The sequence below is a fragment of the Camelina sativa genome, chromosome 12 (genome assembly GCF_030686135.1).
Source record: "Camelina sativa cultivar CO46 ecotype springtype chromosome 12, ASM3068613v1".
Classification (NCBI taxonomy): domain Eukaryota; kingdom Viridiplantae; phylum Streptophyta; class Magnoliopsida; order Brassicales; family Brassicaceae; genus Camelina; species Camelina sativa.
The window spans coordinates 17,830,270-17,934,547 of record NC_141891.1 but is presented as its reverse complement, the minus strand read 5'-3'; the positions used below and the strand labels follow the sequence as shown (position 1 = coordinate 17,934,547).

The window sequence follows — 104,278 nt, the reverse complement described above, 5'->3', positions numbered from 1 at the left end:
TTTGGGCAATATGCCTCGCTAAATCTAGTGGAGGTCCCGGTCCCGCCGCTCCTTTTTGTAATGGGGCCGCTTTGTGCCAAATGTGTAAGTTGTTTTTTCAATCCGTTCTAACTGTAATAAGAGAAGAGGGAAGTCCGTCTAAAGAAATTAGTGAAGGAAAGTGATATGGATGTTAATTAGTTCAGTAAAGTGTTAGTAATGTTGCTGGGAGTAACCCTTTGATCTAATCTGTCTTTGTACGTGTTATCTTGCGAGGCTGTCAGGTTGGCTTGTGAGGATGGGGAGAAAGCAGGCCGAAAATCTTATGTCAAAAGGACCAAGGATGATCTTTTCGGAAAGGAGGAGTAGGAGGAGTCAGCTTATTCTATAGATACTGTAAAAGCCAACTCATGTTTCCACTCAATTTTCATTACGAAGATGTATCACGTCAAGAACCGTTGCTCAAACCGAATCACGCCAACGTTATGGAAGTTCCTGGATCGTGTGAAATAAGAGTAGTACCAAAGGCACCCTATAATTTCATAATAAAAAATGGAAAATTGGCTATGGAGATTCCGCGCGGTCAGAAATTCATACAGACACAAAAGGGTTCGACAGGAAAGTCCTTTCGATCTAATCCATTCTTGGGGTCAAATAAAGACAAAGGATATGTAAGTGACCTAGCACGACAAAGCACTCTCCCAGGGCATCGAATGTCTAATTTTTCGGTCAAAATCTCGACAGTAATGTCTCTGTTAGATTTTCCGGTCGAAATATGGAAAAACTCCATTCAATTCTCGATGGAAACGGAGTTTTGCGAATTCTCCCCGGAACAGGAAGATCATTTCGAGATCTTTGAACATATTCGAGGGTTCAATGTGACTATTATCACTTCTGCCAACACACAAGATGAGACTTTACCACTGTGGAGCGGTTTTTTGCAAAAAGATGAGGGGGAAACTCAGTAAGATGTCGTAGAAGCGAAATAGTAGAGATCACAAACGTAGATTGCTCGCGGCTAAATTTGAATTGAGACGAAAGCTTTATAAAGCCTTTTGTAAAGATCCCGATCTTCCTAGTGATATGCGGGACAAACATTGTTATAAGTTGTCCAAGTTGCCAAGAAATAGTTCCTTTGCACGAGTCAGAAACCGATGTATTTCCACGGTCGCCCTCGTTCTGTATCTGAGTTCTTTCGAATTTCTCGTATCGTTCTTTCGTGGATTAGCATCTCGAGGTTCTTTGATGGGCATAAAGAAATCGTTTTGGTAGCAACCACCAAACCAATAGAACAAAGAAAGGTTAGCTCCGCAGCTAGTCCACAAGCAAGGTAAGTAAGCCCATTACCAGCCGGCTCCGGACCGAAAAGTAACGTATTGAACCCTTATCTTGGATCGGAGATGCGAATGGGGCGGGAATCAAAGTGGGGGACCTCTCTACCACTTGTGTCTATTTCCTGTCAAGTATGCTCCCCATACATAGACTACGTACAGGTAGTACTCTTGGAAAGAAAGATATAATGCGTGAACATAACATTAAGTTACAAATGTAACTCCCGACCACTCTTCTAAATATACTAAGGCGGAGAACTCTTTTTCATTGGAGCGCCGTAGTGCGGAGGTTCTTCCCATCATGGAAGTCCGAGTTGGGACTGAGCCTTCCGAATGATAATGCTTTGTTTCGTTGGAAAAACCAACGCAAATCTCATATTGACTTTCTATCACCCTGTTTCTAAGGATAGATAGAGAGAGTTACTTTATGAAATTATCTCCCTTCTAAAGCAGCGCAAGTCGCCCCCCCCAGAACAAAGCCCCTACTCCCGAGAGGTATAAATGACTCGACTAAAAGGAGAGGTATTTATTACTCGAGCACTTGTTGCGAGAGGTCCAACGTAATTTATTACTCTTATAAAAGAGGGAACTCGACTGAAAGGAGAGGTTGTTTACATACTCGACTAAAAGAAGAGGTCCAAATGGACTTCTGTGAATTACAGTGATCCAGTCTCACGGATATGGAGCTTCGCCGGAGATGGCAGGGCAAAACCTGATGGACCTTTTTTTTTCTCAAGAGGTGATTTCGAGAATCAACCAACCGACGAGACTAATTCCAGGATGTGTTAAAAGAGAGTCTAACCGCCAAGGCAAGTCCCATGGATAAGCCCAGCCTCCCTCTCGTTTCACTCTCGTTCCTCTCTTTACAGTCGAGCTCCTTTGTTCCTTCGGACCTCTCGCCCAAATGAAATGGGATGAATCCAATCAATAAGCTTATTGATTGATTCAGAGCGCAGCGAAGCCAAATTCAATCAAGGCAAAGGGGGGCTTACTTTTCCTGACGCTGAGTCATCCTATTCAAATTTAGCTATGCTAATGTAACAGGAAAAGTTTTCACAGATGATATGGATCCCAAGAGATGAGCGAGAACCTCCAATTACTTAAGGATCGCACTCCGCTATCCCGCTTGGTGGATGAGATCTTCTCTCGGGTCATCCATCTTAGGTTACTGAAGGGTTGTCTGACTGCTCGGTGACCGAATCAGAGAAGTTTTGACCGCTTTCTCTTCTCTCCAGCACTCTCGGACTGATCATCCAATCTATCTTGCTGCGACAAAGCAAGCTTAGGAATGAATCTCAGAAATTTAGGTCTCTGCCCGCTTGAAAGATTCTTCTTTCCTCTTCGGTGAAAGAGGGCAAAAGTGTGTAGGAGAAAGAATTCTAAAAACGTCGACGATTAATTTGCCCCCTCCATCCTTCAAACAAAAGTAAAAGAAAGGCTCAAATATCAATATATATATATATATATTTGAGGATATTTTAGGGCCTTAGAACGCAAAAAAGGTGGGTGAACAAGAGTTGTCACGATAGGAAAGAGAAATGACTATAAGGAACCAACGATTCTCTCTTCTTAAACAACCTATATCCTCCACACTTAATCAGCATTTAGTAGATTATCCAACCCCGAGCAATCTTAGTTATTGGTGGGGGTTCGGTTCGTTAGCTGGTATTTGTTTAGTCATTCAGATAGTGACTGGCGTTTTTTTAGCTATGCATTACACACCTCATGTGGGTTTAGCTTTCAACAGCGTAGAACACATTATGAGAGATGTTGAAGGGGGCTGGTTGCTCCGTTATATGCATGCTAATGGGGCAAGTATGTTTCTTATTGTGGTTTACCTTCATATTTTTTGTGGTCTATATCATGCGAGTTATAACAGTCCTAGGGAATTTGTTTGGTGTCTTGGAGTTGTAATCTTCCTATTAATGATTGTGACAGCTTTTATAGGATATGTACTACCTAGGGGTCAGATGAGCTTTTAGGAAGCTACAGTAATTACAAGCTTAGCTAGCGCCATACCTATAGTAGGAGATACCATAGTGACTTGGCTTTGGGGTGGTTTCTCCGTGGACAATGCCACCTTAAATCATTTTTTTAGTCTTCATCATTTACTCCCCTTTATTTTAGTAGGCGCCAGTCTTCTTCATCTGGCCGCATTGCATCAATATGGATCAAATAATCCATTGGGTGTACATTCTGAGATGGATAAAATAGCTTTTTACCCTTATTTTTATGTCAAGGATCTAGTTGGTTGGGTAGCTTTTGCTATCTTTTTTTCTATTTGGATTTTTTATGCTCCTAATGTTTTGGGACATCCCGACAATTATATACCTGCTAATCCGATGTCCACCTCGCCTCATATTGTGCCGGAATGGTATTTCCTACCGATCCATGCCATTCTTCGTAGTATACCTGATAAAGCGGGAGGTGTAGCCGCAATAGCACCAGTTTTTATATGTCTCTTGGCTTTACCTTTTTTTAAAAGTATGTATGTGCGTAGTTCAAGTTTTCGACCGATTCACCAAGGAATGTTTTGGTTGCTTTTGGCGGATTGCTTACTACTAGGTTGGATCGGATGTCAACCTGTGGAGGCACCATTTGTTACTATTGGACAAATTTCTCCTTTGGTTTTCTTCTTGTTCTTTGCCATAACGCCCATTCTGGGACGAGTTGGAAGAGGAATTCCTAATTCTTACACGGATGAGACTGATCACACCTGATCAGTGAAAAATTCTGACACTAATCATTTACATAGTACACCAAGAATTGACAAGCGGATAAGTTTTCTAGTTTGCTATGTTGATATAGCTTAGATAGGGAAAAGATAACTCCACTATAGAGCAGGGCTGTACTTCAAAAATCAAAAAGGGTCCCTCTCCCCCCTTTTTTATTAAAAAATCAAAAAAGAGGCCCCGCCCCCCAAGGCCTAAGGAAAAAACCTCTGATAAAGAAAGAAAAAATATAGAACTAACCTTTACACTATAACCATTAAGTCAAGTTATTAACAATCCTATACTAAGAGGAGAATTCGGATCAGCTCGGGCGGGGAAGAGGAGAGGCGAAGAAAAAGACAATAAGCACTCAGATTGGACCAACCTTTCATTTAAGGTTCGTCATTTTCTTTTCAATCCTGACTAGAATCAGGCTTCTCTTGAAAAAAGGGAAGGAGTTATTCGATCTAATATGGTATTAATCCTAGCACCTAAGTCACCCCCGCAAGGTAGGAAGAAGATAAAGGAGAAAGTGAACGGAGGAAAAAAGGCGATAAGCGAACCGGCGGGCGGTAAAAACCACAAAGAGTTTATATAAAAAAATAGGTACTACCAATATGAAATTAAGAAAGACATATATACCTGAAACAAAATTCTGTAATGACTATGTGACCATGAAGGGAGTAGTTGATTCGCGTTCCAATTCATTGGCAAAATCCGGTATAAATATAATAATATAACGGGATCGTCGTCTTGACAAAGATGAATAGAAAGAGTGCTTTTGTTTTTTTAATGGTAACAAACAATTCTTATTGTTTTTTTTCTTCGAAGGAAGATCTTTCTTTGAAGAAAAAAGGTTTCCATTTTTAATAGATTGTTTGTGGTTGTACCTTTACTGCAAGAATATAAATGACTCGCTATTCACTCGAGGTTTCTGGGTCATAATGTAGGAGAGATGGCCGAGTGGTTTAAGGCGTAGCATTGGAACTGCTATGTAGGCTTTTGTTTACCGAGGGTTAGAATCCCTCTCTTTCCGTACCTTTACCTAATTCACCAACGTTAACGACCGCGCCATGTATAAAATACCAATCGAGACCTCTAAGAGTCAGACCTTGATTTTCGATTAAAGATAATCGTTGCTTTGCTATCCCGATACCAAAATGGGAAGATCTCCCTTCTGGGTTGGTAGATGAATTGTTCTGGGTAACAGGCCGTGGACATCTTCGTTGGCAGATCTGAGTTATCGACTTGGTCATATGCCCTAAAGTTACCCTAAGCCCTCAGGGCTCCATCCGAACCTGTGACTCAACCTTCTCTTTAGCGGAGGAGAATAGTTCCGAGTAAGTGTGCTCCCGAACCAATGATTTGTATACTCTTTGCCCCAGGTACCAATACTCATGTCTTCCTGCTTCTTTTGATTCTCTTACTCTTATGAAATAAAAGCAAAGCACACCGCTAAACAAAAAGCTGGTATTACCAACCTTCTCAGAGGTTAGGCGATTCATTGAGTCGATCAGTCATCTTTTTCCCAAGACAACTTTATTGTGTGTAGGCGCACAAAGGAAGATCGTAGAATCAGGATTACTCGTCCACTTTCATCGCCTTTTGTTGATCCGTGTCATTCTTGCTGCTTCATTCAATTATTCTTTATTCCTCCTCTCACTTGGGCGAAACACTAGAAACGGCCATTAATTTACGGATCGGTCATACAAGAAGCATACCTACGAATACTTCGGCGTGTGCTGCATTCGAGTGGTTAACAGCATACATCTATTCCCAAATCCCAACGAAGATAGATAGTATCCTTCTGTGCTATCCCCTATATCCTCATAGTAGGGTTGAGGGCAGCGAAGTCTCCCGTTTATCCTGTCTTTTTCTCTTGGTTAGTGTGTACTACTTCCCAACGTATCTTATATAGAGACATTGGAGGAGCCTGATCTTCCATCTACGCAGAAGAGATGCTTGAGTTCTTCCATCCGCGAAGGCGGTGTGCTCAAATAAGTTAGTTTGTTACGAGACTATCAGGTCCACCAGGATAATTCGAGGTGGATAGCCCTGACTAACAGGGGACTAAGATTAGAAAGCATCCACAAGAGCGAAAGAGCGCTTTTATGTTTGTTTCGCTAATCTTATAGATTGGAAGTTTGCCCAGCACAGAGTAGTAGGGTTATGCTTTCTAAAGTATTTTCGGAGTATAAGGGAGGTCCATCTTTAGATATCTGAATGAAAGTTCTGAGCTTAATGGATTCCCGGAACCCCAGGACTTTAGAGAGTCCCAACCCTAAGAAGGCTTGCTCGGGTTGAAAAATGTGATGCAGCACAGACAGAGGTGCGATATAGTAAGTCAATTGATCAAGAGAGATGGTAGCTTCTAGTCTCTCAAGCTGACAATGGTAGTCTAGATAGATATAAAGTTCTATGCTGTTTGCTTGCTCAAGGCTAGAAGGAGGAGTCTATTATTGATAGCTCCCGTTGTCATTGGCTGTTCCGCCTGTGGTCTTTCAGATAGACGTTAAAAATAAAATTCTTTTCATCCTATCCTCCTGGCTACCAGTATATGGAGATGGTTTGATTCTGAGAGTTGAAGAACACCAAGATTTGATTGACATCATCTATGGCTTTGCGCCAATATGAATTATGAATATAGGTTAAGTGAAATCTGACAACCAGCACACTGCTTGATCTCATTATAGCAGCTCCGGCGAAGCAGCACAGACCAAGGTAAGCACAGGATAGGCAGTATCTTTATGAAGTCTCGTAAGGCTCAGATCTTTAATAGAAGTAAACTTCAGGTCTTTGTTCTAATAAATAGCCATCTTCGTCCTCAATGGCAAGAAAGAAAGGCTGCTAGGAGTAAGTGGGAAGTGCCAGGGTAAAGCCCCTGATGGATTGATCAACAGATTCTGCAATTTCATCTCTTTCATAAGCGATGAATTCTTTTTTAGCCTTAGTTGGGATTTGGACTCAGAAGCCGAACACAGTTCTTAGATCGATTAAAAGCCTGCCGCTTATCGACACTCTTTTTCTAAGGATCTTAGGCAGCGGTTGAAGTTACCAGGGATGGAACCATAGGTGCTTTAGCAACAGCAACTCGACTATTAGAACATGCGTACGTGAGGAGCAACTCGAGTGAAGAAGCAAGTTATGGTGTATTGCCCAATGTGCCCCGCTTTTCTCCATACTGACCTGATGATCTGCAGGTCAATTGGTGACAGCTTCTCTTGTGGGAAGGTTGTTAAAGGGTGGGGACCAGGGTTCGAGGAACGCCTAGCGCACCAATAACCTACTGTGGATTTGGATGAATAGTTCCATTTGCCAAGTGAGGGGTTATGATCGATGCCCTGCAGGGCCAGCTTGGGGTCCGTTTGGGCGGCTAGCAGTGAGGCTAGTGGGCTAGCAGTGAGGCTAGTGGGGTCTACGGGACAGATTGTCACATAAAAATCGATTTTTATGTGATAACCCATCCGCGGACCCCACTAGCCCACCGCTAGCCGCCCCAACGGACCCTAAGCTGGCCCTGCAGAGCATCGATCCTAACCCCTCACTGGGCAAATGGAACTATTCATCCAAATCCACAGTAGGTTATTGGTGCGCCAGGCGTTCCTTGAACCCTGGTTCTCACCCTTTAACAACCTTCCCACAAACCCACACAACAAAAATAAGAAATTGAAAACATAAAAACAAAAAAAAAATGATTTGAGATATTGTGGAAGAGAATGAAAGAAGTGGAAGAGAATGAGAGAATGTGAAAATGAGAAAGTAAAAAATGCCAATATGAGAGAATGAGGCAATGCTTATTTATATGATAAGAATTGATGGAAGTTACATTTAGAATTATTGGAGTTACAAATATTATTTCTTGTGCTTGAATAAAATTGAGTGGTGGAATATGATTAATGCATAATTTATTTTATTTTCAGTTATAATTTTATTTTAATGTATGAATTAAATGTATTGTGTTAATTGAGTCTTAAATATTGTTTAAAGCAATTAAACAATTAGAAAGCAAATAAAAAATAAAAAAATTAGAAAGTATTAAATGAAAATCAACCAATAATGAGAGACCAAAACCTTACTTTTATATATATAACTAGGTGCTTCCCCACGCAACGCGTGGGTTGTGGTGTAGTTGGCACTTTCTTGTTTTTTTTGGTCTTTTTCGTTTTCTCTTCTGTATTATTTCGTTTTAATTAGACATATATGGGCTTCGCAGTCACTTGTATTAATACACTATATGTTTATACCATTTCGTTTAGATGTGTACAATTGTGCCGTTTATTTTTTATGAATTATGAGGATGTTGTTTCTTGCTTTTGAGGATCCAATCTTATCATTGACTGATATTGTTCCCAATATATTTATTGTATTTTAGATTTCTAATTAACTGCTTGTGTAAACCCTTCATATGTTGATGTTGTAATAATAAGTTATTTTTTAAAAGTAATTATCTTCCGTGTAAGTGATTATGTTTGTATGCCCATGTGTTGGTCTAATATCAATAAGATCGTTTCTGTTTTTCTTTAGTTGGCTTTGAAACCAATTTTGAGTTAAGCAAATAATGAGTCGAATTATGGTGTTAATAAGTAATATAGATTCTTATGTATATATATTGTATATATGTGACTATAAGTTTAGCTAACTAAAAAATTATGTAATATTTAAATATAATATTGAACATATATATATATATATATATTTTATTATTTGTGGGAGGAATGTATGGAATTATTGGATAGAAGTTATTTTTTGAGTTAAATGACCTTTTATGCCTTTAAAGTGAGTTTAATATTATTAAATTTTCATATATGTCTTGACTTTTTTTTAAAAAGAATACCAAGTGTTTCCTTCCAAATTTGAAGTGACATAGTATTTTAGTTTTCTTATATGATTTTATGAACTTCAGTGTAAAGGTTTTTCAAAGTAATAAGTACACTCACATTGATTGAATTATAAAATTTGGAGAAATGTTTATTTCGATTAATCATCTGCTCTTTTAAATGTATTAAATAAGTATGTTATTGTTCCTACAAATAGGATAACATATATTATAGTTTAACCATGGAGTTAAGCAATGGAAATAGAACTTGTGATTGCAAGACAAAATGCTTATATATATATTATGTTACATATTGATTGTTTAAAAATGAATAGGAACATCCAATTCTTAAATAAAGTTGATTTTTTTTTGTTAAAACCAACATATGTAAATTTAAATTTAACAATGCAAATTTAAAAAATAAATATGAATAGATTAGAAAGGCAAGAAATATAAAAGAAATATTTTATTTTTATAGAAATAAAATAAAAATTGAAAACAATGTTAAATATGTATAATACTTTCTAAATTAAAATATAGAATCAAACTCTTACAAGTTACAACACATATGAGATATAACAATATTTGATATTGGTGGGAGAGGAGGAGAGAATGATTACTATAAGATGGTAATCCAAATTAGATAATAGAGATGAATCTATAAAAAATAGAACAATGTAAAAGGGAAAAAAGCTAAAAAATACCTCATTTATTTTTTATTTGGAAGTTTAATACCTGGTCTTTTTTGGTTGGAAGAAAAATACTTCATCTAATTAATGTTGGTCTAAAAATACTTCATTTTTAAAGATGTTGGTAATTTCCTACCCGTGACTTAAGATCTGTTAACGGACGTTAAAGAATTAGTCGATGGTGTTAGTTTATAAATACACGTGTTAAATAGATATATACGACTTCTAAACAGAAATTGACCATTAGATTCTCATGGTGTGGTGGTAAGAACAAAAATTATTTTCTCAAAGAAACCTGGGTTCGAATCGACCTTTGGATTCTTTTTACCTATTTTTTGTAATTAATGGCAAATTCGTAAATACATCATCTTCTTCATTCTTATTACTGTAGCAGCGGTGGCCGGCGGTGGTATGCAACCGTCGATTAAAGTTGAACCACCGAATAGATCTGAAGTTCTTGCATATTTCTTCCCCGTCTGATGAGACAGAACTAACCTGCGAGTGTAAGAATAGCCAAACCCAAAACAAAAGGTCCAATCCCAATGCATAGGTATCTCTTCCGCTCCCGCCGCCGCGCCTTCTCACTCCTTACCCAAAACTCGACCCTACCGTTGTCACTCCTCCTCCTTCTCAACCCGTCACGCCGTAGCCACCACCATGCCGTCGGAGATCTGTTCGTTGGTTCAGTTGACGGTTGGACATCACTGCCGCTGCTAATGAAGAGGAAGATATATTTACGAATTTGCCCTTAGTTAAAAAAAATTGGAAAAATAAAACACATATGCATGGATTCGAACCCGCATCAGATTGGGAAACAAACTCTTTGTTACCACTAAACCATGAGGAACTATCAGTTATAATTTGTTAACAAGTTGTATATATCTATTTAACACGTGTATTTATAAAGTAACACCGTGGACTAATTCTTTAACGTCCGTTAACAGATGTTAAGTCACGGGTAGGAAATTACCAACAACTTTAAAAATGAAGTATTTTTAGACCAATATTAATTAGATGAAGTAGTTTTCTTCCAACCAAAAGAGACCAGGTATTAAACTTCCAAATAAAAAATAAATGGGGTATTTTTTAGCTTTATATATATATATATATATATATATATATATATATATTTATAATACTTTCTAAATTAAAATATAGAATCAAACTCTTACAACACATATGAGATATAATAACATTTGATATTGGTGGGAGAGGAGGAGAGAATGATTACTTTAAAGATAATAATCCAAATTAGATAATGGAGATGAATATTTTAAAATAAGAACAATGTAAAATATATATCATGTAGTCTCTAAAATTAAAATTTAGCATTAAAAATTTACAATGATATTTCAATTGTTTTTTACAACCCATACAACAAAAATAAGAAATCAAAAATAAATAAATAAACGAAAAATAATTTGAGATATTGTAGAAGAGAATGAAGGAACGTGAAAATGAGATACGAAAATGATGCCAATATGAGAGAATGAGAGATTGAGAGAATCCTTATTTATATGATAAGAAATGGTGGAAGTTACATTTAGAATTATGAAGTTACAATAGTAATTTATTGTGTTTGAATAAAATTGAGTGGTAGAATATGATTAATGCATAATTTATTTTATTTTCAGTTATAATTTTATTTTAATGTGTGAGTTAAATGTTTTGTGTTTATTGGGTCTTAAATATTGTCTAAAGCAATTAGAAAGCAAATAAAAAAATAAAATAAAATTAGAAAACATTAAATGATAATCAACCAATAAGGAGAGACCAAAACCTTACTTTTATGTATATGATATATTGCTTTAAACTTTGAAATGAGAAATATATTATAAACAATAAATTTACATGAGAAATATATTAATTTAGCCAACCAAAATATGAATATAAGTTTAGCCAACCAAAATAATTAAAAATATTAAAATTTAACCAAAAATATTTTCTCTTGAAAGATAAAGAAGTTAGTAGGAGGAATGAATTAATGTACAATTATTGGATAAGAGTTACATTTGAGTTAAATAGAGTTACATGCTTTTAATTATAAATAAATATTTTATTTTTTATAACCTAAAATAAAAGGAATACCAAGTGGCCGAATCAAAATTTACATGATTTGGTTGTTTGTTGATATAAACTCAACACCTACACATAATATTTCAAAATAAAAAAGTATTACTTTTGAAGTGACAAACTAAATTAGTTTTTTTATAAAATTATATGAATTCTTCAATCTCAATAATTTTTAAAATCCCAAGGATAACTTATATTTTTTTTGGTTTTTGTTTTTGTTTTTCACTCATCAATTTAATTTATAGTGCTAGATTTCATACTAATGGTTTCATCTTTAGAGAATTTAGTTAAATGGTATTTTTAAAATTATAATTTATTTTTATATTTAAGTTCCAGCTTAATATGATTTCTTTTTTGGATCATTTTTTATTTTGATTAAACACACAAAAACCAATTTTTTAATTATGTTATTTTTGTTTTCAAAAACTTCAAATCATTAAAAAAATATATATTATATTGATCTTTGCAGATTTATCAATTGGATCACAAAACAAAATAGTCTTTATAAATAGAGTTGATAGACTTTACAAAACAAAATAGACTTTATAAATGGATAATTCTATTGATCATTAAATATTATATTGATCATTATAAATTATTAAAAATGATACATGAATATGTGAGATAACCATAGACATAACAGAAAATTAGATATGGATCATTTCAACTTCATGATCTTATTGTGTGGTGAATATTGTAAGAAAGTATGAAATAATGACTTATAAGATGTTAATATAAAATAGGAAATGGAGATAAACCTTTTAAAAGATTAAAAAAATATATATAAGATATACATATCATACAAACTCTAAAACTAAGATTTAACAATGATATTTGATTTGATTTTTTATAACCCATACAACAACAATAACAAAAAAAATACAAAAAAAAAAAAAAAAAAGATTTGAGAGTAGTGGAAGAAGATGAGAGAATGAAAGAGTGATAGACTTAGAGAATAAGATAATGAGTATTTATAGGAAGAGAAATGATGAAAATTTACATTTAGAAAAATGAGAGTTACAATTCTAATTTATTGTTTTGTTTTAATACAATTGATTAATACAACTTAGTGGAGAAATAAAGTTAATGCATAATTTATAAAGGGAATTTATATGATTTCAGTTTTATATTATGTAAGGTAAATATGAAAATTAATTGTTTCTAAATTTGTGTTTTAATATAAATATTTTTTTGTTAAAATTGCATTGCATGCCAAGTGGACCAATAAGGAGAGAGTGAAACTTTACTTTTATATATATGATTTGTGAATTGTTTGTACAAGGATGGAAAAGTCTTATAATTAGTATAAGATTTAATGCTGGTTTTGGTGTCATCCATGTGTCCGGAAGAAATTGTAGATGCTGTGTTGGATTAGTACATTTGAGATCCAGTACTACTACTTGATGTGTGTCATTAATGTGATCCCAATCATGTGCATGATAGCGACTATTCACAGCATTTATTCTCCTCCACAACACCCACTCTATCTATTTGAAGAGAAACATAACTCCGAGTGATGGAACGACTTCTTTGGGGCTACTAATCGCCGACAAAGTTTATCTTGCTTTTACCTTTGTAAAAAATGTTCCTTCTCATTGGCTCCCTCTATGCTGATCTAGTAAAAATGTTGCTAAAAAAAAAAAACAAAAGAAAAAACATTACTCATAAATTCGTGATCCATGAATTTTATACCCTTTTAGACTTGTGAGATTTTATACACTTTTAGATTTCGTCCGATGAAACTATATTGGCTCCGAAAAAACTACTTCCCCAAACTCATTAACTAGTGTTCACTAGCTAAAGTTTCATTACTTTCAAAGGCACAATTTTTTTAAAAGACACTACTTTGCGGGTTGAGGTATATAATTTTACCGCGTACTGGGTAACACGCAAAGTTGATAACGACCCACTTCAGCGTATCTCCGCATAGTGGATTTTGGGTTTTACAGTTTGTAACCGAAACTAAAAGCTTTATTGCAGTTTGTATACCATTAACATAAATTGTGCTTTTGCTATACTGGGACAATCACGGAAGAAATAATATAAGAAAAAAAAAACAAAAAGGATACATACGAAAGTCTCAATTTAGAAACAAACATGTACGGGTGAATTATTATTTAATAATACCGTGATAAACAAAGACAAAACATTCAACTTCACAATCCACCAAGATAGACTCACAAGAAATGAAACAATAATAAGACAGTAAACACTTTTTGTCTAGTTTCCATTCTCCTTAGCTTTCGATACTCCCACACCTAGCTTCTCAACAAACTCCTTAAACTTCTTCTCCGACGAACCTCCAGGAGCCACCGCAGCTTCTGCCTCGGCTTTCCATTTCAAAGCATTCTTCCTCAACTCTTCTGCCTTCTCCCCAACCGTTGCTTCCAAAAGCTTCTCCGCCACATCTTCCCTCGAGCCTCACTCCGACCTTAAACTCGTCAATCAGATAAACCGCATTAGTCACCTGATCTCCCCACAGCGGACAACAAACCACCGGGACTCCCAAAGACAAAGACTCCATCGTCGAGTTCCATCCACAATGAGTCACGAAACATGCCACAGAAGGATGAGCCAATACTTGCTCCTGTGGACACCAATCCACAATCATCCCATTACCTTTAACACTACTCTCTTTAATTTCTTGCGGCAAGACATGAGCCTCGACCTTGAGATCATGCGGTGGAGGTCTAATCACCCATAAGAACGATAAACCTGATTTCAAAACCCCATGAGTGATCTCCTCGATCTGTTCTTGCCTCAAATACGCAATAGTCCCGAAAGAAACATAGACGACGGACGATTTAGGCCACGAGTCTAACCACTCGAGGCATTGATCCGCCGGTTCACAAATGTCACCGCTTACATCAGAAGTAACGGTTTTAGCGACTTTAAAAAGTGGTCCAATGGCTTTTAGGGGACAAAGAGTTGACATGTAATCAATAACTTCCTGCTCCAAGGAGTCGAAAGACTCGATTAGGACACAGAAGGACTTGCTAAGATTCTTGAACTGTCCAAGAATCGCTTGTCGAAAACCTGCGAAGTGAGAAGAAGGAAAGAGAAAGCTAGGGATCTCGTCGTGCTTCAAGACAGGAACACAAGGAAGCTTAACATCGAGCTCAGGTTCTGTTTCTGTAGGGAAAGAAACTGAGCCATCTTGGTAATGGTAATAAGCAGAGAAACAAGCACAAGACTGAACCCAAAGAACCGCACATGGAATATTAAACTCTTCCGCTACGTGGCAAACCCATGGGATGAACGGGTTATTGATCAGACACGAGACAGGCTCGTTCGCTTCCTTGTATCTCCTCACGAGTTTGGACACTTCTCGTACCCCAATGCTCTCGAGGTGTCGAATGTACACAAGGAAATCACCTCTCCGGTCATCGTCCTCTGCCCATTCCTCGTCAAAAAACTCAAACCGGATTGAACTGGAACCAATCGGTTTAAGCTCACCGTCGACGATCTTGTTGGCGTGTCTCATTTTCTTGCCGCAAAGCTCAGTAGTGACGAAAGTAACGAGTAAACCCTTGGAAGCAATTAGCTTTCCGAGACGAAGTAGAGGGCTGACGTGGCCTTGTCCTTGAAACGACACGAGCATTACATGAGTTGGATTCGGAGATGGACGAGGTTCCAACACCATTCCCGATTTGGTTCCTATTAACACTTTAGGATTGTAAAAGTGATTTCTCATTAACCGTAGAAAGATACATTTACAAGAGTATATATACAAGTATTAGTACTAAGTAAAAGGAAGCTTAGTACTCTCTTTATTCTATATAATACATATATGTTAATATACCCCCCTCAAGCCGAAGCTTCCCGTGGAAGGAAGAGGCTTGAAACCGACAGTCTGTTGAGAATTGAATAGAATGGAGCAGGCTGTAACGGTTTTGTTAGGATATCAGCTAGTTGGTTTTCAGTAGAGACATGTAAGACCTTCAGAAAACCACTCTTAACCTGATCACGTGTGATGTGACAATCAATCTCTACATGTTTAGTCCTCTCGTGAAAAACTGGGTTGTTCGCAATGTGCATGGCCGATTTGTTGTCACATAACAGTTTCGCAGGACAGACAACCTTTATGTGTAAGTCCTTCAACATCTGATCAAGCCAAAGAAGCTCCTTCGTGGTGACTGCCATGCTTCTGTACTCTGCTTCTGTGCTACTACCACTGCAAACATCTTGTTTCTTCGACTTCCAAGAAATAAGCGAAGTGCCCAGAAACACACACATACCAGAGATAGAACGCCTACTCTCCAAACAGGTTCCCCAATCAGCATCAGAAAAACCATTAAGACATATATCTGTATGAGCAGAGAAGAATAAACCTTGTCCAGGATTATTCTTGAGATTCTTCAGAATACGTAGAGCTGCCTTATAGTGTTCATCAGTTGGACAAGACAAATATTGGCTCAAGCGGTTCACAGCAAATGTGATATCGGGGCGTGTTATGCACAAATATAACAGACGACCAACAAGTTCCCGATAAGGCCTTCCATCAGAAAGAAGCGTACCTGAACCTTTTGTCAAAACTTTCTTGTAATCCATTGGGGTTGACTTTGGCTTGCATCCAAGGAGACCATAATCAGCCAACAAGTCCAAACAATACTTCCTCTGACAAACAGAGATCCCTTTGGAGTTACGAGCAATCTCCAAGCCTAAAAAGAATCGAGCTGGACCTAGATCCTTAGTCTTGAACTGTCGAGCAAGAGCCGCCCTTATGCTCATAACTGCCGCATCATTATTGCTGACTATCAATATATCATCGACATAAACTAACACTGCAGTGTAGAAAGTGTTAGTTTCTTTCACGAACAAAGTATTATCAGCAGGGGATTGTTCAAAACCCTCATCAAGAAGCGCCTTAGACAAACATTTATACCATTGGCGAGAGGCTTGCTTCAAACCATAAAGTGACTTGTGAAGTCTACAAACCGGATTTGGTGGCAGAACACCAGAGGTTGGCGTATATCCTTCAGGTAAACTCATGTAGATCTCCTCCTCTAAGTCACTATGCAGAAAAGCATTAGTGACATCCATCTGAGTTAAGCTCCAACCCTTCTTGGCAGCTAACCCTAAGACAAGCTTAACACTAGCAAGTTTAGCAACAGGCGAAAATGTATCAATATAGTCCACACCCTCTTGCTGTGTATATCCTTTGGCTACAAGACGGGCCTTGTACCGTTCAATAGAGCCATCCAAGTTATACTTAATAGTATAGACCCATTTGCAACCAACAACGTTCTTACCCGGTGGCAATGAAACAACAGAAAGAGTCCCGGTATGGTCCATAGCATCCATTTCCACATCCATAGCTTTGGTCCATTTCAGAGATAGTATAGCTTGTTTAAAAGATTTGGGTTCTGTTTCAAGAGTTATGGAAAGGACATAGGACTGGTAGGAAGGGTTTATGGCGGAATAAGATAAAACAGAACAGAGTGGGTAAGGAGTAGTAGAGAGTTTCAAAGGAGAAGAAGTAGAAATTTAGTTAAGAGAATGATGGTAGTCAGATAAGTAACCTGGAGCCTTAGTAGTCCGTCGTGGCCTGGCACTTGGTAATGAGACAACACCAGTTTCAGCAGTAACAGTCTCTGTCACCGGTACAGTGACACTAGAGTGGTTATCGGGTGGTGAAGCATGCGATGAAGCGGATGTGGATGCATGAGATGGTGCAGATAATGCAGGAACAGAAACATCAATCGGAACATATAATGGCAAGATAGCATCACCAAACAAATCTACATCATGATTAACATGCTTGACATTTTGAAAAGGAAAGATAGTTTCATGAAAAACAACATTGCGAGACACAGAAACAATATTAGTGTCAAGATGCAGGACTTTATACCCTTTATAACCAAAAGAATACCCTAGAAAAACACACTCAGTTGCACGAGGACTAAATTTATGTCTATCTTTTTGTAAAGTTGAAACAAAACAAAGACAACCAAAGTTTTTAAGAAAAGAGTAATCCGGTTTCTTCTTAGTAAGTAGTTCATAAGGAGTAATATTTTTCAAAACAGTAGATGGAGTTCTATTAATCAAGAAAACTGCAGTCAGTAAACAGTTACTCCAATATGCTAAAGGAAGATTTGATTGAAACAAGAGAGACCTAGCCACATTGAGTAAATGCTGATGTTTACGTTCAACAACAGAATTCTGTTGTGGTGTATAGGCACATGAATATTGATGAATGATGCCATGTTTATTAACCAAATCAGTAAAGACAAGTTCTGGAGCATTATCAGTTCGCATTTTCTTAACGGCAGTCTTATATTGAGTCTCAACAAGTTTAAGAAACTGAGGCAATTTGATAGAAACTTCACTTTTATTATGCAATAGGTAAACCCATGTTACACGACTGTAATCATCAACAATGGTGAGAAAGTATTTAAAACCATCTATAGACTCAACAGCAAAGGGACCCCAAATATCTAAGTGAATGAGATCAAATGGAGCAGAAGACCTATGACCACTAGATTCAAAAGGAAGACGTTTTTGTTTAGCTAAATGACATATAGAACAAGGAGACTCAGAGGACAAAGTAGACAACGATGATATACTCGGAACATGCTTTAACTTGTCAGAAGATGGATGTCCTAGGCGTTGGTGCCACAGAGCTCCATCAACCTTCAAGGATCCAGAAAAATGCGATGCAGACAATTGGTGATCTCTCCCGTATATGTAAAGATTGTGAAACAGATATCCTCTACCAATCATCAAGCCCTGAATAGACTCCTGGATATAACAAAACAATGGATAAAAGTGAGCAGAGTACTGGTTATGTCGTAATAAAGCACTAACAGAAATCAAGTTAAATTTGAAAGATGGAACATGAAGAACTTCATGCAATGTTAAAGATGATGATAAGTGCACAGTGCCACAATGGGTGATATCCACTCTAGCATCATTAGGCAACATTACGGTAACTCCAGAGACTGATGTAGTCTCATTAAAAAGTGTCAGATCAGAACAGACATGGCTTGTAGCTCCTGTATCAATTATCCAGCTACCAAGAGGTAAATTTGAAGAAAGAGAAGAGAGACATTGATGTTGGAAAGTAAGCTGATGATTCTCATAACGAAGAGATGTAGAAGGAAAAATAGTTGGATATTTAGTCATACCAGAAGATGATTGAGGATCCATTACACCATGGTCTGTAATGCAACAAAGCTTTGGGGAAGGAGCAGGTTGTTCTGAAGACGTGACATGAGCCTGATATTGTTGAATCAAAGACTGGATTTGATCATTGTTGAGCTTAGTGAAGTCCAGGTTGACAGCATTAGCTGCACGAGAAGCTCCTTGATAAGTTGTAACAGCATTAGCCATCGGTTGAGCTTGAGATTTTGTCTGAACAGACTGTGATGAAGGAAACGGCTGTACTGGTTGAGAATAAGAACCAGCAGATCCCCTAGGCTGAGAGAACGATTGAAATGGTCTCGGAGGTTGAGAACCAGATGAGAGACTCTTATATCCTGGGATATAACCTGGAGGATAGCCGTGAAGCTTGAAACATTTTTGAACAACATGGCCAAGCTGACCACAATGAGTACACAATGGACGATTGGAAGGACGAGGTCGAAAGTGATTCTGCATCGCAGCAAAAGCTGCATTATCATAAGAACCATCAAACGAGTAAGACTGATTCGGAAGAGGATAGACAACTGATGAATCAGCCTTGGAGTCCGAAGTATGGAAGATAGCATTATCAGCTTTCGGTGTGACATTCTTCTGTCGCTCATCCTGTGTGACCATATTATAAACTTCATCAATAGAGGGAGTCGGTTTAAGCAGCAAGATGTGGCGCCTGGTTGATTCATATGAAGCGTTAAGCCCCATAAGAAACTTAGTGACCTGACTCCGCTGCTGCATCGTTTCCCATATACCAGCTGCATTACACTCACACCTCCCACAAGTGCACAAAGGCAATTCCACATAATTCTTGTACTCTTCCCAAAGAGTAACCAAGGCAGTGTAATAAGAAGTGACATCCATGGAACCTTGCTGAAGCAGACTCAACTGTTGCTCAATCTCATATACACGAGGAGCATTATCTTGTTTAAATCTTGTTATGATACTTTTCCAAATTCCTTCAGCAGTAGGAATATACAACAAACTAGCACCTATCTTCTTGCTAACAGAATTAATAAGCCAAGTCGTAACCATATTATTGCAACGACTCCAAGATCCCTAATCGCGATGATTCTCAGGAGGTTTAGGAACCGTACCATCAATGAAGCCAAGTTTATTACGGACATTGAGTCCCATGTGCACAGAACGACGCCATGAGTGGAAGTCGGCTCCGGTGGTTAAGCGATTGGAAGCTAAAGCCATACCCGCATGATCGGAGCTATGCAAGAAATAAGGATTGTTGTATAGATCTGTAGATGGATCATTAGAATTAGCACGATTCGGCGATGATGGAGCCATGAATCGAGCTTGGGAAACTCAGAAACCAAGAGATAAGATCAATAACAGAAAGAAAGATGAAAGCGCGGAAGAACAAAGTTGAAGATAGAAAAAGAGAAGATTCGCGAAGAAAGTGAGAATGATTTGTCGATTTGAAGCACTCATCGATCAATTCAGAGATAGAATCGAAGATATCGAAGCTCAAAAAGAAGAGATTAAGAGGATATCGCCATTGGAGAAGATGGATTAAGCTCGCGAAGCTTCAAGAATGAGAAAAAGTTTGTTATGCTCTGATACCATATTAACTAGGCCTGCGAATTCGGTTTATTCGGTTAATTCGGGTCGGTTTATTCGGTTATCGAGTTATTCGGAATCTGAAAACTCTACCGAATCTAACCGACTAATCGATCGGTTCGGTTCGGTTCGGACACGGTTATTTCGGTTCGGAGGTTCGGTTATTTCGGTTTTAAGTGAAACTTGTCAATAAACCAACAATGTCGAACAAACACAACACAACAACAACTAAATAGAATATGATCATGAATCACTGTGTCACATCCTAGAGCTTGACCACAGTACCGACAGTTGGCGAGGGCCTGATCATGTGCTTGCTGAATAAAATGCTCCCAAACCGGAGATCTATGAGCTGGCTTTTTCCTCGGTTGAGACGGTATAGTAGAAGTTGTAGCCTGAGTTCGTCGTCTCTTCCCACCAACTGGAGAAGCTGTCGGACCATCATCAATCTCTTCTTGTAGAACCGGGTCAATGTTCTCTTCCCCAGAGTCATGAGACATCTGTTAAAAACAACAAGTGAAAAAGATCAGTCCAAGTCTAAAGACTAACACTAACAGTACAAACAAAAGCAAAGATCAGTCCAAGTCTAAAGACTAACACTAACAGTACAAACAAAAGCATAGATCAGTACAAGTCTAAAGACTAACACTAACAGTACAAACAAAAGCATAGATCAGTACAAGTCTAAAGACTAACACTATCGGACATCAAAAGCAAACAATGAAACAAAACCCAACACATACTTAGTTCTAACTACAACAGACATCAAAAGCAAAGAATGAAACCAAGAACAAGACATACTTAGTTCTAACAAGTAACAAGACATACTTAGTTCTAACAAGTAACAACACATACTTAGTTCTAACAAGTAACAACACATACTTAGTTCTAACTACAACTATCGGACATCAAAAGCAAAGAATGAAACAAAGAACAAGACATACTTAGTTCTAATAAGTAACAACACATACTTAGTTCTAATTATAACTATCAGACATCAAAGGCAAACAATGAAACCAAAGGATACTTAGTTCTAATCGGACAACATAACCAAAGAATGAAACCAAACCCAACGAATGAAACCAAACCCAACATAAGCAAAGAATGAAACCAAACCCAACTATCGGACATCAAAAGCAAAGAATGAAACAAAGAACAACAAATCCTAGAGCTATACAACGAATCAAAGACGGACAACAATAAAACAAAAGGATTAAGACAAAAGGATTACACGATGCTTTACAACAAAAGGATTAAGACAAAAGAACTTACACTGAAGATTAAACACAAGGTTGATCAGGACAACACAAGATCAGATCAGAAACTCGAGAATCTCTTTCTCTGTCGCCGCTAAGAGGAAGAGTTTAGATAGATTAGGTTTAGGGTTAGAACTAATGATATAAACCGGTGTATTAGCTTATATACCTAGGGTTAAATTTCGGGTTTCCGTCGGTTTTGTCTCTCCGAACCGAACCGAAGACAAAACCGAAATTTTTTGAAAACCATTCCGATCGGAATCAAAAAACAAATATAACCGAACCGAATTGTCCGAATCTCGGTTCGGTTCGGTTCGGACAATCGGTTCGGTTCGGATTCCCAGGCCTAATATTAACACTTTAGAATTGTAAAAGTGATTTCTCATTAACCGTAGAAAGATACATTTACAAGAGTATATATACAAGTATTAGTACTAAGTAAAAAGAAGCTTAGTACTTTCTTTATTCTATATAATACATATATGTTAATAGTTCCCATATTTTTGGTGGATATATAAAAGAATGTCCGAATAGTATGCTTTTGGTAGATTTTCATATACGAACGTTTCTTTACTTTATATAAAGCGTCAAAAGCATTTATATTCAAAACCTATTAATTTATTCTCTCTACCACACATCTTACCAGTTACTACCACATGTCTCTCAACCAGTATATTGCACCTAAACTTTTGATTTACCATTATTTGTTTAATATTTGTTATATAAAAATATTTAATAGCATGCTACATAATAAAATTTAATAGGGTATAAAAATAATATGGTATAAAATTAAAAACCAACTTTTGAATTTATAAAAGGAAAATGTATATTTGTTGTATTATTTTGTAGTAAAATTTTATTATATAATTTTTTTTTTGGTCAACATTGGTCAACATCGGTCAACACCGGTCAATACCAGTCAACACCGGATTCCGGCAAGCAAATCATCGGAATTAGATGGTTATGGTGTTGTACACATAACTCATGTTAGTTTATGCATGTCCTTATGTAATGACAATAGTTCGTGTAGGTAACAAAACATTTATATTGTTTGTATGTGTGGTCATGTGTTGGCATATACTTGACGTAGCTGACAACCATTTTCCCTTTTCTATAATAAATGGGTGTAACTGCTTTTCACTTACACATAAATTATTAAAGGATCATATACTTTTATTACACAGTGGACTAAGAACCCTATTTCTTTTGTTCTGATACCAGTGATAAACCGGTACGGTAGGTAAAATGTAGTATGTATGCATAATATAAGCAATTGTGGACACTAAAGGTTTAGTACCGTCGGTAGCAAAACCAAACTTCGATTTCTAGTCTTCGTTCCATGGTATGTGTAGTTAGAAGAGGTCATGAACAAATTATATAACAAAAACTTACCTACTAACTTTATAACTCCAAATTGAAACCGGTGGACAATTTAATTAAGAAAAATCTATTTCTCATAATTATAATTTCTATATTTTAAAATATGTTACGGTCATTTAACGAGTATATACAGTATACACATTAGTGTGATGTAAATTATGCATCATGCATCTGTAATGACCCTATACTAAACTTTTAACTTTTAGGAACCTTTTATAAATTTATTTGAGATTTTTCCAAAATTGTGGTATTTACGGAATACAACTTGTTTATACTTTATAGCATTTAATGGTTTTTTTTACTGTCTTTGTTAATTTCCTCTTGTTTCGAATTACTGAGTTCACATGGCCTGGGCATATTTGGGTACCCATTTAAATTTGGTTCGGGTTTTTTTGGGTTTAGACCTCTAAGCCCCTTTCGGTTATGGAAACGTTTGTGAAAATGCCCCAACCAAAGTTTTTTTTTTTGAGAATTCTACTCTATATCCATTAAGGTTCTTACCAATAGATATATTTTTATATTAAATATAAGATACCTACACAATGTGTGCAAATTGCATATTCAAACATCTCAGACATCAACAATATTAAAACTTAGATCTTTGGTTTTGAAGGGAATAATTTTCGTGATAAAGGATTTAAGAGTCTGAATGGTAATAGCGGATTTGGTTGTGCGGGACAAAAGATTTGATAGTACGGTGCGGTTGAGCTGCGGTACATGCGAGACCAATGTATTTGCGGGACAAATGCGGTTGATGCAAAATAAGCAGTACAAAATAATGTTTGATTGGTGAAAAACTATTTGCGGTGTGGATTTCATATTGTTTTATTAATAATTATTACAGTTATATTTTAATTTGTTTGTATTAATAAATAAATATTTTTTATTTTTGTATATATATAAATGATTATTAGAACAATAATTATATGAATTAATTAAAAATACAATTAATTTATATAATTGTAAATTATTATCTGTTTTGTGTCAAAAGAAAAATATTAGAATTTAAAAATACAAAACTATAATTTCTTTTGAGATTGTTAAATCTATTAATATATATAATAAAATTTAATGATATTTTCATCATAAAGTTGACTGTAGATTTTTATTTTTACAAATCTGTTATTTTCTGTATTAAAATTGATTATTGTACAATTTGTGAAAAAGTAATGAGGTAAGTTAATTTTTTTTTCAAAACAACACATAAGAAAGAAATTATGTATGAGAATCTTTAACAATTTAACTTAAAAACCCTTTTCAGCATATAGTCATTTGTTAAAACTTATGTTGATTATTAATTTTTTATTAATCACAAATTAAATAAATAAAAAAGTTTGCTTTATTCAAGGCGTTATTGGCAGAAAACGCTAGATAATTGGTTCATTGACAAACAATTGCGGTCTATAAGGTAATGTTTTCTTTAGAAAACCGTAAATAATGCTTTTACTGTTTTCTGATAGTAAGAGCATGTTTATCGGTGGGTTTGAGTAAGGGAAGTTCTTACATTTTTAATGAATTAATTGTGTACTGTTTGGAATATAAGAACCCATGATATCTTAGATAAATTTTTTTCATTTATTGGTAGGTTCTTATTTTAGGTATCTTATTTTTGAAATATTGTTTTTTAAAATTTAAAAATTTTAAATAGAATAGAAGTGGTATAAATGTGTAAACATTTAAAATTTTATAAAATTAAAAAATATTGCATTTTAATTAATTTCAAACATACAAAACATAATACAAATATTAATACATATTACAATAGAAGTGCAAGTTATGAAGTCAAAAACTATCATTTGAATCTCTTTCACTATTTTCCACCATTGATTCCCTTGGTTCTCTGCATCGACATCTTCATTTTCATTTGCTCGTTTCCCATTATCAGCTTGATTCTCTTGTCCCTTTGAGCAAAAAAATAGAAACAAATTGGTTCAGCATGTGTGATGTTTATAAAACAACAACCTATTAGACGATGCCACGTGTTATGAGGGACGAAGCAATATACGTCCTGTTTGTAGGAACGTTTCTATGATTTATCTATGATTTCTATTTAAATTTAACATTTTAATTTTGTAGGACAGTCCAAAGATACGCTAATGCACATGCTCTAAAATCAAAGAATCCTAATCATAAAACAATATGCGATTTCATAATATTCTACTGACAGACTTACCTTGTGATTCCAGATCCTTCGATTCCAAACCCTTCCTCTGATTCCAGATCCTTCGATTCCAAATTCCTTAGTTGTTTCGGGAATTCGATCGCGAGAGAAAGAGAGAGAGGAAAAGAAATCAAATCGAGCTTCGCCAATTTTGTTTTTCTTTTGTATTATTCTATCGTCCAACAGAAAAACAACACGTATGAGTCTCTTACAACAAAATCGGGTTACTATATAACAACCTCCCTTAGCATTTTTTTTTAGTTTTGATTTATTTTTTTCTTACAAAAGCCTATGAACCTCTCTAAGAACTGACCGATAAACAAGGTCTAACGCAAATTTTTCGTTTTATGTGTGATTGGTGACATAGTTTGTTTTTGTCTCAGAAATCTAGAAAAACGCCTTCTGTATGTTACCACTCAAGGCCTAGGTATGCGAGAGAGGGTTCGATTCAAATTCTACATATAAAATTATTGCTTTAATGTGGTATATTGGAAGAAGTTGTAACTGATTTTAGAAATGAATCTCAATAATAGGTTTCGGTCAAAGGAGGTCAAAGGACATCCATTCAAGTTTGGTTCAAAGCTAGATTCTACTGAATGCTTTATTTTCAAACTGTTCTAAAGTTTCTTACCACATAAACTTTGTAAAACGTTTATTTTTCTTTTGAATATAATTTAACATTAAATTCAAAAAAAAATAATACGTTTCGGTCATATTTACAAAAAAATACGTTTCGGTCGCCAGCTTGTGGAAGATTCGATGAAAATAATAATAGATCAACCTTTGGATACTAAATCATATCAAAAAGACACACAACATGATAATATCATTTTTGAAATCTGTAAAATGTTGTGGTGGTTTAGGTTTACATCAACGTTTGGATATTTACGAAAATTTATATCACTCGTCTTTTCCGTTGTCTTTTCTTGTCACATGTTTCGTAAGAAACTTGTCCACAAACTCTCTAAAGTTCTTATCAGATGATCCACCGTAGGCCACAGCAGTCTCCGCTTCCTTCTTCCACCTTTGAGCGTTTTCTCTCAGCTCTGCCGCTTTTTCTCCAACAGTGGCCTCAAGCAGCTTCTCCGCCACAACCTCCCTCGGAACAACCTTCTCTTCAGCAGCTCCGCGGCCTAGTCTCTTGATCTCCCCACTGTGGAAAACAAACTACAGGGACTCCGGAAGTTAAAGCCTCCATTGTGGAGTTCCATCCACAGTGACTTAAGAAGCAAGCAATTGCAGAATGAGCTAACACTCTCTCTTGTGGACACCATTCCAAGATTTTACCCTTTTCTTCGAGCTCTCGAGGCAAAACATGTGGAAGATGAGGTGACCCTTCTCTTGGAGACCAAACCACCCATAAGAAGGACAAGCCAGAGCTCAAAACGCCATGAGCAATCTCCTCCATCTGCTCTTGCTTTAATTGGACTATAGTCCCAAAGGAGATGTAAACGATTGAGGATGGTTCTCTCGAGTCAAGCCACTCTATGCAGTCACTCGCTGGCTCAGAGATATTTCCCTTAACGTCAGAGCTTATGGTTTGAGCCATCTTGAAGAGTGAGCCTACAGGGCTGATGATTGCTTGATGAGGACAAAGGTGTGACATGTGGTTGATGATATCTTTTTCTAGATCGTAAAAAGTGTCGATGAAAAGATAGAAAGGCTTGTCGTTCTCGAGTCGCTTGAACTGGTCTAATATGACTTCTCCGTAAGCTGTGTAGGGAGACGAAGGGTGAAGAAAGCTTGGGATCTCGTCATGCTTGAACAATGGCATGCAAGTGATTTCAACGTTGATGTCCGGTTCGGTTTTTGTCGGAAACTTAACTAACCGGTGGTGGTAATAGTAATAAACCGCGAGACAAGCGCAAGACTGGACCCATAGAACAGCCAAAGGGATTTGAAGCTCCTGGGCCACGTCACATACCCACGGCACAAAAGCGTTGTTTATTAGACACGTCAACGGTTCCTTCTCATATCTCTTTACGAGATTCTTGATCTCTTGTTTTCTGACAGCTTCAAGGTGTGGTCGGAAGGTATTGAAGTTGTCTCTTTTTGCGTGGTCGTCAGCTAAGCCATCACAGAAGAACTCGAACCGGAGGAAACCTAGACCGACCGGTTTGAGCACGCCGTCTTGAATCTTGTTGGCTTGACGCATCTTCTTCCCCAATGGCTCCTCTGTGGTGACAAAGGTGACGAGTAAGCCTTTGGAGGCTATGAGCTTTCCGAGACGAAGAAGAGGGTTTATATGACCTTGGCCTGGGAAAGATACAAGCATCACATGAGTAAGACGACATGGTTCCATGGATCTCTATTTTCTTTAAGAAAACTAGAAACTGGTTTTATTATCTTTACGCTGTTCAATTTATGTGAAAATGCACCTAATACAAAATCGTATATATAAAAGTAGAGTTTCAATCTCTCCTTATTGGTCCACTTGGCAATGCAATTTTAACAAAAAAAAAATTATATTAAAACACAAATTTAAAACAATTAATTTTCACATTTAACTCACATAATATAAAACTGAAATCTTTATAGCTTCTCCCTATAAATTATGCATTAACTTTATTTCCCCACTAAGTTGTATTAATCAATTGTATTAAAACAAAACAATAAATTAGAATTGTAACTCTCATTTTTCTAAATGTAATTTTTCATCATTTCTCTTTCTATAAATACTCATTATCTTATTCTCTTAGTCTATCACTCTTTCATTCTCTCATCTTCTTCCACTACTCTCAAATCTCTTTTTTGTTTTGTTTTGTTTTGTTTTGTATTTTTTTTTGTTATTGTTGTTGTATGGGTTATAAAAAATCAAATTAAATATCATTGTAAAAGCTTAGTTTTAGAGTTTGTATGATATGTATATCTTATATATTTATTTTAATCTTTTAAAATGTTTATCTCCATTTTCTATTTTATATGAACATCTTATAAGTCATTATTTTCATACTTCCTTACAATATTCACCACACAATAAGATCATAAAGTTGAAATGATCCATATGTAATTATCTATTATGTCTCTGGTTATCTCACATATTCATGTATCATTTTAAATAATTTATAAAGATAAATATAATATTTAAAGATAAATATAATTATCCATTTATCCATTTATAAAGACTATTTTGTTTTGTGATCCAATTGTTAAATCTGCAGAGATCAATATAATATATATATATATATATTTTTTTTTTTTTTTTTTATGATTTGAGGTTTTTGAAAACAAAAAGAACATAATTAAACAATTGGTTTTTTGTGTCTTTAATCAAAATAAAAAATGATCCAATAAACAAAACATATTCAACTGGAACTTAAATATAAAAATATAATATAATTTTTAAAATATCATTTCACTAAATTCTCTAAAGATGAAACCATTAGTATGAAATCTAGCACTATAAATTAAATTGATGAGTGAAAACCAAAAAAATATTAGTTATCCTTGGGATTTTAAAAATTATTGAGATTGAAAAATTCATATAATTTTATAAGAAAACTAATTTAGTTTGTCACTTAAAAAGTAATATTTTTTATTTTGAAATAGTATGTGTAAGTGTTGAGTTTATATTAACAAACAACCAAATCATGTGAATTTTGATTCAGCCACTTGGTATTCCTTTTATTTTAGGTTATAAAAAATTAAAATATTTATTTATAATTAAAGACATGTAACTTCATTTAACTCAAATGTAACTCCTATCCAATAATTGTACATTGATTCATTCCTCCTACTAACTTATTATCTTTCAAGAGAAATTATTTTTGGTTAAATTTTAATATTTTTTATTTAATTTGGTTGACTAAACTTATATTCATATTTTGGTTAGCTAAATTAATATATTTCTCATGTAAAATTATTGTTTATAATATATTTCTCATTTCAAAGTTTAAAGCAATATATCATATATATAAAAGTAAGGTTTTGGTCTCTCCTTATTGGTTGATTTTCATTTAATGTTTTCTAATTTTTTTTAATTTTTTATTTGCTTTCTAATTGCTTTAAACAATATTTAAGATCCAATAAACACAATACATTTAACTCACACATTAACATAAAATTATAACTGAAAATAAAATAAATTATGCATTAATCATATTCTACCACTCAATTCTATTCAAACACAATAAATTACTATTGTAACTTCATAGTTCTAAATGTAACTTCCATCATTTCTTATCATATAAATAAGCATTCTCTCAATCTATCATTCTCTCATATTGACATTCTTTTACTATCTCATTTTCACATTCTCTTCTACAATACCTCAAATCATTTTTCATTTTTTTTTGTTATTTTTGATTTCTTATTTTTGTTATATGGGTTGTAAAAAAAAAATGAAATATCATTGTAAATTGTTAATGCTAAATTTTAATTTTAGAGACTACATGATATATATTTTACATTGTTCTTATTTTAAAAGATTTATCTCCTTTATCTAATTTGGATTATTATCTTATAAGTAATCATTCTCTCTTCCTCTCCCACCAATATCAAATATTGTTATATCTCATATGTGTTGTAAGAGTTTGATTCTATATTTTAATTTAGAAAGTATTATATATATATATATATATATATATATATATATTACATTGTTCTATTTTTTAAAGATTCATCTCCATTATCTAATTTGGATTATCATCTTATAGTAAACATTCTCTCTTCCTTTCCTACCAATATCAAATGTTGTTATATCTCATATGTGTTGTAACTTGTAAGAGTTTGATTCTATATTTTAATGTAGAAAGTATTATATATATTTAACATTGTTTTCAATTTTTATTTTATTTATATAAAAAAATATTTCTTTTATATTTCTTGCCTTTCTAATCTATTCATATTTATTTTTAAAATTTGCATAGTTAAATTTAAATTCACATATGTTGGTTTTAACAAAACAATCAACTTTATTTGAGAATTAGATGTTCCTATTCATTTTTAAACGATCAATGTGTAACATATAAGCATTTTGTCTTGCAATCACAAGTTCCATTTCTATTGCTTAACTCCATGGTTAAACTATAATATATGTTGTCCTATTTGTAGGAATAACAACATACTTATTTAAATTATTTAAAAGAGCAGATGATTAAACGAAATAAACATTTCTCCAAATTTTATAATTCAATCAGTGAGTGTACTTATTACTTTGAAAAACTTTTACATTGAAGTTCATAAAATCATATAAAAAAACTAAAATACTACATCATCACTTCAAATTTGGAAGGAAACACTTGGTATTCCTTTTAAAAAAAGTCAAGATACATATAAAAATTTATTAATATTTAACTCACTTTAAAGACATTAAAGGTCATTTAACTCAAAAATAACTTCTATCCAATAATTTCATACATTCCTCCCACAAATAAAAAAAATATATATATATATGTTCAAGATTGTATTTAAATATTACATAATTTTTTAGTTAGCTAAATTTATAGTCACATATATACAATATATATACATAAGAATTTATATTACTTATTAACACTATAATTCGACCCATTATTTGCTTAACTCAATATTGGTTTCAAAGCCAACTAAAGAAAAACAGAAACGATTTTATTGATATTAGACCAAAACATGAGCATACAAACATAATCACTTACGAGAAATATATTTTTAAAAAATAACTTATTATTGCAACATCAACGTATGAAGGGTTTACATAAGCAGTTAATTAAAAAATCTATAATACAATAAATGTATTAGAAACAATATCTGTCAATGATAAGATTGGATCCTCAAAAGCAAGAAACAACATCTTCATAATTCATAAAAAGTAAACGCCACAATTATACACATCTGAACGAAATGTATAAACATATAGTGTATAAATAAAAGTGACGGCAAAGCCCGTATATGCCTAATTAAAACGAAATAATACAAAAGAGAAAATGAAAAAGACCAAAAAAAAACAAGAAAGTGCCAACTACACCACAACCCACGCGTTGCGTGGGGAAGCACCTAGTAACAAGATAAAGTATAGCAAAACGAGCGGCATGCAAAATCGTATACGTCTTCTTCCTTGTCTTTTATGATCTCTTCATAATATCTTGGCCGATCTCTAGAGTACTCTAGTATGAGTACTAGTTTTATTAAAACTGTGTTTTCCGTATATGTGTATGTTAATGTAATGATGTTATAATTATAACATAAAATTGTATAATTTTGTATGACATAATTATTATACAATTGTGTCATAAAATTGCATAAGTTTGTATGACACAATTTGCTTACAACAATTATATATACTCTTGTAAGCAAATTATTTGTTGTATGGTCAAAACTCAAAACACAGTAGAGGCTCTACTGTAGAGCCCAGTGTAGAAAAGTGTTTCATATTTGGTATATTGTATATATTTTTTCAATAATTATTCAATAATATTTTCTTTCAAATGTGACGACTTCAAATTTTCAATCAGAAGATATAATTCTCTCCAAAAACATGATTCCACAACGTTTCTGTTAAAATGTGATCTTGTAAAAATTACCAAAAACAGGATATCACCTGTTTCTATTGTCGAAATCAATCTGCACGTTGTCCCCCCAACACATGATACACTTAATTTTTCCTTCTAATTGTTGTTACAAGTCTTCTCCGAGACAATACAATTTCCTCCAAAAATCATGGTTAAAAAAAAGAAATAATAAAAAAAAAAAATAAAGAAAAAAAAATTTGATTTTTTTTTCTTTCCCGGCAGCGATATTCTATACTTTCTCACCATGAACATAATTCCAACAGTTCCTCAAAACAAGACATAACAACTTACTCTAACTTAGACTTTAACACAACCACTTCTTCACTTGGGGCTTAATCAATCCGCTGGCCCATATATAGTGCTAACCACAAAGTCCTACTTCTTCCTTTTTTTTACTTTGTTGTTCCTTGTTGTCGTTGATCATTCTCAAGACAACTTCTAGCTTCTTCTTCCTTTGCCTTTAATTTCTCTGTGAGCACTTCTTCTTCTTCTTCTTCTTCTCTTCTTTGCTCTGTTCTTCTTCTTCTTCTTCTTGGCTCAGAGTGGTCGGATTTACTAGAGTTGGCTAAGGTGAGGACCTGACGTGGTTTCGTGGCTAAGGTGAGGACCTGACGTGGTTTGACGACGTCATTGAATTTGTATTATAATGTTTATATTCAGTGGTCTCAGTTGGAGTCTAATTCGAGATGGGATGGCAGAAGTTTATGTATCCGACAATACCGACAATCATTCTTCGCGTTCTTGGTTGCATGTTTTCATTTGTGATAAACTGTGATATGTTGAGCTAGAATTAATATGGTTGATAATGGCGTGAATATTAAGTAGCTTGTGACAAGCTTAATTAAATGTTAAGGGAAGGTATTGAAAATATTCAATGGTTAAGTTACTTAAACGGGAAAAAAGTTAATTGATAAGATCTTGGGTCGTTGATCATTGGGATTGCTGGCCTACGGGATTACTTATATGATAAGAGTTTAACCATTTTTTAATACTTTCCCACATTGTCGAAAAAGGTACAAACAAATACTATTACAGTAACCAACAATGCCTTGGACTAATTGTTTAAGTGCAGGGTCAAAGATTAAAACTTGAAAATATAAGAACACCTTTTCTTATTAGATTTAGAAAACTCTCTCAAAAACTAAATCTCTCTTTTTCTCAAGTCTTATCGAATATCTTTCCATAGAATCTTATATTTATAGGTTTTAACTTTTTCTAAACCTATTAGAGTTAACATATTACAACTTATTATTCCTAGGAACTTTTCATTTTTTCTATTCTATCTCTTTTGGCAACTTCCTAAGAGATAGCTTTTTCCTCAAGTTGGGATCCAACATTCTCCCCTTAATTCCAACTTGAACTCCGGGTGCTTTAATTTCTTGTACTCCGATCATATTCCTCATTTCTCTGAACTTTATTCTTTCTAGTGGTTTAGTGAGGATGTCCGCCTTCTGCTCCTCACCAGGAACATGCTCCACTTCTATCTGATCATTCTCCACACACTCACGAATAAAATGGTACCTTGTGAGTATGTGCTTGCTCCTTCCATGAAACACTGGATTCTTACTTAGAGCTATGGCTGACTTGTTGTCAATCCTTAGTAAGATCTTCTCATCTAGACGAAGGACTTCTCTTAGCAGCTCCTTCAACCATATTGCTTGTTTTGCTGCTTCTGTACCTGCCATAAACTCAGCTTCACAAGATGACATGGCCACTGTGTGTTGTTTCTGTGAGGTCCAAGTGTTTAATGATAAACCAAGATAAAACACATGACCTCCAGTACATCTTCCATCATCGATATCAGCTTTGTAACTACTGTCGCTGTATCCTACAACCTTACTCAAACAATCACGCTTGTAAAACAAGCCTAAGTTGGTGGTTCCTTTCACGTACCTTAACAAGTGTTTAAGCGCTTGTCCATGTACCTCTCTCGGACTCTGCATATACCGGCTTAAGACTCCTACAACAAAAGCCAAATCGGGTCGTGTGTGAAGCAGATACCTTAAACACCCAATCGTTCTTCTATATCTTGTGGCGTCAATTTCAGGTTGTTCTTTAGCCTTTGAGATCTCCATACCAGGCTCCATTGGTATGTGCGTTGAGTTACATGAATCCATCTTAGTATCAATAAGAATACCTTGAGCATATCTTTCTTGTTTTATTCTTATCCCATATGCTCCTTGTACTACTTCAATACCAAGATAATATGTCAACTTGCCGAGATCTGACATCTCAAACTCTCTTGACATATCCCTTTTAAACTGATCAATAACTCTTTGTGAAGTTCCTGTCACAAACAAGTCATCAACATAGATTGCCACTACCAGACTTTCTTTCTTGTCATTCTTGAGATACACAGTAGGCTCCTTTATGCATCTTTTAAAGCTCATCTTCTTCAGAACATGATCGAGCTTCACGTTCCAAGCTCTTGGAGCTTGACGTAGACCATACAACACCTTATGTAGTATGTACACTCGATCCTCTTGTCCTCGTTTAGCAAATCTTTCGGGTTGGCACACATAAACCAGCTCGTTTAAGTCACCATTCAAGAATGCGGTTTTCACATCGAGGTGATGAATCTCCCATCCTCTTGATGCTGCAACAGCTATGAGCAATCAAATTGTCTCAATTCGAGCTACAGGTGCAAACGCTTCTTCGAAATCCACACCTTGTTGTTGTACATATCCTTTTGCTACAAGTCTCGCCTTGTATTTGTTCACCGAGCCATCTGCCTTTCTTTTGATCTTGTAAACCCATTTTAACTCTATAGGTTTCACGCCATCCGGTTTTTCAACTAGCTCCCACGTTTTGTTTCTTACAATAGACTCCAACTCTACCTTCATTGCTTCGACCCACTCTCGCAAACTCAAAGCCTCAAATACACTCTCTGTTCTCCATCTATGGTGAGTAAGAGTTGTTCACTCTCAAGTTCAGCTAGCAACACATAATCATTGAGATATCTGGGCTTGTTAATGACGCGACCATAGCGAGTAAATATCGGTTGGTTTTCAGCTTCGTCAACATCATTTTCTTCTTCTTTTTCTTCGTCATGGTGTATAGACTCCTGATCTGAATTGTGATCTTGATCGTTGTTAGCTTGTTCATCGTTGTTATTTTGATCTTTTTATTCAGCTCCATCTTCTATACCCCCTTTGTAAGATAATTTGAACCTTCCTGGTTCTCCTACAATTTGTTCTATCATATTTGACCAATCCCAAGTTTTCTTCTCATCAAATACAACATCTCTGCTTACAAACACTCTTCTAGTGATTGGATCAAAAAGTCTGTAGGCCTTGGAACATGGTTTTGTTCCAAGATTGATCACCATTCTTGATCTATCATCCAATTTCTTTAGATGAGGTCTTGTAATCTTTGCATATGCAACACATCCAAACACTCTCAAGTGTTCGATGTTCGGCTTCTTCAAACGAAAATATTCATAAGGAGTCTGACCTTGTAAGGCTTTTGTAGGAACTCGATTAATCAAATACGTTGAATGACGTACGGCTTCTCCTCACATATCATTTGGAACCTTCATTGCTTTAAGCAAACTTCTTGTCATCTCCATTAAAGTGCGATTTCTCCTTTCAATCACACCATTTTGTTGAGGTGTATATGGTGCAGTTAAGTGTCTAGAGACTCCATTCTCTTCACAAAACCGGTTAAACTCAAGCGAGGTAAACTCTCCCCCCCCCTATCGGTGCGAAAGGTTTTGATAGTGAAAAACCAGTTTGTTTTTCAACTCGTCTTTAAACCTTTTAAACCCATCGAAAGCCTCACTCTTTTCCCTCAACAGCATAGACCACATGTATCTTGAGTAATCATCAATTAAAACAAACACATACCGATTGTTTGCAGGTGTAGATGGAGAAATCGGTCCACATAAATCTCCGTGTACTAGCTCCAAAGCATGAGCTGCAAGGTAGGTCGCAGTGGTCGGAAACGAATGTCTAATTTGCTTTCCGGCCAAGCAGGCACTGCACACATTCTTCTCATGTATTCCTTGTGGCATTCCGACAACCATCGCTTGTTTCACCATGTTATTCATAACTCCAATGCTAACATGCTCCAACCGTGCATGCCAAGTCGATGTAGTGTCATCATCTTGAATATGAAGACACTTGGGATATTCTACTTCTATTGGTGTTTTATATAGACGGTTTGATGATCTGATGACGCGTACTAGTAGTTTTCCTCCTGGATCTCTTAATGTTAAGGCATCTCCCTTCATGTTAACTTCACAACCATTCTCTGTCGCTTGCCCAAGACTGATAATATTATGCTTCAAGTCGGGTATATAATAAATTTCCTTAAGTGATCTTCTCTCACCCGTTTTGCCTACAAAGATAATCGAATCCTTCCCGACAATACTAACAAACGAGCCATCACCGAACTTCACCTTTCCTGTGACACTCTCATCTAAACTGGAGAAGAATTTTTTGTTTCCCGTCATGTGATTGCTAGCTCCATTGTCTAGATACCATATACTCTTATTGTTGGTATCATAGTTCTTGGGAAATACTTTATCTTCATTCAGGAACACTACTTCATGAACATAAAGAGCATCGGCCTCATGCGTTTCATTCAAATTTGTCTCATGCTGAATTGGTTTATTTTGACATGTAGATGCATAATGTCCTGGTTTGTCGCATCGCCAACAAACTACCTTAGACATGTCTTTCTTTTGTTTTTGATTATGGTCCGTGGCTTCTTATTCTTGGTTTTGGCCATTAGATCTCCCTCGACCTCTGCCTCTACCAAAACTTTCACCATAGTTTCCTCTATCAGATCCACCTCTATTGTATCCACCTCGACCATAATCACCTCTGCCATATCCACCTCTAGTGTTGCCTCCTCTATTATAGCCTCCTCTATTATAACCTCCTCTGTTATAACCTCCTTTGTTTCCTCCTTGGAAACCATTGTAACCTCCTCGGTTGTTACTAGAATTTGAAAACATAAGTTTTCCTTGGTCTTCACTTTTGGTCTCTTCTCCTACACGCTCTTCATACGCCTTTATTCTTCCGACTATATCACCAAATCCTGTCGAATTTAGATCTAGAACTTGTTCCAGGGAAGCTACAATATGAATGAACTTGTTTCTTGGAAGCCCGTTAAGAACTTCTTCACCAACTTCGACTCTTCAATATTCTCTCCTAGAGCAGCTGATTGTGATGCCAGGCCTGAGATCTTGCCTGCAAAATCATCAACTGAATCGGTCTCGCTCATCTTCAGTCTTTCTAGATCTGCCATTAGGGTTTGAAGTCTCGCTTCTTTCACCTGGTCTGCTCCCCGGTGTCGAGACTTTATGGTGTCCCACAGATTCTTCGCCGAGCTTTGTTCACCAACTTGCAAAATCAACCCTCAGGGATGGACTGGAACAAGAGTGCTATAGCTACATCATTCATCTTTTCATCGGCTGAACGAGGTTCTATCGTTTCCCACACTTCGCTAACTCGAAGAGTAATCTTCATCCGCATCGCCCAAACCGTGAAGTTTGTCGATGTTAACATCGGACAGTGGATCGATGGAGATCCAAGGTCCTTGGTTCGTGGTGCAGGGTTTGGCACGTCCCTCATCCTTGGTTACGTGAGTCTCCTAACACAAACTTTGGTCGAGTCTTCTTCACAAGGCTCTGGTACCAAATCAAAGATTAAAACTTAAAAATATAAGAACACCTTTTCTTATTAGATTTAGAAAACTCTCACAAAAACTAAATCTCTCTTTCTCTCAAGTCTTATGGAACATCTCTCCATAGACTCTTATATTTATAGGTTTTAACTTTTCCTAAACCTATTAGAGTTAACATATTACAACTTATTATTCTTAGAAACTTTTCCTTTTTCATATTCTATCTCTTTTGGCAACTTCCTAAGAGATAACTTCTTCCTTAAGTTGGGATTATCCAACACAGGGGGTTAGGTCCATATATTCCTTAGTTCGATTTTTGGTGGAAGGAATGCTTTACGCTATGTTATCAGAGATTGATCAAGACTGGTCTTGGACAATGGGAGAGATCTAATAAAACCTTGTCCCAAACTCTTTCTAGTTAACAAACCAAAAGTATACTACTATTACAGTATAATTTTGGATGCAAAATAATTTGCTTTTCTCGAAGAATAAATACACTATGTCTTTTATTTTAACATTTCTAATTATTCATATCTTCTATCAGCATTTGTGAATCGAAAAAAATAATATAAGTATCCTATATATTAGTATTTTTTTCCCTCAAAATTTCTTTCAAATCGTTTGAAACATTATTTATGTCGCTACCAAAAACACATTACACATATACCCAAGTAAAGTTACTATCATATTTGAATTGCATTGTCACTTGGGACATGCATAAGATTATAAGTCCATATATATGAGTAATACCAAAATCTCCAAATTCAACTATTTTCAACTCAGCTTGTAGAAAACGTGGCTCTCTTAAGCTCAATAATTGGTTACAGTTACAAATGCCGACAAAAAATTACAATAATTGTAGGAAAAATTATTGTCAGCTATATGAAATGAAATAAGATTCTAAAATGGTTTATTTCCATGGGATGCTAACTTTCTATATAAGTACTGCCAATTTAAAGGTCGTGCTCATCATCGTAGAAAACAAATGCCACCAGCTTTAGATCATTTTGAGGCTCCACTTCTAAATCTTATTTTCTTCTTCAATCTATTTGTCAATTATTTTTTGCCTCTGTTCTCTTATGAATTTTTTAAACTATCATTTTCTTAACTAATGTTTTATTTTTGAATTTCTACTTGTATAATACATAGAGTAGAAGATATAAATTCCAACGATTAATATTTCATTATCTAACAGAAATTTCTCGTACGTCGAATGGTTCAGAATCGTCGGATTTACTAGAGCTGGCTAAGGTGAGCACGTGACGTAGTTTTGCAATGTCACTCTCTCACTGAATTTATATTATAATCTTAATTCAGTGGTCTCAGCTGAAGATGGGAATTTCACAAGTTTATGGGAAAATGGTTCTTTTTGCCAACGATGTGGAGGGAATCTAATTCGTAATGATGTTTTTTCTTGCATATGCAATGATGTTCTTCACGTTCATGGTTTATGCATGTTTTAATTTGTGAGCGAATGTGTGACATGTTAAGCTATAAATTTTTATGGTTGAAACGGCGTGATAAATATAATATTAAGTAGTTTGTGAATATTGTGCTCTTTAATTTGTTTATCATATATCACCTCTCTAAGACACTTCTAAGTTGTGTGATTCTTTTGCAATCTGTAATTTTAAGTTCATCCACTTTGCTCATAAACATATTACGATCATGACTAGTTTCATGTGAGCTGAGCCTTAGATATTAATTACTAATGCTTGGCATAATCTTTACATCAACCAACTTGTCAACAAACTCTTGCAAGTTCCTCTCAGATGATCCTCCGTATGCCACGGCAGACTCCGCCGCCTCCTTCCACCTCCGAGCATTTCCTCTCAGCTCCACCGCCTTCTCTCCAACGGTGGCCTCAAGCAGTCGCTCAGTCACCTCTTCCCTTAAAACAATCCTCTTCTCAGCCTCTCCACGGCTAAGTCTCAATCCTGTCTTGAAAACATCAATCATGTACACCGCATTTGTCACCTGATCTCCCCACTGCGGGAAACAAATCAGGGGAGCTCCTGAAGTTAAAGCCTCCATGGTTGAGTTCCACCCGCAGTGACTTAAGAAGCAAGCAACCGCAGGATGAGCCAACACCTTCTCTTGTGGACACCATTCCACGATCTTCCCTTTTTCTTCAAGCTCTCGAGGCAAAACTTGTGGTTCTTGGGATAAGGCTTCTAAGGGAGGCCGCACGACCCACAAACATGACAGCCCGGAGTTTAGAATGCCGTGCGCAATCTCCTCGATCTGCTCTTGCTTCAAGCGGACTATAGTCCCAAAGGAGATGTAAACGACAGAAGATGGTTCTTTGGAGTCAAGCCACTCTATGCAGTCACTGGCTGGCTCCGAAATATCTCCTTTAATGTCAGAGCTTATGGATTTAGCCACCGTAAAAAGCGGACCTATGGGTTTGATGATGACTTGAGGGCAGAGCTGGGACATGTGGTCAATAGTGTCTCTTTCCAGCTCTTCAAAAGTGTCAATGAGAACAGAGAAAGGTTTGTGAAGTCGCTTGATCTGTTCTAAAATGATACCACCCAAACTGGGAAGCGGAGAGGAAGGGTGAAGAAAGCTAGGGATCTCGTCATGCTTCAACACTAATGGCTTGAAGGGGATTTCAGTTGTGATCTCCGGCTCGGTTTCGGTCGGAAACTTAACTAACTGGTGGTGGTAGTAGTAATAAGCGGCGAGGCAAGCACAAGACTGGACCCATAGAACAGCCGAAGGGATTTGAAGCTCCTCGGCTACGTCACACACCCATGGGACAAAAGCGTTATTTATGAGACATTTCACTGGTTGCTTCTCATATTTCTTGACCAGGTTCTTGATCTCTCTTTTCCCGGTAACTTCAAGTGATTTTAATAACAAATCAATGCCTTCGTAAACAAATCCGTCGTCGAAGAACTCGAACCGGAGGAAACCTAAACCGACCGGTTTGAGCACGCCGTCTTGAATCTTGTTGGCTTCACGCATCTTCTTCCCCAACGGCTCCTCTGTGGTGACAAAGGTGACGAGTAAGCCTTTGGAGGCTATGAGCTTTCCTAGACGAAGAAGAGGGTTTATGTGACCTTGGCCTGGGAATGATACGAGCATCACATGAGTAAGACTAGACGGTTCCATGGAATCAACAAGAAATTGGTGTTATTTTCTTTACACTAATCCAATTTATGTGAACAAATAACAAAAGAAAGTGGCAAAATCGTACACGATCATCCTAGTACTTTATATCTCTTCGTACTATCTTAAAAGATCTCTATTATGAGTTATGACCATACATAATTTACAAATCCTTTTCCATTGGGTCCCTTCTTGTTATGTATGTTTGTTTTTACCGGCGTTAGTTGATTCCAAACGAAATCTCTGAAGATAAGTTTTTTTTTTCTTTTTAATGATTTTAGTCATGTTTGTTATATACTTTACAACTTTTACTATATAACAACCCGTGTAAAATAATAAATCTATTAGTTAAAAAAACGTTATGATTTAAACTGCTCTCCGTCTTTCTCCCTAGGCGATCGTTCATCCTTTCTCCAGCAAAAACTCTTTCTTTGCCATTGATTCCGGTCGGCGCTGGCTTCTCCGGCGTCGGTCGGCCCTCTCTTTTATTCTAGTATTTCATTTTCCTATTCTATATATTTTTAAGATATAAAAATGTTTTATCATCTTCTATTTCTTTTCACCCTTATGGTTATGGCTGCTATTCTCTACGCTGGTGATAGGGGTTTTATGGGACATCTCTCCCTTTTTCCGGCAGTTATCTCCACACCGAAGCCCATGATTCGATGTGATGTATTCTCTTTGTTCTTGCAGATCTATAAATGGAGAATTCGAGATATGGTGTTTTCACAACCATTTTCACATTTTTCAGTGGTCATTCAATCCGCTGATGTCAATCAATTCTTCTTAATGGATCTGCTCTGGAAGAAACACCCATGGAAACCACCATGGAGAAAGAGACAATTTGGGGATGAAGATGTAGTGATAGTAAGCAATTATCAATGGATGAATAAGGCGAATCTGATTTTGATATCACGAAGGAGACAAGTTCCAGATGCAAGTCTAACAATATTCAGTCTCAGTTTATTAATCAAGGTTATGCCAAGTGCATTTTGGAGTTTCATCTATAAGATGATAGCCATTTACAAGTGTATGAGAGGGGGACTTAACAGATGTTATCTGTTAGCCCGTAAGGCTTCCGATTGGAAAGCAGGGTTAATCCACTCTTTCATCGAAATTGTGTTCAATTTCCTGTATTTGTGATAATTGGTTGTATTTGATTTGCTTCTGTTATTTGTAAACTCTGTTCTGATATCTATGATAATTTGGTGTTAAAAAAAAAAAACAACCCGTGTAAAATAAAATAACTATTAAATAATTTTACTGTAATTTTTATTTATAAAATCTATTAAACTTATCGGTCAAATTATTATTTGGACTCTAATTTTTTTATTAGTATATATTTTTAGTCTTATTTAAAAATGTAAATTGTTTTATAATAATTAAGATTTAATCTTTATAAATTATTGTATCAATTGTATATTATCACACCATATAAACCAAGAGTTCTTAAAATTCATTAAAATTTGTTTACAAAAATTTAATTAAGTTTAATTAAGGAATACATTAAATTAGAAAAAGAATACACTTAAGAGTTCAATTTTGTGCGTTATTTACTTTTTCAGAAAAAAGAATTTTATGTTAAATGTAAATATTATTAAAAGTTGAGGACAAATAAAAAAATAGTATTTCGAGCTTTGCGAATACGACACATCAGTATTTTCTGTGAGAATGATTCTTTATAAATATACTAGATAAGGGCCCGCACGATGTGCGGGTTTAAAAATTGTTGAAGAAAATAAATCATAAATCTTAAACAAAATTTTAAAAATATAAAAAGAAATTTTATTTCCTAAATTAAATATATAAATAGTTTTAGTTAGAGAAAAAACATATTTGTATTTACCTTCATACAATTATTTATATTTATATATTTTAATATATTATAACAATTATTACAATAACTAAAGCTAAATTATATCCCACCAAATTTTTTGCCAAATACTCATCATTACTAACATTATTATTGTCAAATATTAAAACATTTCAGAACTTATTCACAAAATATTTTACATGCAAAGAGTTCATCAAAGCAACATCTAATTACTAAGCATGTACAATTTTACTCTATGTTTTACCATTTTAAAAATATGTTCTTACACCTAAAATTTTTTTATTGTTAAAGTATGCTCGTTATCACCACCTATAAAATATCTTCTGAACACATTAAACAAATTTTATGTAGCTTTACTTTCATTTTGGCATAATTATAGTTAAGGATCGATGCATTATTTACTCCTCAGAAGTATATCGCATTGTACCAAAACTACTTAGAACTATGACCTCATCTCAAATATTCTCGAATCGTAAGTTCTTAACTTATTTCTACCAGAATGAAAAGTTCTCATATATTTCTCAATATAGCTGGATTTAAACGGTTTACGAATCAAATCCGATAGAAAACCACATAAATCAGGTTTGAAACCAATTTAAAATGGTTTACCGTTCCAACTTCCCAAAGTACAAAATACCTTCTCAATTACTCGGTCAAGCAGCTTTTGTTTGAGTACCTGAATAATTGACATTATCCAGAAGAGAAAACTTTAGATTTTGACCAAATACATCAACCACCGACTAATCTTCGAAACTTATAATGCTACTAACTGTAGAATTACTTTGGGAACCTCCATCAGTGTCTCCATTATCGATTAATTTAGCGGGTTTTATATACTTTGATTCCATTTCATTGCATCTGATAACTTCCATTGAAGAACCTGCACAAATAAAAGATCCAAAATAGATCGGCAAAATTATATCAGAAAAAAAAAATCAAAGATCAAAGATCAAAGCTTTTGATATAAACATGTAAATTTCTTGTAGATATAATGTTATTTTCTTAATTAGCTGTTCCTTTTACGTTTCAAAAATAATAATTCTTTTGACATAACTTATGTTATTTTTTTAGATTTGTTATTCACTATTTCTTGATTAATAATAATATACATGCTTAATGAATTATTATTTTTTGTTTATACATGTCAAAATCTAATTGAGAAAACACATATAATATTCTTAGTGTACAATGGAAAATATATTAGTTTTTAGGAAAACTTTTTTTTAGATATAAAGAAATAAATTTTATGTAGATTTAATGTTATTATCTTAATTAGCTGTCTTGAAAAATAATAATTTTTATGTTATTATCTTAATTAATTGTTTTGGAAAATAATATTTTTGACACGTGTTAGCATTTCATCAGTATACTTGACACGTGTCACGATCTGGTGAGTTACTAATTTTGAGAACCAAGCTTTATATAATAAAATAATATTTTTGACACGTGTCAGCATTTCATCAGTATACTTAACACGTGTCACGATCTGGTGAGTTACTAATTTTGAGAACGATAAGGGATATTATTGAAAATGATTAAATACACCTCCTAATTAGGGGGGGGGTTATTGGATCCTTGATTTTAATGGATTTGAAATCCTTATAAGATTTGGAAATCCATATGGAATCCATGGATTTTAAAATCAAATAATATGGATTTGAAAATCAAATAATGTGGATTTGAAAGTCAAAGAAAGTGGATTTGAAAATCCTAGAGAATAGAATTCAAAAATTATAAAAGAAATAGAACTTATAAAAATAATCTCTTATGTAGTATTCTCAAGTGAATCAGTCCACATGTTTGATGCTATTGTCTCTCTCCACTCATTGGCATATTCTCTTTGTTGTTCTTGGGTTGTAAGTACTTCAGCATTATCATCTTCATTAATTTCTTCGACAACTTCTTCTGCACTCTCGATTTCTTCTGGAAAAATATCCGTTCGACAAATTATGTAAACTTTCGCAGAAAATTATGAAACACCTTTGTCTTTTGTATGCAGCAATGCAAGGGGCACTCTAGACAAACTACCTTTAAGAAGGAAGCATAGAAGCAATACTAACAATGTAAGTGAACCATCAAGTCAATCTGAAGGTTCAACAGATGTCCATGCTGAGATGAATTCATTGACAACAGTAACTCATAAACTCTTCGATCTAATACAAGAAAGAGAAACAAGACAACAAAGAGAAGCTGAACAAAGAGAGGTCGAGAAGAAAAGAAATAATGTATGGGAAGCTATCAAAGAAGTTCCTAATTTGGAAGAAAACGTTCGTTACGATGCAGTCAAAGTGATTCACCAATTAGGAATGAAAGAAGTCTTTGTTAGCATGTCCACTGATGAGTGTTATGGTTGGATTTAGCGTAACGTGATGGAGTGCTAAATATTATTAGGGGATCGTCCTTTCTGCTTTCTGTTTATAAGTTGAATTATTTTTATTAGGTGCTTCATGATTTTTTGTCTTCGAACCCCTTGATTTTTTATTAGGTGCTTCATAATTTATCATGTCCGATACGTATTGTTATGTTTGTGCATGAACACACTCTTTATGCTTTTTATTATTATCATGTCATTCTTTCTTTCATTATTACGTATTGTGATTTTTTTTCCAAATCCACCCAAATAACTAGGTGGAGACCAAGGATTTCAATCTCTATATTTATAAGTAAAACATATTTTCAAATCCATCCAAATCCAATATGAAATCAAATCCATACTCAAATCTTTAATAATGAATAAGGGGTGATTTTAATTAGGATTTAGAATTCATAGATCCAATAACACAGAATTTTAATAAAGATTTTAAAATAAATGATTGAATAACACATGATTTAACTTGGATTTCTAAATCCATTAAAATCAAGGATCCAATAACCCCCCTAGGTTTGCAAGCTAGAATACTAATATATAAAATATAAAGGGGAAATGTTAAGATGGTTTAATACTATATATTTGTCAAATCAACTAAACATTCAAAAAAACCCCAAAGTTTATAACTACCACTAAATATAAAAGTTTCAGAGTAAGAGTTAACTTTGACAACATACAATTCCCTCAATATATAAAGTTCCATCGGAATACAAGCTGACATGAATTTGAAGCCTTTTTCACACTCTCCAACTCCTCAACCATCTTAACTTTCTGTTTCGCTTCCAGGCGTTTATTGAAGGAAAAAGTTGCTTTCTTCAAATAAATTGCGTTCTTTAGGATATATTTCGTCACCTCTTTTCCATTCTCTTGCGAGTAGTAGTCTTCATACATAAATGTCTCGAGATGGAGTAACAAACATTCAGGAACATTCTTTGGCTGATTCCAGCTTCCCAGAGGTTGTTGTTGTGACTGACACAAACGACGAGAAAACACAAAGTATATATATGATCATAAAACCCCAAATTGAGTTGGATTTGCTAAATTAATATGAATTTACTATATGCTTACACCGACAAGCTTGAGGACTTGTAAATTAGGAGAAGTATTGAGCATGAGCGTTAGTAGATTCCACCAGTTAACTCTATATGTAGGCATCTCCAAATACACCAACTGATAAAATATAATTCCAGTAGGAATTGTACTCTATACATATGAAAGCAATATTAGTAGAGGAACAATTAATGTGATAACAACTAAAATCAACTAAAGAATAATAATAAATAAATAAAAAAAACTTACTTCCAAGGCTGATAGCTCCAAGGAAAGATGTTTGAGTGAACTTAGTGATCCCAAGATGTTCGCATCATAGATGAAAATGGTTGCTTTAACCAACTCTGGTGCGTTCTCGATCAGACAAGACTCAAGTGCTTTAAACCCTTTCATCTTCAAGTAATTCAAAGAAGGGGCATTTATCACATAGTCCCCACTAGGTCTATCAGTGTAATTATAAATTGATAGTCTCTGTAAGGATGGCACCGCAATAGTGAAAGTCTTCACTCTGCTTAATGAATATCGATACACCACCAAGTTTTCAAGATTAGGACAGCCAGCGAAAAGGTTAACAACTGATTCATTGTCTTTGAAGTCCACATCATGAAGCTGCAGAGTTCTAAGGGATTTCAGACAATATGAAGAAGGGACATCCATAAAAATCGAATACTTGAGTTCCAAGGTCTCTAGTGTTTCACAGTTATACAAGCACTTGGGAAATCTTAACGGTTCAAGTTGAATTTGAACATCCAGTACCAGCTTACGCAAATTGCGGGCAAATGCAATCCCAGTCAATTTTCTAACTTGTTTTTCATTTAATCTATTTAAAGAAATTGACAGATGCAAACTCTGTAGAACCGGAGCCTTGTGTGAAAGCAAAGCCTTACGAACATTCTTTGAAAATGTCCCGGGTTCATGGCTGTGATAGTAATAACCGTAAGAATCAAACATGAGTTTAGGCAGCATTCTCCAATGAGACTGCCATTGTTTAGATAAAACACTTGTGGCTATGGCAACTTTTGTAGGAAGCAGAGACAATATCTCCGAAATCAAAGCTTCAGGCAACTCACTGATCCTGTCCTCATTCCCAACATCTTGGTTTCTAATACTCTCACCATCTCTTTTGCTGCCAAACAACATAGCAAAAGACAATAGTCGGCTTTGATGTTATGGAGATTATAATTACGGAATCCTAAAGCATTAAAAGAAACTAACCATCGTTTCATTGGTCAAGCTTGAATAGAAGAGTTCTCTGTATCGGCTATTTAACGCTTTTTCGACCTCCAAAACGCAGACGATGCTTGTCGTATTCGATTGCGGTAGATAGCAGAGGTGATAGAAGAAGAAACTAGACGGCAGAGGTGACAGAGTTTATACGGCGTACGTTAGGGTTATGGTTTTGGAGGTAGAGGTTGCGGCTGTCGGGGAGGAGGTTTTGTTTTCTTTTTATTACACTTTTGCGCTAGTTTTTTTTTTTTTTTTTTTTTTCTTTTATATGGTAACAATTTCATAGAAGTGAAAATCGTTTTTTTTAATCGGGAAAAACGGAAATAAAAAGAATTATAGAAGAAGTAAATGTTTCTAGTAATCAACAATTATTAATCAAAATTTGTATGGACTTTTTTTTTTTAAACAGGAGAAATTACTAATTTAAAAAAAAAATCAAAATTTTGTTTTTAAAAAAAGTATAGTATACATTCAAATTAAATGGCTACAATTTTTGTATACTTTTAAGTATGTATTTTTCGTATTTTAATGTAACTATATGAGTCCTACTATTTTTACAAATTTAATTAGATATTAACTTTTTTAATACTGATTTTGAAATATTTATAACAGTAGATGTTACCAAAAAAGTGCGTTCTTTTAAAATAACAAATAATGTTAATTTATTTTGTGAATTTAGAATGAAATCTATAATAGTATAGATGTAACGAGAGTCATTTGCTAAAATGTGTCTCGAGCTTTCTACCAACTATACCTACACATCTTTTTCAATAATGTTTTTCCTATTAACATATAGTGGATAAGTATCAAAATTATTCTAGATATGCATATTTTAAAAAAAAATTAGCATTTTTTCACATATCATATTTCAGAGTTAAGAAAAATTATTCATTAAGAAAAATAATGTAATCAACGTCTAAAAGTAATCTTGGAAATAACTATTTTATTTCGAAATAGTTATACTGTTATGGTATAAATAAATTATTAGACACAAAGAAGTTTGGATTACATTAACAACATAAAATAGTTAGTTATTGACCAACTTATCTACAAACAAATCTTCATCCACCTCCAAGTCTTTTATCTCAGCCCCAGCGCATTTTCTCTAACTGACTCTAACGGTGGCCTCAAGCAGTCCCTCAACAATCCCATTCTACAGAACAACCCTCTCTTAAGCCCAATGTTGAATTTCACTCCAGTCTTGAAAACGTTGATCATGTACATATCATATGATTCCTTTATGGCTAAAACAAAGAAAAATTATCTTCTATACCACTTTCCAAATTAAAGCTATCCAAATCTACCACTTCTTCTAATATAATATATTATTTTACCTTTATATTTGATTATTTTCACAATATTTCACTGGTCTAAAATATTGTACAGAACAACCCTCTCTTAAGCCCAATGTTGAGTTTCACTCTCTAGTCTTGAAAACGTTGATCATGTACATATCATATGATTCCCTTATGGCTAAAACAAAGAAAAATTATCTTCTATACCACTTTCCAAATTAAAGCTATCCAAATCTACCATTTCTTCTAATATAATATATTATTTTATCTTTATATTTGATTATTTTCATAATTTTTTTAAATAATTAAGAGATTATGAGCCTAAGTCCGTACAATATTTTAGACCAGTAATCAGAGTATTTTATATGGCTTTCTTCTAAAAATTACTCGAACCAACAACTTCTAAACTTTGGTTGAAAATCTTTACCAGTTGATCTATTGACACTTGCAAGTGACAAGTATCTTTTCCTCTCTTTATTGTTTACGAAACCTAGACCGAGAGGTTTGAGCACGCCGTACGTACCATGCATATCGTAATGATATCTAAGTGCTTAACCTTAATTGGATCCGCACTTACGTATGAGATAATATTTGTAAAACAAACTTAAGATACATTTTAAGGCATGATTGGATTAAACGCAACAGTTACGGGAGTGTGTGAAAGCGAGCATTTGCAGTTTGAAGCCTGATTCAGCGGTTTTAAAATGGGTGCGCTTAGAAACCTAAGACCGGTTAGTCAGCGAGTACAACAATACAGATGCTGAACAAATTATTATCAAAACAAATGCAATTTATAATTATAAAGCTTTATAAACACCAAAAACTATATTTATGAAAAATAGAAAAATCAAAAATGAATAATAATGATTAGATAATTATTCAAAAATTAGAAAAATAATTTTTATAGTGAAATAAAAATAATTATTCATCTTAGAAAATTAAAGTTAGAGAATGATTAGTTTCTAAGAATTATAGTGAATACAAATAATTAATGGTACACAAATATATTTAGCATTAATATTTATATCTCTACATCTTGATGAAATAGAAGGATAATAGTAATAATCTTGACTTAAACTATCTAATTTAATAATCTTGATGAAATTGCAAATTTTAGTATTCAGTACTTACAAAAATATATATAATTCAATAACAACTGATCTAACCTGCTGTTATGTCATAATCTGTTTGATTTGCAGGTCTATTTGGTGTAAGAGGAGTAGTCACTCCACCTGTACGGAAATCATGTAAGTCTTGATCATTCTCAATATGTTTAAAAGGTAATCAGCAGCAATTATTTGATTATATACTCAAATAGTTAATTTAGTTTAAGATAATCCTATCTAGTACTTACTTTCTTGAGACGCTTGATTTGTCCATGTCTTTCCGAATGGACTTGGAGAAGTTGGTCTTCTAATATTATGGCTTTGCATTATGAGCAAATTGTAATTCATATTTGCTTTGCAGTGTTGTTCCTTCATTGCATATAGTGGATACGTTGTCGTTTGATGATTGTCCCGATTATAACTGTGGGGTGTTTGTAATATCGGACAAAACCCTCTTAAACACAGAATTAACCAACACAGGAGTTTTCATTGTATTTTCTTGTTCTTCTGTGAGTAGGTTATGGGTATTAGACTTCTCTGTAGACCTTATCCTTTTAGAAGTCTTAGGTACTTTCTCGACTTGTCTATCCTTTGGTTCTTTTCTCTTTTTTCATGATGATGATTCCTGTTAGACAATAGAATTTTAAACAATGGACAATGTTTTAAATGTATAGTGAAAAAGACATAACTTGTTAGGCAGATTATAGCAAGATATGCATATAATGGTGTATTCCGCTTTAAAATATGTACCTGGTGGAATGATTAGTTTCTCAACAGTTTGTATACAATCACAGGTAGTAATGGTTGCAGGGTTGTATGTGGAAACAAATGAGGAACACACTAATACCACCTTGACGATATTTTTGGGATACTGTGGTTAATTTACTGGTAGCCATATTCGGAGGATATCTTAAAGATCTTATAATGGGAACCTCTTTCCACCATTTTCGCAATAATCATTTGTTAACTCGTTTTTAGATTGAATAATTCCTTTTTTTTCCAAATTTTTCCAAGTCGAGGGTCATATATAATCTATTTTCAAATAACGTCTGTATTTTTTTAACATACATGTGTGATCAATCTTAACTTTGGATTATTTAACTATTGTAGGATTGCAGAATGGGTGCGATGAGGATAGTAAGGTGTTTGATCATCAAGTATATTTGATAAGTGATGGTACTGTTTTTATGAGGTATATTATCTACCCTGTTATTTTATAATTAAGATGAATTTCACGTGAAAGAAAATAAAGATTAGATTTATAAATTAATTTGAAAAGCCATCATAAAGCATCCGCTTTAAGAAAATTCAAGTACTCAAAAATAGTTAAACTGAAAATAAGACCTTAAAAAAAACACTTTTTAGGTGGAATCTATAGAGTAACTATAACAATATAATTACTCCACACACACACCCAATTTATTCAAATAAAATAGACTAAAAAAACATGTTTCTATATCGCTACTCCTTTTGATCCACCACAGCTCCCATGAAATCCTACTCCTTTAACGCAACAATCTTTTCAATCTTAATTTTCTTCATCATGATTTTCTTTAGTTCTTCAGAATCATGTGCTTCATTGTCAGCCACAGCTTGTATTTTTTGCATGAGATTGGTACCATCAGCAACCTTCTGATCGTGATCTATAATCTCTTGGTCGCTACTTCCCTTGGTTTTTTTTTTGGTTTGTCGATGACTGATTTCTTTCGTCACTCGAGTCTTCCTTTCGTTTTGATGAAGGAGTAGCCACCAAATTCATTGTGCTGTCTGATTTCTCTTCACTATTAGTAAGCTTTAAAACCTGGAATCAAATTCAATATAACGATTATTCCCACAACTGTTTTTCAAAAAAATTTGCAAAGTAAAATTATTGAACTTGAGTTAATCACATAGCTACCTGGTCTGTAGAACTAACTGTAGATAGTTCCATTGGGCATTGTGAATGCGTAGCAGACAAATCATCATCGAAGGTGTGATAAGGTAAAACTTCTTCTACTTTGTACTCATCATTGCTTCTAGTTATATTGTCTTTCCCGATTGAGATGACAAAATGATATTTTTGACCTATTAGTTTTTTAAGTACATCCAGTAGATAACATGGGTCTTCTATCTGAAATTTTAAACACTCATCTTAATATAGTGTTTTAATTAGGAACCAATATTAAGATAATAAATTTAGATGTTGAGTAAATCAGTATTATACCTCAGGCCCGCAGCTTTCCATGAGTTCAGAGACTTCTTGCCCAATGATTTCCTTCTCAGAACTATCAAATAAGAATATCTTCGCTTGTCCTGTGCTATCCTTTATTAGCAAATGTAGCCAGTATCTGCATAAATTCTAATGTTTAGTTTGTTATGAATTTAAGAACTTATACAGGATATCTAAAGCATTACAAAGCAATCACCTTAAAACAACTTCTGTCATTTCTAGCCTGCATTTTTGACACCAGTAGACTTGTTTCTTGTCGGTAGAAATAGAGGCTTTCTTTCCTACCTTTTTTTTTGCAGCTCACATGACAGTAGTAATACCATGACCAGTCAGTGTCAAATCCCAGGATTGAACACTTGATGCGAACATTTTCAGGCTGTTGTACAGATTAGTATACATAAACACATGTAGAATAAACGATTGATGAAATAAAATCCTAACCTCATAAGATTCCATCAGCTCCGTGTTCTCAACGGAAGCAGACTTGCCATTTGATCAGTTATTTCCATGATTGAAATCTCGGTTTAGGTCCCAAAATGGATAAGGCAAGACCATCCGATGGTAACCTGAGATATAGTTAGGCTGCAAATGGTTGATTAAAATTGAAAAAATGGGTTGAACAAAATTGGGTTGAATAATATTCAACTCATTCATCTCCAAAATAGTGGATGAACAAGCTAAACATTTTTGCTGTAGGATTAGTTTATTTTTTCAACTTTTTAAGATGAACAGGCTGAATAGTTTTTTCCAACCTCTCCAACCTTTTCAATGCAAATGGTGAAAATTGGTTGAATATTTTTTTTTCAATCTGTTCAATCTCTTCAACAGTGCAACCATTTGCAACCTTAGTTAGTGTTACAGCATCTATTTAATGATAGGACCACATATTTGTAATGATATCAATTCTTACAGGTTTTTGAAATCCACTGCCTCGGGTATGTCTGGGTTAAACCAAACATCATATGCATCAAAAGAAGAAGCAACACTCCTAACACCTGTTTCAAATAATACTTACATCTTGATCGGCCAAAACCATCTCAAATGACATTCCAACATCTTTGGAATAATTAGTCCAAGTATGCAGTATCTTTGCCCGAATACACCATGAATTTTTGTAGGGTTTCAGATGGTTTAACATTGTGAACTGAAAAACCATCGTCATTTTTTTTTTGTGTTTAGGTATATGAATATGAGTGAGGTATTTTTTGTGAGAGGTGATTTGTATTATTTATATTAGCAGTTTTGAAGATTATTCCCTCATTCTTAATTTAACTGTTAGATTAAGATATTAGGAATCACGATTAATTGTTAATATTTGCTTAGATTTTATTCTTTTTTTATGCTTACCAGTATTTTTTCTGTGGACAATTAATTCAGAATATTCTGTTTATTGTTTTTGTAATCGACGTGATGTACCAATTAAATATTTGGAGAATATATTTTCGTGTAAAAGAGAATTAAGATTATTCTATTAGTCTTGTATAACAATTACATGGGTGTAATCTAACAGTTACACGGGTTACACCTAACATATATATTGTAACAAATGAATATCAATTTTTTTATAATCCATTTGTAACCTATTATTAAAATTATATAGTTTACAAATTTGAAGTCGTGTACTTCTGTTTTATTAAATAGGGGATGCTTTAGTAGAAAATAATGACATGAGTCAATTTTATCAAAAATATCAATCAAGAGGATTTTAAAATACAAATCTAAAACCTCGATATGTTATATGTACATACAAGAGTTTAGGGTTTAGGGGAGGGTCTAGATAGAGTTTCAACACATGGCTAGCCAAGAGCTTAATTTTTTTAAAGTTCTAGCTTGATGAAATGAATCTTGAAAGTTTATGCTTCCATGTTTTTAAATTTATTTTTGCCATGAGACCATTTCCGCTTCATGAAAATGTTGTTGCCTTGTGATGGAAGGCACATACGTTTCCTGGTAAAGAAAATAAGTTAACTTACCGGGACAGCCCACATAGGGATCAGGGATGGTGTCTTCATAAAATGAGAAACTGAGATCAGTAAACATGTTTGGTCCGATGTAGAGAGATGAAAAGGTTCGATGTTGAGAACAATTTCAATGAGACCGAGGACTACACATGATGTCAGATTTGACCTTGAAAATGACATTCCAGTTACACAGATTTTTATTAATATCATTTCCTCTGATTCTCAATAGTTGATTTTCTAAAGTTTTCTCACAAGTTAAAAAACAGTTAATGATTACTAGTATACATATTCTATCAGTTACAAATTAGATGTGTTTCAAAAGTTAAAAAAAAAATTCTGTAAATACAAATATTTTTAACCAACACATCTACTGAATTTTATGCAAAATTGAAATTAATTAAATAGAAATGCATTCAAAATTAGAAAATCATTATGTAAAGAACGATAAATATGGCTGCAAACAACATTAAGCTTGACTGGTTCTCCCGCTAGCTCCCGCAAACGCTGCGTTTGCGTTTGCGGGCGATTGCTAGCGTTTGGGACCAATCACACAAATCGCTCCCAATCGCTCCCAGTCGCTCCTAATCACTCCCAACAGCTGAATTCCAAAAGCTGGTTCCCGCAAGCGTTTGCGGTTGCGGGCGTTTGCGTTTCAAAATTTCTTTTTTTTTCTTGAGAAAAAACTTGAAACAGATCAATGATAATGAAATATATTTTTTATATATTTTTTACCTAACTATTTTATTCATTAAGGATGAGAGAAAATGAAGTACGGATACGATTGAAAATATTAAAAAAATAAACAATTGGAAGAAAATAATATTTCAATTAACAATAATCCAGAAAACTTGATGTAAATTTAATGGCACATCACATATAAGTTCAAAAAAATCTAAATAAATATGACGTTTCATCATAATTTTAAGAAAATAAGATTATTTGCGAAAAATAAAAACAAATCAGGAGTGACTCTTCTCAACTCTCGTTTGATCATTACTACCGATGCAAATACTGCCCCACAGAACTTATTGAGTGTGTGAGATTTAAGAAAAAAGATCTACGATCTAAAACATATGTTTAGTCATTTATCAAATTACTTGATTAAAGTTTTGGTAAAAAGCCAAATGCATAAAGTAATAAGTATTTCATTATGAAATTTATTTATTTTTTTAATAATTATTTTAGTATTTTAATGAATTTTAACTATAAATCAAGTTTAATAAAGTTTTTGATATTTTAAAACATTTATATAATTATATATCACATTTATTATGTTCCAGCAGCTATTGCACCCGCTGGTCAACCAGTCGTAAACCTCCCGCAAACGCACCAATTTTAAACCGCTAAACCAATCGTTCAAAACGCTTAATAACGCTTGAAATCGCAATCGTCCGCTTCCGCAATCTCCCGCAACCGCAACCGCAACCGCAGCGTTTGAACCAGTCAGGCCCTAAAACGACACGTTATTAATGTTTGGCATAATCTTTACGTTAACCAACTTGTCAAGGTATAAGTTTTTTCAAAATATTGTGCTCTTAAATTTGTTTATCATATCACCTCTTGAGAACACTTCTAAATTGTCTGATTCTTTTGCAATCTCAAATTCTAAGTTCATCCACTTTGCTCATAAACATATTTTGATAATGACTAGTTTCATGTTAGCTGATCCAAAGATATTAATTATTAATGTTTGGCATAATCTTTACATAATTACATCAACCAACTTGTCAACAAACTTTTGAAAGTTCCTCTCAGATGATCCTCCGTATGCCACGGCAGACTCCGCCGCCTCCTTCCACCTCCGAGCGTTTTCTCTCAGCTCCACCGCCTTCTCTCCAACTGTGGCCTCAAGCAGTCGCTTAGTTACCTCTTCCCTTAAAACAATCCTCTTCTCAGCCTCTCCACGGCTGAGTCTCAATCCTGTTTTGAAAACATCAATCATGTACACTGCGTTTGTCACCTGATCTCCCCACTGCGGGAAACAAATCACGGGAACTCCTGAAGTTAAAGCCTCCATGGTTGAGTTCCACCCGCAGTGACTTAAGAAGCAAGCAACCGCAGGATGAGCCAACACCTTCTCTTGTGGACACCATTCCACGATCTTCCCTTTCTCTTCAAGCTCTCGAGGCAAAACTTGTGGTTCTTGGGATAAGGCTTCTAAGGGAGGCCGCACGACCCATAAGCATGACAACCCGGAGTGTATAATGCCGTGCGCAATCTCCTCGATCTGTTCTTGCGTCAAGTAAGCCAGTGTCCCAAAGGAGACGTATACGACAGAGGATGGTTCTTTGGAGTCAAGCCACTCTATGGAGTCACTGGCTGGCTCGGAAATGTCTCCTTTGATGTCAGAGCTTATGGATTTAGCCACCGTAAAAAGCGGACCTATGGGGTTGAAGATGACTTGAGGGCAGATCTGGGACATGTGGTCAATAGTGTCTCTTTCTAGCTCTTCAAAAGTGTCAATGAGAACAGAGAAAGGTTTGTGAAGTCGCTTGATCTGTTCTAAAAGGATACCACCCAAACTGGGATGCGGAGAGGAAGGATGAAGAAAGCTAGGGATCTCGTCATGCTTCAACACTAATGGATTGAAAGGGATTTCAGTGGTGATCTCCGGTTCGGTTTCCGTTGGAAACTTAACTAACTGGTAGTGGTAGTAGTAATAAGCGGCGAGGCAAGCACAAGACTGGACCCATAGAACAGCCGAAGGGATTTGAAGCTCCTCGGCTACGTCACACACCCATGGGACAAAAGCGTTATTTATGAGACATTTCACTGGTTGCTTCTCATATTTCTTGACCAGGTTCTTGATCTCTCTTTTTCCGGCAACTTCAAGCGATTTTAATAACATATCAAGGCCTTCGTAAACAAATCCGTCGTCGAAGAACTCAAACCGGAGGAAACCTAAACCGACTGGTTTGAGCACGCCGTCTTGAATCTTGTTGGCTTCACGCATCTTCTTCCCCAATGGCTCCTCTGTGGTGACAAAGGTGACTATTAAACCTTTAGAGGCTATGAGCTTTCCGAGACGAAGAAGAGGGTTTATGTGACCTTGGCCTGGGAATGATACGAGCATCACATGGGTTAGCGACGATCCCATCTCCATCTCCATCTCCATCTCCATTTCCATTTTTTTTTTTTTTTGTAACTAAGACAAATTAGATTACTGTTGCCTTCTTAACACTATTTCCATGTTGGACTTATTATATTTATGGAAGGTTGGGTAGAGACCTGTCAGCGGCTTACTATTTTTTCTAAGTAGAATATTGATATCCTTTTTATGTGCATGTTTCTTAAATTTTTGTCGATTTTATAGTATTAGGATAATTTTTATCATTGTAGAAAATTTAATCATATAGGACAAAGTTATTAAAAAAAGAATGATAAAATTAGTAAATGCGTTCATATGAAGAAAAAAAAAAACCATTATAAAAAGTAATGCGATGCCTAAATAATTCAAAACGAAAAAAATTGAGGACAACAAACTATTTTAATAACTTTATTACAACGTATGCTTATTGAACTATGATGGACTCAATTTTTAACAAGCTGAAGCTAAGACTAAATTTACATTAGGTAAACTTAAGATATGGTGTACACTAAACCTTGGTTAATGCATAGATCGAGCGAGCCATTAAGTGTATTAAAAAGTTGAAAAAATATCCTAGAGGAAACTTTTTAAAAAAAAAGAGACGTGTGAGAAAACAAAAGAAAAGCTAGAAAGAGAAAATGTTTAATAACAAATAAACTTATACGTGCGGAGATCACCTACTTGATTTAATTTTCAACGATTTACCTACTCTGATTATAATGGTATTCGAAATACCACGAGATTAGTTTCTTCATAGTCTCCTAATAAAATATATAATAAGAACTCTAGAGATAATGTGAACGGTTGAACAAAACCCAAAAATTAACAAGTTTGGATCAAAACACGTGATTATGAATAATTTGATAGAACTGTTGAACAGATCACTCATTATTTTTGTCGTTAACTCCCTGAGCTATCCCACAAAAATCAACTTTCCAAGAATCGACAGTATGCATATTTTATTGAGGTGAAGGTATTATTCGGAATATGAAATCCCATTTGAGATCTAATCCGAATTATTTTGATGTGATATTCATGAATCCGATCTAATTCGATTCGAGACTTAATCGTATTACCTTAAAAAATATTATTGAGATTCGGATTTGAATCGGTATAACATGATTTTAAAAGTTTAGATTTCTGGATCCGGGTATTTATCAATTAAATATAAATATAAAATATGTAAAGTTTCTAAAATAATAATTTCGTCAAAAATGATGTCTCCATCTCTTTTTCTAAATGGGCAGAGAAATGTTTCGGAAAGAATGGTACACACTATCGAGAATTCAGATATATGTTTATGGATATTGGATCGACTTAGTCATATATATGACATTAAAAAATTAATGCGACTTGTTTTGCAGCCAATGAAGTAATCATTTGTCTATTCGACATTTGATCGGACATCATTTTGGTCGGAAAGCACTACATGCATGTGGACGTCCTCATATATATATGAATGTATTCATTATCTTTCCGGCTTCCGCATACCAAAATACTAGGTTGTTTGCCAAAGATCCAAAGAGTGACTCGTAGACTTGGTTTGTGACAAAAAAAAGATCCAACTATAGTTGGTGAAAAAGAAGATATTAATCATTTTTTTTTTCAAACGACATGCTTCCAGTTTCAAATACTTAAGGGATATGACAGAGGTGCGAGGTGTCATGTATCCAGTTTTAAATGATTACAATTAAAAAAAAATACCAAAAAAATGTTGCTGGATTGATTTTGTCAATCTTATGACAAGTCAAGCTCAAGTGTTTTAAATCTCCCAATTTTTAACTGAAAATAGAACCAGTTTTTTTTTTAAAAAAAAATCAGTTCATCAAAAAAACCCTGTCAGATTTTAAATAATTCATTTCTTATCTGAATGGTCAAAATAATATTTCTTGCCTAAGTCCTTAAAAACATACGAACCGAAAACTGTCGACAAAAAAAAAACCTGAAAAGAAATAAGAAATCGTAAACATCCTAGGTTTATAAACCAAACCGATTGTATCATCTTTTTCTTTTTCACATGGCTCCTTGTTAATTTTTGAAGAGTACACCTAGGGTGTTCCCACAGGTCGTGGCAATCATCAAGAATGTTTTCCATTGTGTATAAAGAATACATATTCGAAGAAACATATGCACAATTATTTAGGATATCAATAAATATCACTAGATGGAATAAAATTGTGAGATATAAGAAAAAATTTGGTATTTTACAAGTAAATTATGGTGGAGACATTCTAGGAGGCATAGGTGGTGGTTGCAAAATATCAGCCTTGTTAGCAAACAATATGCAGTACAAAAGAGTTTAAGAAACTGACATGAATATCCCATATCATATTAAGGAGATCTCTTAAAGATTACAGAGCCATTAATCCAACACAAACTTTGTAATCATATCTCTATTATATTATTTAAGTAACCCTTTAAACAAATAACCTTCTCCCATGTGGTATATTACACAAAATGCCACTATAATTAATTACCAAATATAATAATCTCATTTTAATATTAATTTGTTGTAACCAGAAATTTTTTTTTTATTAATATAGTTATTAAAAGAAAAAAATTCACGTAAATATTAATATAGTTATTTTTTAGTGTTTATTAATTGTTTTCTTTTTATTTTTTAAGTCAAAAAATCTTATAAACTCAGAAAAAATCTTGAGCAATAAATATTTACGTGAAAATATTATACATATTTTAACAAAAATATTTTAGAAAAATAAAAAATATTTAATGAAATTATACCCCAATATTTTTGAAATTATTTAATGAAATTATTCTAACAGATTTTGTAACATCCGCGAACCGGATTATGCTGTTTTGGTAGGAGTGTCGATCGACACCCTTGTGGCATCGATCGACACCACTATTTCTGGGTTCGTCGGGTTTGTTTTAATTCGCGATTTTGGTTTGGTTGGTTTGGTTTAGTTAACTAAACCGAATATATAAGTGGAGAAGTGAAAAATTAAGGGTTTTAGGGTGTCTGGTCGCCGTTTGCAGAGATAGAGAGAGAGGAGAGAGCCTATTGTGGTGTGAAGGAGATTAAAGGAGAAAGAGCAGAATCGTTAGGGTTTGGGAGGAAATAGTTTCGGCGTATCAAATCATTCTCAAAGGTAATGAAATTTGGTAGGTTTATTCCCAAGTCTTTTATCGTCATTCTCCTTTTTACAGAAGTAGTTTTGGATTTAAACTCGATGAGTTATTGGCAGTTTCGTGAGTCACGTTTTCTCAGACGCGAGTTGGAACCATTGGGGATTGTAATTGAGATCGTGGTTTCGTCTGGTTCCTGATCGTGCTGAAATTTTGTGGGAAGCTGCGTGACGTCTAGGGATAGCTTTTCACCGGAGCGATTTGGTAGTTAACGGTTGGTTTTCATTTTAGGGTTTCGTCTATGAGACTGCTCTTTTCTGATGTTTCTGTCCAGTTTTGCTATAAGTCGTTTTTGGTTGTGTGGCTTGTTGTAGGGCGTTTCTGGGCTGTTTCAGACGTTAGGAGGGTCTCAACTGGTTGTATTGGTTGTTATAATCAGTTGATAAGGTGAGTGCATGACCATGGCTTATCTAAGCCTGAGAATCCTTTGTTTGCTTGATTTGTTGTGTTTTGTGGTGTTGTTCTTGCTTGTGGTGGTTGTGTTATGGTTATTATAGGTTCCTAAGGCTTTTGGGAGAGTTTGGGACAGATTGTAGGCGGATTGAAACGGAGGTTCGTCATTTGGATTCGTGCAGTTCGCGTCTGCGAAGGGAGTGTCGATCGACACCAGTTAGGTGTCGGTCGACACCATGTTTGGCCAGTGTCGATCGACACCTCTCTGGTGTCGGTCGACACCAAGTTGCTTGTTTCATGATTTTTCCTGGTTTGTTTGTGTTTGGTTGTCATTTGTTAAGCATTGGTTTCTTAGTTGCTTGTGTGTATAGCCCAGTAGATGGGAGGATTGTCTCACTAAGTATTTGTGATAATACTTACGCATCTCAATTGTTGTTTGTGGTGTGCAGGTTTGTGTTGTGGAATCATGGCGATGAGGAGGAGGATGATCTAGGGTCTCGTTTGTGTGTTATTGGATTGTTGGATATGTTGTTGGAACCTTGGATAGAGATATGCTAGGTTGATGGATAGAATGCTTAGGATTGTTATTGTATTGATGTTGTAATGGTTTTGTATGGTTGGTATGTTTCCGATGTGTGTACTGGTTGTTATTGGTTTAATGAGGAGTTGTGGTTTGGGTTGGTTTAATTTAGTAGTATAGGCTGCATAATTGTTTACATTGTATTTAATTGTTAAAAAAAAAAAAGGGTCGGGTTGTTTCAGATTTCATTTACTATTTCAGAAATCTTTGGAAACAGTAATAAACTATTTAGAACAATTATAAAACTTAATTTTATTTATAAAACTAAGATTAAATATGTGCATCCCTAAATTTTTTAATAATGACATACATATTTTAAAACTAAGATACAACATTACTTATATTTTAAAATATAAAATATTATATCTAATTTATTAAATAATTTTTTGTACTTCACATCGATACAGAGACATTATATTAAAATCTACGAAATCACAAATATTTTATTTTATTTAATATAATATATATAACTAAAAAAAAATCAAAAAATTAAATCTAGATTTCAAAACATGACCGCTTTAATACATGTTTTATTTTATTTTTAGGATTTTACTAAATTTATATAATAAAATGGATTTGAACATTGTATCATGTAGCCAAAACGGGTTGAGATCAGAGTGAAGCTAAGTAAATAAAATGTAAAAGATTATAAAATGTATAGCACGGGAAATATCTATACAATTCCATGTGCTAACTATCTAGAATGAAATATTCTTCAGTGAAGATATACTCATTATAGTTGCTTTTTTTATTGTTTTTCTTTTATTTTACAATACATTACTTATATAATATATTAAGAACTGTTTAACATTTAAATAATGAAGAGGCTTAAATCATGATATCAACCGATTTTTTTCCTTTTTTATTACAAATTATCAAAATCTTAACAAGGTATCAAAAGTATAGTGTTTCTAATTTACATAAGTTAATGTTTTTTATTTTGAATTTAATCTGTATTAATAGAATTTATACAAAAAATAGTTCAAAATACATTTATTCATAAATCATCTCAGAAAATCTCAATTTTATAATAAAGATATTTTGTCAATAGTATCAATAAAACAATTATTCATAACATTAATATTAGATTATAACATATGATATTTGAATAACTAGAAATCCAATCTTTCTTACACATAATCTTTCTCTGGTAATAAAAATAATTATCCATGGAAAACTACTAAACCTCCACTATCTAAATAGTGCAGGTTACAATTTTTTTTTAGCAAATTTTTTACAATTGATGATCTTATTTTCTAAAAGATTTCGCTCATTCACAAATTAATTCAAAATTTTAGAGGATTTGATATATATATATATATATATATATATATATATATAATTTAATATAATGAGATGATTAACAAATCGACAAAATTTCCAATCGTAGGATAGGTAATATATTGCCATGTCATACTATTCAAAATATATATATATATATATATTTACGGGTTAACTTATTTGATACTTATAAATATTCAAATTTTATGATTTTGCACTGAGATCGATGAGTTTTAGTAACAAAAATATTTTGTTATACTCCATTCTACCTCCCACTCATAATTTTCTTGCACTTTAATTTATTTTTTACGTTGACTCAATACCGCTACAAATTGTAAAGCAGATCACGAGTAAATAAGGGTTTTCTTGATTCTACCAATTCTAAAAAATTTAAGCAATTATACCCAAGACCTAATAATTGTAAATCATTAAGTTTATTGTACCTAATATACTCGAAAACGGAGTATGAAACTAAGTAAATTAAATTTATAAATTATAAAATACATAGAATAAATCAAATAAAGATAATACTATTATTTTGTAACTAATAAATCAAAATTTACATAAATATTTCCCGCACTGCATAGTGTGGGTTATCATATAGTATCTATATATAATAATAATCCGAATAAATGCCACCAAAAGTTGTGTTTTTTCAATCGTACATTTTAGATAATTTTCTTAAAAAATCTGTAGAAAATTTAGAGTGTGTGTTTTACAAAAAGTTGCGATTGTTCATTGTGTGTTTGTAAAGTTGCAACTGTTCATTGTAAAGTTGTGTTTATTCGAATTTACGTATCTTTTAAAATCTATATATATTTGTCTGTTTCAACTGTTTTCATTTTTTAACTATGACACAAAATAATATTAATTTTTAACCTCAACAGTCTTTACAGCTTCTAAATTATTTTCTAGCATTCGTTCTTTTAATAGTAAAAAAATTGTTCCAATTCTTGATTTAACAAAAGATATTTGGAATGATGAAACTAATTAACAACTTTTAGTTAATTTTAAATATAAAAATTTATTAAAAATACGTAGAATTTTTTTTCCAATAGTTAAATGGACTATATAGTGAGTTTTTGAATTTGACTTTTCAATATGGAAATAAAGATGTCTTCTATTTAATTCTAGGTATTTAATATGGTAACAAAAATAATTTGTTATACTCCATTCTACCTCCCACTCAGATAATTTTCTTGCACTTTAATTCATTTTTTACGTTGACTCAATACCGCTACAAATTGTAAAGAAGAACACGAGTAAATAAGGGTTTTCTTGATTCTACCAATTCTAAAAAATTTAAGCAATCATACCCAAAACCTAATAATGGTAAATCGTTAAGTTTATTGTACCTACTATACTCGAACCGGAGTATGAAACTAAGTAAATTAAATTTATAAATTATAAAATACATAGAATAAATCAAATAAAGATAATACTATTATTTTGTAACTAATAAATCAAAATTTACATAAACATTTCCCTGCACTGTACAGTGCGGGTTATCATCTAGTATCTATATATAATAACAATCCGAATAAATGCCACCAAAAGTTGTGTTTTTTCAATCGTACCTTTTAGATAATTTTCCTAAAAAATCTGTAGAAAATTTAGAGTGTGTGTTTTACAAAAAGTTGCGATTGTTCATTGTGTGTTTGTAAAGTTGCAACTGTTCATTGTAAAGTTGTGTTTATTCGAATTTACATATCTTTTAAAATCTATATATATTTGTCTGTTTCAACTGTTTTCACTTTTTAACTATGACACAAAATAATATAAATTTTTAATCTCAACAGTTTTTACAGCTTCTAAATTATTCTCTAGCATTCGTTCTTTTAAAAGTAAAAAATTCTTCCAATTCTTGATTTAACAAAAGTTATTTGGAATGATGAATCTAATTAAAAACTTTTAGTTAATTTTAAATACAAAAATTTATTAAAAATACCTAGAATTTTTTTCCAACAGTTAAATGGACTATATAGTGAGTTTTTGAATTTGACTATTCAATATGGTAATAAAGATGTCTTCTATTTAAAAGCAGTTAATATGGGTTATGAGGTATAATCAAGTGCAAACAGTTGCGATTTCTTTGTAGTAACTTTTTGTATAATTTTGGTTTTTATTTGTTTTTTTTAAAAGAAAATTCAAACAGTTGTATCTGTTCATTTTAGAGTTGTATCTTTTCACTACATTTTATTTATATTTTTCATCACAACTTTTCGTTCTAATAGGTGTGTGATGTGTGTCTATTTAAATATTCATGTCTTTTGAACTCTCTTTATATTTGTCTCTTCATTAGTAACTAACAAGTTCGTTGAAACAAATTTTCCATTTTATGTTGAATATAAATAATTGAATATTAATATATAATATTTAACATTATTCTATAATCTAACTAAAATTTTGGAAATAATTATAGCAATAGAGAAATTTAATACAACTTAATATAGAATTTACAGTTGTGTCTATTTATCGTAATTTTTGTTAACAAAATAGTTTAATATTTAAAAATAATAATAACAATCTAAATAAATGCGAACAACAGTTGCGACTTTTCGTAGTATTTTTTGTGAAAATACTGTTTTTATTTGTTTTTTTTCTAACTCAAACAGTTATATCTGTTCATTGTAGAGGTGTGTCTTCTCACTATATTTTATTCATATTTTTTCATCACAATTTTTCTTTCTAATAGGTGTGTCTATTTAAATAGTAATGTCTTTTGAACTTTCTATATATTTGTCTCTTCATCAATAACCAATAAATCATTGTTCGTTGAAACAAATTTTCTGTTTTATGTTGAATCTAAGTCCTAGTATACAGAGTATTAAGATTCGAAAATATATATTTTGTTATTTCTTGTGAACATTTTGGTATTTTTATAAAATCATTTCTTATTATTATTTTCATCCCTCATATATAAACTTCATATCTTCATTATATTATTACTCCATAACATTTTGCTTTTGTATTTGCTTAATTTATATGTCATATATTAAATTTTAATATAGAAATAATGGATAGTTAGTTAATAACTTAATATATAGTTTAATTGTATAAAATTGAAAAAATAAAAATAAATGTGGTATATGGTGATTTATTAAATTCAAGAGAGTCCCTTCACCAATTATATCAAGGATTGGACCTAGGAGCCCAAATAAACCTTACCCCCCCCCCCCCCCCCCCCCCCCCTCCCCTTTTTTTTTGGCCGACTTTATTAACTCAGTTTCGGACCCAGAAGAAAACTAACGTTGTTACTCTTTTAGGGTTTTCTGGCTTGCTAACGTACGTTTTGAAGCTGAATTGTGGCGTTAATTATATCTAAGTTTTTAGTCAGATTCGTGACATTTTGTGTGATAGTCTGCGTTTGCGTTTGAAGCATGAGAAGGCATTTTAGCAAACTGTTGTCTGTATTAACGACGATGGAACAACAATGGTATATGTTGCTTTGTTTCGTTTTAAGTTTTTTTTTTCTTCTCTCGAATCCCTTTCTGTATTCGATATTATTAGTTGTAAGCTCTAACCCTAAAATTGTTGAACCCTTATTAAAACTCTCTATCTTTATACGTTTTTAAATTTTATTATTTTTACAGCGAAAGTGGTTGTGAATGTTTGAGGAATGGAGATGTTGTGAATGAAGACTGAATCAGTGAGTTGCATGAAGATTTGCTTGTGCATATAATCTCTTCTCTTCCGACAAAATATGATGTAACCACGAGTGTTTTGTCTAAGCGCTGGAGACATGTTTGGAAGACGGTGCAAAATTTCAAGTTTGATTCTAGGTATCACCGTACATTTTCGGAGGATGTTTACAGATTTTTTATGTTACATAAAGCTCCGGTTTTAGAGAGTTTGCATTTGGAAACTAGAGAGATAGATGGTGCTTTGGTGGTTGATGTTGGAATATTGGTTGGAATTGCATTTGCACATCATGTGCGTAATTTGGTTCTGGTTCTTGGCTATTACGTTGACAATGTTGGTTATTCTGTAAATATGGGAAGGTCAGTCAGATTTCCGAGTGTTTTATGCAGCTATGATAATAATACACTCGAGACCTTGGAACTCAAAAGTTCCATTTTTTTAGATTTTTCTTCTCGGGTTTGTTCAAACTTCCTTAGAGAGCTGCACCTCTACGATGTTTATTTTAGAGATGAAGAATCTGTTTGCAACCTTTTATGTAGCTGTCCTATTCTTGAAGATTTGGTAGTGCATCAAAGCTACAGACACTCTGATTGGACTTACACTATTGCGGTGCCATCATTAAAGAGACTAACCATTCAAGGGTATTATTTCTGTGGAGGAAGTACTGGAGGGTATGTGATAAATGCACCTTGTTTGAAATACTTGAACATCAAAGCGATCGATAGGCTTAAATTTTGTCTGATTGAGAAAGCGCCAGAACTGGTCGAGGCAAAAGTTAGTGACGTTTCTGATATAAAAAATGAGAATATTCTGGAATCTCTAACTTCAGCCAAACATATTTTCCTACACTTCGCACCCTCAAAGGTAATTATTAGATTTAATATTTTCTTTGCCATTGGGCTAACATTGTTTTGTGTACTAATGTTGCCTGACTTGCCTCATGGACAGATCAAGTATCCTAAAGGTAGCATTTTCCACCAGCTACTATATTTGGATCTGCATACAGATAAAAGGAAGTGGTGGAATCTACTTTCGTTCATGCTTAATGCTTCTCCTAAGTTGCAAATCCTCAAGCACACTGACGTGAGCAATTTCATTACTAGTCAGCTACCTTTTTTGTTTTTGTTATTGTTCAAAACTCCACTTTCTATACTTTGTTGATCTAATATTACATAAATTTCATTGTTCTCAGCTAGATATGTCTTCTAACAAAGGAAATCGGATCAGCCACAAATGGACTCAGCCGAAATGTGTACCAGAATGTTTGTTGTTCCATCTTGAGACAATCGTGTGGATAGGATATGAATGGCAACAAAATGATGAGAAAGAAGTGGCCACATACATCCTCAGAAACACAAGACGACTGAAGAAAGCAACTTTCTCCACAAAACCCATCGAACCCGAAAAGCTCAATAAATTGGAAAAGAGACGTAGGATGCTCGACGAGTTGGCGAGTGTGGGCAGGGCTTCAAATTCATGTCATTTTGTGTTTGAGTCCATGTAATATCTTGAAACTAATCTGGTTGAAACAAATATGAATTGATTGTTTAATTAAATGTAGTGCTTGAAAATCTGAACTTGCAAGTTTTGAAATTCCGTATAGTCTACATTGAACATGAAAGAGAGCACAAAAGTACCCAAGCTGATTCTACTCCAGTGGACACCTCGTATTAATCAGGAGGTTAGGCTATCTGCGAGAGGAGGTCATGCACATGCGTCTCCTAGTTTGAAATATTAATTATACCATATATAATGATCGATCGACAACTTATTTGATCTTCTTCTTATATATATAGGCTGTGCAAACGCCTCCAGAGACTACAAGTGGTTTAGTTCAGATAGTAGAATTGTGTCTGACACCCTATGGGATTATTCGGGCAAAGATGCCTGGAGTAGCCATTGTGAAGGTCGTGTCCTGTAGAAACGTAGACAATGGAAAGAATATTTATGTGTATCATTCAATGGTACTTTACATGGCTTTTATAGAATACAGTGGGATCTTATAATATCTAATTACAATTAATGTAATATCACAATCATATCTCAATCACAATAGTATCAATTAACCTTGACCAGATCTTTGTTAACTTGTTGCACAAGTTGCAGAGTTGAATCCGTAATACCCTCCCTCAAGTTGGAGCATGCCGCTTGCAAATGCCCAACTTGAACTTGATCATGTCCTCATCTTTACATCCTCGTTTCGGTATTCATCAAGGTGTTATACTCCACCGTTGAGTCTCTCTGTTTTTCTTGTCGTAATCTTGTTTCGTCGATGTCACAACAAAAGAGTTGTGACACAAGGATTCCTTCAAATCCTTCAAGTCGTGTTCTTGTTTGTTGGGTTTGTCGGGTTCGTCAGGTTCGCCGGGTTTGTCGGGTTCGTTGGATTCGTCGAGTTTGTCGGATTCGTCGGGTTCGCTGGGTTCGTTGGGTTCGTTGGGTTCGTCGGGTTCGTCGGTTGCTAACAGAACGTAAGATGGAAAAAACTTCTTGCTTTGCACTGTCACATATATCTTTTCATCATCGGATCTAGGCACCGTCTTCATCGTTGTCAATTGTCATCTTCATCACCGTCGTCTTTGACGATCGTCATAATCGATCCACAAGGATCAACCCGCTCTGATACCATGTAGAAACGTAGACAATGGAAAGAATATTTATGTGTATCATTCAATCGTACTTTACATGGCTTTTATAGAATACAATGGGATCTTATAATATCTAATTACAATTAATGTAATATCACGATCATATCTCAATCACAATAGTATCAATTAACCTTGACCAGATCTTTGTTAACTTGATGCACAAGTTGCGGAGTTGAATCCGTAATATGTCCACTTGTGATCCTCAAAATTATGATCTGGTAATTAATTATTCATCCTTTGTCCCCATATATAATCTATTATATATATATATATATATATATATATATATATATATTTAGATTCTTTATTGTTGTTGTTGTTATATTTTTATGTGTATACTGTTGTCAAAGTTTTTGCAGTTCAGATCATGTCCTATGAGATGGATGATATGAAGGCGAACACAGACTCTATATTTTCAAAGCCAAGCGATTTGATTAATATAACTTTAATAAGCTTAATGTTCCCACTGACAATCTTCATTGGTCACCTCATTCATGTATATTGCCCGGCAAATCCTCTTATTGAGCCATGTTCATCTACAACTACAAGTCACAGCGACCAAGAATGCCGCAGAACAAAGTGGCTACGTAGACAAACGAGACTAGCAACCATACTGGTGGAAAAAAAGATATATAGGCGTCGTTGGTTTTTCCGGCCATACATCTCAGGCGTAGTTTATTCTCCACTCGGGTAGATTCGAATTTATCATAGTTTCTATTTGAAATAACTAGAACCTTGAATACTAGTACAAGAACACCAAAGTATAAGTAAACTGAGCTTTATTAAGGATTCGTCAAACAACTATCTTACAAGCTTGTTTGATCAGTTTCGTACAACACCACAACATGTGGTTTGCCACTAAATCGATCGTAATCTACCCAACCTTATTCACTCACCAATGAAACTCACACTTTTCTATTCTCGAAAGTGCTAACCGAAACAAGATGTGTTTCCTTCTATTTTATAGACTTCAACAATCTTCATCACACTCTTCTTTATTCAGCAAGTCCTCCAATGCTTCATGTCCTTCAAGACCCTCTCTTTATCCAGTGAGTCATAGGAGGTTCCTCATCGTTATGTTGACTTCAGCAAGCCACTTGTTTGTAGCTTCCAACGAACACCTTTTACGCTGACACCTTTTTCGCCCATTCTCTCCATCTCCACACTCGATGTGACGCACTGTCTCCAATGTGTTGTGCAGGCAAATACCACTTGACACTTTCTCGCTTCGTCTGAGGTCCTTCAGGTACATTCCGCCACAGCTTGTAACTGTTACAGATACTCTGTTTCTTCACTATTTTCTCAAATGATAATTTCGTTTAACAAAGAAAGTCTTTATTGCTTTTCATTATCAAAATATTTGCCGCAAACTTGCGTGATATATATGACCTATGGGCAGCTTATATCATTTGACAAGGAACTGCTCAGAGAAAATACAATTATAGCTATCAATGTTCCAGAGAGAAGTGATACAAAGTTACAAACTTCCAAACTACATCATATGACAAGACACTGCACATGGCGGATAATGACAAGCATTTTTGCTAGAAAAATGAATAACCAAGAACAAATATTAGATAACCAATACAGCAAATTAAATAACACGCATCAGAAAATTTACCATCGCAGTATGTTAGCTAAGATATCAATAGCCATTGCCTGATATTCATGTCAGTATCCCTACCTTCCTTACACAACTTTTTCGGTTCCAAGTTAAAGGTGACTATAGAGCGACTCCTGAAAAAATAACATTTATGGATGTGCAAATTAGAGAAAAACAGTTAGGGACAGCATGCATATATGATTTACCTCTCCTTGATAAACCTTGAGGGTGGCATCGTTCAGCTGCCAAAATTAGAGATGCGTAAGATTTTGAAACACTTATAATCTTATTGATCTCAAATTTAAGGCGCAACAAATGCTGAAATAAAAGTGCTCAGGACACTGCTATTTATTTATGGGTCCTAATGGTAACTGCGTATTTGGTTGTGCGGGACAAATAATTTAGTAGTGCAGTACGGTTCAACTGTGGTTCATGTGAGAAAAATATATTTGCGGAAAAAGTGCGGTTAGTACAGAATAAGCGGTACAAAAGAATATTTGATTGGCAAAACAGAATAATTGCGGTTCATAATAATATCATATCTATATAATAATAACAATCCGAATAAATACGATTAACAATTGCGAAAATTATGGAAATCATACGGTTGCTTCTTACAATTGGTACCCAACTTTTAGCCTCAGCAGAGTTGGTTTCTGAATTTGTTTTTTTTTTGTGTGGGAGTCCTTTTCCATTTAAAGAAAAAAAAAAGAGAAACTGATTTACTTACTATGGTTAACCACCAAAATTACCATACGTTTTCTTTTTCATAATTCTAGGTTTCTAAGGTTTTCCCCCTTTTTTGGTCTCTTATCTAAAGCGCCACACACTCTGTCCTCTCCACTAGCCTTCTTTCCCTAGTAATTATAAAACTAATCTAATAAGCTATTGATTATTTGTTTAATATAACTAAATCATGTTTTATATGTTATTTGCTAAAATATAAATAAATTACATAACTGCATATTCAAACTCATAATCTTTTGATTTAATAATAATAAGTTAACAATGAAAAATTAGTTTTAAATAATAATGGATACTTGAATGAAAAATTAGTTTTAATTAATTGTATATGATAATATTTTGTGTTTTATGTTTAATTTTATACATATGTTTTATTATTATTAAATGGTATTATCAAGTACTAGGAAACAAACCCGCGCGTTTGCCGCGCGGGAAGTGAAGATCCATAATGTTTGGTGATAAAGTCAAACAATTTCTTTATCTTCATAAGATAACTGTTTTTAATTTTGATGAATGATTAGTTTGAAGTAATTGGTAATAGTATTTGTAAACAACGAATTGATTGAAATTATTTCTTTATCAACTATGTTTATTTTGTAACTTAAGACTACATATTTTAATCAATTTAAACCACAAAAATAATCAAAATATGTAATCTTAAAAAAAAAATTACATATTTTGATTATTTTTGTGGTTTTAATTAACTGAAAAATTAGACTTAAGTCATTAATTTTATGTTGTAAATGTTACATCTTCTGTAGACTATTTAAGTTATTTAATTAAAAAAATACAATTGAGTCTTTAAGTAAATGAAGTAATAAGTAAATATAATCAATTTATGAGCTATCACTATTATATTCTACTTCATCTAATCGTTTCTTCTTTGCTCTCATGTAACGCTTAGCTTCTACAGCCAGTTGATGGTCCATGATGCAGTGTTTAAATTCTTGTTCCTTAACTGGAAGAAATTGCACTTTTTTCCATAACTTTACGACATTTCTTATGAACATTCTGCATATTATTTAGTTATGGTATAGATTGATTGTGAGGTCAATAACACAAAAAAATATATATATATATATATATATGGAATGATATACGTACTTTATGTTCCTTTTGCAAAATAATTTTGCCGACCATCACAGAAGATATAACCACACGGCATCCATATAATACTCTGGTGCTCTTTATATGCTTTTAGACATATTCTACAAATAATGTCTTTCTCATTTGCAGAACTTTCCACATTTGCAGAAACAAATAATGTCTTTCTCATTTGCAGAACTTTCCTCATTTGCAGAACTTTCACTAAACTTAAAGGTCTTTCTTTGTAACGAGTCGATGGAATTTTCATAAGCTAGTCTACGGACGACAACGGCTAAATTAAACGATTCCTCAATAATATGTTCTTTAATAACATCCATATTATCGATGATTTCATATATGTGAAGTGATAAATTTAAAATAATATTACTCAAAATTGAGTAAGTAGGAGAAGATGTAATCTCATCAACACGTAGAATAAGATCCATAAACAATAAAGTTATATCATCGACCTCAACGCCATCATCTATCAAACATCCATAAAAATCTTCTTTGTCTTCTGATTCTTCTTCATGTATAAATTCAGGATATTGGAAAGAGAATGATCGTAGTGTCGGTACAGTTGTGAAGTTTTGGTAAATCTTTACCTCAACTATGATTGTGCCACCACAATCCTTTTCTATTGATTCTTCAATCCTGTTGAATTCACACGTTGTTACATCCATTGCTTGTTAACATAGTTATAAAGAACAAATAAGTTACCTTTAGAAGATCTGTTCTTTCTAACTTGACTTGTCATTTGGTCCTGTTTACACTTTTTCGAATTTGATTTTGTGTTGTCATAAGTATGTCTGACTTTTTCTTCAGCACTCTCTATTTCCATGATCATCTGGAATGCTTCTATATATTATCGAAATATTTGATACCCCGAAAGTAAAAGAAATTAAAATTACAACTAAAATTTCAAATAAACTTTATTTAAAAAATAATGAAAACTAACATGGATCATTTATATCCAATGGACATCCTTCATAACAAAAAAAAAGATTATTAAATTTATACCATGTTTGTTAAAAAAAATTAAATTTGTTAAATAAGACAATAATAGAACATAAATAAAATTTATACCTTGTTTGTTAAAAAAGTTTGGCAAATTCGTATCTCTATCATCTGCATGTCATCATGCCTGATTGGTTAAAAATAAAATATAAACCAGACTTGTTTAAGTACTCCAACAAAAAATGTCTTACAATATAACAATACAAGAAAGAATAAAATAAACTTTGTACGTCCGAAGGTTCAGATCTTTATAGATCATTAATGTTATACTCTTTCTGAACCATATGACAACCCGTATAATAATAATCTAACAGAGAAGAAGTTAACTTTATTCGTTATTAACCGAATGGACACTAGCAAGTTCATAAGTAGACACTAACAGGTTCATTCGTAAATATTAGTCATAGGTTTCAGTGAGTTTTATAAATCTATACAAATCTATTATTACAATGCAACACAAATAAATCTATATAAATCTATTATAACGTAACGCAAATACAAAAATACCTTGAATTGAAAATTGATGGAGGTTAATAAGTAGAACAACACCTTGAATTGAAGATTGATGCAGGTTAATTAAAAAACACTCTAATAAAACAATTCTTTAATTTTATTTATTGTCTTGTAAGTTTAAAAAATACTCAAAAAACAATAAATTCGAAACTTGTTATGTTAGTCCATAAAAGTTTATATATAATAAATAAAGAGGTTTAAAATATAGAGGTTTAAAACATAGAGGTGTAAAACAAAAAATGTGTAAAAAATAATAGGTGCGATATTTGAAAGATGGGGATACGACGAAGAAATACGATTATTGGAAAAAAGACTTGCAACTGTTGGGATCATTAATAATTCTAAACCGTTAGATGAGATAATAGAAATAATGTCATCCATTAGATTAAAGTTGAACCAAAAAGTGGGTTTGTTATTATATATAGATGGGGTGTGGATTTGTTAAAACCGTTGGATATTGTCCATCTTGAAAATTAGAGTGCGTTTTTCATTTTTTAGGTATAATTATAGTTGTTCGCACCTTGTACTATTTTTTAATGCAAGAAAACGCAAATTAATAAACAGAATCGTGAATGGTGACTTAATAATGGTTTTGTGTTTTTTGTTTGAATTCCGCACCTAAAGAAGTTACCATTCATTACCTAAATGTATATATGTAGTTAGAAAATAGCGTATTTATGTAGATGGTGAGTGTAGTCAGTCGGGGTAGCTTTTACCATCTATGCTTCCCTTAAAAAAATACTATATGAGTCCGAATGGTAACCGCAGATTTAGTATTGTGGGATATAAAAATTGATAGTGCGGTACGGTTCAACTGCGGTACGTGCGGGACAATATATTTGCGGAACAAGTGCAGTTATTCCAAAATAAGCGATATAAAATAATGTTTGGTTTGTGAAAAAAATTTTGGTGCGGATTTCATATTATTTTGTTAATAACTAGTATAATTATATATTTTCCTTTCTTATTAATAAATAAAGTTTTAATTTCTGAATTTTAAATACCAAAAATTATTTAAAATTAAAATTTGATTGGTAAAATAATATTGCGGTTCACAAATAAAAATATGAATGGTAAGTAAAAATCGATGCAGAATACCATTAATAAAAATGTTAGAAAATATATTCATAATTAGTATAGATATAAATTACTTTTTTTGTTTTATTTTAATGAAAAAACATTTTCATACAATTATGAACTTTAATGAAGATGTATAATAAATTTTGTTCAAGAGAAAAATGTTTAAAAAATGAAAGTGAGAGAAAAGACTAAAAAGAAGAGGAGACGAGAAGAAAAGAGAGTAAGAGAAAAAGTTTTTTTTTTTGGTATCAATGTGAAGTATTTATACCATTTTCGAGTTTTGACAGAAGTTACGAGGACAACAAGTAGCGGAAAAAAAACAAAAATCTACAGAATAAACAGACAATAAAACAGCAATGAAGAAACAAATTAACCCAATTAAAAACAAAAGAAGAAACACCGATTACAAGATGCCAAACTCAGAAATTTGTGTGATTTCCACAGCTCCAAGGAGCTGGAGTCCCATCCTAGTTGCCACGAGCAAACCAAATCCTAAATGAGGCCAGCCTTCAAAAGCTCCAGATAAGGCGCCTATAGCTTCTCCGCAAACTAACACAAAAACGCAATGACAACAGCGGACTAACGCACAGATCCGAAATCCTCAATCTCAGCAACTGGAAGCAGGAGAATCGATGAAGGAGAGACCGAGAGAGACACCAACAAACAGAAGCACCGTGGGGAAACTAAGGAACTGGATCAACACCAACTGAAAAGGAAGAAAGGCGAGAAGAGACCGGCTAGCTACACCAGAGTCTAGAGACGCCACAAGCCCAACCCTATAAGGAAACTGAGCTGCTCCCACACCACATCAAAGCCACCATAAACCAAGATCTAAAACCAAATCTAAAACTATCGCCGGAGAGAAAGTCGTTCCCCCCAAGACCCACGAGAGACACCGTAGAACACACAAGCCACCATCCTCAAGCAGCCACAGAACCGGCAACTCAACCCCCTTGGCGAGTATTCTCTCTCCACGCGACGGCTCACCACCAACACGAGGCTTCAGATAAAGGAGCAGATCCAAGCCACCACCACCGGAGCAAACAAACGACGCTACAAAGAAAGAAGACAAACAACAAGGAGCCCTCTCACGGTACCGGCAAGGAACGCCGGTGACCGTAGAGGCAAAATCGTGAAAGCTAGGTTTGTCGCAAGAAAGAACTATTTGGGAGAAAATTTTGGGGGCGCGTGTGTTTTCAATTTTGTGTAACGATAAAATGCTACTTGAGAGAAAACGTTTGTATCTATATATATATTTTTGAAGTATATTTTGGGTTCTACCCTTTTCTTTATACCTATTTAAAAACTTATTTACAAAGTTAATCCCTAAAAAATTTCCAAAAATAGCATTACGTCAGATTTTGTTTCCTAAATATTTTATATTCTATTTCAACTAAAAAAAACTGCAGCAATCTATATGGGAACAAAAACTATGATATATTTAACCACACGTTCTAGTGTGTTTTGACGATATTTTATCTCTAAATCTTTTGCAAACGAAAAAACAATAATTTGATTTCCATTTTTTTTTTCAAAACATGTGACCTTTGATTCTTAAATATTATAATTCAGATATATAAACTTAATAAAATTTTAAAATATTACAACTATGTAAAAAAAATTTTTAAAAAGTTTAAAATATTTTATAATATGGTTATATAGTAGATGAGTTATAAAAAGAGTTATAAAAAGGACATGTTGAAATTAATAAAATATCATTAAATTTGTGCTAACATGGGTTAAATCCTCATTTTATTATTTGTCAACACTACAAATATTAGAATATTTGACATATAAAATCATTTGAATTAACTAAGATTATGTAAAATAATTAAATCATTAGGAAAAATGTGACTTAATCACAGCATATAAATTACTTATTATGTATTTAGATCCCTTATTTTTGTTATAATAATTAAAAATTAAAATATAATCTCAAACACTAAACAAAACAAACTAAATATAACAAAAAATGATCATGAAGTATATTACGGATTTAAAAATTAATATAAACATTTAGCCCTACAAACGGCCGAAAAGTTTAGTTATTCCTCTATTTACAAAATATCTAATATTTAACAAACAAATATAATATAAAATATATATAATAATAATAATTATATACACACGCTGTACCGCAGTTTAAAATCTAGCATATAGTAAAAGAACATATGCATACATAATGATTTATAATTAAAAAATAATAATAATAATCAAATGGTTATTGTTTACTGCATTTTTTGTGTTGGACCGCATGACAAGAAGCTGAAACCAGTTAAAAAGCGGTCCATGCATTTTTTTTCTTTTTAAACACTGATTTATAAAAAGGTGTTGATTGGTAATAAGTGTGCGGTTTTCACAAACACAAAATGAAATATGCTAACTTTGTGTTTCCATTCACAACATATGAGTCAAATGATCGATAATTTAAGCCAAAATATACGTCTTTTATCAAATTATATAGAGCTTTATTTATTTTTACTTTTTTTTTTTGCTTTAGAGATACTCGTATTATGGAAATTCGCCGCAGTAACAAGATCTTGTTTAAGAATGGTAATCAAGAAATATAACATCATAATCATTGAATAGATGAAATGTTGATCCAAATTCTAATGTATACATGGAGTTAAAAAAATAGCGTACTTGTGTAGATGGTGAGTGTAATCGATCGGGGTATAGCCTTTAGCATCTAAGCTTCCTTTCTAAAAGAATACTATATGAATCAAATGATCGATAATTTAAGCCAAAACATACGTCTTTTTCCAATATCAAATTATATAGAGTTTTTTTTTTTTGGCTTTAGAGATACTCGTATTATGGAAATTCCGCAGTAACAAGATCTTGTTTAAGAATATGGTAATCAAGAAATATAATGTTGATCCAAATTCCAACATTGTTTCAAGTAGATGCTAAATTGAAATCCGATCCCCCCTAAAGAACATGTCAGAACATTCTAATCTTGAATGGAATAATACAAAAGCGCTATGATAACTCTTCTCTCTAAGCTAAGAGTCCACAAATTCAAATTAAGATACATAAATTATTTCAGATTGTAACCATGCATGCACACTGGCTAAAAGCCATAAATCAATAAGCAGATTTACATATTCACCAAAAAAAGAAAAAAATTAAAGGAAGAATCTCAAGTCTCAACGACACACCAGGAACAACCTCGTGCAATCGTGTTTAAGTTCGGCATATATACTTCTTTTCAAAAGTCAAACGGGTGGTATTATATTATTATGTGAATATGACGTATAAAACTTACAACATTTGACTTTGTCAAAAAGAAAAGAAAAGAAACAGCTTACAACATATATTAAATAACCATTTTAATTAAATAGTGTATTATTATATTTGGTTGATGAAAAATACTTATGTATGTATTTTATAAAATACATAGTTGGTGTTTTCCTTTTTCTAAATCAAAAAGGGATTCTTTACTGGGAATTTTAACGATTCTACCACATTTGAAACTCATTCTTTTCCAATGTACCACATTCGAAAACTCCTTTCAAGAAATACCACACATGTCTATCAAAATGACCATTATAGCTTCGAACTTCTTTACATTGCAGAACAATAGAAAAATGTTTATTTGTTTTTTTATTAATAAAGAAGACTTCTCTCAGGTCTTTTCAGTTTCTCCCACACCAGTGCACATCAGTCCAATTTCGATTTAAAGCTGTGAGACAGAAGCAGAACTGTACAATACAATTCACTTTCACTCTCTCTCTCTACGCTTCTGTTAGGATTAGAACCTTTCTTCTCTCTATATCTGAAGATCTCCTCATGCAAATCTGAAACTTTTCCATGGATGAAAGCAACGAATAAAACTCACCTCATCAGAATTTGGCGTCTCTCAATTTCGTGGTCCCAAATCAGCTGTAAGTACAACACACATCATTAACCCTAATCGTTTCTACCAAATTCACCTGGCTGTAACTGTAGTCGTATTTTGTCCCCATATGTTTAACCAAAATGAAAACAGTTGTCCCGTCAATGATTTGGGAACCAACACAGTCGCGGTGGAGATAGACAACCCAACTGTCGGACATACTCCCAACTTTATCTTCATTCCAGAAAGTCCCAATCCGAACGGTGTATTCTGTAATGTCTCCAATATTCTGTAAGTTTTTTTCTCTTCTCACAATTGGTTTGTGTTTGATAATTCTCGGTGGACAACTTTTAAAACTTAGGTTTTTGTCCACACAGTGAAAACAATTGTCCCATGAATGTTATGGGAACCAACTCACTCGCGGTGCAGAAATACCACCCAATAGTTATCGGACCTACCCCCAACTTTAATCTCATTCCAGAAAGTTTCAATCCTGTTGGCGTATTCTCTAATGTCCCCAATATTCTGTAAGTATTTTTCACTTCTTGCAATTGGGATCTGTTTGACCAATATCTGTGGACAAATTTTAAAAGCTTAATTTTTTTTCTATATAGTGACGATTCCAGAGGCAATTGTGGTGTTCTCGGTGATTACCCTTCCAAAGCTGGTGTTTGTGAAGTTCAAGCAGATACATCTCTAATCAACGATAAAACTGTCTCCAACAACACAAATGAAAAACAGTAGGCAGATATCCCATCTGCAGAGTGTGGACCACTTCCTCGTCGTCTCTTTGCAACAGATCGGTATCTTGTTAGAGGCCGTATAAATTCGTATTCTAAACCTGAGTATCTTCTCGACATTCTAGAAGCGCTAGATGGATCCAGTCAGTTGAAGTGGTTGAAAGAGTCTTGTTTTGGTCGGCTTTTGAAACTTCCGGTTCGCAAGAGTTCCCTATCAGGCAAGCTTGTCCACCAATTCCTTTGTCGCTGCCTTGTCACTCAGAAAAAACATGAGATGTGGTTTGTTTATAGGGGACATCCAATCTGTTTCTCTCTGCGGGAGTTTGGTATTTTAACAGGGCTTAATTGTGGTCCACTACCTTCGTCAGAAGAGGATTCATCTGCCACTGACGAAGGTCCTATATCTGATTCTGATTTCTTACACAGTCTTATTGGTCTGAACCATAGTTACACAATCCAGGAAATTATAGACATTTTGAAGGAGGACAAGAAGTTGCCAATTGCTCGTCGTATGGATAGAGACCGGAGGCTAAGATTGTGTCTTGTTGTGGTTGTGGATGGGATTCTGATATGCAATTCATCGGTTGTCAAAACTTCTAGTCAAGTTGTAAAATTGGTGGAAAATTTGGATGCTTTTGTCAAATATCCATGGGCGAGGCTGTCTTTCCTAAGGACTTTAGAGAGGGTTACACTTGGTGACGTAGTTCCTACTGCATGTGCGCTTGCTGACCAACTATCACAATCTCACACAGCAACTCACGGTTACACTTTGTCATTTCAACTACTTTTTTCCATGCAATTCCACTCCTGGCAAGAATCCTCCCTGATGCAGACGACGAGTTAACATTTACCAATCGTTCAGTGCGGCATCTCACCCAACTCAAACTCTTTCATAATTTAAACATTCTCGAAGCAGAGAATGATTTTTATGTATGTCAATATTTTAGTCTTATAGTTTCTTGTACCATTTGATTCAATAAATGCCAAAAAGGTGTTTTTGTCCTTCCATCGCCGTTAACCAAACTCATGTTCTATCTCAAATTAAGAAACACCAATAAAATAATATAACCAAAGATTCCTTTTGCTCACACATGTCATATTATTTGCAGGTTATTATCGTTTTTTTACCTCACGCTTATGGTAGATCAGAAAAGGGTTTTTTAATTGTGGCTGGAAAGTTTCATAGCAAATGTGGTAGATTAAACAAAATTCTCGTTCTTTACTTCTTATAAGAAATTAAAATTCTCCTTGCAAAGAAAAAAAAAGAAAAGAATAAACCAAAATTTGCTGGCGCTACATTCATCCACTTTCTGACTTCTGACTCTGCTCGCTCTTACTGCTAACTTTGTCTTCTTCATGAATCACGACTACTCATAGCACGATTCAAACCCTAGTTATTGTAGTAGTAGAGATAGATATGGGAAAATAGGAAATAAGAGAGGAGACTGTTGTTGATTCTCATCTTTGTTAGCAAAAACCTTGGGTGACAGAATCATGTCAAACCAAATATCATATAACCCTCTTCGGCTCTTCCCTCCCTTGTGCCATTCATAGTTCTGGAGAGAACTCCACTGAAGAGGCACTTTCTTTCAGCTCTTGGTTCATATATATAGCAGTGGAGGGGATTATTAGTACTTTTGAATACCCAAGAAACAAACTCACTGATACATGAGTACCACTATTACCACCTGTTGCCATCAGCCCTGATGCCTAAACACACATTGCACTTGCTCTGCTCACTTCTTTTGTATCCTGATAACACCTTTTTTATTTTATTTTAAAATATAATAAATTAATTAAATAATGTATATATAGATATACTATACTGTAGTTCCAACATAATATTATCCAAAGTTAGATTTCTTGGTTGACGTGGTTCAACCAAAAATCTCAATTTCTCTCTGGATGATTTCTTGATTGATTTCTCACTTACATTCCCAAAGTTTTCAACTTTTTTTTTTTTTTTTTATTCTGAACTTCACCTTTTCTAATGGCTTCATCTGCATTTGCTTTTCCTTCTCACATAATAACCAAAGGAGCTTCAACAGATTCTTGGAAATCAACCTCTCTTTCTTCTTCTCGATCTTTGCCTACAGAGCTTTCATCACCATGTCCGAAACCCAACAACAATTCACATGTAAGCTCACTTCTCTCTGCTTCATCGATGAATTATGTAGGAACTGTGAAATTTTGTTGTTGCCCATTTGGTTAAATCTTGAATTGAAATAATGGGTTTACAAACTCTTTAAGGATTTATTGAAATTGAAAATGATGTTGTGATATTTAGACCTCTCTTTCAATTGCTAATTTCTGGAGAAAAAATGACAGCTTTTGTTCTCCAGACCCATCTCTTCCGGTCCGAGATGCCAATCTGCCAAAAAGTCGTTAACCGATGACAAACAGGTAAAAATCATAACTTTGATTAAGCCTCACTTGTTTAGTTTAGCATCATTGTCTCTTTCAGATAGCCAAATAGATGTTGTAGTTAGATTGTTTTCTCAAGAATGCTAAATCTTTAATCTAAATACATGCTTTGGTGTTTGTTTGATCAATGTTTTAATATTTGACACCGTTTCTTAAGGCTTGTGCAGTTGGGAGGAGGAAGAGCATGATGATGGGTTTACTCATGTCTGGTTTAATACTTTCAGAAGCAAATCTTTCGACAGCATTTGCTTCAACTCCAGTGTTCAGAGAATACATTGATACATTTGATGGATACTCTTTCAAGTACCCTCAAAACTGGATCCAAGTCCGAGGAGCTGGCGCTGATATATTCTTTAGAGACCCTGTTGTCCTGGATGAGAACCTCTCGGTTGAGTTTTCTTCGCCTTCTTCCTCGAAGTACACGTCCCTTGAGGACTTGGGTTCCCCTGAAGAAGCAGGAAAGATGGTAGTTAGGCAGTACTTGACTGAGTTTATGTCCACTAGGCTCGGAGTCAGGCGCCAGGCCAACATCCTGAGCACTTCTTCCAGAGTTGCAGATGATGGTAAACCCTACTATCAAATCGAGGTAAGCTAAACTGAATTACCAAATTGCATCTTAATTTTGTGAAATCAACATCTCAGGTTTTAGTTGTTTTAGATCCTAAATTGTGAGCCACAATATTATATAACGGCTTAGATTAGTTGCTAGTTGAGCTTGATTATAGGGAGAATGTTCTTGTGCCTATTGCTGAAACAAAATAAATGAAGCTTTAGGTGAATTTAGATAGAACCGGACCATGGCATTTTTCTTGTTGATTTAGAGTTGCATAAGAAACAATTCTTCTGTTGATCAATCATAATGTTGCAACATGTCTTGATCAATCATAATATTAGTTTTCTAGATCAAACATGTTTTGTTTCAACATATGTTGATAACTTTTAGGGTTTCGTAGTTGCATAAGATAGATACAATAGTTCCCTTCAGCAGTTATAGTGTTAAAAGGGTCAGTTCATTTGAAGTTGCAACATGCATTTATGCTTAGAGATATTGTATGATAAGAAACCACGTAGCTCATGAGCTACACATTAAAGTGGTTTTGATTGATTTAAACAGGTGAACATAAAGTCATACGCTAACAACAACGAGCTAGCTGTGATGCCGCAAGATAGAGTTGCTCGTTTGGAATGGAACCGGCGCTACCTAGCGGTTCTAGGAGTTGAGAACAATAGACTCTATTCATTGAGACTCCAAACACCTGAGAAAGTTTTCATAGAAGAAGAAAAAGATCTAAGAAGAGTCATGGATTCATTTAGGGTCGAGAAGATTTAGAAGAGTTCACAACCAAAAAAAAATCTTGCTGCTGGTTACTTTGATTACCAAAACAAAAATGATTTTGATTCATATATTGAGAGATCTCTCATTATGACATTGTTTTTTTTTCTAAACCAGTCAATAAATTCAACTATTCATCAATATATAAACCGGTTAACCAAAAATTGAGAAACTAGTTCCGGTTATCACTAAACCGGTTAACTAAAATGGGTACAAAAAGCCTCACCGGAGAAAAAGGAAGTAGAAGAAAGAAGACGACGATGGAGGGATTTGAGAGCTACGTGGTTGTTCACAACATAGCAAAGCGTCACAACATCGGCACACTAGCTCGTAGCGCCACTGCCTTTGGAGTTACGGAGCTGATTCTTGTCGGCCGCCGTGATTTCAACGCCTTCGGTAGTCATGGTTCAGCTTCACACATCCGATTCCGCCATTTTCACTCCCTTACCGAAGCTCGCACTTACCTCAAGGTATCAAATTAGGGAACTTTATTTATGGGTCTTATCATTACTGGATTAGGGTGTTTCAAAGTTTGAGTCTTTTTGTTTGTTTTGGATTAAAAGGAGGAGAAAGATTGCGATATATGCGGCGTTGAGATTGCTGATGGAGCTGCTGCGGTTAACGAGCATCCTTTCAAAAGAAGCACTGCGTTTCTTCTCGGTAATGAGGTAATCAAAAGATTTGATTTTTTACAAGTTTTAGTTAAGTTTGTGAACTTAGTATATGGATCCCTAGTTGTGAAGAAACAGTATGCTGGGTTACTTTGTTTGCTATGAGATTTTAATGTTTTTAGTCAGTTTCATTTGTGAACAATGAGGGAATCAAGTAGAATAATAGGAATCCTTCATTGATTTTGTATGAGAACAATACAACACAGTTTTAGTCAGTTTCATCTGTGTACAATATAATGAGGGAACAAGTAGATTTTAAAGATACTTGAATGGTTTGAAGACACAGTTTACAACACCAGAAATGGTAGTGGAGTTATCTCAGAGTTAGTAACCTTCGACGATTGTACATGTAATCTGCGAACTGCTTAGTTTGGCTTCAGTGGTTGTGGTCTCTGCCATTTAACTAAAGGAATGGTAGGTAATAAGCCTTTTAGAGTTTAACAAATTATTACTAAAGGACCAAGTTTGGGACTTTTGTAGGGATCAGGATTATCTGCCAAGGAATATGAAATATGCGACTTCTTCGTATATATTCCTCAGTATGGCTGTGGCACTGCCTCCTTGAATGTTACTGTTGCAGCTTCTATTGTTCTGCATCATTTTGGAGGTATTATGTTTTCTGTTTTTGGTACCCATTTTGTTGTGTGCTGTTTTAAGATTTGAAAAAACACTTTGATGGATACGTAGCAAAGTTACAAAGAATAGTCACTTGGTGCAACTACTTAATCATATAGACAAATGGATGATAGTGTTGGTTTTTTAAGAATAGCATTGTTCTGTTACAGTTTGGGCTGGATTTTCTGAGCGTGTTCGAGATGGAAGCAAATTTATAGTGGCTGATAGACCTGTTAGACAAGGAAAAAGGAATATCTGTGGTGGAACAGAAGAATCCATTATTGAAGAGCGGAAGTTGAAGAAAGAAAGTTTGGAAAACGGGTTTTTTGATGATAATGGAAATGGGAATGGTAGTTCATCATCCGACCTTTTGGATGGTTTGTTCCTTAACGAATAACTGTCTTTGAATATGAACTCAGTTTCTTATTTGGGTTTTAAGTCCTGGACAAGATCAGGCACGCCCCCTTGAATATATGTTATCAAGTGGAGTTAGCTCGCGCTCGTTCATTTCCTAGTTACCGAATCTTTGTTGTGCAAGTAGAGAAAGCTTCTAGAGTACTCGAAGTTGTTTACTTGATTTTGATTTGTTGGTTTGCCTTTGGTATGGATGTGTTTAAAGATGGGTTCAGTTGATATATCTCATTACTCTTACATTGTGAGCTTTGACACTTTCAGGACATGTTTAACATGGGCCACAACAATGCCGCTCTTTCTTTTATTTGCAATTCAATAAATAATCACATGAAAGTTTTCATTAAGGGAAAAAGGAGTCAACTCCATTTTATTTGATTTGGTTCATTTTCATGGAAAAAAATAATCAGAAACCAAAGCTTTTATTCACATAATAATAATATAATGCCATCAAGTTTTCATCATGCAACAACTTGAGCAGCTGCAAGCCTTGCAATTGGAACCCTGCAACAACAAACAAAAAAGTCCCCAAATTAGATAAATCTGAACATTTAGTAACAAAACAAATTAGAATATGATTGAGCAGTAACTAAATATACCTGAAAGGAGAACAAGAGACATAGTCAAGTCCTGCTTCAGCAAAGAATCCTACAGATGATGGATCTCCTCCATGTTCACCACAAACCCCAACCTGTTTATTATGAATGATCAGATCACAAAAATTCTAATTCTGTTAAGAGAGATTCGATTTCGATTCACAAACAAACTTACCTTGAGGTTAGGTCTAGCTGCTCTTCCTTTTTCTGTTGCCATCTTGATCAATTGCCCTACACCCTTCTGATCAAGAACCTGATCCAAACATAAAAGCAATGGCTATCAAGTTTTCATCCTTTGAAAAGAGAGCAGATGACATTATTTCAACTATACCTCAAAAGGATCGTTCTGTAATATTCCTTTGGCGAGGTAAATAGGTAGAAACTTCCCAACATCGTCTCTACTGTATCCAAACGTCATTTGTGTCAAGTCGTTTGTCCCAAACGAAAAGAACTCCGCCTCTTGCGCAATCTGTCCAAATAAGAAGGTTTCTAGTTTACTAAATCCTGCTTGAACATGGTTGGTTATAAAGTCTCTAAAACAATGCACACTTACCTCATCAGCAATGAGTGCGGCTCGAGGGATCTCGATCATAGTCCCGACCTTGTAGCTCACAGTGTGACCTTTCTCAGCAAATACTTTCTTTGCAACTTTCCGGATTACATCAACTTGGTGACCCAACTCCTGTCATTATTAAAAATATTTTGTTTAGAATTGAAACACACACAAATCTTTCTTCACTGTGTGGCAAGAGTATATATGTATATATCAACATACCTGAGGAGTTCCTACAAGTGGAACCATAATCTCAGGAATAACAGTAACCCCTTGTTCATGCATTGACGCTGCTGCTTCAAAAATTGCACGCGCTTGCATTTCCGTTAGCTCTGGATATGATATTCCAAGCCTATAAACATACAAATGAACCGTTCATTGGAATTTTCTTTAGTAACCAGTCAGTTTCACGTAAGGTGCAAAAGAGAAAAAAGCAAGAAACCTGCAACCGCGGAAACCAAGCATAGGATTCACTTCAGAGAGTTTCTCTATCCGTGACAAGACTTCATCTTCTTTCACGCCTGTTTCCGCAGCTAGCTCGTGTACAATATTTTCCAAATCACCTTCCGGAAGAAACTCGTGAAGCGGAGGGTCTAACAAACGGATTGTTACAGGCAAACCATCCATAGCGCGAAAGATCCCTTCGAAATCTGAACGTTGGTAAGGAAGCAAGATGTCTAGAGAAGCTTTCCTTTGCTCTGTTGTTACCGCCATTATCATCTTTCTCACTGCTTTAATCCTATCTGCACCAAAGAACTTAACAACCAAACCAAAGACAACATTAAACATTTGGAAACAGACAATCTGATTCATCAAAAACAGGGGATCAAGAACAGAGGAGTTACCATATGCTCTGTCCTGCATAGCCCGATCCCTTGAGCTCCGTTTTTCCTAGCTGCAATCGCATCTTCAGGCGTATCCGCATTCGCCATAACCTTTATTTGATTATCCACATTTTAGTTAAAAGAATGTTAAACAAATTAATGGAAACAAGGAGACTCATAAACACACCTTGAGACGTCTGATTGCATCAGCCCAAGACATGAAGGTCTCTAAATCTGGACTCAAAGCCGGAGGAGCCAATGCTTGTTTCCCCAATATAACCTCACCGGTTGATCCGTTCATCGAGATCCACTCGCCTTCATTTATCGTCAAATCTCCAATCAATACAACCTAAAGTTTCAAACCCTAACATCAGAAACAATCGTCCCCTAACTTATATAACAAGTTTCTAAAATCAAACAGAAAATAAAAACCTTATTGTTCTCGTCGACACGAAGTTCAGAGCAACCAGCAATGCAACATTTGCCCCAACCGCGAGCAACAACCGCCGCGTGTGACGTCATTCCTCCTCTCGCCGTCAATATACCTTCCGCTGCGTGCATACCTCCCACATCATCAGGGCTTGTCTCTGTTCGAACCAGAATCACGTTTTTGCCCTGAGAATGCCAAGCTTCAGCTTCCTCCGCCGTGAACACAACCTGTCCAACCGCCGCTCCTGGAGATGCCGGTAAGCCTTTCGCCACCACTTTTTCACGGTACCCCGCCGGATCATGAAACTAATCCATCATACAAAAAAAACAAACATCTCTGTTTTAACCTCTAAGCCCTAAAAGTGTTTGACCTAATAAAAACCTTGTGTGCAAAGTAATTGAAACTTTTGAGTCTATATATATATATACCTGAGGGTGAAGTAGTTGATCAAGATGTTGAGGCTCCACCATTTTGATTGCAGAAGATTTATCTACAAGCCCTTCGCTTACCATATCCACTGCTATCTTCACCGCTCCTTTACCAGTTCGCTTACCGGCTCTACATTGCAGCATCCACAATCTCTCCTCTTGTACCGTGAATTCGATATCCTACAATACACCATTTGAGACCTTGTTTAAACGACTAAACAATTTTTGATGTGTACTATAGAAGAAATATTTTTTATGTGTCATGTGTGTACAAACTACAAACCATCATGTCTTTGTAATGCCTCTCTAAGATGTTGCAGTTCTCTACAAGTTCTGCGTAAGCCTCTGGCATTAATCTTTTCATTGTGTCTAGATCTTCAGGTGTTCTAATCCCTGCAACCACATCCTCTCCCTGTCCAATGTAAGAAAAGAAACTGTAAGGTTCATGAGCTTCTAATTCAGAACCATTTAGTATTAAATAGACTAAATCAAATCTAATGCCTAACCTGAGCATTGACTAGAAACTCGCCGTAGAGCTTGTTTTCTCCGGTGCTAGGGTTCCTTGTAAAGAGAACACCAGTCCCTGAAGTGTCCCCCATGTTTCCAAACACCATACATTGAATGTTAACCGCGGTTCCTTTCAATCCAGTAATCTGGTTAATGCTTCTGTACTTATTCGCTCTAGGACTATCCCAAGAATCAAATACCGCTTCAATCGCTAGCTCCAATTGCTTTTTCGGATCTGCAATTCAAAAACTTATGTAACTAATAACTAATTACCATTACCTGACCTTAAGACAAAGACATATAAAATGGTAGTCAAACCTGAAGGAAACTCTTGACCCTTGACCTGTACGTAAACACTCTTGTATTGCTCAACCAGTTCTTTGAGATCGGCCGCGGTTAGTTCAGTGTCGTTTTTAACTCCTTTGTTCTCCTTCATTCTTTCGAGTTTCTCTTCAAACTTGGCGTGTGGAATCCCCAACACCTTTTTATTGATCAAAAGACAATTAGACAGGTTCTCTTGTCATGCAAGTTATCTACAATTGTATTAATACAGAGGAAGACTTACAACATCACCAAACATGTCAAGAAAACGCCGGAAAGAATCGTAAGCGAAACGCTCTCCGCTTTTTGCGGCCAAGCCTACGACGACTTGGTCGTTTAAGCCAAGGTTAAGTACAGTGTCCATCATACCAGGCATTGAGATCTGTACATTACAAACATCGATCATAGACAAGTCAAACTTTTTTAAAACTATAATTTTTTTTTTTATTAGTAAAAATACATTCATCCAATAATTATTAGATCTTTCAATAGCCACAAAAGTACAAAACGGTACTCTTCATTTCCTATTTACTACATATATTTTAAAATTGTCTTCCAAACAACTAAAAAAGGCAAAATGCCAAAAATTAACCAAAGATATTTTGACTCTCACCTCCAAAAGAAAAAAAAGAATCTAAAGCCTACGTAAAAAAGTCTTGTTCATCTTCAAAGATTAAATAAACGTAGAAAAACAGTAGAAATTTTAACATGAATTAAATATTCTTAAATAAAATAGTGAAGAAAAAAAAAAAAGCAATATTGTTACTTACGGCGGCCCCGGAGCGAACAGAGAGAAGGAGAGGCTTAGAGGGATCGGCGAGGGAAGCTCCAATGTCACGTTCGATGAAGCTAAGACCTTCAAGAATCTCTTCCCATAAACCTTCCGGAAGCTTCTTTCCGGCAATCTGATACTGCTGACAAGCCTCCGTCGATATGGTTAGCCCCGGCGGCACCGACAAGCCTATGCTCGCCATCTCCGCAAGATTTGCTCCTTTCCCTCCCAACTTCATCCGCACAAAACATATGATTCATTTTAAAAAACAAAGACACACTAATAATTATATTAATGATATGATCATATATATGATGGTTTTGGTAACATACCAAGGACTTCATGCCCTTGTTGCCGTCGCTTCTTCCTTTGCCAAAGGTGAACACACGCTGCACCATGTTTTTTTTGTTTTTTTGGTTTGGATTGAGTTTAGATTGGAGAAATGTTTGTGCAAGTTCAAGAAGAGAGATATACGTATCTATATTTATACTAAAACAAAAATTAGATGGAATGGATAAATTGATGCTGTCAAAATTGCAAAGGTAAAAATTGATCAAATATATCCAACCTAAATTTTGACATCTCAGTTATATAAAAGCTAAATATAATGTTAGTATAATTTTTAAACTAAAACCAAAATAGAAATAATTAATAATAAACAAATTAATGAAACGATATTATTATAATCGTCTAAAGTTTTATTATAGGATATAAAGTTTTGTTTTCTATTTAGACTATCATTTTTAAAGAGTATTAATTTTATAATGTAAAGATAAATAAATAGACAGGCGAAAGATGATACTCCTTCTGTTTCATATTAAGTGTTATTTTAGGATCTTCACACAGATTAAAAAAATCATTAAATTTTTTATTTTACCTTTTATCAATATATATATATATATATATTTTTCTATTGGTCAATATATTAAATTAGTAGAAATAAAATTGGAAAATTTACCAAACATCTTATTTTGTAATAAAATATTTAGCCTAGAATGACACTTAATATAAAACAGAGGTAGTATTTTATAATTTTGTTGGAAATATAAAGCAACTTGTTTTCTTTTGCATGGTACGTTATCAAACTTCATGATTATCTTGTCAAGAGATCATTCCAAAATATTGCTACCTCGAAATGCTAAATTGTAATATAATTGACCAAAAATTAAAGAAGTTTTCTGTGGTGACTCGTCATAAATGTGTCAACCATATCTTATATCAGTCACACACTTGCTATCTACGCCTACCACACCATTCTTTCTTCCCGATATTAGATTCCTTTTTAAACAAAATTATTAATTAGTTCTTGTCTTATAACAATCTCAACGCATGAATTCTTTATGGTAATATTTTTTGAATTAACTAGCATCACAATTTTTAATCTTTTTAAGCCAAGAAGTTGAGTGGCGTTTTTTTTTTTTTTTCTTTTTTTGTCGTTTTGGCCGTTTGGGGATATTCACGTATTCTCTTTTGTACAATTACAAAAGGTGGCATTGACGGCTCTACCAAGTGGCATAAGATTCTGAATGAAGCATATCAAAGTGTTCTTGGGATTCATTAAAGGTACATTTAACGGAAATTAGGCTAATGAACCTAGTGGAAACGTTTTTTTCTTATTTTCTTGGAATTATTTTTAAAATACTTGAATTTAAGCAGTTCATGTTTCCTACAATAATTTAATTAGAAAAATAGTGAGTATGGGGAGATTCGATATAGTGGGTATGGAGATTCGAATCTCTATATCCAATATCCAATGTATACATATTTTATTTTCGTCAAACTTGATTTAAATGCAGTGAATGTTGTTGTGATTGCAGAAATTTGTGAAAACGTATGATTATAGCGTTAATCATGGTTAAAAACGATATGAACCAACAACTGTGACAATGCTTAAATCAAAAATTAGCAACAAAAAAAAAATATAAAATTATAGAAATTGTTATAATATCAAAAACTATATATTGTGCCAATATATATAAAAACACGAACATAGTTAATGATAAAAAATCATTTAGAAAATATTAAATAAATATATTTTATAGTGATCATAAACGATTATTCCTATCGAGAGAGAACCAATCACCATAACCGGTTTTAAACGCTAGCAATCATCATTCATCACCATCCATAAAACTGTATGTTTGCGGGTGGTTGTGAAAGAACCGATCAAGTTAGATGCATATGTATACCAAAATGATCTCATATGCGCAATCAGTTTGAACCGCACTAAGTTAGATTGCTAGGGTTTTATACTTGGTAGGAAGATTGCTAGTGTTTAATGGAACCAATCAACATCAGCAGCTAGCTTCTCACAAGACAAAACTAATGTCATAATAGCGTAACCGGTTTTGTGTTCTAACCGGGAGCATTAACCAAATAAGTAATATCCGGTTGCCTACGGAACTCATTTAGAATGACAATAATTTAGCTGCTAGATGGTTCCACCCAATGATCGGTGATCAATATTTCTCCCAAGACTCTCACATCAGAACATAAACGAAACATAATGGAAGCCTATATATGTAAATAGGTTCACATGTATCCACTAGAAACATCGAAAAGGAAAGACTTACTTTTTGTCCAATGGAAGCGGCCGGATCGGACACAGGGCTAAGGATGGCTCGAGCTTTTGTCCCACGATGTAAACCGGTTTTTGTAATGCTTAACCGTTGGCAATGGATTGTACCGGTTTTAGGAAAACAGCTTTGTCCATCACCTAACAACCAGTTTGATCGACAAACCAATCGGTTTTCGCCAAGATGATCCGTACGGTACACTCCATTTCCTTTGAAGAGCTCCGGCGTTGTCTTCATGATCATACTTGTCATTTTCTTATATAAAAGACTAAACCACAAAAAAATAAATATTGTATATACTTCTTTTGAAGAGTTATATAAGATATAAAGAAGTGAGAAAAGGATGTATAAAAATTAGCGGATGGTAGAAATGGCGGACGTTCTATAAGTTTCTTTCTCTGATCCTAATTTATTTCAAATTTTTTTGTTGGTTCTTATTAGTTACGTAGACTTTCTGTGATCTTTTTTTTTTTTTTGAGAATTTTGGGGGTTTGTAGATTTTTTTCTTTGGCGAGTGACGTGAGTGGACCGTGGACGAAATATAGATGTGGTTATGATTAGCCAATATGTCTCATTCCACGGTTGTTCTTCCTCTTTCTATCAACGACCATATAATTGGCTACTATTAAAATTAATTTCTAATAAAAATGTTATGTTTGAATGAGAACCAGCTTGAAAAATTATGAGGTCATATATATAGTTTTTAACCACTAAACCAATCTTATTGGCTAAATGATATTTCATAATTTGTTTTCCACAAGTTAAGATATTAAGGAAATAATTGAGATTGATGGATTACAAACCTAAAACTATTTGTGGTGGTGGTCGCTGTGAATGCGACTAGCCAGGTTCCACTGTTCCAGGAGATGGATGTGGCCACATCATTATATTTACAATTTCATTATTGTTTGTATACTGTTCCAAAATTAAATATATATATTAACTTGTGTTTTTATATGTATTACACTAAACATTAAACTCCCAAATCATAAAAGCTAAACCCTTTAAATTGATGATGCAAACATGACTGAACTTGAGAACTTCTTCAGAATTTGGACCGGAAGAAAAGGGTTAGAAATTCCGAAGAATCTGGACATGTCTTATACATTCATTTATGCTCGAGTTAACAAAGGGACCTAAATGTTATGGGCGTATGTGGTTATATATGTGTATCATGCTCAATCGAACTTTCTGGTGATTGTTTTTTTTTTTGTTATCAGATCACTCCAAAGACTCATAAATTGCGACGGTCACGTACTCACGTGGAAGATGTGAACCATCGAACACTTTGACGAGATCCGGAGAGGTAACAAAATGGGTTGTAAATTTGTAATCCATCGTTTGTAACGTTGATAAAAATGTCTAGTGAGACTGAGATATCTATCATTTAAGTATTTAACCATATCAATATAGATTTCCATCATTGTTAATTTTTTTCCCCTCGTTTTTCTATCTTAAAAAAAAATGTGTTCCTTTTGTATTTTTCATAGTAATTGATTAAATCTCCCAAACTATTCAAACACTTATTTTTTTGGCATATGTCATGATTGAATTTGAAAGAAACAAATACAAATAATTGAGAAATAAATATGGAATTTTATATATTAGTCTATTGAAATAAATGGTAAAAAAGGCTACAAACTCTATAAATTAGCAAAAGAATGTTCAAATTTTCTCACTAATAGCAAACTTTTCTTTAAAAAAGCAACATGATCCTTTCATTTTTACATTAATGTTAAAACAGTGTTTAAATTTATTAATCCCTTTTTTAATAAAAGGAAAGTACACAACATAGTTTTTGTAGATTTTATATTTTTAATAAATGATTACAAATAGTTATAAATAGGTTATAGATAGGTTATAGATTAATCCGTATATTAATATTAATTGTTACACCTAAATATTAGGAATATTCCAAATTTATAATTGATATATTAATGGTAACAAATAAAATCATGGATATTCCACACTGTATTTTTGGAAGATTTTAGTCCTATATCATGTTGTTTCCAAAGATCTTTAAACACAATATTACAAATTTATTTTCCACAGATTTTATCGATAGACCACAACGTTAACCAAAGATAGATTACGAAATTGATAAATTGATTGGTTACAAGTTAAATAGTAGGTTACAAGACAGATTACCAAATAAAATTTAACCAGTGTTATAACACGGGTACTTATCTAGAATCATTAACAATATAAAACTTACAAAATATGTGTTTTTTTCAAACCTTCATATTTAGCATATGATTTTATTGCATAATGTTTTATCCAAAAAAGCTTTTAAAAATAATAACATAAATTATATTTTATATAAAATATACAATATAAATAAAATGAATTTCTACCTGTGCTCTAGCATGGGTCTTAATCTAGACTCATGTTTAATCACCCACGTTGGAAGCATACATTTTTATAAAAGTCAATTGAGTAATTGATACTCTATAAATTAATAATCATTATAAATAAATAAATCCCTAATTAAACCGGTATAAAAAATGATACAATTTGATAAAATTATAAGATAATACATCTTATAAAGATTCTATGTAAATATATGTTTTCATCAACATCATAAATTAATAACTATATAAATTATAAATATATATATGTATCTAATAAAATTTAATTAAATATGACTTATGTAGTGTTGTTTGCTTATAAATTTGTATTCTTACTAAAACTCACCTCCAACAAAAAAAAAAAAATATATATATATATATATATATAAACAAGAATGTGTAAATTATAAAAATATAAGAAATTATAAATAAAGAAAATTCTAAAAAATATGAATTATAACAAAAAAAATATTTTTAAATATGAAAATTTTGGAAATATAAAAAAGAAATCTATTTATAATTTAATATTTTATTGATTTATTGATAAAATTATGAATTTATTGATATATTAAAATCTTTATAAAATTAATAAAATTTTACCCAACATTATGAATTTATAGAGTTTTTACTGTAGATATTTTAAATTTGTGTATTTTAGTTTCTTTTCAGAAAAGAAAAATTACAAATATACTGTAAACAGTTATTACAAGTTTAATTACAAATACAAATTAGACCCAGCTTCTGGCTCCGTTTTCGCCGTCGTGTACGGCTTTGAGCACACTGTTCAAAGCTGCTACCTTAAGAGGATTTAGCTGTCACGGAGAAACCTTGAACAAGTTTAATTTATCTTTATGTGGCTGGAGGAATCAAAAAGGTCAGTGATGATTTAGGGTTTGTTAGATGATATTGTTGTTGATTTCGCTTAGGTAATCCTCTAAGTTTAGTTACTATTGATGGAGGTCTCAGATTTGGGGTTGATTACTGTGGAAAGACATCAATGTGAAGATTGTTGTTCTATGATGAAGCTGGGTGACCCATCTATGAGCCTCAGTGAACTGAGCATTCTTGTGACTGTTGATGTTGATACAATTTGATGCAGAGCCTGAGTTTTTTTGAGCATTTGATACAACAGCAAAACCAAAAGTCGTAACCACTGGGGAAGATTGTTCAAATCGAAGTTCTCTTTTTCCTTTTAGATAAGTGTTGAAATGGAAGGTAGAAATCTCTTGTAAAGAATGATTGAGATTAAGGTATTAAGAGCTACAATGGGCAAATTTCCTTATCATGGGGTCCCTAGAATAATGATCCTTGTGGTGTGAAGTATTTGGTAAAGTTGAGATATTTTTCATATTGTCGTCACTAATGATGTATTGGAGTTGGGTTAACCACCTATACCATGATTGCTTCTAAACTCACTTTAGCCTTTGAGATACTATCTGAAAATTAATCTGGATATCAAATTAATCTAACCATGAGAGAAGAGACAGTGTCTTGGAAGTACTTTAAACGAGATGTTGTGCCGTTCGCTGCTATGGTCGCAGTCGAGTGTACCACGGTTGGATCGAGCACACTGTTCAAAGCTGCTACCTTAAGAGGATTTAGCTTCTATGTCTTTGTGCTCTACTCTTATGTTGGTGCTACCCTTGTCCTTTTACTACTTTCCCTCATCTTTGGAAGGTACTTTGGTCTGCTCGATCAACTGCTGTTGCCCTGTTTCAAGAATATGAACTTACATATTTTACATATGCAGGTCAAGAAGTCTTCTCTCTTCTTCAAGATTTTCTTACTTGCGCTTCTCGGGTATTAGTATTCCTATGTTTCTTGATTTCTAGGCATTTTTTTCGGTTTTGGTTGTCTACTTCGCTAACTTGAGGGTGAAACAGGCTCACATCGCGGGTAGCTGGTTGTAAAGGTATAGAATATAGCTCCCCTACTCTTTCCTCTGCTATCAGCAATCTTACACCAGCTTTCACCTTCATGCTTGCCGTCTTCTTCAGGTTCCACTTTCTTTTAAACCGGGTGATTCCACACTATAACGATACAAAATATATGTTTTTGACACTGTAACACTCAATTATAAGAAATGATACCAAAATATTTAGAAAATCTCAAGCCATTAACTGTGAGAATTATGGAGTAGTTTTACAAGTAAAACCTTGCGGTAATGTTGGACCATCCATTTGTAACTCTAACTTAGGTGTCTTGTTCTGCTTCCTTGGGTGACTCGTAAAGGATGGAACAAGTAATGTTGAGAAGCTCTGCAACTCAGGCTAAAATCATTGGCACAATAGTATCTATATCTGGTGCTCTGGTTATTGTTCTGTATAAAGGCCCAAAACTTCTTGTTGCTGCATCGTTTACTTCATTCGAGTCAAGTTGGATAACTGGAGGCCTTTTGCTTGGTTTACAATTTTTGCTTCTTTCAGTCTGGTTTATTCTTCAGGTATTACATAAACTTGAGCTGATTCAGGAAACAGATTTTGGGTTTGTTGGTAACGCATAACATTGAGCTTAATTCGTCAGCTGTACATGATTTCAGACTCATATCATGTAGATATATCCTGAAGAGATAGTTGTAGTCTTCTTCTACAACTTATGTGCAATGCTCATCTCAGCGACAATATGTCTTATTGTAGAAAAAGACTTGAGTTCTTGGCAGCTTAAACCGGGTTTCGCCCTCGCTTCAGTCATATACTCAGTGAGACATCAATCCTTATAAGTTGAGAAATCAAATCTTAAAGCTAAGAAACTAACACTCTGCTTCAGGGACTCTTTGATACATCTTTAGGCTCAGTTATTCACACATGGGGTCTGCATGTGAAAGGTCCGGTCTACGTATCCTTGTTCAAACCATTTTCTATTGCAATTGCAGTCGCCATGGCTGCTATATTCCTTGGCGATGCTCTTCACCTTGGGAGGTACCATATTTTTCAACTATAGTGTCTCTTTCTTCAAGAACATAAAGTGAACAAAAGTTAGCTCTAAGTTGTTGAAATGTTTTGTTTCATCTTTAAATGCATAATGCCTTAAAATCAATAACTAATAACCAATATAGCATTTCCGTTATTGGGTAATAAGATTCAAATATTAAATGACTACTACATATAATTTTGCATGCATCTGTGTGGTGTGTGCAGTGTGATTGGATCAGTGATACTAAGCTTTGGGTTTTACACTGTGATTTGGGGCAAAGCAAGAGAAGATGCAATCAAAAGAGTAAGTGATTCTGAGCAGTCACTCTTGTTGCCTACCCACAACACAGATGATGAAACCTTATCATGAACTTAAGTTGGACCCATTAGAAGATGATCACTGTTTATCTTGTATATATATATCTGACTAGGGGGATTATCTATTAAAGATCTTGTATGTTATATACCTTATACAAAGTTTCTAACATAGAATACACTGAAATCTGAAAAATATAGATGAATATTATTATAGTACAACTTGAATGAGTGTGGCAAATTAAAATTGAAGTCTTATTATAAAAAAAAGAAAAAAAAAAAAAAAAAAAAAAAAAAGGAATTGTCTAAATTAAAGATTTGGAAAAAGCCAATTTAATCAATAGGTTGAGTACAAAACCAACAATTATGGAAATATAAGTACATGGAAATGGAATTGAGTGTTTTGGTTCCACAAGAATTTTCAAAAACTGTTTTCTAATGGTAGTCTTAAACTTTAAAGTTACTAATAATATAAGGAGAACCCTCCAAAATCATTTAAGAAATTGAGTATTTAATTTGTATTGTTTTTGTCTCTTCTTAAGGGTCCAAGTCCAACAAATTAATAATGGTCCTATCCCATTCTACACAGCTCACAAACTTGGCTTACCCCAATTCAATACCACACATTTTACCTCATATCATATCACTCAACACAAAAAGCCAAACCATATGTGACCACATTCTCTCTCTTATCCAAATCTATCAATCAAATCATAATCATAACATTACATAACCGAACCAGAATCTGAACCCCAAACCGATCAATTTTGTTATAAAACTAAAAATTTGGTTGGTTAAGACTCAAATTTCGGTTTAAAGTTAATAACGGTTTAAACCGTAACATAACCGAATATAAAGAACACACACACAAAAAAAACGATAAAAACTGAAAAAGATAATTAAAAGACAAAGAAAACACAGAAATCGAGAAATGTCAGAGGTAGAAGAAGAAGAAGAAGTAGAAGAAGGAACAAGTAGTGGAGCAATTACAGGTGGCTCTAGAAGCTTCGATCTACCTGACGAAGTTCTTCAAGTTCTACCTTCCGATCCATTCGAACAGCTCGATGTAGCTCGCAAAATCACGTCCATCGCTCTCTCGACACGTGTCTCCGCTCTCGAATCAGAGTCGTCGGATCTCCGAGAACTCGTCGCCGAGAAAGATAAAGAAATCGCTGAGTTGCAATCTCACGTTGAGTCTCTCGACGCTTCTCTCTCCGATGCCTTTCATAAGCTTTCTCTCGCGGATGGTGAAAAGGTCCGAACCCGGTTTTGACTTTTCTGACCCGATTCGGTTTTTTGAACTTTTTATTTATTTGACAAGACAATTTTGCAGGAGAATTTGATAAGAGAGAATGCTTCGTTGTCTAATACTGTGAAGAAACTTCAGAGAGATGTCACTAAGGTTATTTTTTTAACTCACATTTCAAAATTTTGACTTGAGTCTCTTTTGTTTCTAATTTTGTGAATTGTGAGTTATGTGCAGCTTGAGGGTTTTAGGAAGACCCTTATGATGTCTCTTCAAGATGATGACCAAAATGTATGAAAACTTCACTTTCTTGAATTTGGTTTCAAGAAGTTCAAAAATTTTATAATCTTTGAGACTTGAATTTTGATTATGTTTGGGGTTTATAACAGGCAGGAACAACACAAATCATAGCTAAGCCTACACCAAATGGTATAGTTCTTGTGATGGATTTTAGTGAAATCTTGTGTTAATCTACTAAAATAGGTGGTTCATATTGTATTGTGGTTTTCTTTCAGATGATGATACTCCATTTCAACCTTCAAGGCATTCATCAATCCAATCTCAAGCTTCTGAAGCTATTGAACCTGCTGCTGCTACAACAGACAACGAAAACAATGACGGTATAGTGTTAATCTTGATTCTCACAAGCCACTAAAACTGTTGTTTGTGTGTCTTCCTCATTCACGAGTATTTAAATAATACCTAAGTTTGTTTTGTGTTATATAGCAGCTCCTCCTAAACCGAGTTTATCAGCCAGTTTGCCAGTAGTATCGCAAACTGCTACGCCACGGCTTACTCCTCCTGGTTCTCCACCTATTTTGTCTGCTTCTGCTACACCTAGATCAACTTCGAGACCTCTCTCTCCTCGACGTCATTCTGTATCCTTCTCTACTACTAGAGGCATGCTTGATGATACTAGATCTTCTATTTCAATCTCAGAGCCTGGTTCACACACCGGTTAGTTGAAAAACCAGGATTTTTTTTCTTGAGCTGGGTTTTGGGAAAACACAATTGTTAACGGTTTGTTTGTTATCTGTGTTTTCAGCAAGAACTCGGGTTGATGGAAAAGAGTTCTTCCGACAAGTCAGGTAGAGACTCTTACCCTGAAATCTATTACAAGACCACTCTCTACAACATTGTATGTAACATATTTATATCTTGTTTCTGAATCTTGATCAGGAGCCGATTATCTTACGAGCAATTTGGTGCATTTCTTGGTAATGTGAAGGATCTTAACGCTCACAAGCAAACAAGAGAAGTAAGTAGAATACTCTCTCAATCTTGTTTACCACTCACAAGCAAATTCGGATTTTGTATCGATTCGGCTTTTTTTTTTTTTTCTCTCTTTTTCCAGGAAACGCTTAGGAAAGCTGAAGAGATATTTGGAGGCGATAACAGAGATCTCTATGTCATATTCGAGGGCTTGATCACACGCAACGCTCACTGAGTGCTTGATTTATTATGTTACTCAAAGGAAATATATACTCGGAAACTCAAGGATTCAGTCTGCAACATTCAATTCCTTTGTTATCTTGGCGGTCAAGTAAGTCCAAGTGAAACTGACAATTCGATTGTATCATTTGTGTCTGTTGTATATCTATCTTATCTATCTCTCACATCTTCTATAAATTACATTTCATCATCTTCAAAATCAACATCCAAAATTTAGTATATTATGGTGTGATCCCTAAAAACAGAGCAAGAAAGAACAAATACAAAAAACAGAGTGTTATCGTAAACCGTTGTAATCATCATGGTAATAACAGTCTTGGCCAACAATGAAAGACTCTAAAGAATAGAAAATGGAACTAAGAAGTACATCTCTGAGTCTGAGACTGAATCACATATGCTCATCGGCAAAAGCTTTGAGATGGTTAAAAGAAGAGCCACCTTCTCTCACCGCCTCCGCTGCTAAATCCTTCCACCTTGCCGCGTTTCCTCTAAACTCCTCCGCTTTCTCCTCAATTACTTCCTTAATGCACCGCCGTATCTCCTCACTCTCCACCACCACAGCTCCTTCCTCGTGCTTCTTCTCCATCACTCTCACACCTGTCTTCCAACAATCTTCTAAAAGCTTCGCGTTCGTCATCTGATCAGTACACTGCGGAAACGCCACCACCGGAACTCCTGATACCAAGCTCTCCAGCGTCGAGTTCCACCCGCAATGCGTCACGAAACAACCGATCGATCGATGATTCAAAACCCTAAACTGATCACACCACGAAACCACCATACCTATCTCATCGAGCTCTTCTCTGAAACTACTTATGCAATCTTCTTCCTTCTCTTGCTCATCTCCTTTGCTTTTGTACGACTTATCCGTGATCACCCACAAGAACGGCCTCCGACTCTGAATCAACGCCTTGCAAAGCTCCACAAGCTGTTTCTTGGTCAACACGGCAACCGTCCCAAATGAAACATAAAGCACAGACGAATCCGCCTTCGTATCCAACCACTCAATGTACTCACTTTGACTCGACGAACCCGTTCTCAAGGTTAATAACGGACCTATAGGGATAACTTTGTAATTATCTGGAACCGAGCTCATGGCTTCTGGCTCAAGCTCTTTGAAAGTGTTGATGAGGATCTTAGGGTTTGCTTCTTCCTTCAGTGACTCAAGCTGTTCTCTTAACACCGGTAGAAGAAATGCATAGGCGTTGGAAGAGACGAGGAATGAGGGAAGATCACGGAGAGTGAGCAGTGGCAAAGACGGTAATTGAATAGAACCAGAAGGGTTATTACCCATCTCTGAGATTGCATCTTCGTAGCCGTTGAAGTAATGGTAAGAAATGGAGAACACTGTTACAGGTTGGACCCAAAGAAGAGCCGAAGGAAGGTGAATCTCACGCGCTAGCTCAGCGACCCAAGTGAGGAGAATCGTGTAAACCACGCAAGTGAAAGGCCGGTTCTGCCTCCGGTTATCTTCGATCAGTTCGGTTAGCGTCTCTTTGCCATGTCTTCTCATATCAGACATGAAGTTTGCGGTCGCGTCTTGAAGAGATTTCTTGGAGGAAGTAGAGGATTTGTAGCCGTCGTCGTAGCCATCGGAGTAGGTAGCGAAGGTTAGGGTTTCGGGGACGTTTTCTTGAGAGAACATACGGCGGTTGTAGGCGGAGATCGGGGCGGCGTAGGTGACTCTAGCGCCGGAGATGGTTCCGGCTAGACGTTTGGCTAGCTCGAGAGATGGGTTGATGTGACCTTGTGTTGGAAATGTTACGAATAGGAAGTGTGGACCGGCCGGTGACTTCCAATTATTGTTGTCCATTTTTTTAGTGTTGCGATGGTGTTGTTACTTGTTAGTAATGACTAAATGAGAGACAATAACACAATAAGTTTAGATTTATAGAGAGATTGACTATACTGACACAGATCTAACATTGGACAACGCAAATTTGTGACGTTAGTGATGACGAAAATCTCAAATAAAGAAAAGGTCGTTTGGATTCAATGGATATGAACAAACGACCATTTGGCCAACCCTAAACTATTTTACAATAATATTCAACTAACCCCATATAAATAATAATAAAATACGGTGGATATATATATTTGAAAATATAGTAATTTTGATTGCACGTGCTTTTCTTTTCAAAAAATAACTAAATTTGGTGCATCTTTTAAACTAATCATGTTATCTAATGGATAATATTATTACATATATTTCCTCTCTAAGTCTCTTTGTAATGTTTTAAAACCCACACCGGACCGACCAGCAGATCGGACCGGTTAAACCGCAAACCGGCAAGTATTGTGGTCTGGATTTCTATAAATAATTTGATTCTTATAGATTCAGATTAAACCGAGAAAATTGGCTAAAATTCACGATCCAGAGGCTAAACTGACCCGCTGGTTCAACCAATTTTAAAATCTTGGAGTTTTGAGACCTCAACCTCTAAGCCTAATTGATACTGCTACTTACCTCCGTTTTTATTCGTTTCTAATTTATTGACCTATTTTTTTCAAATGATTTTTTTTGGAACAATTACACGATACTTTCTTGTCTACCAGAATTTTTGTTTGACTGAAAAAGAGTTTAGTTTGTTCAATTTTAGTTGCCTAACTTTTATTTATGCACATCTTGGTCATATATGTAGATGAATTAATATTATAATTTAAAAAAAAAAATATATATATATATATATGAGAAATACCCTAAAATAGCACTATTTTAGGTTTTTCTTCCAAAATTAGCACACATTCTCAAATTTCCAAAACTAGCATTTTTATATATTCAAATTATTATTTTATTTTTATATAACAAAATAAATTATTAATTTTGTGTGATATCAAATCCATTAACTTCGTCAACATGCTCCGACGTCTTTTCCGGCGAGATGAGGTGGCTCCATCTAGTTGTGATGTCGTATCTGTCTTCTTATAGCATCGTTTTCCTCCAACAATCGTCATCTCCAGGATCGTCATCCCGATTTTGAAAGGCATTGAATGAAATGAAACACAGCTCAACACTTTCTTTACCAGACCCAGCGGCGGAGGCCGGCGTGTAATCGAAATCAGATCGAAGCTAAGGTAAGGGAAGAGAATGAGATAGAATAATCCCAAAGGCATGACAAAGAGCAGACCGATAAACTAGTTCTGCTGCCAAAAGGGATATTCATGACTCGGTTTCCTCACCGGAGGAGCTCTAACAGCCGAAGCTGGTGGTGAAGGAGGAGATGATGATAGTGGCTTTCTTATGGAGAGAGCGTGTTGTTTCCCGTACGTTGACTCCAACGTGAAGGATCAGATTGAGATCTGGTCGATAAAATCTGTCACTCTAATTATCGAAATTAAGAGCAAAACAAAACTGATTTGATGATTATTAATTAGGTGATTATTCATGATTTGATGGGTATTAAATTCACGGAGGTCAATGTATCGATCCAGGTGAGGTGAATCAAACTGTTCGGTATGATTCTAGATTACCTCTTATCATTTTTGTATTGATTTCGTTTCTGTGACGTCTGCAATACAAGCACTTGCATTTGATTTTTCTATAGAGACTACTGTTCATCCTCAATTTTAAGCATGCTAACTTACGTTGATCATGGGTCTCTTAAGGTTATTGTTTTTTTGATTTTTCATGTATTTAATCCCATCTCTCTTTTGAGAAGATAAAATATTTTAATTGTTTAGTTTAAAAGTCATGCATGAATGGTTTTTGTGTGTCTATCCGACGAAGTTATGGAGCCAAATTTACTCAAGAAACAATAGAAGCTTCTCTTCTCTTTTCTTCTTGCCAAAGTTATTGCATACCAAGTGTTCGATATAATGTCATTGTGAACAAAACAGTTGGTAAGAGTAAATAAGTTTGTGTGTGTAAAGATCTATACAAAAACAAGTTATAGAAACAGTTGGTGAGAGTAAACGGTTCGTCACCACTTCTGAGATTTCTGAACATTAAGGAAATCCTTCCTAAATTTCAAGTATGATTTCCTAAATATTATGAACTCCTTCCTAATTTAAAGAAATGAGTTTTTAATCTTCTATTCTTTTGTTTTGTGGTGCCTTAATGTATCACAGATTACTCCAATATGATGAATTTTATGCATGAAATTATTTTCAAACATTATGAGGTTTATACAGGAACCATCTTTAAATATGTAATCTCATATAATATTTCAATTTTTTTTTTATGAAAACGATCCTGAATTGCAATGAGTCATTCCTGAATATTATTATATCCTTCCTAAATTTTAAATAAATGTGTTTCTAAATTATTATTTTTTGTTTTGCTTCAATGTGTCAAATATTAGTAAATTACTCAATTAGTAAGTGGTAATGATTTTATTTTTATGCACATCTTGATGTTAGAAAATCCAAAAAAAAATTATGAAGATCATCTTGAAGTTCAAGTAAGCTTTCTTGAATTTCATAGATTCCTTCCCGAATTTCATAGAATTAGTCCTGAATTTTATAGAATCATTTATGTAGTTCAATCACCGTTAAAACTAAGTGCTAACACATAAACATATGACACTGTCATGGCGCAGAAACATCACACAAGTACAAAAACAATCCAAAAATGTTTGACAAACATCATACATGTCTAAAAACAGATAAAGTAAAACTGGATAAAGGGATATATAGACTTATGAAATGTCAACACACTCTTTAACTATATCCAAATAATATTTGCATCTTGTGTCGTATGTAGATATATCACATAGCTTGGAGAAATCTTCAATCCCATTTTTTGGGATAAAAATTGAAA

At 34.2% G+C, this 104,278-nt stretch overlaps 10 protein-coding genes, 2 long non-coding RNA genes, 1 other non-coding gene and 2 pseudogenes across 19 annotated transcripts; 7 read left to right on the top strand and 8 right to left on the bottom strand.

The window, feature by feature from the left end:
• Positions 1 to 4,970: 4,970 nt before the first annotated feature.
• Positions 4,971 to 5,057, top strand: TRNAS-GGA (transfer RNA serine (anticodon GGA)). Its single transcript has one exon. It is a non-coding gene; the product is annotated as a tRNA-Ser (tRNA).
• Positions 5,058 to 13,819: 8,762 nt separating this feature from the next.
• Positions 13,820 to 15,254, bottom strand: LOC104748912 (UDP-glycosyltransferase 84A1-like; annotated as a pseudogene).
• Positions 15,255 to 25,862: 10,608 nt separating this feature from the next.
• Positions 25,863 to 27,527, bottom strand: LOC104718353 (UDP-glycosyltransferase 84A3 pseudogene; annotated as a pseudogene). Its single transcript, XR_015575551.1, has one exon. The product of XR_015575551.1 is annotated as a UDP-glycosyltransferase 84A3 pseudogene (transcript).
• An 11,322-nt stretch (positions 27,528 to 38,849) lies between these two features.
• Positions 38,850 to 40,571, bottom strand: LOC104718360 (UDP-glycosyltransferase 84A4). Its single transcript, XM_019234113.2, has one exon. The coding sequence runs from the start codon at positions 40,336 to 40,338 to the stop codon at positions 38,923 to 38,925; it is 1,416 nt and encodes a 471-aa protein (XP_019089658.2). The 5' UTR covers positions 40,339 to 40,571; the 3' UTR covers positions 38,850 to 38,922.
• A 2,060-nt stretch (positions 40,572 to 42,631) lies between these two features.
• Positions 42,632 to 43,081, bottom strand: LOC147930669 (uncharacterized). The gene is made up of 2 exons (XR_015574180.1): positions 42,951 to 43,081; positions 42,632 to 42,845 (listed from the first exon to the last, which is right to left on the bottom strand). It is a non-coding gene; the product is annotated as an uncharacterized LOC147930669 (long non-coding RNA).
• A 2,140-nt stretch (positions 43,082 to 45,221) lies between these two features.
• LOC104746634 (putative F-box/FBD/LRR-repeat protein At4g13965) lies at positions 45,222 to 51,933 on the bottom strand. Its single transcript, XM_087476979.1, has 8 exons — positions 51,913 to 51,933; positions 51,729 to 51,800; positions 51,419 to 51,517; positions 51,113 to 51,325; positions 50,913 to 51,016; positions 45,837 to 46,713; positions 45,606 to 45,740; positions 45,222 to 45,506 (listed from the first exon to the last, which is right to left on the bottom strand). Exons 1-8 carry the CDS (start codon positions 51,931 to 51,933, stop codon positions 45,222 to 45,224), a joined length of 1,806 nt encoding a protein of 601 aa, XP_087333105.1.
• A 3,115-nt stretch (positions 51,934 to 55,048) lies between these two features.
• Positions 55,049 to 56,661, bottom strand: LOC109125024 (UDP-glycosyltransferase 84A4). The gene has a single exon (XM_019234115.2). The coding sequence runs from the start codon at positions 56,510 to 56,512 to the stop codon at positions 55,088 to 55,090; it is 1,425 nt and encodes a 474-aa protein (XP_019089660.2). The 5' UTR covers positions 56,513 to 56,661; the 3' UTR covers positions 55,049 to 55,087.
• Positions 56,662 to 59,456: 2,795 nt separating this feature from the next.
• LOC147930668 (uncharacterized) lies at positions 59,457 to 60,714 on the top strand. Of its 2 annotated transcripts, XR_015573930.1 has the most exons (4): positions 59,457 to 59,583; positions 59,680 to 59,834; positions 59,935 to 60,007; positions 60,463 to 60,714. It is a non-coding gene; the product is annotated as an uncharacterized LOC147930668 (long non-coding RNA). The 2 variants fall into 2 exon arrangements; XR_015573929.1 differs by having other exon boundaries at positions 59,935 to 60,714.
• Positions 60,715 to 66,539: 5,825 nt separating this feature from the next.
• On the top strand, positions 66,540 to 67,020 carry LOC104718382 (putative F-box/FBD/LRR-repeat protein At3g49040). Its single transcript, XM_087477773.1, has 2 exons — positions 66,540 to 66,599; positions 66,709 to 67,020. Exons 1-2 carry the CDS (start codon positions 66,555 to 66,557, stop codon positions 67,018 to 67,020), a joined length of 357 nt encoding a protein of 118 aa, XP_087333899.1. The 5' UTR covers positions 66,540 to 66,554.
• A 13,578-nt stretch (positions 67,021 to 80,598) lies between these two features.
• On the top strand, positions 80,599 to 82,683 carry LOC104718394 (psbP domain-containing protein 1, chloroplastic). Of its 4 annotated transcripts, none has more exons than XM_010436135.3 (4): positions 80,599 to 80,922; positions 81,114 to 81,188; positions 81,367 to 81,795; positions 82,324 to 82,683. In XM_010436135.3, exons 1-4 carry the CDS (start codon positions 80,776 to 80,778, stop codon positions 82,537 to 82,539), a joined length of 867 nt encoding a protein of 288 aa, XP_010434437.1. In that variant the 5' UTR covers positions 80,599 to 80,775; the 3' UTR covers positions 82,540 to 82,683. The 4 variants fall into 4 exon arrangements, with proteins under 4 accessions (XP_010434437.1, XP_010434446.1, XP_010434454.1 ...); XM_010436144.3 differs by having other exon boundaries at positions 80,621 to 80,922; positions 81,377 to 81,795; XM_010436152.3 differs by having other exon boundaries at positions 80,626 to 80,922; positions 81,128 to 81,188.
• Positions 82,684 to 82,748: 65 nt separating this feature from the next.
• LOC104718416 (uncharacterized) lies at positions 82,749 to 84,479 on the top strand. The gene is made up of 4 exons (XM_010436170.3): positions 82,749 to 83,012; positions 83,106 to 83,210; positions 83,694 to 83,820; positions 83,999 to 84,479. Exons 1-4 carry the CDS (start codon positions 82,749 to 82,751, stop codon positions 84,223 to 84,225), a joined length of 723 nt encoding a protein of 240 aa, XP_010434472.1. The 3' UTR covers positions 84,226 to 84,479.
• Positions 84,480 to 84,507: 28 nt separating this feature from the next.
• On the bottom strand, positions 84,508 to 91,915 carry LOC104718428 (pyruvate, phosphate dikinase 1, chloroplastic). The gene is made up of 18 exons (XM_010436180.3): positions 91,244 to 91,915; positions 89,003 to 89,059; positions 88,669 to 88,902; positions 88,143 to 88,280; positions 87,896 to 88,058; positions 87,577 to 87,812; positions 87,354 to 87,482; positions 87,071 to 87,250; positions 86,645 to 86,947; positions 86,400 to 86,561; positions 86,234 to 86,323; positions 85,831 to 86,144; positions 85,611 to 85,740; positions 85,389 to 85,517; positions 85,167 to 85,304; positions 85,011 to 85,088; positions 84,839 to 84,930; positions 84,508 to 84,743 (listed from the first exon to the last, which is right to left on the bottom strand). Exons 1-18 carry the CDS (start codon positions 91,496 to 91,498, stop codon positions 84,701 to 84,703), a joined length of 2,871 nt encoding a protein of 956 aa, XP_010434482.1. The 5' UTR covers positions 91,499 to 91,915; the 3' UTR covers positions 84,508 to 84,700.
• Positions 91,916 to 94,926: 3,011 nt separating this feature from the next.
• LOC104748931 (WAT1-related protein At4g15540) lies at positions 94,927 to 97,017 on the top strand. The gene is given in 6 exon segments (XM_010470508.3): positions 94,927 to 95,394; positions 95,478 to 95,591; positions 95,827 to 96,037; positions 96,134 to 96,292; positions 96,361 to 96,512; positions 96,732 to 97,017. Coding segments are annotated over 6 exon segments (1,110 nt in total). The 5' UTR covers positions 94,927 to 95,065; the 3' UTR covers positions 96,877 to 97,017.
• A 17-nt stretch (positions 97,018 to 97,034) lies between these two features.
• LOC104718447 (uncharacterized protein At4g15545) lies at positions 97,035 to 99,718 on the top strand. 2 transcript variants are annotated; one of them, XM_087478280.1, is made up of 9 exons: positions 97,035 to 98,076; positions 98,155 to 98,223; positions 98,305 to 98,358; positions 98,457 to 98,496; positions 98,583 to 98,687; positions 98,794 to 99,024; positions 99,113 to 99,155; positions 99,247 to 99,325; positions 99,422 to 99,718. In XM_087478280.1, exons 1-9 carry the CDS (start codon positions 97,753 to 97,755, stop codon positions 99,512 to 99,514), a joined length of 1,038 nt encoding a protein of 345 aa, XP_087334406.1. In that variant the 5' UTR covers positions 97,035 to 97,752; the 3' UTR covers positions 99,515 to 99,718. The 2 variants fall into 2 exon arrangements, with proteins under 2 accessions (XP_087334406.1, XP_087334407.1); XM_087478281.1 differs by having other exon boundaries at positions 97,399 to 98,076; positions 98,797 to 99,024.
• LOC104718437 (UDP-glycosyltransferase 75D1) lies at positions 99,712 to 101,332 on the bottom strand. Its single transcript, XM_010436192.3, has one exon. The coding sequence runs from the start codon at positions 101,330 to 101,332 to the stop codon at positions 99,908 to 99,910; it is 1,425 nt and encodes a 474-aa protein (XP_010434494.1). The 3' UTR covers positions 99,712 to 99,907.
• Between the last annotated feature and the right edge of the window lie 2,946 nt (positions 101,333 to 104,278).

Excerpts from the sequence above, each read along its gene's own strand:
- LOC104718360 (XM_019234113.2), bottom strand. The coding sequence starts at position 40,338 with ATGGAACCGTCTAGTCTTACTCATGTGATGCTCGTATCATTCCCAGGC.
- LOC104746634 (XM_087476979.1), bottom strand. The coding sequence starts at position 51,933 with ATGGAAATAACTGATCAAATG. Across the intron at positions 51,326-51,418 it reads TGGAAAGCTGCGGGCCTGAG|ATAGAAGACCCATGTTATCT; the intron begins GTATAATACTGA and ends TTAAAATTTCAG. Across the intron at positions 45,507-45,605 it reads AAGTCCTCAAGCTTGTCGGT|TCACAACAACAACCTCTGGG; the intron begins GTAAGCATATAG and ends CGTTTGTGTCAG.
- LOC109125024 (XM_019234115.2), bottom strand. The coding sequence starts at position 56,512 with ATGGAAATGGAGATGGAGATGGAGATGGAGATGGGATCGTCGCTAACC.
- LOC104718382 (XM_087477773.1), top strand. The coding sequence starts at position 66,555 with ATGCTTAATGCTTCTCCTAAGTTGCAAATCCTCAAGCACACTGAC. Across the intron at positions 66,600-66,708 it reads AAATCCTCAAGCACACTGAC|CTAGATATGTCTTCTAACAA; the intron begins GTGAGCAATTTC and ends CATTGTTCTCAG.
- LOC104718394 (XM_010436135.3), top strand. The coding sequence starts at position 80,776 with ATGGCTTCATCTGCATTTGCTTTTCCTTCTCACATAATAACCAAAGGA. Across the intron at positions 80,923-81,113 it reads AACCCAACAACAATTCACAT|CTTTTGTTCTCCAGACCCAT; the intron begins GTAAGCTCACTT and ends AAAAAATGACAG. Across the intron at positions 81,189-81,366 it reads CGTTAACCGATGACAAACAG|GCTTGTGCAGTTGGGAGGAG; the intron begins GTAAAAATCATA and ends CCGTTTCTTAAG.
- LOC104718416 (XM_010436170.3), top strand. The coding sequence starts at position 82,749 with ATGGGTACAAAAAGCCTCACCGGAGAAAAAGGAAGTAGAAGAAAGAAG. Across the intron at positions 83,013-83,105 it reads AAGCTCGCACTTACCTCAAG|GAGGAGAAAGATTGCGATAT; the intron begins GTATCAAATTAG and ends TTGGATTAAAAG. Across the intron at positions 83,821-83,998 it reads TGTTCTGCATCATTTTGGAG|TTTGGGCTGGATTTTCTGAG; the intron begins GTATTATGTTTT and ends GTTCTGTTACAG.
- LOC104718428 (XM_010436180.3), bottom strand. The coding sequence starts at position 91,498 with ATGACAAGTATGATCATGAAGACAACGCCGGAGCTCTTCAAAGGAAAT. Across the intron at positions 85,741-85,830 it reads CTTGGTTTCCGCGGTTGCAG|GCTTGGAATATCATATCCAG; the intron begins GTTTCTTGCTTT and ends GTATGTTTATAG. Across the intron at positions 85,305-85,388 it reads CCGCACTCATTGCTGATGAG|ATTGCGCAAGAGGCGGAGTT; the intron begins GTAAGTGTGCAT and ends TTATTTGGACAG.
- LOC104718447 (XM_087478280.1), top strand. The coding sequence starts at position 97,753 with ATGTCAGAGGTAGAAGAAGAAGAAGAAGTAGAAGAAGGAACAAGTAGT. Across the intron at positions 98,077-98,154 it reads CTCTCGCGGATGGTGAAAAG|GAGAATTTGATAAGAGAGAA; the intron begins GTCCGAACCCGG and ends ACAATTTTGCAG. Across the intron at positions 98,224-98,304 it reads TTCAGAGAGATGTCACTAAG|CTTGAGGGTTTTAGGAAGAC; the intron begins GTTATTTTTTTA and ends AGTTATGTGCAG.
- LOC104718437 (XM_010436192.3), bottom strand. The coding sequence starts at position 101,332 with ATGGACAACAATAATTGGAAGTCACCGGCCGGTCCACACTTCCTATTC.